The sequence below is a fragment of the Pristiophorus japonicus genome, assembly GCF_044704955.1.
Source record: "Pristiophorus japonicus isolate sPriJap1 chromosome 24 unlocalized genomic scaffold, sPriJap1.hap1 SUPER_24_unloc_1, whole genome shotgun sequence".
Taxonomy (NCBI): Eukaryota; Metazoa; Chordata; class Chondrichthyes; family Pristiophoridae; genus Pristiophorus; species Pristiophorus japonicus.
The window spans coordinates 393859-538037 of record NW_027250648.1 but is presented as its reverse complement, the minus strand read 5'-3'; the positions used below and the strand labels follow the sequence as shown (position 1 = coordinate 538037).

Genomic DNA, 144179 nt, shown 5'->3' with positions numbered 1-144179 from the left:
GGATAGAGGATTGGCTAACTAACAGAAAACAGAGAGTCGGTATAAATGGATCATTTTCCGGTTGGCAAACAGTAACTAGTGGGGTGCCACAGGGATCAGGGCTGGGGCCTCAACTATTTACAATCTATAATAATGACTTGGATGAAGGGACTGAGTGTAATGTAGCCACATTTGCTGATGATACAAAGATAGGTGGGAAAGCAAGTTGTGAGGAGGACACAAAAAATCTGCAAAGGGATATAGACTGGCTAAGTGAGTGGGCAAAATTTGGCAGAAAATCTAATATGGAAAATGTGAAAATGTGAAGATATTTTATAAATATATTAAGGGCAAGAGGTTAACTAAAGAAATGGTAGGAACTATTAGACACCATGAGCGTAATCTATGTATGGAGGTGGAAGACGTGGGTATGGTTCTTAATGAATACTTTGCGTCTGTTTTCACAAAAGAGAGGGGTGATGCAGACACTATTATCGAGGAGGAGGACTGTGAAATATTAGATGAAATAAACATAGTGAGAGAGGAGGTATTAAGGGGTTTAGCAGTTTTGAAAGTGGATAGGTCCCCAGGCCCAGATGAAATGTATCCCAGGCTGTTAAGCGAAGCAAATGAGGTAATAGCAGAGGCTCTGACCATCATTTTCCAGTCCTCTCTGGCTACAGGTGTGGTGCCAGAGGATTGGAGGACTGCTAATGTGGTATCCTTGTTTAAAAAGGGAGAGAGGGATAGGCCGAGTAATTACAGGCCAGTCAGCCTAACCTCAGTGGTGGGAAAATTATTGGAAAAAATCCTGATGGACATGATAAATCTTCACTTAGAAAGGCATGGATTAATCAAGATAGTCAGCACGGATTTCTTAAGGGAAGGTCGTGTCTGACTAACTTGATTGAATTATTTGAGAAGGTAACCAGGAGGGTCGGTGAGGGCATTGCGTATGATGTAGTGTATATGGATTTTAGCAAAGCTTTTGATAAGTTCCCACATGGCAGACTGCTCACAAATGTAAAAGCCCATGGGATCCAGGGCAAAGTGGCAAGTTGGATCCAAAATTGGCTCAGAGGCAGGAAGCAAAGGGTAATAGTCGATGCGTGTTTTTGTGACTGGAAGGTGGGGTTCCGCAGGGCTCAGTACTGGGTGCCTTGCTTTTTGTGATATACATCAATGATCTAGACTTGATTATAAGGGGTATGATTAAGAAGTTTGCAGATGATACTAAAATCGGCTGTGCGGTTGATAATGAAGAAGAAAGCTGCGGACTGCAGGAAGATATCACTGAACAGGTCAGGTGGGCAGAACAGTGGCAAATGGAATTCAATCCAGAGAAGTGTGAGGTAATGCATTTGGGAAGGGCTAACAAGGAAAGGGAATACACATTACATGGTAGGATACTGAGAAGTGTAGAGGAACAAAGGGACCTTGGAGTGCAGGTCCACAGATCCCTGAAAGTAGCAGTCCAGGTAGATAAGGTGGTTAAGAAGGCATACAGAATACTTGCCTTTATTAGCCGAGGCATAGAATATAAGAGCACGGGGGGTTATGCTTGAACTGTATAAAACACTGGTTAGGCCACAGCTAGAGTACTGCGTGCAGTTCTGATCACCATATTACAGGAAGGACTTAATTGCACTGGAGAGGGTACAGAGGAGATTTATGAGGATGTTGCCGGGATTGGTGAATCTAAGCTATGAGGAAAGATTGGATAGGCTGGGTTTGTTTTCAAAGAGGAGGCTGAGGGAAACCTCATTAAGGTGTATAAAATTATGAGGGACCTGGATAGAGTGGACAGAAAGGGCCTATTTCCCTTGGCAGAGGGATCAACAACCGGGGGCATCAATTTAATGTAATTGGTAGAAGGTTTAGAGGGGATTTGAGGGGAAATTTCTTCAGGAACTCACTGCCTGAAAGGATGGTAGAGGCAGAAACCCTCACCACATTTAAGAAGTACTTGGATGTGCACCTGAAGTGCCGTAACCTGCAGGGTTACGGACCTAGAGCTGGAAAGTGGGATTAAGCTGGATAGCTCTTGTTGGCCAGCATGGACAAAATGGGCCGAAATGGCCTCATTCCGTGCTGTAAATTTCTATGATTCTACAATATGAGTTTATCCACTTTGGTAGGAAAAATAAAAAAGCAAATTATTATTTAAATGGAGAGAGATTACAAAATGCTGCGGTACAGAGGGATCTGGAGGTCTATGTACATGAAACACAAAAAGTTAGTATGCAGGCACAGCAAGTAATTAGGATGCTTTTAGTGTCTTCTACCATGAAGACCATTACAAAATATTTGTTCAATGTCTCTGCCATTTCCCTGTTTCCCATTATTAATTCCCCAGTTTGATCCTCTAAGGGACCAACGTTTACTTTAGCTACCCTCTTCCTTGCAGCCTTCTGCCCAAATACACACTTCAGGTGCACTACCATCTGACACCTGACCCCCACAGTGTCCAGTCTGACCCTTGACCCCTGAGCAATGTCCAATCTGACCCCTGACCTCGAGCGATGTTCAGTCTGACCCCTGACCCCCCAGTAGTGACTAGTCTGATCCCTGACCCCCGAGCAATGTCCAATCTGACCCCTGACCCCAGCAATGTCCAGACCCATTGCTGGACCCAACTAACTAGGGTTTTATTGAGTCTTGTGAACATCGCATGACTGGCTCAGCCACTCTCAATGCAACAGCTTTATAAACCTGTGAGCATGCGCACTGGCACACACATTGCACCCAGCAGGCGCTGGCTGCCCCCTTGTGGGCCTGCTGTGTAATGCAAAGCCGGGCACAGGGGCAGAGGGCTGGCTGTTAGTTACAGGGAATTAAATAAATCTCTTTACAAAACTCCACCCGGTCTCTGCGTGTGGAAGGAAAGCTATTTAAAGTTCAGAGTACCCAGTCAAATATGCCCTTCCTTCTATCAAGCCTTGCTATGGGAGGCCATGGAAAGGAAAGACTTGCATTTCTGTAGCACCTGTCCCAGTCCTTAGGATGTCCCAAAACACTTTACAGCCAATGAAGTTCTTTTGGAATGTAGTCACTGTTGTAATGTAAGAAAATAAGAATTAGGAGCAGGAGTCGGCCATTCGGCCCCTCGAGCCTGCTCCGCCGTTCAATAAGATCATGGCTGATCATTGAACTCAACTCCACTTTCCCGCCCGATCCCCATATCTTGATTCTGTTAATGACTAAAAATCTATCGATCCCAGCCTTGAATATAGTCAATGACTGAGCCTCCGCAGCCCTTTGGGGAAGAGAAGTCCAAAGATTCACCGCCCTCTGAGTGAAGAGGTTTCTCCTCATCTCAGTCCTAAATGGCCGATCCCTTATCCTGAGACTGTGCCCCTGGTTCTAGACTCCCCAGCCCGGGGGAAACATCCTCTCATCATCTACCTTGTCAAGCCCTGTAAGAATGTTGTATGTTTCAATGAGATCACCTCTCATTATTCTAAAATGCAGAGAGTATAGGCCCATGTAGAAAACGAAGTAGCCACATTGCGCACAGCAAGCTCCCGCCAGCAGCGATGTGATATTTCCCGGATTATCTATTTTAGTAATGTTCATTGAGGGATTAATTTTGACCAGGACACTGGGGATAACTCCCTGCTCTTCTTCCAATAGTGCCATGGGATCTTTTACATCCACCCGAGAGAGCAGATGGGGCCTCGGTTTAATGTCTCATCCAAAAGACATCACCTCCGACAGTGCGGCGCTCCCTCAGCAGTGCACTGGGAGTGTCCGCCTCAAGTGCTCAAGTCCCTGGAGTGGGGACGTTTAGCCCATGACCTTCTGACTCAGAGGCGAGAGTGCTGCCCACTGAGCCACAGCTGACACAAGTCGAATTTTTCTGTGCAGTTCAGGATGAGCAGATGATGTCCGAGTCCTAGCCCTCCCACACACCACTCTGTGACAGGAAATATGGCAAATGCATTTAAATGACCTTTAAGCTGGAAAGTCAGTGTGAAGAAATAGCGGGACATCTAGATAGGAATAGTGCAATCAAGCAGACGCAGCATGGATTCATGAAAGGGAAATCATGTTTAACTAATTTACTGGAATTCTTTGAGGATATAACGAGCATGGTGGATGGAGGTGTACCAATGAATGTGGTGTATTTAGATTTCCAAAAGGCATTCGATAAGGTGCCACACAAAAGTTTACTGCAGAAGATAGAGGTACACGGAGTCAGAGGAAATGGATAGAGAATTGGCTGGTGAACAGAAAGCAGAGAGTCGGGATAAATGGGTCCTTTTCCGGTTGGAAATCGGTAGTTAGTGGTGTGCCACAGGGATCGGTGCTGGGACCACAATTGTTTACAATATACATCGATGACCTGGAAGAGGGGACAGAGTGTAGTGTAACAAAATTTGCAGATGACAAAAAGATTAATGGGAAAGCGGGTTGTGTAGAGAACACAGAGAGGCTGCAAAGAGATTTGGATAGGTTAAGCGAATGGGCTAAGGTTTGGCAGATGGAATACAATGTCGGAAAGTGTGAGGTCATCCACCTTGGGGGAAAAAAACAGTAAAAGGGAATATTATTTGAATGGGGAGAAATTACAACATGCTGAGGTGCAGAGGGACCTGGGGTTCCTTGTGCATGAATCCCAAAAAGTTAGTTTGCAGGTGCAGCAGATAATCAGGAAGACAAATGAAATGTTGGCCTTCATTGCGAGAGGGATGGAGTACAAAAGCAGGGAGGTCCTGCTGCAACTGTATAGGGTATTGGTAAGGCCGCACCTGGAGTACTGCGTGTAGTTTTGGTCACCTTACTTAAGGAAGGATATACTGGCTTTGGAGAGGGTACAGAGACGATTCACTGGGCTGATTCTGGAGATGAGGGGGTTACCTTATGATGATAGATTGAGTAGACTGGGTCTTTACTCATTGGAGTTCAGAAGGATGAGGGGTGATCTTATAGAAACATTTAAAATCATGAAAGGGATAGACAAGATAGAGGCAGAGAGGTTGTTTCCACTGGTCGGTGAGACTAGAACTAGGGGGCACAGCCTCAAAATACGGGGGAGCCAATTTAAAACCGAGTTGAGAAGGAATTTCTTCCCCCAGAGGGTTGTGCATCTGTGGAATTCTCTGCCCAAGGAAGCAGTTGAGGCTAGCTCATTGAATGTATTCAAGTCACAGATAGATAGATTTTTAACCAATAAGGGAATTAAGGGTTACGGGGAGAGGGCGGGTAAGTGGAGCTGAGTCCACGGCCAGATCAGCCATGATCTTATTGAATGGCAGAGCAGGCTCGAGGGGCTAGATGGCCTACTCCTGTTCCTAATTCTTATGTTCTTATGTTCTTATGTTCCAAGGCTGTGTCGTGACAGTGAGCGGAAGGTGTAACAGTCCGGGTTTTGTCCATTGTCATATGCAAATTCATTCTCTGTGCAACACTTGGAAAGAGGGAAGCAGAGCAGCAGAAAATGCCTTATTTCCACAGGACTCACTGTCTGCAATCTTACTCTGACCAGAGCAAATATATTTAATTACACCACATTCTGGTCTGCCACTTCTAGAGCAATTAAACTCTGGTTCATCTCACCCAATATTAATTAACAACAATTATAGTTTGCGGCCTTTAAACATAAATAAGAACATAAGAACATAAGAAATAGGAGCAGGAGTAGGCCATATGGCCCCTCGAACCTGCTCCACCATTTAATACGATCCTAGCTGATCCGATCATGAACTCAGCTCCACTTCCCCGCCCGCTCCCCATAATCCCTTATTCCTTTATCACTCAAAAATCTGTCTATCTCGGTCTTAAATTTATTCAATGTCCTAGCTTCCACAGCTCTCTGAGGCAGCGAATTCCACAGATTTACAACCCTCAGAGAATAAATTCCTCCTCATCTCAGTTTTAAATGGGCGGCCCCTTATTCTAAGACTATGCCCCCTAGTTCTAGTCTCCCCCATCAGTGGAAACATCCTCTCTGCATCCACCTTGTCAAGCCCCCTCCTAATCTTATACGTTTCGATAAAATCTCCTCTCATTCTTCTGAATTCCAATGAGTAGAGGCCCAACCTACTCAACCTTTCCTCATAAGTCAAACCCCTCATCTTCGGAATAAATATGGAAACCAAAACTGCACGCAGTATTCCAGATGTGGCCTCACCAATACCCTGTATAACGGTAGCAAGACTTCCCTGCTTTTATACTGCATCCCCTTTGCAATAAAGGCCAAGATACCATTGGCCTTCCTGATCACTTGCTGTACCTAGATACTAACCTTTTGTGTTTCATGCACAAGTACCCCCAGAGAAACTTCACCTTAATGACAGAATAATCCATTGTCCAATACAGGACAGGCCATTCCAGTCCGTAGCAAATAGCATCTCGTCCAACCCACTGAGCAATGGAGACCATTCGATGTAGAAATGGTTGGCAGATTGACAGCTTGTCATTGGATGTCAGATGCCAATAATGAGCACTCATGCTTTCCCTGTGAAATGCCGTAACGTTTTGGGGCATGAACTATTTGTGGGACGCTGTTATTTTTATTGAGTTACATGTGGCAGCTGAGACAGGCACTAATTTTCTTGATGAAAGATGGAGCCGAATGTCCCTCCCCCGACACACATTCCCAATCTGCTCCGCCCGGCTCCATCGGGAATATTCTCTCGAGTGAAGTAACAAACGCATCAGAACATGTTCCGCATCCACCGTATAATGGTGCAAATTAACCCAGTCAGAGGTGCTGGAGACACTGAGGGAGGAGATATGATTAACTTTGACCACAGAGACTGAATCACAGACTGAGCGCAGGAGGCTCGGGATGGAGGCTGGGGGCTGGGAGCAAGGGGCCGGGGGCTGGGAGCTGGGGGATGGGAGCGGTAGGCTGGGAGCGGGGGATTGAGGGCTGGGAGTGGGGGCTGGGAGCGGGGGACTGGGGGCTTGGAGCGGGGGCTGGGGGCTGGGGGCTGGAGGCTGGGAGTGGGGGCTGGGGGCTGGGGCCTGGGAGCGGGGGACTGGGGCCTGGGACCGGGAGGCTGGGAGTGGGGGACTGGGGGCTGGGAGCGGGGGCTGGAGGCTGGGAGCTGGGGGGCGGGGGATTGGGGGCTGGGGGCTGGGAGCGGAGGGGCGGGGGATCGGGAGCTGGGGGCTGGGAGCGGGGGGCAGGGGATTGGGGGCTGGGGGCAGGGGGCTGGGGGCCGTTCACTTGGGGCTGGGAGCGGGGGCCATGCGTTGGGGGCCATGCGCTGGGGGCCGGGGCTGGAGGCTGTTCAACTAGGGTGGGGGCTTGGGGCTGGGGGCGGGGACTGGGGGCGGGGTCCGTGCGCTGGGGGCGGGAGCTGGGTCCGTGCGCTGGGGGCAGGACGGGGTAGTCGGTGCCTGCAACTTGCCGTGGGCTCTGCCAATGACCATTGCCAGTTGGCACTAACCTGAGGTGGGTTTGTGTTGCAGAGAATAGTATAACGCTGAGACTGGGAGACACACAGAATGCCTCGATCGTTCCTGGTGAGGAGTAAGCGGGTCACTGCTTACCCAGGGCCGCGGTACGGTGAGGATGAGTGCGTGCCACACAGACTCACACCGGTGAGCAGTGAGGGTAAGTACTCGCGTGCAGACGAGACACGTTCTCCGCCCGATTCCTTCGGCTGATCACAGGGTCAATCCGGAGAAAGGAATGAATGGAATGGGCGAGCCGCGTGGGGGGTTTGATTTGAGTCTGGTCGCAGTTCTGGGGGTGGGGGAGCAGGAGGGGGTCCTAACTCCTGCTCATGTCCTGTCCGTACAACACTGTCTGCTTGGCGTGCGTTAGTGCGAGCACTGGGATATTGGGGCCTGGCCCCCTCGCTGCCACCTTCAGGGGGCTGCGTAGCAAAGCGCTGCTCTCCCAGCTATGGGCTGGGCTGGGATTCCGGGCTGGTCTTTGTCCAGGGATCGATATCCACAGGGATCGATATCCACTGCATCGTTATCCACAAGGATCGATATCCATAAGGATCGATATCCACAGGATCGATATCCACAAGGATCGATATCCACAGGATCGATATCCACTGGATCATTATCCACAGGGATCGATATCCACTGGATCGTTATCCACAGGGTTCGATATCCACAGGGATCGATATCCACAAGGATCGATATCCACAGGGTTCGATATCCACAGGGATAGTTATCCACAAGGATCGATATCCACTGGATCGTTATCCACAGGGTTCGATATCCACAGGGATCATTATCCACAGGGTTTGATATCCACAGAGATCGATATCCACAGGGATCGATATCCACAAGGATCGATATCCACTGGATCGTTACCCACAGGGTTCGATATTCACAGGGATCGTTATCCACAGGGTTCGATATCCACAGGGATCGATATCCACAAGGATCGATATCCACAGGGTTCGATATCCACAGGGATCGATATCCACAATGATCGATATCCACAGGGTTCGATATCCACAGGGATCAATATCCACAAGGATTGATATCCACAGGATCGATATCCACTGGATCGATATCCACAGGGATCGATATCCACAGGGATCAATTTACACTGTATCGATATCCACAGGGATCGATATCCCCGGGCCAAGGTATACCCACTCTCCCCAAGCCCCAGGTATACCTGCTCTCCCCGGGCCCAGGTATATCCGCTCCCCCCAGGCCCAGGGTGTACCTCCTCTCCCTGGGTCCAGATATATGCTCTCTCCAGGCCCAAGTATACACACTCTCCCCGGGCCCCAGGTTTACCCGCTCTCCACGGGCCCAGGTATACCCGCTCTCTCCATGCCATGGGTGTACCCCCCTCTCTCCGGGCCCAGGTATACCCACTCTCCCCGGTCTCAGGTATACCCGATCTCCCCAGGCCCAGGTATACCCGATCTCCCCAGGCCCAGGTATACCCATTCTCCCTGGGCCCAGGTATACCCGTTCTCCCCAGACTCAGGTATACCCGCTCTCCCCGGGCCCAGGTATACCCACTCTCCCCGGGCCCAGGGATACCTGCTCTCCCCGGGCTCAAGTATACCCGCTCTCCCCAGGCCCAGGGATACCACCCTCCCTGGGCCCCAGGCATACCAGCTCTCTCCGGGCTCAGGTATACCCACTCTCCCCGGGCTCAGAGATACCTGCTCTCCCCGGGTTCAGGTATACCCGCTCTCCCCGGGCTCAGGGATACCCGCTCTCCCTGGGCTCAGGGATACCCGCTCTCCCCCGGCTCAGGTATACTCGCTCTCCCCGGGCTCAGGAGAGAGCGGGTACACCTGGGCTCAACTGATGTTGGGCTTGGCCACTGTACTGACTACCCGATGGGCAATTGGGCGGGGCGTCTGGGCAATGTTTGGGGTGTCTGGGTGATGTACGGGGTGCCTTGGTGAGTTACAGGGTGTCTGGGGGGTGTCTGGGCGATGTGTGGAGTGGCTGGGCAATGTACGGGGTGTCTGGGTGATTTACGGGGTGTCTGGGGGGTGTCTGGGCAATGTATGGAGTGTCTGTGCGATGTACGGGGTCTGTGAGCGATGTACAGGGTGTCTGGGTGATGTACGGGGTGCCTGGGTGATGTACGGGGTGTCTGTGTGATGTACGGGGTGTCTGGGAGATGTACGAGGTGCCTGGGCGATGTACAGGGTGTCTGGGCGATGTACGGGGTGTCTGGGTGCTTTATGGGGTATCTGGGGGTTGCCTGGGAGATGTACGGGGTGTCTGGGCGATGTACAGGGTGTCTGGGTGATGTATGGGGTGTCTGGGCGATGGATGGGGTGTCTGGGCGATGTACGGGGTGTCTGGGCAATGTACTGGGTATCTGGGGGATCTACGGAGTGTCTGGGTGATGTATTGGGTATCTGGGGGTTGCCTGGGAGATGTACGGGGTGTCTGGGCGATGTACAGGGTGTCTGGGTGATGTACAGGGTGTCTGGGTGATTTATGGGGTATCTGGGGGTTGCCTGGGAAATCTACGGGGTGTCTGGGTGATTTATGGGGTATCTGGGGGTTGCCTGGGAAATGTACGGGGTGTCTGTGCGATGAACAGGATGTCTGGGTGATTTACGGGGTATCTGGCTGTTGTCTGGGAGATGTACGGGGTGTCTGTGCGATGCACGGGGTGTCTGGGCGATGCACGGGGTGTCTGGGGGGTGTCTGGGCGATGTACGGGGTGTCTGTGCGATGTACAGGTCTGTGAGTGATGTACAGGGTATCTGGGTGATGTACGGGTAGTCTGGCAAATTTACGGGATGGCTGGGCGATGTACGGGGTGACTGGGCAATGTACGTGGTGTCTGGGCAATGTACGTGGTGTCTGGGTGATTTATGGGGTGTCTGGGTGATTTACGGGGTGTCTGGGCGATGTACGAGGTGTCTGGGCGATGTACGGGGTGTCTGGGTGATCTTTGGCTGTCTGGGTGATTTACGGGGTGTCTGGGCGATATACGGGCTGGCTGGGCGATGTACGTGGTGTCTGAATGATTTACTGGGTGTCTGGGCGATGTACAGGGTGTCTGGATGAGTTATGGGGTCTCTGGGTGATTTACGGGTTGTCTGGGGGGTGTCTGGGTGGTGTACGGGGTGTCTGAACATAAGAACATAAGAATTAGGAACAGGAGTAGGCCATCTAGCCCCTCGAGCCTGCTCCGCCATTTAACAAGATCATGGCTGATTTGGCCGTGAACTCAGCTCCACTTACCCGCCCTCTCCCCATAACTCTTAATTCTCTTATTGGTTAAAAAGTCTATCTATCTGTGATTTGAATACATTCAATGAGCTAGCCTCAACTGCTTCCTTGGGCAGAGAATTCCACAGATTCACAACCCTCTGGGAGAAGAAATTCCTTCTCAACTTGGTTTTAAATTGGCTCCCCCCCGTATTTTGAGGCTGTGCCCCCTCGTTCTAGTCTCCCCAACCAGTGGAAACAACCTCTCTGCCTCTATCTTGTCTATCCCTTTCATTATTTTAAATGTTCCTATAAGATCACCCCTCATCCTTCTAAACTCCAAAGAGTAACGACCCAGTCTACTCAATCTATCATTATAAGGTAACCCTCTAATTTCCGGAATCAGCCGAGTGAATTGTCTCTGTACCCCCTCAAAGCTAGTATATCCTTCCTTAAGTAAGGTGACCAAAACTACACACAGTACTCCAGGTGCGGCCTCACCAATACCCTATACAGTTGCAGCAGGACCTCCCTGCTTTTGTACTCCATCCCTCTCGCAATGAAGGCCAACATTCCATTCGCCTTCCTGATCACCTGCTGCACCTGCAAACTAACTTTTTGGGATTCATGCACAAGGACCCCCAGATCCCTCTGCACCGCAGCATGTTGTAATTTCTCCCCATTCAAATAATATTCCCTTTTACTGTTTTTTTTCCCAAGGTGGATGACCTCACATTTTCCGACATTGTATTCCATCTGCCAAACCTTAGCCCATTCGCTTAACCTATCCAAATCTCTTTGCAGCCTCTCTGTGTCCTCTACACAACCCGCTTTCACACTAATCTTTGTGCCATCTGCAAATTTTGTTACACTACACTCTGTCCCCTCTTCCAGGTCATCTATGTATATTGTAAACAGTTGTGATCCCAGCACTGATCCCTGTGGCACACCACTAACCACCGATTTCCAACCTGAAAAGGACCCATTTATCCCGACTCTCTGCTTTCTGTTCGCCAGCCAATTCTCTATCCATGCTAATACATTTCCTCTGACTCCGCGTACCTTTATCTTCTGCAGTAACCTTTTGTGTGGCACCTTATCGAATGCCTTTTGGAAATCTAAATACACCACATCCATCGGTACACCTCTATCCACCATGCTCGTTATATCCTCAAAGAATTCCAGTAAATTAGTTAAACATGATTTCCCCTTCATGAATCCATGTTGCGTCTGCTTGATTGCACTATTCCTATCTAGATGTCCCGCTATTTCTTCCTTAATGATAGCTTCAAGCATTTTCCCCACTACAGATGTTAAATTAACCGGCCTATAGTTACCTGCCTTTTGGTTGCCCCCTTTTTTAAACAGAGGCGTTACATTAGCTGCTTTCCAATCCGCTGGTACCTCCCCAGAGTCCAGAGAACTCTGGATGATTTACGGGGTGTCTGGGTGATGTACGAGGTGTCTGGGTGGTTTACGGGGTGTCTGGGCAGTTTACGGGGTATCTGGGGGGGCGTCTGGGCGAAGTACTGTGTGTCTGGCCGATTTACGGGGTGTCTAGGCGATTTATGGGGTGTCTGAGTGATTTACAGCGTGTCTGGGTGATGTACGTGGTATTTGGGCAATGTACAGGGTGTCTGGGCAATGTACGTAGTGACTGGGCGATGTACGGCGTGTCTGGATGATGTACGGGGTTTCTGGGTGATTTACGGGGTGTCTGGATGATTTATAGTGTGTCTGGGCAAATTACATCGTGCCTGGGCGATGTACGGTGTGTCTGGGTGATTTACTGGTTGTCTGGGAGGTGTCTTGGTGATGTCTGGGAGGTGTCTGGGTGATGTATGGGGTGTCTGCGCAATGTACGGGGTCTGTGAGCGATATACGGGGTGTCTGGGCGATGTACAGGGTGTCTGGGTGATGTATGGGGTGTCTGGGCGATGGACGGGGTGTCTGGGCGATGTACAGGGTGTCTGGGCAATGTACTGGGTATCTAGGGGATCTACGGGGTGTCTGGGTGATTTATGGGGTATCTGGGGGTTGCCTGGGAAATGTACGGGGTGTCTGGGCGATGTACAGGGTGTCTGGGTGATGTACGAAGTACCTGGGCCATGTACGGGGTGTCTAGGTAATTTACGGGGTGTCTAGCCAATGTACGGGGTCTCTGGGTGATTTATGGGGTGTCTGGGCAATGTACAGGGTGTCTGGGTGATTTATGGGGTGTCTGGGCGATATACGGGCTGGCTGAGCGATGTACGGGGTGTCTGGGTGATTTATGGGGTATCTGGGGGTTGCCTGGGAGATGTACGGGGTGTCTGGGCGATGTACAGGGTGTCTGGGTGATGTACAGGGTGTCTGGGCGATGGACGGGGTGTCTGGGCGATGTACGGGGTGTCTGGGCGATGTACTGGGTATCTGGGGGATCTACGGGGTGTCTGGGTGATTTATGGGGTATCTGGGGGTTGCCTGGGAAATGTACGAGTTGTCTGGGCGATGTACAGGATGTCTGGGTGATTTACGGGGTATCTGGGTGTTGTCTGGGAGATGTACGGGGTGTCTGGGGGGTGTCTGGGCGATGTACGGGGTGTCTGTGCGATGTACAGGGTCTGTGAGCGATGTACAGGGTATCTGGGTGATGTACGGGTAGTCTGGCAAATATACGGGATGGCTGGGCGATGTACGGGGTGACTGGGCAATGTACGTGGTGTCTGGGCAATGTACGTGGTATCTGGGTGATTTATGGGGTGTCTGGGTGATTTACGGGGTGTCTGGGCGATATACGGGCTGGCTGGGCGATGTACAGGGTGTCAGAATGATTTACTGGGTGTCTGGGCGATGTACAGGGTGTCTGGGTGATGTTCGGGGTGTCTGGGCGATGTACAGGGTGTCTGGGTGATTTATGGGGTGTCTGGGTGATTTACGGGTTGTCTGGGGGGTGTCTGGGTGGTGTACGGGGTGTCTGAACATAAGAACATAAGAATTAGGAACAGGAGTAGGCCATCTAGCCCCTCGAGCCTGCTCCGCCATTTAACAAGATCATGGCTGATCTGGCCGTGGACTCAGCTCCACTTACCCGCCCTCTCCCCGTAACCCTTAATTCCCTTATTGGTTAAAAAGTCTATCTATCTGTGATTTGAATACATTCAATGAGCTAGCCTCAACTGCTTCCTTGGGCAGAGAATTCCACAGATTCACAACCCTCTGGGAGAAGAAATTCCTTCTCAACTCGGTTTTAAATTGACTCCCCCCCGTATTTTGAGGCTATGCCCCATAGTTCTAGTCTCCCCGACCAGTGGAAACAACCTCTCTGCCTCTATCTTGTCTATCCCTTTCATTATTTTAAATGTTCCTATAAGATCACCCCTCATCCTTCTGAACTCCAAAGAGTAACGACCCAGTCTACTCAATCTTTCATCATAAGGTAACCCGCTCATTTCCGGAATCAGCCTAGTGAATTGTCTCTGTACCCCTTCCAAAGCTAGTATATCCTTCCTTAAGTAAGGTGACCAAAACTGCACGCAGTGCAGCAGATGCGGCCTCACCAATATCCTGTACAGTTGCAGCAGAACCTCCCTGCTTTTGTACTCCATCCCTCTCGCAATGAAGGCCAACATTCCATTCGCCTTCCTGATCACCTGCTGCACCTGCAAACTAACTTTTTGGGATTCATGCACAAGGACCCCCAGGCCCCTCTGCACCGCAGCATGTTGTAATTTCTCCCCATTCAAATAATATTCCCTTTTACTGTTTTTTTTCCCAAGGTGGATGACCTCACATTTTCCGACATTGTATTCCATCTGCCAAACCTTAGCCCATTCGCTTAACCTATCTAAATCTCTTTGCAGCCTCTCTGTGTCCTCTACACAACCCGCTTTCCCACTAATCTTTGTGCCATCTGCAAATTTTGTTACACTACACTCTGTCCCCTCTTCCAGGTCATCTATGTATATTGTAAACAGTTGTGGTCCCAGCACCGATCCCTGTGGTACACCACTAACCACCGATTTCCAACCGGAAAAGGACCCATTTATCCCGACTCTCTGCTTTCTGTTCACCAGCCAATTCTCTATCCATGCTAATACATTTCCTCTGACTCTGCGTACCTTTATCTTCTGCAGTAACCTTTTGTGTGGCACCTTATCGAATGCCTTTTGGAAATCTAAATACACCACATCCATCGGTACACCTCTATCCACCATGCTCGTTATATCCTCAAAGAATTCCAGTAAATTAGTTAAACATGATTTCCCCTTCATGAATCCATGTTGCGTCTGCTTGATTGCACTATTCCTATCTAGATGTCCTGCTATTTCTTCCTTAATGATAGCTTCAAGCATTTTCCCCACTACAGATGTTAAATTAACCGACCTATAGTTACCTGCCTTTTGGTTGCCCCCTTTTTTAAACAGAGGCGTTACATTAGCTGCTTTCCAATCCGCTGGTACCTCCCCAGAGTCCAGAGAACTCTGGATGATTTACGGGGTGTCTGGGTGATGTACGAGGTGTCTGGGTGGTTTACGGGGTGTCTGGGCAGTTTACGGGGTATCTGGGGGGCATCTGGGCGAAGTACTGTGTGTCTGGCCGATTTACGGGGTGTCTAGACGATTTATGGGGTGTCTGGGTGATTTACAGCGTGTCCGGGCGATGTACGGGGTGTCTGGATGACTTACGGCGTGTCTGGGTGATGTACGGGATGTCTGGATGGTTTACAGGGTGTCTGGCAGTTTATGGGATGTCTGGGGGGTGTCTGGGCGATGTACTCGTTGTCTGGTCGACTTACGGGGTGTCTGGGCGATGTACGGGGTGTCTGGGCGATTTACAGGGTGTCTGGGCGATTTACATGGTGTCTGGGTGATGTACGTGGTATTTGGGCAATGTACAGGATGTCTGGGCAATGTACGTAGTGACTGGGCGATGTACGGCGTGTCTGGATGATGTACGGGCTGTCTGGGTGATTTACGGGGTGTCTGGATGATTTATAGTGTGTCTGGGCAAATTACATCGTGCCTGGGCGATGTACGGTGTGTCTGGGTGATTTACGGGTTGTCTGGGAGGTGTCTTGGTGATGTCTGGGAGGTGTCTGGGTGATGTATGGGGTGTCTGCGCGATGTACGGGGTCTGTGAGCGATGTACAGGGTGTCTGGGCGATGTACGGAGTATCTGGGTGATGTACGGGAGGGTCTGGGTGATTTACGGGTGTCTGGGCGATGTAAGGGGTGTCTAGGCAATGTACGCAGTGTCTGGGCGATGTACGGGGTGTCTGGGCGATGTACGGTGTGTCTGGGCGATGTATGTGGTGACTGGGCGATGTACGGGGTGTCTGGGCAATGTACGGGGTGTCTGGGTGATTTACGGGGTGTCTGGGTGATGTACGGGGTGACTGGGCGATGTACGGGGTGTGTGGCCGATTTACGAGGTATCTGGGCGATGTACCGGGTGTCTGGGTGATGTATGGGGTGTCTGGGTGATGTACAGGTGTCTGGACGATATACGGGGTGTCTGGGTGATATTAGGTGTGTCTGGGCGATATACGGTATTTGGGCAATGTACAGGGTGTCTGGGCAATGTACGGGGTATCTGGGCGTTGTACGGCGTGTCTGGGCGATGTACGGGTTGTCTGGGTGATTTACGGGGTGTCTGGGCGATGTACAGGGTGACTGGGCGATGTACGGGGTGTGTGGCCGATTTATGAGGTATCTGGGCGATGTACGGGGTGTCTGCGTGATGTATGGGGTGTCTGGGTGATGTACAGGTGTCTGGGCGATATACGGGGTGTCTGGGTGATATTAGGTGTGTCTGGGCGATATACGGTGTGTCTGGGTGATTTACGGGGTGTCTGGGGGATGCCTGGGAGATGTACGGGGTACCTGGGAGATGTATGGGGTGCCTGGGCGATGTATGGGGTGTCTAGGTGATTTACGGGGTGTCTAGCCAATGTACGGGGTGTCTGGGTGATTTATGAGGTGTCTTGTGATTTACATGGTGTCTGGGAGGTGCCTGGGAGATGTACCGGGTGTCTGGGCGATGTACAGGGTGTCTGGGTGATGTAAGGGGTGTCTGGGCGATGGACGGGGTGTCTGGGTGATGTACGGGGTGTCTGGGAGATGTACGGGGTGTCAGGGTGATTTATGGAATGTCTGGGTAATTTATGGGGTATCTGGGGGTTGCCTGGGTGAAGTATGGGGTGTCTGGATGATTTACGGGGTGTCTGGGCGATGTACAGGTTGTCTGGGTGATTTACAGGATGTCTGGGTGATGTACGGGGTGTCTGGGTGATGTATGGGGTTTCTTTGCGATGTACGGGGCGTCTGGGAGATGTACGGGGTGTCTGGGTGATTTACGGGGTGTCTGGGCGATGTACGGGGTGACTGGGTGATGTACGGGGTGTGTGGCCGATTTACGAGGTATCTGGGTGCTGTACGGGGTGTCTGGGTGATGTATGGGGTGTCTGGGCGATGTACAGGGCGTCTGGGAGATGTATGGGGTGTCTGGGTGATCTATGGGGTGTCTGGGTGATTTACGGGGTGTCTGGCTGATGTACGGGGTGTCTGGGTGATGTACAGGGTGTCTGGGTGATATACGGGCTGTCTGGGTGATTTACGGGGTGTCTGGGCGATGTATGGGGTGCCTGGGCGATGTACGGGGTGTCTGGGTGATCTGCGGGGTGTCTGGGTGATTTACGGGGTGTCAGGAGGTGGCTGGGCGATGTACAGGGTGTCTGGGCGATATACGGGTTGTCTGGGCGATGTACGGGGTGTCTGGGCGATGTACGGGGTGACTGGGCGATGTACGGGGTGTCTGGGCGATATACGGGGTGTCTGGGTGATTTACTGGGTTTCTGGGTGATGTACGGGGTGTCTGGGCGATGTACGGGGTTTCTGGGCGATGTACAGGGTGCCTGGGCGATGTACTGGGTGTCTGGGTGATCTATAGGGTGTCTGGGTGATTTATGTGGTGTCTGGGTGATGTACAGGGTGCCTGGGCGATGTACTGGGTGTCTGGGTGATCTATAGGGTGTCTGGGTGATATACGGGGTGTCTGAGTGATTTACGGGGTGTCTGGGCGATGTACGAGGTGTCTGAGCGATGTACGGGGTATCTGGGCGATGTACGGGTTGTCTGGTTGATATACGGGATGTCTGAGTGATATACAGGGTGTCTGGGCGATATACGGGGTGTCTGGGCGATGTACGGGGTGTGTGGGCGATTTACGGGGTGTCTGGGCGATGTACGGGGTGTTTGGGCGATGTACGGGGTGTCTGGGTGATGTACAGGTGTCTGGGCGATATACGGGGTGTCTGGGCGATGTACGGGGTGTTTGGGCGATGTACGGGGTGTCTGGGTGATGTACAGGTGTCTGGGCGATATACGGGGTGTCTGGGCGATGTACGGGGTGTCTGGGCGATGTACCGGATGTCTGGGTGATGTACGGGGTGTCTGGGCAGTTTACGGGGTGTCTGGGTGATTTACAGGGTGTCTGGCAAATTTACGGGTGTCCGGGCGATGTGCGGGGTATCTGGGTGATTTACAAGATGTCTGGGTGATTTACGGGGTGTCTAGGTGATGTACGGGCGTCTGGGCGATGTACGGGCGTCTGGGTGATGTACGGGATTTCTGGGCGATGTACGGGGTGTCTGGGCGATGTACAGGGTGTCTGGCCGATGTACAGGGTGTCTGGGCAATGTACTGGGTGTCTGAGCGATGTACAGGGTGTCTGGGCAATGTACTGGGTGTCTGGGTGATCTATGGGGTGTCTGGGTGATTTACGGGGTGTCTGGATGATGTACAGTGTGTCTGGGTGATTTAGGGGTGTATGGACAATGTACGTGGTGTCTGGGTGATTTATGGGGTGTCTGGGCGATGTTCGTAGTGTCTGGGCGATGTCCGGGGTGTCTGTGCGATGTACGGTTGTCTGGTTGATGTATGGGACGTCTGGGTGGTTTACAGGGTGTCTGAGCAGTTTACGGCATGTCTATGGGGTGTCTGGGCGAAGTACTGTGTGTCTGGACGATTTACGGGGTGTCTAGGCGATTTATGGGGTGTCTAGGTGATTTACAGGGTATCTGGGCGATGTACGGGGTGTCTGAGCGATTTACAGGGTGTCTGAGCGATTTACAGGGTGTCTGAGTGATTTACGGGGTGTGTGGGCAATGTACAGGGTGTCTGGGCAATTTACTTAGTGACTGGGAGATGTACAGGGTGTCTGGGTGATTTACGGGGTGTCTGGATGATTTATGGGGTGTCTGGGAGGTGTCTGGGTAATGTACAGGGTGCCTGTGCGATGTACGAAGTCTGTGAACGATATACAGGGTGTCTGGGCGATGTACGGAGTATCTGGGTGATTTACAGGGTGTCTGGGTGATTTACGGGGTGTCTGGGTGATGTGCGGGTGTCTGGGCGATGTACGGTTGTCTGAGCGATGTACGGGGTGTCTGGGTGATTTACGGGGTGTCAGGGCGATATACGGGGTGTCTGGGTGATTTACGGGGTGTCTGGGCAATATACGGGGTGTCTGGGCAATGTACAGGTGTCTGGGCGTTATACGGGGTGTCTTGGCGATGTACGGGGTGTCTGGGCGATGTACGGAGTGTCTCGGCGATGTACGGGGTGTCTGGGTGATTTAGGGGGTGTTTGGGGGTGTCTGAATGATGTACGGTGTGCATGGGTAATGTACGGGGTGCCTGGGTGATTTACAGTGTGTCTGGGTGATTTACGGGGTGTCTGGGCGATGTACGGGCTGTCTGGGCAATGTACGGGGTGTCTGGGCGATGTCCGTAGTGACTGGGCGATGTACGGGGTGTCTGGACGATGTATGGGGTGTCTGGGTGATTTACAGGGTGTCTGGGTGATTTACAGGTGTCTCGGCAATAAAGGGGGTGGCTGGGCGATGAACGGGGTGTCTGGGCAATTTACAGGGTGTCTGGGCGATGTACGGGGTTTCTGGGTGATTTACGGGGTGTCTGGGGGGTGTCTGGGCGATGTACGGGGTGTCTATGCGATATACGGGGTGTCTGGCCGATGTACGGAGTATCTGGGCGATGTACGGAGTGTCTGAGCAATGTGCGGAGTGTCTGGGCGATATACTGGGTGTCTGGGTGATTTACAGTGTGTCTATGCGATGTACGGTGTGTATGGGTGATGTACGGGGTGTCTGGGCGATGTACGGGGTGTATGGGTGATGTACGGGGTGTCTGGGCGATGTACGGGGTGTCTGGGTGATATACGGGGTGTTTGGGGGGTGTCTGGGTGATGTACAGGGTGTCTATGCGATGTACGGTGTGTATGGGTGATTTATTGGGTGTCTGGGTGAATTACGGTGTGTCTGGGGGGTGCCTGCGCGATGTACGAGGTGTCTGGGTGATTTAGGGGGTGTCTGGGCAATGTACGGGGTGTCTGGGTGATTTACGGGGTGTCTGGGTGATGTACGGTGTGCCTGGGCGATATACGGTGTGTCTGGGCGATGTACGGGGTGTCTATGCGATTTACGGGGTGTCTGGGCGATTTACGGGATGTCTGGGCGATGTACGGGGTGTCTATGCGATATACGGGGTGTCTGGGCGATGTACGGGGTATCTGGGCGATGTACGGAGTGTCTGAGCGATGTGCGGGGTGTCTGGGCAATATACGGGGTGTCTGGGTGATTTACGGGGTGTCTATGCGATGTACGGTGTGTATGGGTGATGTACGGGGTGTCTGGGCGATGTACGGGGTGTCTGGGTGATATACGGGGTGTCTGGGTGATGTACAGAGTGTCTATGCGATGTACGGTGTGTATGGGTGATGTACGGGGTGTCTGGGCGATGTACGGGGTGTCTGGGTGATATACGGGGTGTCTGGGTGATGTACAGAGTGTCTATGCGATGTACGGTGTGTATGGGTGATGTACGGGGTGTCTGGGCGATGTACGGGGTGTCTGGGCAATGTCCGGGGTGTCTGGGCGATGTCTGGGTGTCTGGGCGACGTACAGGGTGTCTGGGTGATTTATTGGGTGTCTGGGTGAATTACGGTGTGTCTGGCGGGTGCCTGCGCGATGTACGAGGTGTCTGGGTAATTTACGGGGTGTCTGGGTGATGTATGGTGTGCCTGGGCGATATACGGTGTGTCTGGGCGACGTACGGGGTGTCTATGTGATTTACGGGGTGTCTGGGCGATGTACGGGGTGTCTGGGCAATTTACGGGATGTCTGGGCGATGTACGGGGTGTCTGGGTGATTTACGGGCTGTTTGGGCAATGTACGGGTGACTGGGCGATTTATAGGGTGTCTGGGTGATTTACAGGGTGTCTCGGTGATATACGGGGTGGCTGGGCGAAGTACTGTGTGTCTGGACGATTTACGGGGTGTCTAGGCGATTTATGGGGTGTCTGGGTGATTTACAGGGTGTCTGGGCGATGTACGGGGTGTCTGGGCAATTTACAGGGTGTCTGGGTGATTTACGGGGTGTCTGGGGGTGTCTGGGTGATGTACGGGGTGTCTATGCGATATAAAGGGTGTCTGCGTGATGTACGGGATGTCTGGGTGGTTTACGGGGTGTCTGAGCAGTTTACGGCGTGTCTATGCGGTGTCTGGGCGAAGTACTGTGTGTCTGGACGATTTACGGGGTGTCTAGGCGATTTACGGGGTGTCTGGGTGATTTACAGGGTGTCTGGGCGATGTACGGGGTGTCTGGGCAATGTACGTAGTGACTGAGAGATGTTCAGGGTGTCTGGACGATGTACGGGGTGTCTGGGTGATTTACGGGGTGTCTGGATGATTTATAGTGTGTCTGGGTGAATTACATCGTGTCTGGGTGATGTACTCTGTGTCTGGGTGATTTAGGGGGTGTCTGGGAGGTGTATGGGTAATGTACGGGGTGTCTGTGTGATGTACGGGGTCTGTGAACGATGTACAGGGTGTCTGGGCGATGTACGGAGTATCTGGGTGATTTACAGGGTGTCTGGGAGATTTACGGGGTGTCTGGGTGATTTACGGGGTGTCTGGGTGATTTATGGGGTGTCAGGGTGATGTGCGGGTGTCTGGGCGATGTACGGTTGTCTGAGCGATGTACGGGGTGTACGGGGTGTCTGGATGATTTAGGGGGTGTTTGGGGGGTGTCTGAGTGATGTACGGGGTGTCGATGCGATGTACGGTGTGTATGGGTGATGTACAGGGTGTCTGGGCGATATACGGGGTGTCTGGGCGATGTACGGGGTGTCTGGGCGATATACGGGGTGTCTGGGCGATTTACAGTGTGTCTGGGTGATTTATGGCGTGTCTGGACAATGTACGGGGTGTCTGGGCAATGTACGGGGTGTCTGGGCGATATACGGGGTGTCTGGGCAATGTACGGGGTGTCTGGACAATGTACGGGGTGTCTGGGCAATGTACGGGGTGTCTGGGCGATATACGGGCTGTCTGGGCGATTTACAGTGTGTCTGGGTGATTTACGGCGTGTCTGGGCAATGTACTGGGTGTCTGGGCGATGTACGGGGTGTCTGGGCGATATACGGGGTGTCTGGGCGATTTACAGTGTGTCTGGGTGATTTACGGGGTGTCTGGGCAATGTACGGGGTGTCTGGGCGATGTACGGTGTGTCTGGGTGATGTACGGGCTGTCTGGGCAATGTACGGCGTGTCTGGGCGATGTACGTAGTGACTGGGCGATGTACGGGGTGTCAGAGTGACTGGGCGAGCCCGATTGTGCCGGTGCTCAAGGCGGATGGGTCGGTCAGGATATGTGGCGATTACAAGGCCACCATCAATCGGGTGTCACTCCAAGACCAGTACCCACTACCGAGAGCGGAGGACCTCTTTGCGACGCTATCCGGTGGCAAACTATTTTCAAAATTGGACCTGACCTCAGCTTACATGACCCAGGAGCTGGCGAGTGAGTCGAAGAAGCTGACCACCATCACGACACACAAGGGGTTGTTTGAGTACAACAGATGTCCGTTCGGGATTCGCTCGGCTGCCGCGATCTTCCAACGAAATATGGAAAGCCTCCTCAAATCGATTCCAGGGACGGTAGTTTTTCAGGACGACATCCTCATCACGGGTCACGATACTGAAGAACACCTCCACAACCTGGAGGAGGTGCTACGCAGACTGGACTGCGACTGAAAAAGGCGAAGTGCGTCTTCCTAGCTCCAGAGGTAGAATTCCTGGGGATGAGGATAGCAGCAGACGGGATCAGCCCTACTGCGTCCAAGACGGAAGCGATCCAGAGAGCACCCAGACCCCGTAACACGACGGAGCTGCGTTCGTTCCTGGGGCTCCTGAACTATTTTGGTAACTTTCTTCCCAAATTGAGCACGCTGCTGGAGCCGCTACACGTGCTCCTACACAAAGGTCGCGAATGGGTCTGGGGGGACAGCCAGGAAAGGGCTTTTAATAGAGCACCCAATTTGTTATGTTCCAACAATCTGTTAACGCTATATGACCCATGTAAGAAACTTGTGTTAACGTGCGATGCTTCGTCCTATGGTGTCGGGTGTGTGTTGCAGCATGTCAATGCCAAGGGTCAGTTACAGCAGGTAGCTTATGCCTCCAGGAGTCTGTCCCAGGCAGAAAGGGGCTACGGGATGGTAGAAAAGGAGGCGCTCGCATGTGTATATGCGGTAAAGAAAATGCACCAGCACCTGTTTGGCAGGAAATTTGAGCTGGAGACAGATCACAAACGCCTAATGTCCCTTTTGGCCGACAACAAGGCCATAAATGCAAACGCATCGGCCCGCATACAGAGATGGGCACTCACGTTAGCCGTCTATGACTACACAATTCGGCACAAACCGGGCACCAAAAACTGCGCCGATGCACTCAGCAGGCTCCCACTAGCCACCACTGAGGGGGCTACCGAGCATGCTGCTGAGATGGTCATGGCTGTTGAAGCTTTCGGAAGCGAAGGCTCACCCGTGACAGCCCATCAGATTAAAGTCTGGACAAATAGAGACCCGCTAGTCAAGAAATGTGTCCTGAATGGGGGCTGGGCAGCCACGTACAGGGCATGCCCTGAGAATTTAAACCATTTCACAGGCGCAAGGATGAATTCTCGATTCAGGCCGATTGCCTACTGTGGGGAAACCGCGTAGTCATGCCCCAGATGGGCAGAGAGGTGTTCATCAGAGAACTCCACAATGGGCACCCGGGCATTGTCACGATGAAGGCAATTGCCAGGTCACAAGTTTGGTGGCCAGGGATAGACGCAGATCTGGAACTTTGTGTTCTCAGGTGCAACACATGTGCCCAGCTGGGCCATGCGCCCAGGGAAGCCCCCCTTAGCCCCTGGTCCTGGCCCGCCTTGGTCACGCATCCATGTGGACTACGCAGGTCCTTTCATGGGGAAAATGTTTTTCGTTGTAGTAGATGCCTACTCCAAATGGATCGAGTGTGACATTTTAAATTCAAGCACATCCTCTGCCACGGTAGAAAGTCTACGGGCAATGTTCGCCGCCCATGATCTACTGGACATCTTGGTCAGCGACAATGGACCGTGCTTCACAAGCACTGAATTCCAGGACTTCATGGCAGGCAATGGAATTAACCATGTTAGAACGGCACCGTTCAAGCCGGCCTCAAACGGCCAGGCAGAACGAGCAGTGTAGATAATCAAACAGGGGATGCTCAGAATCCAAGGGGGTTCCCTACAATGTCGCTTATCACGCCTCCTGTTGGCCTACAGATCCCGACCACACTCGCTCACAGGGGTTCCACCTGCAGAGCTGCTAATGAAAAGGACGCTCAAAACCCGGCTATCCCTTATACACCCCAACATGAAAGAAATTGTCGAGAGCAGGCGCCAGCCACAATATGACTACCATGACAGGAATGCGAGGGCGCGATGTATTGATGTAAATGATCCTGTTTTTGTCCTCAACTACGCTGCAGGGCCCAAATGGCTCACAGGCACTATGGTTGCCAAAGAGGGAAATAGGATTCTGGTAGTTAAACTTAACCAATGGACAAATCTGCCGCAAACATGTGGATCAAACAAAAAGGAGGTTCAGCAACCCCATAGAAGAAGCAGAGGAAGAACACGATGTAGAGTTCACTCCACCACAGGTGACCGAACACTGGAACCAAAGGGAGGAGAGCCCAGTCACTGTGGGTAGTCCGGACAGGCCTGAGGCACTGCAAACAGCAGACACTCAGGCCAGCGCCCAACAACCGGAGCCCCAACTCAGGCGCTCTACAAGGGAGCGTAAACCACCAGAGAGACTCAACCTGTGATCCCAATAAGACTTTGGGGGAGGGAAGGTGATGTCATGTATTCAACCAGCATTGTAACCCATGTATAAACTAACCTAAGTTGTACACCGTGAGAACAATGACCACTAGGTGGTGAACTTGTGGTAGACACTCCTAACCTAGACCTTCAGATATAAAAGGGGAAGCTCCACCCACTTCCATCACTTGAGTGCTATGGAATAAAGAACAGGTCACAGACTGACCTTCTCTCAAGCATGGGCCTCGTGTGCATTTATACTGTATAGTAAGGACGTATTTTGGGCGATGTACAGTGTGCCTGGGTGATGTAGGTGTGCCTGGGTGATGTAGGGGCTGTCTGGGCGATGTACAGCGTGTCTGGGCATTGTCCGGAGTGTCTGGGGGACGTACGGGGTGTCTGGGCGATATACGGGGTGTCTGGGCGATATACAGTGTGTATGGCTGATCTACAGGATGTCTGGGCGATGTCTGGGGTGTCTGGGCGACGTACAGGGTTATTGGGTGTTTGACTGATTTATTGGGTGTCTGGGTGATTTACGGGATGTACGGGGTGTGTGGGCGATGTACGGGGTGTGTGGGCGATATACAGGGTGTCTGGGCGATATACGGGGTGTCTGGCCGATATACGGGGTGTCTGGGCGATATACGGGGTGTCTGGGCAATTTATGGGGTGTCTGGGCGATGTACGCAGTGTCTGGGCGATGTACAAGGTATCTGGGTGATTTACGGGGTGTCTGGGCGATGTACGGTGTGTCTGGGCGATGTACGGTGTGTCTTGGCGATGTACAGCGTGTCTGGGTGATGTCCGGGATGTCTGGGCGATGTACGGGGTGTCTGGGCGATGTACGGGGTGTCTGGGCGATGTACGGGGTGTCTGGGTGATTTATGGGGTGTCTGGGTGATTTATGGGGTGCCTGGGCGATGTAGCGGGGTGTCTGGGTGATGTACGGGGTGTCTGGGTGATGTACGGGGTGTCTGGGCGATGTACGGGGTGTCTGGGCGATGTACGGGGTGTCTGGACGATTTACGGGGTGTCTGGGGGGTGTCTGGGCGATGTACGGGGTGTCTGGGCGATGTAGCGGGGTGTCTGGGTGATGTACGGGGTGTCTGGGTGATGTACGGGGTGTCTGGGCGATGTAGCGGGGTGTCTGGGTGATGTACGGGGTGTCTGGGTGATGTACGGGGTGTCTGGGTGATGTACGGGGTGTCTGGGCGATGTACGGGGTGTCTGGGTGATGTACGGGGTGTCTGGACGATTTACGGGGTGTCTGGGGGGTGTTTGGGCGATGTACGGGGTGTCTGGGCGATGTACGGGGTGTCTGGACGATGTACGGGGTGTCTGGGCGATGTACGGGGTGTCTGGGCAATGTACTGGGTGTTTGGGCGATGTACGGGGTGTCTGGGTGATGTACGGGGTGTCTGGGCGATGTACTGGGTGTTTGGGCGATGTACGGGGTGTCTGGGTGATGTACGGGGTGTCTGGGCGATGTACGGGGTGTCTGGGTGATGTACGGGGTGTCTGGACGATTTACGGGGTGTCTGGGGGGTGTTTGGGCGATGTACGGGGTGTCTGGGCGATGTACGGGGTGTCTGGACGATGTACGGGGTGTCTGGGCGATGTACGGGGTGTCTGGGCAATGTACTGGGTGTTTGGGCTGCCCAGACTGGCCGTGGGGCCCAGTGCTGACCAATGTTGTGGAGAGGCTCCTGTCGACCCTATCTCTGGGCTGCTGATGTGTTCACTCAGAGTTTCCCCATTGACTGCCTCCCCTTCCCACAGGAGGAGCTGGTCGAGTGGAGCCTGTGCTCCCGGGAACGCCGATACTCTTAACCAAATCAGAGGAGCCCTTTCAGGGCGTGGATCCCATTGAGAGGAAGGCCTCGGACAGAGGGTCAGAGTTAGGGTGCTGGAGGGCTCCTCAAACACACGCTGGCTCGATAGGGTTGGGCGAGACCCTCGGAGACCCTCAGGGAGCAGAGGAGGAGATGTGCGAGAGAAGAGCTGAGTGCGAGAATATCTGGGGACCTCTCTCCTCACCTGGTAGGTTTCCTTAACTTTCCCTTTGCTTGTGCTGTGATGATCTTGTGCCTTGTGTTACTGAGTTTACCGTGAACCCGACATCACCCAGAGTTCAACAGGTCATCTCTTCAACATCGAGGCTGTGGAGAAGGAAGGCCCAAATTCTCAAGTCTCTCTTTATAACTCTGACTCCTCACTCCCATCAACAGCCCAGTCAGCTTATATTTTTCTCATTGCTTTTATATCATTCTGCTAATGGGCTGCCCAGGATTGTCCCCGATGCCTAATTCTGGCCCAACTAAGATCTTATAGCAGTGCAACACGACAGCTTCCTGTATTCTATTCCTGTAGGTACAAAGCCAAGGATTCTTAAGTGATAAGGGGATAAGGGGTTATGGGGAGCGGACGGGGAAGTGGAGCTGAGTCCATGATCAGATCAGCCATGATTTTATGAATGGTGATCTTATTGAATGGAGGGGCCGTATGGCCTACTCCTGTTCCTATTTCTTATGTTCTCATGTTCTTATTTGCCTTTTAGAGTCCGATCGACTCTCAGTCACACCTTTAATGATCTGCGTATCAACACAGCAAGGTCCCACTGCTCCATTTAATATTTCACCATTTAAGGTGCATTTCCTTTCCCCATTCTTACTTCTCAAATATTGACTTCACATTTCCCTGCCCCTGCTCTTACCCACCCAGCCAGTCTCTCACAATCTGTCATATCCCCAATCTGGGGTCATCAGCAAACCTCAATATTCTCCCAATCCCCAAGCCCAGATTATTTCTGCCGATACAGTGAGTAGGAACCGTCCTAACAAAGACCCTGGTGGGACCTCACTCACATTCCCAGTTCCACAAACACCCTTCACCCGACCCTTTGCTTTCTGCCTCCCGATTATTAGAAACATAGAAACATAGAAAATAGGTGCAGGAGTAGGCCATTTTGCCCTTCGAGCCTTCAATGAGTTCATGGCTGAACATGCAACTTCAGTACCCCATTCCTGCTTTCTCGCCATACCCCTTGATCCCCCGAGTACTAACGACCACATCTAACTCCTTTTTGAATATATTTAGTGAATTGGCCTCAACAACTTTCTGTGGTAGAGAATTCCACAGGTTCACCACTCTCTGGGTGAAGAAGTTTCTCCTCATCTCGGTCCTAAATGGCTTACCCCTTATCCTTAGACTGTGACCCCTGGTTCTGGACTTCCCCAACATTGGGAACATTCTTCCTGCATGTAACCTGTCGAAACCTGTCAGAATTTCCCTTGATAGCCACGGTTGAGCCACCTTCCCTTTTTTATTTTTACGCCAGACAGGGATGTACAATTGTTGCAGTTCATCCATGTGGTCTCTAAATCTCTGTCATTGCCCATCCACTGTCAACCCCTTAAGTATCATTCGCCAATCTATCCTAGTCAATTCACGCCTCATACCTTCAAAGTTACCCTTCTTTAAGTTCTGGACCATGGTCTCTGAATTAACTGTTTCATTCTCCATCCTAATGTAGAATTCCACCATAGTATGGTCACTCTTCCCCAAGAGGCCTCGCACAATGAGATTGCTAATGAATCCTCTCTCATTACACAACACCCAGTCTAAGATGGCCTCCCCGCTAGTTGGTTCCTCGACATATTGGTCTAGAAAACCATCCCTTATGCACTCCAGGAAATCCTCCTCCACCGTATTGCTTCCAGTTTGGCTAGCCCAATCTATGTGCATATTAAAGTCACCCATTATAACTGCTACACCTTTATTGCATGCACCCCTAATTTCCTGTTTGATGCCCTCCCCAACATCACTACTACTGTTTGGAGGTCTGTACACAACTCCCACTAACGTTTTTTGTCCTTTGGTGTTCTGCAGCTCTACCCATATAGATTCCACATCATCTAAGCTAATGTCCTTCCTAACTATTGCATTAATCTCCTCTTTAACCAGCAATGCTACCCCATCTCCTTTTACTTTTATTCTATCATTCCTGAATGTTGAATACCCCTGGATGTTGAGTTCCCAGCCCTGATCATCCTGGAGCCACGTCTCTGTAATCCCAATCACATCATATTTGTTAACATCTATTTGCACAGTTAATTCATCCACCTTATTACGGATACTCCTTGCATTAAGACACAAAGCCTTCAGGCTTGTTTTTTTAACACCCTTTGTCCTTTTAGAATTATGATGTAGTGTGGCCCTTTTTGTTTCTTTCCTTTGTTTACTCGGCCTTCCACTATTGCTTTTTACCTTTCTACCATCTGTTTCTGACTCCATATTACTTCACCCTATCTCGCTGCATAGGTTCCCATCCCCCTGCCATATTAGTTTAAACACTCCTGAACTGCATTAGCAAATGTTACTCCCAGGACATTTCTATATAAAACACAGCCTCTTAGTTCTATGGGCCATTAGCTTTTCCATAAATCTTGTACATGATACTTTAATAAATGTTTTTGGAAATCCATAAAAAAACCACATCTGCTGCATTTCCTTTTCCTCTCGTTATTTCTTCAAAGAATTTGATAAGTTTGGTCAAGCGTGACCTTCCTTTCAGAGGTCCATGGGATTGGCCCTGATTAACGCATGCTTCTCCCTGTGCTCACTATTCCCATTTATCCATTCAACTGAGACTAACTGGACTATAATTTCCTGGTTTATCCCAGTCTATATTGTTTTGAGGATGAGAGTCACCTTTGGGAGGGGTGTGGGGGTTGTGGGGGGTGGGGGGGGGGGGGGGGGCAGTGTCGGCAGGGGGTTATGGGGAGGGTGTGGGGGGTAGGCTGGTGTGGATAGTGAAACATTTTCCCCCAGTTAGTGCTCCCCACTAATGGCCCAAATGCATTGAATCACCCCCTTTGTATTAGTCATGATCCGGCCTCACTCGGAGGGGAAGTCGGTTATATCTCCTTGAATGTATATTTATATTTCATTGAATGTTTTGGTCTTTTTTTCTTTCAGATAAATTGTTTCTTCCCTCGGAGGAGCCCCGGACCCTGGGATTACGATTCCGGCCCTACTCCTGGAATGGTTACTCCACAGTCGGGCTAAAGCATCTGGTCCAGGATTACCTTTTAGACCCGAGGGCCCCGCTCCAGAGCCCCAACACTGCACGCACCATTGAGGAGAGCGGCCACATCCTCCTCACTCAGAGACCTCCACACCACACTCCGTACAACTGCATCACCTGTGACAAGGTAAGATCACACCCACTCACACTCACTCACACACATACACACTCACTCACACTCACCCAGTCACACACAGTCACACTCACCCAATCACACCCTGCCTCACTCATACACCCACTCACACTCACACATACAGTCACACCCACTCACACTCACTCACACACACCCAGTCACACTCCCACACCCACTCACACACACCCAGTTACACCCACTCACACACTCACACTCGCCCAGTCACACTCACACTCACCCAGTCACACTCACACTCACCCAGTCACACTCTCACTCACCCTGTCACACTCACATACACCCAGTCACACTCACACTCACATACACCCAGTCACACTCACACTCATACACACCCTGTCACACCCACACTCACCCTGTCACACCCAGTCACACTCACACTCACGCAGTCACACCCAGTCACACACACTGTCACACTCACACTCACACACACCCACTCACACACACCCAGTCACACCCACTCACACACACCCAGTCACACCCACTCACACACTCACACTCACCCAGTCACACTCACACTCACCCAGTCACACTCACACTCACATACACCCAGTCACACTCACACTCATACACACCCTGTCACACCCACACTCACCCTGTCACACCCAGTCACACTCACACTCACGCAGTCACACCCAGTCACACACACTGTCACACTCACACTCACACTCACACACACCCAGTCACACTCTCACACACACACACACACACACCCAGTCACATCCAGTCAGACTGGGGTGTGGGAGGGGTGTGTGTGGGGGGGGGCGGCGGCTGAGGAGGGCGAGGTGTGCACAGTGGGAGCAGACCCCCCGTCCCCGTCCCAGGGGGGAGGTGGGGGGTGGGGGCGGGGTTGGGACCGGGTTGTGGTGCGGGTGGGAGGGGTGGGACTGGGGTGTGGTGGGAGACTGGTGGGGGGAATGGGGGTGGGGTGGAACTGGGGGGGGGTGGGGAGATGGGGGGCACTGGAGTGGGGGACTGGGGGATGGTGGGGAGGACTGAGGTGGTTGTGGGGGGGTGGATACTGGAGTGTGGTGGGGATGGGGGGTGGTGTGGATGGGACGGGGGGAGGGAGAATGGGGGAATAGGGGTGGGACTGGGGGGGACTGTGGATGTGGGGTGTGGGGTTGGGTAGGTGTGGGGACTGGGGGTGGGGGGGGGGATACTAGGGTGTGAGGTGCGCACAGTGGGAGCATTTCCACCCAAGCCAGAGGGAGGGGTGTGGGGGGGGGCTGGGGTGTGGCGGTATGGGGCGGAGGGGTGTGGAAGAACTGGAGGTGGATGGGGGGGGCTACTGGGGTGTGAGGTGCTCCCAGTGGGAGCAGTCACTTCAAGGGGGGATGTGGGGAGAATGGGGGGGGGTGGGGGACTGGGGGCGGGGGGAGAGATGGGGGTTACTGGGTGGGGTGGGGGCTTGGGGGAGGGAGACTGGTGGTGTGGGGTTGGGGGGGAATGGGGCTACTGGGGTGTGAGGTGCTCCCAGTGGGAGCAGTCACTCCAAGGGGGGATGTGGGGGGGGTGGGGGACTGGGGGGGGGAGAGATGGGGGTTACTGGGTGGGGTGGGGGCTTGGGGGAGGGAGACTGGTGGTGTGGGGTTGGGGGGGAATGGGGCTACTGGGGTGTGAGGTGCGCACAGTGGGAGCAATCCCCCCCGCCAGGCCCGGGGGGGGGGAGGGTTGTGGGGGGGACTGAGGGTGAGGATGGGGGTGTGGGGGTGAGGATGGGGGGGCTGTGGTACTGGGGGGTGAGGTGTGCACAGTGGGAGTAGTCCCAGCACTCACCATCAATCCCTCTCCCTGCAGGTGTTCTCCACCCCCCATGGGCTGGAGGTCCATGTCCGACGAGCACACAGTGGCAGCCAGCCCTTCAGCTGTGAGGTGTGTGGGAAAGCCTTTGGGCACTCGGTCAGCCTGCAGCAGCACCAGGCCACGCACTCCCACCTCAAGGTAAGGCCGGTCGTGTCCACACACAGGGCCGCACGCTAACTCAGGGGGGCGGAGGGGGAGGAGTGGCTGGGCGAAGCTCTACATTGAGAAACTTGCATTTCTATAGCGCCGTTCACGACCACCGGACATCTCAAACCGCTTTACAACCAATGAAGTACTTTTAGAGTGTGGTCACCGTTGTAAGGTGCAAAACGCAGCAGTCAATTTGTGCACAGCAAGCTCCCACAAACAGCAATGTGATAATGACCAGATAATCTGTTTTTTTTGTTATGTTGATTGAGGAATAAATATTGGCCAGGACACCAGGTATAACTCCCCTGCTCTTCTTCGAATAGTACTCTGGGATCTTTTACATCCTGAGAGGGCAGACGGGGCCTCGGTTTAACTTCTCATCTGAAAGACGGCACCTCCGACAGTGCGGTGCTCCCTCAGTACCATCCCTCAGACAGTGCAGCACTCCCTCAGTACTGCCCCTCCGACAGTGCAGCGCTCCCTCAGTACTGCCCCTCCGATAGTGTGGCGTTTCCTCAGTACTGCCCCTCCGACAGTGCGGTGCTCCCTCAGTACCACCCCTCCGACAGTGCAGCAGTCCCTCAGTACTGCCCCTCCGACATGGTGGCGTTTCCTCAGTACTGCCCCTCCGACAGTGCGGTGCTCCCTCAGCACTGCCCCTCCGACAGTGCGGCACTCCCTCAGTACTGCCCCTCCGACAGTGCGGTGCTCCCTCAGTACTGCCCCTCCAATAGTGTGGCGTTTCCTCAGTACCACCCCTCAGACAGTGCAGCACTCCCTCAGCACTGCCCCTCCGACAGTGAAGCACTCCCTCAGTACTGCACTGGAGTGCCTGGATTTTTGTTCTCAAGTCCCTGGAGCGGGACTGGAACACACAACCTTCTGACTCAGAGATGAGCAAGTTCCCCACTGAGCCACAGCTGACATTGACACTGGCAAACCATGTACATACTGTGAGGCTGTCTGTCAGGCGGGTAAGCCTTCGACACCAGGCCGCAGCCAGGGAGCGGAGCGGAGAGGAGGGAGGGAGGCATCATGGAGGCCGGGGTGGTGGGGGGTCGGAGTCCGGAGGCTAGATCAGGGAATCGGCAGGATCGGAGGGTGAGATTGGAGGCCTCAGGGAGGAGATGTCGGGGGGTTTGGCAGGGCAGGAAAGATGGAGCCAGTGGTAAAGCGGAAAGGCATTTACAGACTGGATCCAGCAGCCTTCGGCTCCCTTTAGCTGCTGGGTTTCTCAAGGCCTGGGACCCCAGCCTGGGGTAAATTTAAAAATGGTGGTTTTATTGCAACCTCACAATAATATTTCATTTGCCAACCCACCTCCTGCGGGCCAGTTGCTTGCCTGTCGCCCCCCTTCCCCCCCCCCCACCGCCCCACCGCCCCAATCCCCCCACCGCCCCCCCTCCCCACCCTGCAGGAGAGGGACGATGGTGGGGAGAGATCTGTGTGCTGAGATTAGTCTGGGATTGATACAGGGCTATGGAAGAGAGTGGGGCAGTGGGATTAGTCTGGGATTGATACAGGGCTATGGGAGAGAGCGGGGCAGTGGGATTAGTCTGGGATTGTTACAGGGCTATGGGAGAGCGCGGAGCAGTGGGATTAGTCTGGGATTGATACAGGGCTATGGGAGAGAGCGGGGCAGTGGGATTAGTCTGGGATTGTTACAGGGCTATGGGAGAGAGTGGGGCAGTGGGATTAGTCTGGGATTGATACAGGGCTATGGGAGAGAGTGGGGCAGTGGGATTAGTCTGGGATTGATACAGGGCTATGGGAGAGAGTGGGGCAGTGAGATTAGTTTGGGATTGATACAGAGCTATGGGAGAGAGTGGGGCAGTGGGATTAGTTTGGGATTGATACAGGGCTATGGGGAGAGAGCGGTGCAGTGGGATTAGTTTGGGATTGATACAGGGCTATGGGAGAGCGCGGAGCAGTGGGATTAGTCTGGGATTGATACAGGGCTATGGGAGAGAGCGGGGCAGTGGGATTAGTCTGGGATTGTTACAGGGCTATGGGAGAGAGCGGGGCAGTGGGATTAGTCTGGGATTGTTACAGGGCTATGGGAGAGAGCGGGGCAGTGGGATTAGTTTGGGGATTGATACAGGGCTATGGGAGAGAGCGGTGCAGTGGGATTAGTTTGGGATTGATACAGAGCTATGGGAGAGAGTGGGGCAGTGGGATTAGTTTGGGATTGATACAGGGCTATGGGGAGAGAGCGGTGCAGTGGGATTAGTTTGGGATTGATACAGGGCTATGGGAGAGAGCAGGGCAGTGGGATTAGTTTGGGATTGATACAGGGCTATGGGAGAGAGCAGGGCAGTGGGGTTAGTTTGGGATTGATACAGGGCTATGGGAGAGAGCAGGGCAGTGGGGTTAGTTTGGGATTGATACAGGGCTATGGGGAGAGAGCGGTGCAGTGCGATTAGTTTGGGATTGATACAGAGCTATGGGAGAGAGTGGGGCAGTGGGATTAGTTTGGGATTGATACAGGGCTATGGGGAGAGAGCGGTGCAGTGGGATTAGTTTGGGATTGATACAGGGCTATGGGAGAGAGTGGGGCAGTGGGGTTAGTTTGGGGATTTGGCAAGGCTGTAGGTGGAGGATAGTTAATGGTGCCCTTGGGTTAGGGAGGGGTGGGTCAGCGAGACCTGCCCCTCATGATCACTATCTGAGGGCCCAGCTACAAACTACAAGTGTGTTGCAGTCGGGAGGATTGGGCCAACCTGAGCTGTGGTTGAATAGTTGCTGGCAGTTCCTGTTTAGCCTCAGGAGCCACTTGGACAAGGACTGGTGGGCTGGTGCTGGCCTGGGACATGGAGAGGAACAGGTGGTGGGGAGATCGCCAATTTTATCTCTCTTCCTTTTTGTTTCGGCAGGAGAAGAGTTTCAACTGCAAGATCTGCGGCAAAAATTTTAAACGTTCGTCGACTCTGTCCACACACTTACTGATCCACTCCGACACCCGGCCTTACCCCTGCCAGTACTGCGGCAAATGCTTCCATCAGAAGTCCGACATGAAGAAACACACCTTCATCCACACAGGTACATCGATCTCCCCGGCTCACTACCCACAGTGACAGGAACTGACCCCGGCTCACTACCCACAGGGACAGAAACAGACCCCGGCTCACTACCCACAGGGACAGGAACTGACCCCGGCTCACTACCCACAGGGACAGGGACTGACCCCGGCTCACTACCCACAGGGACAGAAACAGACCCCGGCTCACTACCCACAGGGACAGGAACTGACCCCGGCTCACTACCCACAGGGACAGGAACTGACCCCGGCTCACTACCCACAGGGACAGGAACTGACCCCGGCTCACTACCCACAGGGACAGGAACTGACCCCGGCTCACTACCCACAGGTACATCGATCTCCGCGGCTCACTACCCACAGGGACAGGAACTGACCCCGGCTCACTACCCACAGGGACAGGAACTGACCCCGGCTCACTACCCACAGGGACAGGAACTGACCCCGGCTCACTACCCACAGGGACAGAAACAGACCCCGGCTCACTACCCACAGGGACAGAAACAGACCCCGGCTCACTACCCACAGGGACAGAAACAGACCCCGGCTCACTACCCACAGGGACAGGAACTGACCCCGGCTCACTACCCACAGGGACAGGAACTGACCCCGGCTCACTACCCACAGGGACAGGAACTGACCCCGGCTCACTACCCACAGGGACTGGGACTGACCCCGGCTCACTACCCACAGGGACAGGAACTGACCCCGGCTCACTACCCACAGGGACTGGGACTGACCCCGGCTCACAGCCCACAGGGACAGGAACAGATCCCGGCTCACTACTCACAGGGACTGGGACTGACCCCGGCTCACTTCCCACAGGGACAGGAACAGACCCCGGCTCACTGCTCACAGGGACTGGGACTGACCCTGGCTCACTTCCCACAGGGACAGGGACTGACCCCGGCTCACTTCCCACAGACACTGGGAGGATCCCGGCTCACTGCCCACAGACACTGGGACTGACCCCGTCTCATTTCCCACAGACACTAGGACTGACCCCGGCTCACTACCCACAGTGACAGAAACAGACCCCGGCTCACTACCCACAGGGATTGGGACTGACCCCGGTTCACTACCCACAGGGACAGGAACTGACCCCGGCTCACTACCCACAGTGACAGAAACAGACCCCGGCTCACTACCCACAGGGACAGGAACTGACCCCGGCTCACTACCCACAGGGACAGGAACTGACCCCGGCTCACTACCCACAGGAACATGAACTGACCCCGGCTCACTACCCACAGGGACATGAACTGACCCCGGCTCACTACCCACAGGGACAGGAACTGACCCCGGCTCACTACCCACAGGGACAGGAACTGACCCCGGTTCACTACCCACAGGGACAGGAACTGACCCCGGCTCACTACCCACAGGGACTGGGACTGACCCCGGCTCACTACCCACAGGGACAGGAACTGACCCCGGCTCACTACCCACAGGGACTGGGACTGACCCCGGCTCACAGCCCACAGGGACAGGAACAGATCCCGGCTCACTACTCACAGGGACTGGGACTGACCCCGGCTCACTTCCCACAGGGACAGGAACAGACTCCGGCTCACTGCTCACAGGGACTGGGACTGACCCTGGCTCACTTCCCACAGGGACAGGGACTGACCCCAGCTCACTTCCCACAGACACTGGGAGGATCCCGGCTCACTGCCCACAGACACTGGGACTGACCCCGTCTCATTTCCCACAGACACTAGGACTGACCCCGGCTCACTACCCACAGTGACAGAAACAGATCCCGGCTCACTACCCACAGGGACTGGGACTGACCCCGGCTCACTACCCACAGGGACAGGAACTGACCCCGGCTCACTACCCACAGTGACAGAAACAGACCCCGGCTCACTACCCACAGGGACAGGAACTGACCCCGGCTCACTACTCACAGGGACAGGAACTGACCCCGGCTCACTACCCACAGGGACAGGAACTGACCCCGGCTCACTACCCACAGGGACAGGAACTGACCCCGGCTCACTACCCACAGGGACAGGAACTGACCCCGGCTCACTATCCACAGGGACAGGAACTGACCCCGGCTCACTACCCACAGGGACAGGAACTGACCCCGGCTCACTACCCACAGGGACAGAAACAGACCCAGGCTCACGACCCACAGGGACAGGAACTGACCCCGGCTCACTACCCACAGGGACAGGAACAGACCCCGGCTCACTACCCACAGGGACAGGAACTGACCCCGGCTCACTACCCACAGGGACAGGAACTGACCCCAGCTCACTACCCACAGGGACAGGAACTGACCCCGGCTCACTACCCACAGGGACAGGAACTGACTCCGGCTCACTACCCACAGGGACAGGGACTGACCCCGTCTCATTTCCCACAGACACTAGGACTGACCCCGGCTCACGACCCACAGACATTTGGAATGACCCCGGCTCACTACCCACAGGGACAGGAACTGACTCCGGCTCACTACCCACAGGGACTGGGACTGACCCCGGCTCACAGCCCACAGGGACAGGAACAGACCCCGGTTCACTGCTCACAGGGACTGGGACTAACCCTGGCTCACTTCCCACAGGGACAGGGACTGACCCCGGCTCACTTCCCACAGACACTGGGAGGATCCCGGCTCACTGCCCACAGACACTGGGACTGACCCCGTCTCATTTCCCACAGACACTAGGACTGACCCCGGCTCACGACCCACAGACATTTGGAATGACCCCGGCTCACTGCCCACAGGGACAGGAACTGACCCCGGCTCACTTACCACAGACACTGGAACTGACCCCGGCTCACTTCCTACAGACACTGGGACTGATCCCGGCTCACTTCCTACAGACACTGGGACTGACCCCGGCTCACTTCCCACAGACACTGGGACTGACCCCGGCTCACTTCCCACGGACACAGGGACTGACTCCGGCTCACATCCCACAGGGACAGGACCTGACCCCGGCTCACTTCACACAGACACTGGAACTGACACCGGCTCACTTCCCACAGGAACAGGAACTGACCCCGGCTCGGTGCCCACAGGGACTGACCCCGGCTCACTACCCACAGACACTGGGACTGACCCCGGCTCACTTCCCACAGACACTGGGACTGACCCCGGCTCACTTCCGACAGACACTGGGACTGACCCCGGCTCACTTCCCACAGACACTGGGACTGACCCCGGCTCACTTCCCACAGACACTGGGACTGACACCGGCTCACTTCCCACAGACACTGGGACTGACCCCGGCTCACTTCCCACAGACACTGGGACTGACCCCGGCTCACTTCCCACAGACACTGGGACTGACACCGGCTCACTTCCCACAGACACTGGGACTGACCCCGGCTCACTTTCCACAGACACTGGGACTGACCCCGGCTCACTTCCCACAGACACTGGGACTGACCCCGGCTCACTTCCCACACGGACAGGAACTGACCCCGGCTCACTGCCCACGGACACTGGGACTGACCCTGGCTCACTTCCCACAGACTCTGGGAATGACCCCGGCTCACTTCCCACAGACAGTGGGACTGACCCCGGCTCACTTCCCACAGACAGTGGGACTGACCCCGGCTCACTTTCCACAGACAGTGGGACTGACCCCGGCTCACTTACCACAGGCAGTGGGACTGACCCCGGCTCACTTCCCACAGACAGTGTGACTGACCCCGGCTCACTTACCACAGACACTGACTGGGACTGACCCCGCCTCACTTCCCACAGGGACAGGACCTGACCCCGGCTCACTTCCCACAGGGACAGGACCTGACCCCGGCTCACTTCCCACAGACACTGGGACTGACCCCGGCTCACTTCCCACAGACACTGAGATTGAACCCGGCTCACTTCCCACAGACACTGACTGGGACTGACCCCGGCTCACTACCCACAGGGACTGGGACTGACCCCGGCTCACTACCCACAGGGACAGGAACTGACCCCGGCTCACTACCCACAGGGACTGGGACTGACCCCGGCTCACAGCCCACAGGGACAGGAACAGATCCCGGCTCACTACTCACAGGGACTGGGACTGACCCCGGCTCACTTCCCACAGGGACAGGAACAGACTCCGGCTCACTGCTCACAGGGACTGGGACTGACCCTGGCTCACTTCCCACAGGGACAGGGACTGACCCCAGCTCACTTCCCACAGACACTGGGAGGATCCCGGCTCACTGCCCACAGACACTGGGACTGACCCCGTCTCATTTCCCACAGGGACAGGAACTGACCCCGGCTCACTACCCACAGTGACAGAAACAGATCCCGGCTCACTACCCACAGGGACTGGGACTGACCCCGGCTCACTACCCACAGGGACAGGAACTGACCCCGGCTCACTACCCACAGTGACAGAAACAGACCCCGGCTCACTACCCACAGGGACAGGAACTGACCCCGGCTCACTACTCACAGGGACAGGAACTGACCCCGGCTCACTACCCACAGGGACAGGAACTGACCCCGGCTCACTACCCACAGGGACAGGAACTGACCCCGGCTCACTACCCACAGGGACAGGAACTGACCCCGGCTCACTATCCACAGGGACAGGAACTGACCCCGGCTCACTACCCACAGGGACAGGAACTGACCCCGGCTCACTACCCACAGGGACAGAAACAGACCCAGGCTCACGACCCACAGGGACAGGAACTGACCCCGGCTCACTACCCACAGGGACAGGAACAGACCCCGGCTCACTACCCACAGGGACAGGAACTGACCCCGGCTCACTACCCACAGGGACAGGAACTGACCCCAGCTCACTACCCACAGGGACAGGAACTGACCCCGGCTCACTACCCACAGGGACAGGAACTGACCCCGGCTCACTACCCACAGGGACAGGAACTGACTCCGGCTCACTACCCACAGGGACTGGGACTGACCCCAGCTCACTACCCACAGGGACAGGAACTGACTCCGGCTCACTACCCACAGGGACTGGGACTGACCCCGGCTCACAGCCCACAGGGACAGGAACAGACCCCGGTTCACTGCTCACAGGGACTGGGACTGACCCCGTCTCATTTCCCACAGACACTAGGACTGACCCCGGCTCACGACCCACAGACATTTGGAATGACCCCGGCTCACTACCCACAGGGACAGGAACTGACTCCGGCTCACTACCCACAGGGACTGGGACTGACCCCGGCTCACAGCCCACAGGGACAGGAACAGACCCCGGTTCACTGCTCACAGGGACTGGGACTAACCCTGGCTCACTTCCCACAGGGACAGGGACTGACCCCGGCTCACTTCCCACAGACACTGGGAGGATCCCGGCTCACTGCCCACAGACACTGGGACTGACCCCGTCTCATTTCCCACAGACACTGGGACTGACCTCGGCTCACTGCACACAGGGACAGGAACTGACTCCGGCTCACTTCCCACGGACACTGGGACTGACCCCGGCTCACTTCCCACAGACACTGTGACTGGCCCCGGCTCAATTCCCACAGACACTGGTACTGACCTCAGCTAACTTCCCACAGACACTGGGACTGACCCGGGCTCACTTCCCACAGGGACAGGGACTGACCCCGACTCACTTCCCACAGACACTGGGACTGACCCATGCTCACTTCCCACAGACACTGGGACTGACCCCGGCTCACTTCCCACAGACACTGGGACTGACCCCGGCTCACTTCCCACAGACACTGGGACTGACCCCGGCTCACTTCCCACAGACACTGGGACTGACCCCGGCTCACTTCCCACAGACACTGGGACTGACCCCGACTCACTGCCCACAGGGACAGGAACTGACCCAGGCTCACTGCCTACGGACACTGGGACTGACCCCGGCTCACTTCCCACGGACACTGGGACTGACCCCGGCTCACTTCCCACAGACACTGGCACTGACCCCGGCTCACTTCCCACAGACACTGGGACTGACCCCGGCTCACTTCCCACAGACACTGGGACTGACCCCGGCTCACTACCCACATACACTGGGTCTGACCCCGGCTCACTTCCCACAGACACAGGGACTGACCCCGGCTCACTTCCCACAGGGACAGGAACTGACCCCGGCTCACTGCCCACAGGGACAGGAACTGACCCCGGCTCACTGCCCACGGACACTGAGACTGACCCCGGCTCACTTCCCACAGGGACAGGAACTGACCCCGGCTCACTGCCCATGGACACTGGGACTGACCCCGGCTCACTTCCCACAGACACTGGGACTGACCACGGCTCACTACCCACAGACACTGGGACTGACCCCGCCTCACTTCCCACAGACACTGGGCCTGACCCCGGCTCACTTCCCACAAACACTGGGACTGAACCCGGCTCACTACCCACAGGGACTGGGACTGACCCCGGCTCACTTCCCACAGACACTGCGACTGACCCCGGCTCACTAACCACGGACACTGGGACTGACCCCGGCTCACTGCCCACGGACACTGGGACTGACCCCGGCTAACTTCCCACAGACACTGGGACTGACCCCGGCTCACTTCCCACAGACACTGGGACTGACCCCGACTCACTTCCCACAGACACTGGGACTGACCCCGGCTCACTTCCCACAGACACTGGGACTGACCCCGGCTCACTTCCCACAGACACTGGGACTGACCCCGGCTCACTTCCCACAGACACTGGGACTGACCCCGGCTTACTTCCCACAGACACTGGGACTGACCCCGGCTCACTTCCCACAGAGACTGGGACTGACCCCGGCTCACTTCCCACAGACACTGGGACTGACCCCGGCTCACTTCCCACAGACACTGGGACTGACCCCGGCTCACTTCCCACAGACACTGGGACTGACCCCGGCTCACTTCCCACAGACACTGGGACTGACCCCGGCTCACTACCCACAGGGACAGGACCTGACCCCGGCTCACTACCCACAGGGACAGGGACTGACCCCAGCTCACTTCCTACAGGGACAGGAACTGACCCTGGCTCACTTCCCACAGACAGTGGTACTGACCCCGGCTCACTTCCCACAGATACTGGGACTGACCCCGGCTCACTTACCACAGACAGTGGGACTGACCCCAGCTCACTTCCCACAGACACTGGGCCTGACCCCGGCTCACTTCCCACAAACACTGGGACTGAACCCGGCTCACTACCCACAGGGACTGGGACTGACCCCGGCTCACTTCCCACAGACACTGCGACTGACCCCGGCTCACTAACCACGGACACTGGGACTGACCCCGGCTCACTGCCCACGGACACTGGGACTGACCCCGGCTCACTTCCCACAGACACTGGGACTGACCCCGGCTCACTTCCCACAGACACTGTGACTGACCCCGGCTCACTACCCACAGGGACAGGACCTGACCCCGGCTCACTACCCACAGGGACAGGGACTGACCCCGGCTCACTACCCACAGAGACAGGGACTGACCCCAGCTCACTTCCTACAGGGACAGGAACTGACCCCGGCTCACTTCCCACAGACAGTGGTACTGACCCCGGCTCACTTCCCACAGATACTGGGACTGACCCCGGCTCACTTACCACAGACAGTGGGACTGACCCCAGCTCACTTCCCACAGACACTGGGCCTGACCCCGGCTCACTTCCCACAAACACTGGGACTTAACCCGGCTCACTACCCACAGGGACTGGGACTGACCCCGGCTCACTTCCCACAGACACTGCGACTGACCCCGGCTCACTAACCACGGACACTGGGACTGACCCCGGCTCACTGCCCACGGACACTGGGACTGACCCCGGCTCACTTCCCACAGACACTGGGACTGACCCCGGCTCACTTCCCACAGACACTGGGACTGACCCCGACTCACTTCCCACAGACACTGGGACTGACCCCGGCTCACTTCCCACAGACACTGGGACTGACCCCGGCTCACTTCTCACAGACACTGGGACTGACCCCGGCTCACTTCCCACAGGGACAGGACCTGACCCCGGCTCACTTCCCACAGACACTGGACTGACCCCGGCTCACTTCCCACAGACACTGGGACTGACCCCGGCTCACTTCCCACAGACACTGGGACTGACCCCGGCTCACTTCCCACAGACACTGGGACTGACCCCGGCTCACTTCCCACAGACACTGGGACTGACCCCGGCTCACTTCCCACAGACACTGGGACTGACCCCGGCTCACTACCCACAGGGACAGGACCTGACCCCGGCTCACTACCCACAGGGACAGGGACTGACCCCGGCTCACTACCCACAGAGACAGGGACTGACCCCAGCTCACTTCCTACAGGGACAGGAACTGACCCCGGCTCACTTCCCACAGACAGTGGTACTGACCCCGGCTCACTTCCCACAGATACTGGGGCTGACCCTGGCTCACTTACCACAGACAGTGGGACTGACCCCAGCTCACTTCCCACAGACACTGGGACTGACCCCGGCTCACTTCCCACAGACACTGGGACTGACCCCGGCGCACTTCCCACAGGGACAGGGACTGACCCCGGCTCACTACCCACAGGGACAGGAACTGACCGCGGCTCACTTCCCACAAGGACAGGAACTGACCCCGGCTCACTTCCCACAGACTCTGGGACTGACCCCAACTCACTGCCCAAAGGGACTGACCCCGGCTCACTTCCCACAGACACTGGGACTGACCCCGGCTCACTTCCCACAGACACAGGGACTGACCCAGGCTCACTTCCCACAGACACTGGGACTGACCCCGGCTCACTTCCCACAGACACTGGGACTGCCCCGGCACACTTTCCACAGACACTGACTGGGACTGACCCCGGCTCACTTCCCACAGGCACAGGACCTGACCCCGGCTCACTTCCCACAGACACTGGGACTGACCCCGGCTCACTTCCCACAGACACTGGGACTGACACCGGCTCACTTCCCACAGACACTGGGACTGACCCCGGCTCACTTCCCACAGACACTGGGACTGACCCCGGCTCACTTCCCACAGACACTGGGACTGACCCCGGCTCACTTCCCACAGACACTGGGACTGACCCCGGCTCACTACCCACGGGGACAGGAACTGACCCCGGCTCACTACCCACAGGGACAGGGACTGACCCCGGCTCACTACCCACAGGGACAGGGACTGACCCCAGCTCACTTCCTACATGGACAGGAACTGACCCTGGCTCACTGCCCACGGACACTGGAACTGACCCCGGCTCACTTCCCTCCGACTCTGGGATTGACCCCGGCTCACTTCCCACAGACAGTGGTACTGACCCCGGCTCACTTCCCACAGACAGTGGTACTGACCCCGGCTCACTTACCACACACAGTGGGACTGACCCCAGCTCACTTCCCACAGACACTGGGACTGACCCCGGCTCACTTCCCACAGGGACAGGAACTGACCCCGGCTCACTTCCCACAGACTCTGGGACTGACCCCAACTCACTGCCCAAAGGGACTGACCCCGGCTCACTTCCCACAGACACTGGGACTGACCCCGGCTCACTTCCCACAGCCACAGGAACTGACCCAGGCTCACTTCCCACAGACACTGGGACTGACCCCGGCTCACTTCCCATAGACACTGGGACTGCCCCGGCACACTTCCCACAGACACTGACTGGGACTGACCCCAGCTCACTTCCCACAGGCACAGTTCCTGACCCCGGCTCACTTCCCACAGGGACAGGACCTGACCCCTGCTCACTTCCCACGGGGACAGGACCTGACCCCTGCTCACTTCCCACAGGTACAGGGACTGACCCCGGCTCACTACCCACAGGGACAGGGACTGACCCCAGCTCACTTCCTGCAGGGACAGGAACTGACCCCGGCTCACTGCCCACGGACACTGGGACTGACCCCGGCTCACTTCCCACAGACTCTGGGACTGACACCGGCTCACTACCCACAGATTCTGGGACTGACACCGGCTCACTACCCACAGACAGTGGTACTGTCCCCGGCTCACTTCCCACAGACAGTGGTACTGACCCCGGCTCACTTCCCACAGACAGTGGTACTGACCCCGGCTCACTTCCCACAGACAGTGGGACTGACCCCGGCTCACTTCCCACAGATAGTGGGACTGACCCCAGCTCACTTACCACAGACACTGGGACTGACCTCGGCTCACTACCCACAGGGACAGGAACTGACCCCGGCTCACTTCCCACAGGGACAGGAACTGATCCGGGTTCACTGCCCACGGACACTGGGACTGACCCCGGCTCACTTCGCACAGACTCTGGGACTGACCCCAACTCGCTGCCCAAAGAGACTGACCCCGACATACTACCCACAGACACTGGGACTGACCCCGGCTCACTTCCCACAGACACAGGGACTGACCCAGGCTCACTTCCCACAGACACTGACTGGGACTGACCCCGGCTCACTGCCCACAGGGACAGGAACTGACCCCGGCTCACTGCCGTCAGACACAGGGACTGACCCCGGCTCACTTCCCACAGGGACAGGAACTGACTCCAGCTCACTTCCCACAGACATTGGGACTGACCCCGGCTCACTTCCCACAGGGACAGGGACTGACCCTGGCTCACTTCCCACAGACACTGGTACTGACCCCGGCTCACTTCCCACAGACACTGGGACTGACCGCGACTCACTGCCCACAGGGACAGGAACTGACCCCGGCTCACTGCCCACGGACACTGGGACTGACCCCGGTTCACTTCCCACAGACACTGTGACTGACCCCGGCTCACTTGCCACAGGGACAGGGACTGACCCCGGCTCACTGCCCACAGGGACTGACCCCGGCTCACTTCCCACAGGGACAGGACCTGACCCCAGCTCACTGCCCATAGGGACTGACACCGGCTCACTGCCCACAGGGACTGACCCCGGCTCACTTCCCACAGGGACAGGACCTGACCCCGGCTCACTTCCAAAAGGGACAGGGTCTGACCCCGGCTCACTACCGACGGACACTGGGACTGACCCCGGCTCACTTCCCACAGACACTGGGACTGACCCCGGCTCACTTCCCACAGGGACAGGAACTGACCCCGGCTCACTTTCCACGGTCACTGGGACTGACACCGGCTCACTTCCCACAGGGACAGGACCTGAACCCGGCTCACCTCCCACAAACACTGGAACTGAACCCGGCTCACTACCCACAGGGACTGGGACTGACCCCAGCACACTTCCCACAAACACTGGGACTGACCCCGGCTCACTACCCACAGACACTGGGACTGACCCCGGCTCACTTCCCACAGACACTGTGACTGACCCCGGCTCACTTCCCACAGGGACTGAACCTGGTTCACTGCCCACAGGGACTGACACCGGCTCACTTCCCACAGGGACAGGACCTGACCCCAGCTCACTGCCCACAGGGACTGAACCCGGCTCTCTGCCCAAAGGGACTGACCCCGGCTCACTTCCCACAGACACAGGGACTGACCCCGGCTCACTACCCACAGACAGTGGTACTGACCCCGGCTCACTTCCCACAGACAGTGGTACTGACCCCGGCTCACTTCCCACAGACAGTGGTACTGACCCCGGCTCACTTCCCACAGACAGTGGTACTGACCCCGGCTCACTTCCCACAGACAGTGGTACTGACCCCGGCTCATTTCCCACAGACAGTGGTACTGACCCCGGCTCACTTCCCACAGACAGTGGTACTGACCCCAGCTCACTTACCACAGACACTGGGACTGACCTCGGCTCAGTTCCCACAGGGACAGGACCTGACCCCGGCGCACTTCCCACGGACACTGGGACTGACCCCGGCTCACTTCGCACAGACTCTGGGACTGACCCCAACTCGCTGCCCAAAGGGACTGACCCCGACTTACTACCCACAGACACTGGGACTGACCGCGGCTCACTTCCCACAGACACAGGGACTGACCCAGGCTCACTTCCCACAGACACTGGGACTGACCCCGGCTCACTTCCCACAGACACTGGGACTGACCCCGGCTCACTGCCGTCAGACACAGACTGGGACTGACCCCGGCTCACTTCCCACAGGGACAGGACCTGACCCAGCTCACTTCCCACAAACGCTGGAACTGAACCTGGCTCACTACCCACAGGGACTGGGACTGACCCCAGCTCACTTCCCACAGACACTGGGACTGACCCCGGCTCACTACCCACAGACACTGGGACTGACCCCGGCTCACTTCCCACAGACACAGGGACTGACCCCGGCTCACTTCCCACAGACACTGGTACTGACCCTGGCTCACTGCCCACGGACACTGGGACTGACCCCGGCTCACTTCCCACAGACACTGGGACTGACCCCGGCTCACTTCCCACAGACACTGGGACTGACCCCGGCTCACTTCCCACAGACACTGGGACTGACCCCGGCTCACTTCCCACAGACACTGGGACTGACCCCGACTCACTGCCCACAGTGACAGGAACTGACCCCGGCTCACTGCCCACGGACACTGGGACTGACCCCGGCTCACTTCCCACAGGGACAGGAACTGACCCCGGCTCACTGCCCATGGACACTGGGACTGACCCTGGCTCACTTCCCACAGACACTGGGACTGACCCCGGCTCACTTCCCACAGACACTGGGCCTGACCCCGGCTCACTTCCCACAGACACTGGGCCTTACCCCGGCTCACTTCCCACAGACTATGACTGACCCCGGCTCATTTCCCACAGACATTGTGACTGACCCCAGCTCACTTCCCACAGACACTGTGACTGACCCCAGCTCACTTCCCACAGACACTGGGACTGACCCCGGCTCACTACCCACAGACACTGGGACTGACCCCGGCTCACTTCCCACAGACACAGGGACTGACCCCGGCTCACTTCCCACAGACACTGGTACTGACCCCGGCTCACTTCCCACAGACACTGTGACTGACCCCGGCTCACTTCCTACAGACACTGGGACTGACCCCAGCTCACTTCCCACAGACACAGGGACTGACCCCGGCTCACTTCCCACAGGGACAGGGACTGACCCCGGCTCAATGCCCACAGGGACTGACCCAGGCTCACTGCCCACAGGAACTGACCCCGGCTCACTTCCCACAGGGACAGGGTCTGACCCCGGCTCACTTCCCACAGGGACAGGGACTGAACCCGGCTCACTTCTCACAAATACTGGAACTGAACCCGGCTCACTGCCCACAGGGACTGGGACTGACCCCGGCTCACTTCCCACAGACACTGGGACTGACCCCGGCTCACTACCCACAGACACTGGGACTGACCCCGGCTCACTTCCCACAGACACAAGGACTGACCCCGTCTCACTTCCCACAGACACTGGGACTGACCCCGACTCACTGCCCACAGGGACAGGAACTGACGCTGGCTCACTGCCCACGGACACTGGGACTGACCCCGGCTCACTTCCCACAGACACTGGGACTGACCCAGGCTCACTTCCCACAGACACTGGGACTGACCCCGGCTCACTGCCGTCAGACACAGACTGGGACTGACCCCGGCTCACTTCCCACAGGGACAGGACCTGACCCCGGCTCACTTCCCACAAACGCTGGAACTGGACCTGGCTCACTACCCACAGGGACTGGGACTGACCCCAGTTCACTTCCCACAGACACTGGGACTGACCCCGGCTCACTACCCACAGACACTGGGACTGACCCCGGCTCACTTCCCACAGACACAGGGACTGACCCCGGCTCACTTCCCATAGACACTGGTACTGACCCCGGCTCACTTCCCACAGACACTGTGACTGACCCCGGCTCACTTCCCACAGCGACAGGGACTGACCCCGGCTCACTGCCCACAGGGACTGACCCCGGCTCACTGCCCACAGGAACTGACCCCGGCTCACTTCCCACAGAGACAGGGTCTGACCTCGGCTCACTTCCCACAGGGACAGGGACTGAACCCGGCTCACTTCCCACAAACACTGGAACTGAACCCGGCTCACCTCCCACAGGTACTGGGACTGACCCCGGCTCACGACCCACAGACACTGGGACTGACCCCGGCTCACTACCCACAGACACTGGGACTGACCCCGGCTCACTTCCCACAGACACTGGGACTGATCTCGACTCACTGCCCACAGGGACAGGAACTGACCCTGGCTCACTGCCCACGGACACTGGGACTGACCCCGGCTCACTTCCCACAGACACTGGGACTGAGCCTGGCTCACTTCCCACAGACACTGGGACTGACCCCGGCTCACTTCCCACAGACACTGGGACTGACCCCGGCTCACTTCCCACAGACACTGGAACTGACCCCGAATCACTGCCCACAGTGACAGGAACTGACCCTGGCTCACTGCCCACGGACACTGGGACTGACCCCGGCTCACTTCCCACAGGGACAGGAACTGACCCCGGCTCACTGCCCATGGACACTGGGACTGACCCTGGCTCACTTCCCACAGACACTGGGACTGACCCCGGCTCACTTCCCACAGACACTGGGCCTGACCCCGGCTCACTTCCCACAGACACTGGGCCTGACCCCGGCTCACTTCCCACAGACACTGTGACTGACCCCGGCTCACTTCCCACAGACACTGGGACTGACTCCGGCTCACTTCCCACAGACACTGTGACTGACCCCGGCTCACTTCCCACAGACACTGGGACTGACCCCGGCTCACTTCCCACAGACACAGGGACTGACCCCGGCTCACTTCCCACAGGGACAGGGACTGACCCCGGCTCACTGCCCACAGGGACTGACCCCGGCTCACTGCCCACAGGAACTGACCCCGGCTCACTTCCCACAGGGACAGGGTCTGACCCCGGCTCACTTCCCACAGGGACAGGGACTGAACCCGGCTCACTTCCCACAAACACTGGAACTGAACCCGGCTCACTGCCCACAGGGACTGGGACTGACCCCGGCTCACTACCCACAGACACTGGGACTGACCGCGGCTCACTACCCACAGAAACTGGGACTGACCCCGGCTCACTTCCCACAGACACAGGGACTGAGCCCGGCTCACTTCCCACAGACACTGGGACTGACCCCGACTCACTGCCCACAGGGACAGGAACTGACCCTGGCTCACTGCCCACGGACACTGGGACTGACCCCGGCTCACTTCCCACAGACACTGGGACTGACCCCGGCTCACTTCCCACAGACACTGGGACTGACCCCGGCTCACTTCCCACAGACACTGGGACTGACCCCGGCTCACTTCCCACAGACACTGGGACTGACCCCGGCTCATTTCCCACAGACACTGGGACTGACTCCGGCTCACTTCCCACAGACACTGGGACTGACCCCGGCTCACTTCCCACAGACACTGGGACTGACCCCGGCTCACTACCCACAGACACTGGGTCTGACCCCGGCTCACTTTCCCACAGACACTGGGACTGACCCAGGCTCACTTCCCACAGACACTGGGACTGACTCCGGCTCACTGCCCACAGTGACAGGAACTGACCCCGGCTCACTGCCCACGGACACTGGGACTGACCCCGGCTCACTTCCCACAGACACTGTGACTGACCCTGGCTCACTTCCCACAGACACTGGTACTGACCACAGCTCACTTCACACAGACACTGGGACTGACCCGGGCTCACTTCCCACAGGGACAGGGACTGACCCCGGCTCGCTGCCCACAGAGACTGACCCCGGCTCACTGCCCACAGGGACAGGACCTGACCCCGGCTCACTTCCCACAGGGAAAGTGTCAGAACCCGGCTCACTTCCCACCGTGACAGGAACTGACCACGGCTCACTTCCCACGGTCACTGGGACTGACCACGGCTCACTTCCCACGGGGACAGGGACTGAACCCGGCTCACTTCCAACAGACACTGGGACTGACCACGGCTCACTACCCACAGACACTGGGACTGACCCCGGCTCACTTCCCACAGACACAGGGACTGACCCCGGCTCACTTCCCACAGACACTGGGACTGACCCCGACTCACTGCCCACAGGGACAGGAACTGACCCCGGCTCACTGCCCACGGACACTGGGACTGACCACGGCTCACTTCCCACAGACACTGTGACTGACCCCGGCTCACTTCCCACGGGCACTGGGACTGGCCCCGGCTCACTGCCCACAGGGACAGTAACTGACTCCGGCTCACTTCCCACAGACACTGGGACTGACCCCGGCTCACTTCCCACAGACATTGTGACTGACCCCGGCTCACTTCCCACAGACGCTGGTACTGACCCCAGCTCACATCCCACAGACACTGGGACTGACCCGGGCTCACTTCCCACAGGGACAGGGACTGACCCCGGCTCACTGCCCACAGGGACTGAACCCGGCTCACTTCCCACAGGGACTGACCCCAGCTCACTTCCAACAGGGACAGGACCTGACCCCAGCTCACTGCCCACAGGGACTTACCCCGGCTCACTGCCCACAGGGACTGACCCCAGCTCACTTCCCACAGGGACAGGACCTGACCCCGGCTCAGTTCCCAAAGGGAAAGTGTCTGACCCCGGCTCACTACCCACGGACACTGGGACTGACCCCGGCTCACTTCCCACAGACACTGGGACTGACCCCGGCTCACTTCCCACAGGGACAGGGACTGAACCCGGCTCACTTCCCACGGACACTGGGACTGATCCCGGCTCACTTCCCACAGGGACAGGACCTGACCCCGGCTCACTTCCCACAAACACTGGAACTGAACCCGGCTCACTACCCACAGGGACTGGGACTGACCCCAGCTCACTTCCCACAGACACTGGGACTGACCCCGGCTCACTTCCCACAGACACTGGGACTGACCCCGGCTCACTTCCCACAGACACTGGAACTGACCCCGAATCACTGCCCACAGTGACAGGAACTGACCCTGGCTCACTGCCCACGGACACTGGGACTGACCCCGGCTCACTTCCCACAGGGACAGGAACTGACCCCGGCTCACTGCCCATGGACACTGGGACTGACCCTGGCTCACTTCCCACAGACACTGGGACTGACCCCGGCTCACCTCCCACAGACACTGGGCCTGACCCCGGCTCACGTCCCACAGACACTGGGCCTGACCCCGGCTCACTTCCCACAGACACTGTGACTGACCCCGGCTCACTTCCCACAGACATTGTGACTGACCCCAGCTCACTTCCCACAGACACTGTGACTGACCCCAGCTCACTTCCCACAGACACTGGGACTGACTCCGGCTCACTTCCCACAGACACTGTGACTGACCCCGGCTCACTTCCCACAGACACTGGGACTGACCCCGGCTCACTTCCCACAGACACTGGGACTGACCCCGGCTCACTTCCCACAGACACAGGGACTGACCCCGGCTCACTTCCCACAGGGACAGGGACTGACCCCGGCTCACTGCCCACAGGGACTGACCCCGGCTCACTGCCCACAGGAACTGACCCCGGCTCACTTCCCACAGGGACAGGGTCTGACCCCGGCTCACTTCCCACAGGGACAGGGACTGAACCCGGCTCACTTCCCACAAACACTGGAACTGAACCCGGCTCACTGCCCACAGACACAGGGACTGAGCCCGGCTCACTTCCCACAGACACTGGGACTGACCCCGACTCACTGCCCACAGGGACAGGAACTGACCCTGGCTCACTGCCCACGGACACTGGGACTGACCCCGGCTCACTTCCCACAGACACTGGGACTGACCCCGGCTCACTTCCCACAGACACTGTGACTGACCCCGGCTTACTTCCCACGGGCACTGGGACTGGCCCCGGCTCACTGCCCACAGGGACAGGAACTGACTCCGGCTCACTTCCCACAGACACTGGGACTGACCCCGGCTCACTTCCCACAGACATTGTGACTGACCCCGGCTCACTTCCCACAGACGCTGGTACTGACCCCAGCTCACATCCCACAGACACTGGGACTGACCCGGGCTCACTTCCCACAGGGACAGGGACTGACCCCGGCTCACTGCCCACAGGGACTGAACCCGGCTCACTTCCCACAGGGACTGACCCCAGCTCACTTCCAACAGGGACAGGACCTGACCCCAGCTCACTGCCCACAGGGACTGACCCCGGCTCACTGCCCACAGGGACTGACCCCAGCTCACTTCCCACAGGGACAGGACCTGACCCCGGCTCAGTTCCCAAAGGGACAGTGTCTGACCCCGGCTCACTACCCACGGACACTGGGTCTGACCCCGGCTCACTTCCCACAGACACTGGGACTGACCCCGGCTCACTTCCCACAGGGACAGGGACTGAACCCGGCTTACTTCCCACGGACACTGGGACTGATCCCGGCTCACTTCCCACAGGGACAGGACCTGACCCCGGCTCACTTCCCACAAACACTGGAACTGAACCCGGCTCACTACCCACAGGGACTGAGACTGACCCCAGCTCACTTCCCACAGACACTGGGACTGACCCCGGCTCACTTCCCACAGACACTGGGACTGACCCCGGCTCACTTCCCACAGACACTGGAACTGACCCCGAATCACTGCCCACAGTGACAGGAACTGACCCTGGCTCACTGCCCACGGACACTGGGACTGACCCCGGCTCACTTCCCACAGGGACAGGAACTGACCCCGGCTCACTGCCCATGGACACTGGGACTGACCCTGGCTCACTTCCCACAGACACTGGGACTGACCCCGGCTCACTTCCCACAGACACTGGGCCTGACCCCGGCTCACTTCCCACAGACACTGGGCCTGACCCCGGCTCACTTCCCACAGACACTGTGACTGACCCCGGCTCACTTCCCACAGACATTGTGACTGACCCCAGCTCACTTCCCACAGACACTGTGACTGACCCCAGCTCACTTCCCACAGACACTGGGACTGACTCCGGCTCACTTCCCACAGAATTAACTGTGCAAATAGATGTTAACAAATATGATGTGATTGGGATTACGGAGACGTGGCTCCAGGATGAGCAGGGCTGGGAACTCAACATCCAGGGGTATTCAACATTCAGGAAGGATAGAATAAAAGGAAAAGGAGGTGGGGTAGCATTGCTGGTTAAGGAGGAGATTAAGGCAATAGTTAGGAAGGACATTAGCTTGGATGATGTGGAATCTATATGGGTAGAGCTGCAGAACACCAAAGGGCAAAAAACGTTAGTGGGAGTTGTGTACAGACCTCCAAACAGTAGTAGTGATGTTGGGGAGGGCATCAAACAGGAAATTAGGGGTGCATGCAATAAAGGTGCAGCAGTTATAATGGGTGACTTTAATATGCACATAGATTGGGCTAACCAAACTGGAAGCAATACGGTGGAGGAGGATTTTCTGGAGTGCATAAGGGATGGTTTTTTAGACCAATATGTCGAGGAACCAACTAGGCGGGAGGCCATCTTAGACTGGGTGTTATGTAATGAGAAAGGATTAATTAGCAATCTCGTTGTGCGAGGCCCCTTGGGGAAGAGTGACCATAATATGGTGGAATTCTGCATTAGGATGGAGAATGAAACAGTTAATTCAGAGACCATGGTCCAGAACTTAAAGAAGGCTAACTTTGAAGGTATGAGGCGTGAATTGGCTGAGATGGATTGGCGAATGATACTTAAGGGGTTGACTGTGGATGGGCAATGGCAGACATTTAGAGACCGCATGGATGAACTACAACAATTGTACATTCCTGTCTGGCATAGAAATAAAAAAGGGAAGGTGGCTCAACCGTGGCTATCAAGGGAAATCAGGGATAGTATTAAAGCCAAGGAAGTGGCATACAAATTGGCCAGAAATAGCAGCGAACCTGGGGACTGGGAGAAATTTAGAACTCAGCAGAGGAGGACAAAGGGTTTGATTAGGGCAGGGAAAATGGAGTATGAGAAGAAGCTTGCAGGGAACATTAAGACGGATTGCAAAAGTTTCTATAGATATGTAAAGAGAAAAAGGTTAGTAAAGACAAACGTAAGTCCCCTGCAGTCAGAATCAGGGGAAGTCATAACGGGGAACAAAGAAATGGCGGACCAATTGAACAAGTACTTTGGTTCGGTATTCACGAAGGAGGACACGAACAACCTTCCGGTTATAAAAGGGGTCGGGGGGTCTAGTAAGGAGGAGGAACTGAGGGAAATCCTTATTAGCTGGGAAATTGTGTTGGGGAAATTGATGGGATTGAAGGCCGATAAATCCCCAGGGCCTGATGGACTGCATCCCAGAGTACTTAAGGAGGTGGCCTTGGAAATAGTGGATGCGTTGACAGTCATTTTCCAACATTCCATTGACTCTGGATCAGTTCCTATGGAGTGGAGGGTAGCCAATGTAACCCCACTTTTTAAAAAAGGAGGGAGAGAGAAAACAGGGAATTATAGACCGGTCAGCCTGACATCGGTAGTGGGTAAAATGATGGAATCAATTATTAAGGATGTCATAGCAGTGCATTTGGAAAGAGGTGACATGATAGGTCCAAGTCAGCATGGATTTGTGAAAGGGAAATCATGCTTGACAAATCTTCTGGAATTTTTTGAGGATGTTTCCAGCAGAGTGGATAAGGGAGAACCAGTTGATGTGGTATATTTGGACTTTCAGAAGGCGTTCGACAAGGTCCCACACAAGAGATTGATGTGCAAAGTTAGAGCACATGGGATTGGGGGTAGTGTACTGACATGGATTGAGAACTGGTTGTCAGACAGGAAGCAAAGAGTAGGAGTAAATGGGTACTTTTCAGAATGGCAGGCAGTGACTAGTGGGGTACCGCAAGGTTCTGTGCTGGGGCCCCAGCTGTTTACACTGTACATTAATGATTTAGATGAGGGGATTAAATGTAGTATCTCCAAATTTGCGGATGACACTAAGTTGGGTGGCAGTGTGAGCTGCGAGGAGGATGCTGTGAGGCTGCAGAGCGACTTGGATAGGTTAGGTGAGTGGGCAAATGCATGGCAGATGAAGTATAATGTGGATAAATGTGAGGTTATCCACTTTGGTGGTAAAAACAGAGAGACAGACTATTATCTGAATGGTGACAGATTAGGAAAAGGGGAGGTGCAAAGAGACCTGGGTGTCATGGTACATCAGTCATTGAAGGTTGGCATGCAGGTGCAGCAGGCGGTTAAGAAAGCAAATGGCATGTTGGCCTTCATAGCAAGGGGATTTGAGTACAGGGGCAGGGAGGTGTTGCTACAGTTGTACAGGGCATTGGTGAGGCCACACCTGGAGTATTGTGTACAGTTTTGGTCTCCTAACCTGAGGAAGGACATTCTTGCTATTGAGGGAGTGCAGCGAAGGTTCACCAGACTGATTCCCGGGATGGTGGGACTGACCTATCAAGAAAGACTGGATCAACTGGGCTTGTATTCACTGGAGTTCAGAAGAATGAGAGGGGACCTCACAGAAACATATAAAATTCTAACGGGGTTAGACAGGTTAGATGCAGGAAGAATGTTCCCAATGTTGGGGAAGTCCAGAACCAGGGGTCACAGTCTAAGGATAAGGGGTAAGCCATTTAGGACCGAGATGCGGAGGAACTTCTTCACCCAGAGAGTGGTGAACCTGTGGAATTCTCTACCACAGAAAGTTGTTGAGGCCAATTCACTAAATATATTCAAAAAGGAGTTAGATGAAGTCCTTACTGCTAGGGGGATCAAGGGGTATGGCGAGAAAGCAGGAATGGGGTACTGAAGTTGCATGTTCAGCCATGAACTCATTGAATGGCGGTGCAGGCTAGAAGGGCCGAATGGCCTACTCCTGCACCTATTTTCTATGTTTCTATGTTTCTATGTGACTGACCCCGGCTCACTTCCCACAGACACTGGGACTGACCCCGGCTCACTTCCCACAGACACTGGGACTGACCCCGGCTCACTTCCCACAGACACAGGGACTGACCCCGGCTCACTTCCCACAGGGACAGGGACTGATCCCGGCTCACTGCCCACAGGGACTGACGCCGGCTCACTGCCCACAGGAACTGACCCCGGCTTACTTCCCACAGGGACAGGGTCTGACCCCGGCTCACTTCCCACAGGGACAGGGACTGAACCCGGCTCACTTCCCACAAACACTGGAACTGAACCCGGCTCACTGCCCACAGGGACTGGGACTGACCCCGGCTCACTACCCACAGACACTGGGACTGACCCCGGCTCACTACCCACAGGGACAGGACCTGACCCCGGCTCACTACCCACAGGGACAGGGACTGACCCCGGCTCACTACCCACAGAGACAGGGACTGACCCCAGCTCACTTCCTACAGGGACAGGAACTGACCCCGGCTCACTTCCCACAGACAGTGGTACTGACCCCGGCTCACTTCCCACAGATACTGGGACTGACCCCGGCTCACTTACCACAGACAGTGGGACTGACCCCAGCTCACTTCCCACAGACACTGGGCCTGACCCCGGCTCACTTCCCACAAACACTGGGACTGAACCCGGCTCACTACCCACAGGGACTGGGACTGACCCCGGCTCACTTCCCACAGACACTGCGACTGACCCCGGCTCACTAACCACGGACACTGGGACTGACCCCGGCTCACTGCCCACGGACACTGGGACTGACCCCGGCTCACTTCCCACAGACACTGGGACTGACCCCGGCTCACTTCCCACAGACACTGGGACTGACCCCGACTCACTTCCCACAGACACTGGGACTGACCCCGGCTCACTTCCCACAGACACTGGGACTGACCCCGGCTCACTTCTCACAGACACTGGGACTGACCCCGGCTCACTTCCCACAGGGACAGGACCTGACCCCGGCTCACTTCCCACAGACACTGGACTGACCCCGGCTCACTTCCCACAGACACTGGGACTGACCCCGGCTCACTTCCCACAGACACTGGGACTGACCCCGGCTCACTTCCCACAGACACTGGGACTGACCCCGGCTCACTTCCCACAGACACTGGGACTGACCCCGGCTCACTTCCCACAGACACTGGGACTGACCCCGGCTCACTACCCACAGGGACAGGACCTGACCCCGGCTCACTACCCACAGGGACAGGGACTGACCCCGGCTCACTACCCACAGAGACAGGGACTGACCCCAGCTCACTTCCTACAGGGACAGGAACTGACCCCGGCTCACTTCCCACAGACAGTGGTACTGACCCCGGCTCACTTCCCACAGATACTGGGGCTGACCCTGGCTCACTTACCACAGACAGTGGGACTGACCCCAGCTCACTTCCCACAGACACTGGGACTGACCCCGGCTCACTTCCCACAGACACTGGGACTGACCCCGGCGCACTTCCCACAGGGACAGGGACTGACCCCGGCTCACTACCCACAGGGACAGGAACTGACCGCGGCTCACTTCCCACAAGGACAGGAACTGACCCCGGCTCACTTCCCACAGACTCTGGGACTGACCCCAACTCACTGCCCAAAGGGACTGACCCCGGCTCACTTCCCACAGACACTGGGACTGACCCCGGCTCACTTCCCACAGACACAGGGACTGACCCAGGCTCACTTCCCACAGACACTGGGACTGACCCCGGCTCACTTCCCACAGACACTGGGACTGCCCCGGCACACTTTCCACAGACACTGACTGGGACTGACCCCGGCTCACTTCCCACAGGCACAGGACCTGACCCCGGCTCACTTCCCACAGACACTGGGACTGACCCCGGCTCACTTCCCACAGACACTGGGACTGACACCGGCTCACTTCCCACAGACACTGGGACTGACCCCGGCTCACTTCCCACAGACACTGGGACTGACCCCGGCTCACTTCCCACAGACACTGGGACTGACCCCGGCTCACTTCCCACAGACACTGGGACTGACCCCGGCTCACTACCCACGGGGACAGGAACTGACCCCGGCTCACTACCCACAGGGACAGGGACTGACCCCGGCTCACTACCCACAGGGACAGGGACTGACCCCAGCTCACTTCCTACATGGACAGGAACTGACCCTGGCTCACTGCCCACGGACACTGGAACTGACCCCGGCTCACTTCCCTCCGACTCTGGGATTGACCCCGGCTCACTTCCCACAGACAGTGGTACTGACCCCGGCTCACTTCCCACAGACAGTGGTACTGACCCCGGCTCACTTACCACACACAGTGGGACTGACCCCAGCTCACTTCCCACAGACACTGGGACTGACCCCGGCTCACTTCCCACAGGGACAGGAACTGACCCCGGCTCACTTCCCACAGACTCTGGGACTGACCCCAACTCACTGCCCAAAGGGACTGACCCCGGCTCACTTCCCACAGACACTGGGACTGACCCCGGCTCACTTCCCACAGCCACAGGAACTGACCCAGGCTCACTTCCCACAGACACTGGGACTGACCCCGGCTCACTTCCCATAGACACTGGGACTGCCCCGGCACACTTCCCACAGACACTGACTGGGACTGACCCCAGCTCACTTCCCACAGGCACAGTTCCTGACCCCGGCTCACTTCCCACAGGGACAGGACCTGACCCCTGCTCACTTCCCACGGGGACAGGACCTGACCCCTGCTCACTTCCCACAGGTACAGGGACTGACCCCGGCTCACTACCCACAGGGACAGGGACTGACCCCAGCTCACTTCCTGCAGGGACAGGAACTGACCCCGGCTCACTGCCCACGGACACTGGGACTGACCCCGGCTCACTTCCCACAGACTCTGGGACTGACACCGGCTCACTACCCACAGATTCTGGGACTGACACCGGCTCACTACCCACAGACAGTGGTACTGTCCCCGGCTCACTTCCCACAGACAGTGGTACTGACCCCGGCTCACTTCCCACAGACAGTGGTACTGACCCCGGCTCACTTCCCACAGACAGTGGGACTGACCCCGGCTCACTTCCCACAGATAGTGGGACTGACCCCAGCTCACTTACCACAGACACTGGGACTGACCTCGGCTCACTACCCACAGGGACAGGAACTGACCCCGGCTCACTTCCCACAGGGACAGGAACTGATCCGGGTTCACTGCCCACGGACACTGGGACTGACCCCGGCTCACTTCGCACAGACTCTGGGACTGACCCCAACTCGCTGCCCAAAGAGACTGACCCCGACATACTACCCACAGACACTGGGACTGACCCCGGCTCACTTCCCACAGACACAGGGACTGACCCAGGCTCACTTCCCACAGACACTGACTGGGACTGACCCCGGCTCACTGCCCACAGGGACAGGAACTGACCCCGGCTCACTGCCGTCAGACACAGGGACTGACCCCGGCTCACTTCCCACAGGGACAGGAACTGACTCCAGCTCACTTCCCACAGACATTGGGACTGACCCCGGCTCACTTCCCACAGGGACAGGGACTGACCCTGGCTCACTTCCCACAGACACTGGTACTGACCCCGGCTCACTTCCCACAGACACTGGGACTGACCGCGACTCACTGCCCACAGGGACAGGAACTGACCCCGGCTCACTGCCCACGGACACTGGGACTGACCCCGGTTCACTTCCCACAGACACTGTGACTGACCCCGGCTCACTTGCCACAGGGACAGGGACTGACCCCGGCTCACTGCCCACAGGGACTGACCCCGGCTCACTTCCCACAGGGACAGGACCTGACCCCAGCTCACTGCCCATAGGGACTGACACCGGCTCACTGCCCACAGGGACTGACCCCGGCTCACTTCCCACAGGGACAGGACCTGACCCCGGCTCACTTCCAAAAGGGACAGGGTCTGACCCCGGCTCACTACCGACGGACACTGGGACTGACCCCGGCTCACTTCCCACAGACACTGGGACTGACCCCGGCTCACTTCCCACAGGGACAGGAACTGACCCCGGCTCACTTTCCACGGTCACTGGGACTGACACCGGCTCACTTCCCACAGGGACAGGACCTGAACCCGGCTCACCTCCCACAAACACTGGAACTGAACCCGGCTCACTACCCACAGGGACTGGGACTGACCCCAGCACACTTCCCACAAACACTGGGACTGACCCCGGCTCACTACCCACAGACACTGGGACTGACCCCGGCTCACTTCCCACAGACACTGTGACTGACCCCGGCTCACTTCCCACAGACACTGGTACTGACCACAGCTCACTTCCCACAGACACTGGGACTGACCCGGGCTCACTTCCCATAGGGACAGGGACTGACCCCGGCTCACTGCCCACAGGGACTGAACCTGGTTCACTGCCCACAGGGACTGACACCGGCTCACTTCCCACAGGGACAGGACCTGACCCCAGCTCACTGCCCACAGGGACTGAACCCGGCTCTCTGCCCAAAGGGACTGACCCCGGCTCACTTCCCACAGACACAGGGACTGACCCCGGCTCACTACCCACAGACAGTGGTACTGACCCCGGCTCACTTCCCACAGACAGTGGTACTGACCCCGGCTCACTTCCCACAGACAGTGGTACTGACCCCGGCTCACTTCCCACAGACAGTGGTACTGACCCCGGCTCACTTCCCACAGACAGTGGTACTGACCCCGGCTCATTTCCCACAGACAGTGGTACTGACCCCGGCTCACTTCCCACAGACAGTGGTACTGACCCCAGCTCACTTACCACAGACACTGGGACTGACCTCGGCTCAGTTCCCACAGGGACAGGACCTGACCCCGGCGCACTTCCCACGGACACTGGGACTGACCCCGGCTCACTTCGCACAGACTCTGGGACTGACCCCAACTCGCTGCCCAAAGGGACTGACCCCGACTTACTACCCACAGACACTGGGACTGACCGCGGCTCACTTCCCACAGACACAGGGACTGACCCAGGCTCACTTCCCACAGACACTGGGACTGACCCCGGCTCACTTCCCACAGACACTGGGACTGACCCCGGCTCACTGCCGTCAGACACAGACTGGGACTGACCCCGGCTCACTTCCCACAGGGACAGGACCTGACCCAGCTCACTTCCCACAAACGCTGGAACTGAACCTGGCTCACTACCCACAGGGACTGGGACTGACCCCAGCTCACTTCCCACAGACACTGGGACTGACCCCGGCTCACTACCCACAGACACTGGGACTGACCCCGGCTCACTTCCCACAGACACAGGGACTGACCCCGGCTCACTTCCCACAGACACTGGTACTGACCCTGGCTCACTGCCCACGGACACTGGGACTGACCCCGGCTCACTTCCCACAGACACTGGGACTGACCCCGGCTCACTTCCCACAGACACTGGGACTGACCCCGGCTCACTTCCCACAGACACTGGGACTGACCCCGGCTCACTTCCCACAGACACTGGGACTGACCCCGACTCACTGCCCACAGTGACAGGAACTGACCCCGGCTCACTGCCCACGGACACTGGGACTGACCCCGGCTCACTTCCCACAGGGACAGGAACTGACCCCGGCTCACTGCCCATGGACACTGGGACTGACCCTGGCTCACTTCCCACAGACACTGGGACTGACCCCGGCTCACTTCCCACAGACACTGGGCCTGACCCCGGCTCACTTCCCACAGACACTGGGCCTTACCCCGGCTCACTTCCCACAGACTATGACTGACCCCGGCTCATTTCCCACAGACATTGTGACTGACCCCAGCTCACTTCCCACAGACACTGTGACTGACCCCAGCTCACTTCCCACAGACACTGGGACTGACCCCGGCTCACTACCCACAGACACTGGGACTGACCCCGGCTCACTTCCCACAGACACAGGGACTGACCCCGGCTCACTTCCCACAGACACTGGTACTGACCCCGGCTCACTTCCCACAGACACTGTGACTGACCCCGGCTCACTTCCTACAGACACTGGGACTGACCCCAGCTCACTTCCCACAGACACAGGGACTGACCCCGGCTCACTTCCCACAGGGACAGGGACTGACCCCGGCTCAATGCCCACAGGGACTGACCCCGGCTCACTGCCCACAGGAACTGACCCCGGCTCACTTCCCACAGGGACAGGGTCTGACCCCGGCTCACTTCCCACAGGGACAGGGACTGAACCCGGCTCACTTCTCACAAATACTGGAACTGAACCCGGCTCACTGCCCACAGGGACTGGGACTGACCCCGGCTCACTTCCCACAGACACTGGGACTGACCCCGGCTCACTACCCACAGACACTGGGACTGACCCCGGCTCACTTCCCACAGACACAAGGACTGACCCCGTCTCACTTCCCACAGACACTGGGACTGACCCCGACTCACTGCCCACAGGGACAGGAACTGACGCTGGCTCACTGCCCACGGACACTGGGACTGACCCCGGCTCACTTCCCACAGACACTGGGACTGACCCAGGCTCACTTCCCACAGACACTGGGACTGACCCCGGCTCACTGCCGTCAGACACAGACTGGGACTGACCCCGGCTCACTTCCCACAGGGACAGGACCTGACCCCGGCTCACTTCCCACAAACGCTGGAACTGGACCTGGCTCACTACCCACAGGGACTGGGACTGACCCCAGTTCACTTCCCACAGACACTGGGACTGACCCCGGCTCACTACCCACAGACACTGGGACTGACCCCGGCTCACTTCCCACAGACACAGGGACTGACCCCGGCTCACTTCCCATAGACACTGGTACTGACCCCGGCTCACTTCCCACAGACACTGTGACTGACCCCGGCTCACTTCCCACAGCGACAGGGACTGACCCCGGCTCACTGCCCACAGGGACTGACCCCGGCTCACTGCCCACAGGAACTGACCCCGGCTCACTTCCCACAGAGACAGGGTCTGACCTCGGCTCACTTCCCACAGGGACAGGGACTGAACCCGGCTCACTTCCCACAAACACTGGAACTGAACCCGGCTCACCTCCCACAGGTACTGGGACTGACCCCGGCTCACGACCCACAGACACTGGGACTGACCCCGGCTCACTACCCACAGACACTGGGACTGACCCCGGCTCACTTCCCACAGACACTGGGACTGATCTCGACTCACTGCCCACAGGGACAGGAACTGACCCTGGCTCACTGCCCACGGACACTGGGACTGACCCCGGCTCACTTCCCACAGACACTGGGACTGAGCCTGGCTCACTTCCCACAGACACTGGGACTGACCCCGGCTCACTTCCCACAGACACTGGGACTGACCCCGGCTCACTTCCCACAGACACTGGAACTGACCCCGAATCACTGCCCACAGTGACAGGAACTGACCCTGGCTCACTGCCCACGGACACTGGGACTGACCCCGGCTCACTTCCCACAGGGACAGGAACTGACCCCGGCTCACTGCCCATGGACACTGGGACTGACCCTGGCTCACTTCCCACAGACACTGGGACTGACCCCGGCTCACTTCCCACAGACACTGGGCCTGACCCCGGCTCACTTCCCACAGACACTGGGCCTGACCCCGGCTCACTTCCCACAGACACTGTGACTGACCCCGGCTCACTTCCCACAGACACTGGGACTGACTCCGGCTCACTTCCCACAGACACTGTGACTGACCCCGGCTCACTTCCCACAGACACTGGGACTGACCCCGGCTCACTTCCCACAGAAACAGGGACTGACCCCGGCTCACTTCCCACAGGGACAGGGACTGACCCCGGCTCACTGCCCACAGGGACTGACCCCGGCTCACTGCCCACAGGAACTGACCCCGGCTCACTTCCCACAGGGACAGGGTCTGACCCCGGCTCACTTCCCACAGGGACAGGGACTGAACCCGGCTCACTTCCCACAAACACTGGAACTGAACCCGGCTCACTGCCCACAGGGACTGGGACTGACCCCGGCTCACTACCCACAGACACTGGGACTGACCGCGGCTCACTACCCACAGAAACTGGGACTGACCCCGGCTCACTTCCCACAGACACAGGGACTGAGCCCGGCTCACTTCCCACAGACACTGGGACTGACCCCGACTCACTGCCCACAGGGACAGGAACTGACCCTGGCTCACTGCCCACGGACACTGGGACTGACCCCGGCTCACTTCCCACAGACACTGGGACTGACCCCGGCTCACTTCCCACAGACACTGGGACTGACCCAGGCTCACTTCCCACAGACACTGGGACTGACCCCGGCTCACTTCCCACAGACACTGGGACTGACCCCGGCTCATTTCCCACAGACACTGGGACTGACTCCGGCTCACTTCCCACAGACACTGGGACTGACCCCGGCTCACTTCCCACAGACACTGGGACTGACCCCGGCTCACTACCCACAGACACTGGGTCTGACCCCGGCTCACTTTCCCACAGACACTGGGACTGACCCAGGCTCACTTCCCACAGACACTGGGACTGACTCCGGCTCACTGCCCACAGTGACAGGAACTGACCCCGGCTCACTGCCCACGGACACTGGGACTGACCCCGGCTCACTTCCCACAGACACTGTGACTGACCCTGGCTCACTTCCCACAGACACTGGTACTGACCACAGCTCACTTCACACAGACACTGGGACTGACCCGGGCTCACTTCCCACAGGGACAGGGACTGACCCCGGCTCGCTGCCCACAGAGACTGACCCCGGCTCACTGCCCACAGGGACAGGACCTGACCCCGGCTCACTTCCCACAGGGAAAGTGTCAGAACCCGGCTCACTTCCCACCGTGACAGGAACTGACCACGGCTCACTTCCCACGGTCACTGGGACTGACCACGGCTCACTTCCCACGGGGACAGGGACTGAACCCGGCTCACTTCCAACAGACACTGGGACTGACCACGGCTCACTACCCACAGACACTGGGACTGACCCCGGCTCACTTCCCACAGACACAGGGACTGACCCCGGCTCACTTCCCACAGACACTGGGACTGACCCCGACTCACTGCCCACAGGGACAGGAACTGACCCCGGCTCACTGCCCACGGACACTGGGACTGACCACGGCTCACTTCCCACAGACACTGTGACTGACCCCGGCTCACTTCCCACGGGCACTGGGACTGGCCCCGGCTCACTGCCCACAGGGACAGTAACTGACTCCGGCTCACTTCCCACAGACACTGGGACTGACCCCGGCTCACTTCCCACAGACATTGTGACTGACCCCGGCTCACTTCCCACAGACGCTGGTACTGACCCCAGCTCACATCCCACAGACACTGGGACTGACCCGGGCTCACTTCCCACAGGGACAGGGACTGACCCCGGCTCACTGCCCACAGGGACTGAACCCGGCTCACTTCCCACAGGGACTGACCCCAGCTCACTTCCAACAGGGACAGGACCTGACCCCAGCTCACTGCCCACAGGGACTTACCCCGGCTCACTGCCCACAGGGACTGACCCCAGCTCACTTCCCACAGGGACAGGACCTGACCCCGGCTCAGTTCCCAAAGGGAAAGTGTCTGACCCCGGCTCACTACCCACGGACACTGGGACTGACCCCGGCTCACTTCCCACAGACACTGGGACTGACCCCGGCTCACTTCCCACAGGGACAGGGACTGAACCCGGCTCACTTCCCACGGACACTGGGACTGATCCCGGCTCACTTCCCACAGGGACAGGACCTGACCCCGGCTCACTTCCCACAAACACTGGAACTGAACCCGGCTCACTACCCACAGGGACTGGGACTGACCCCAGCTCACTTCCCACAGACACTGGGACTGACCCCGGCTCACTTCCCACAGACACTGGGACTGACCCCGGCTCACTTCCCACAGACACTGGAACTGACCCCGAATCACTGCCCACAGTGACAGGAACTGACCCTGGCTCACTGCCCACGGACACTGGGACTGACCCCGGCTCACTTCCCACAGGGACAGGAACTGACCCCGGCTCACTGCCCATGGACACTGGGACTGACCCTGGCTCACTTCCCACAGACACTGGGACTGACCCCGGCTCACCTCCCACAGACACTGGGCCTGACCCCGGCTCACGTCCCACAGACACTGGGCCTGACCCCGGCTCACTTCCCACAGACACTGTGACTGACCCCGGCTCACTTCCCACAGACATTGTGACTGACCCCAGCTCACTTCCCACAGACACTGTGACTGACCCCAGCTCACTTCCCACAGACACTGGGACTGACTCCGGCTCACTTCCCACAGACACTGTGACTGACCCCGGCTCACTTCCCACAGACACTGGGACTGACCCCGGCTCACTTCCCACAGACACTGGGACTGACCCCGGCTCACTTCCCACAGACACAGGGACTGACCCCGGCTCACTTCCCACAGGGACAGGGACTGACCCCGGCTCACTGCCCACAGGGACTGACCCCGGCTCACTGCCCACAGGAACTGACCCCGGCTCACTTCCCACAGGGACAGGGTCTGACCCCGGCTCACTTCCCACAGGGACAGGGACTGAACCCGGCTCACTTCCCACAAACACTGGAACTGAACCCGGCTCACTGCCCACAGACACAGGGACTGAGCCCGGCTCACTTCCCACAGACACTGGGACTGACCCCGACTCACTGCCCACAGGGACAGGAACTGACCCTGGCTCACTGCCCACGGACACTGGGACTGACCCCGGCTCACTTCCCACAGACACTGGGACTGACCCCGGCTCACTTCCCACAGACACTGTGACTGACCCCGGCTTACTTCCCACGGGCACTGGGACTGGCCCCGGCTCACTGCCCACAGGGACAGGAACTGACTCCGGCTCACTTCCCACAGACACTGGGACTGACCCCGGCTCACTTCCCACAGACATTGTGACTGACCCCGGCTCACTTCCCACAGACGCTGGTACTGACCCCAGCTCACATCCCACAGACACTGGGACTGACCCGGGCTCACTTCCCACAGGGACAGGGACTGACCCCGGCTCACTGCCCACAGGGACTGAACCCGGCTCACTTCCCACAGGGACTGACCCCAGCTCACTTCCAACAGGGACAGGACCTGACCCCAGCTCACTGCCCACAGGGACTGACCCCGGCTCACTGCCCACAGGGACTGACCCCAGCTCACTTCCCACAGGGACAGGACCTGACCCCGGCTCAGTTCCCAAAGGGACAGTGTCTGACCCCGGCTCACTACCCACGGACACTGGGTCTGACCCCGGCTCACTTCCCACAGACACTGGGACTGACCCCGGCTCACTTCCCACAGGGACAGGGACTGAACCCGGCTTACTTCCCACGGACACTGGGACTGATCCCGGCTCACTTCCCACAGGGACAGGACCTGACCCCGGCTCACTTCCCACAAACACTGGAACTGAACCCGGCTCACTACCCACAGGGACTGAGACTGACCCCAGCTCACTTCCCACAGACACTGGGACTGACCCCGGCTCACTTCCCACAGACACTGGGACTGACCCCGGCTCACTTCCCACAGACACTGGAACTGACCCCGAATCACTGCCCACAGTGACAGGAACTGACCCTGGCTCACTGCCCACGGACACTGGGACTGACCCCGGCTCACTTCCCACAGGGACAGGAACTGACCCCGGCTCACTGCCCATGGACACTGGGACTGACCCTGGCTCACTTCCCACAGACACTGGGACTGACCCCGGCTCACTTCCCACAGACACTGGGCCTGACCCCGGCTCACTTCCCACAGACACTGGGCCTGACCCCGGCTCACTTCCCACAGACACTGTGACTGACCCCGGCTCACTTCCCACAGACATTGTGACTGACCCCAGCTCACTTCCCACAGACACTGTGACTGACCCCAGCTCACTTCCCACAGACACTGGGACTGACTCCGGCTCACTTCCCACAGAATTAACTGTGCAAATAGATGTTAACAAATATGATGTGATTGGGATTACGGAGACGTGGCTCCAGGATGAGCAGGGCTGGGAACTCAACATCCAGGGGTATTCAACATTCAGGAAGGATAGAATAAAAGGAAAAGGAGGTGGGGTAGCATTGCTGGTTAAGGAGGAGATTAAGGCAATAGTTAGGAAGGACATTAGCTTGGATGATGTGGAATCTATATGGGTAGAGCTGCAGAACACCAAAGGGCAAAAAACGTTAGTGGGAGTTGTGTACAGACCTCCAAACAGTAGTAGTGATGTTGGGGAGGGCATCAAACAGGAAATTAGGGGTGCATGCAATAAAGGTGCAGCAGTTATAATGGGTGACTTTAATATGCACATAGATTGGGCTAACCAAACTGGAAGCAATACGGTGGAGGAGGATTTTCTGGAGTGCATAAGGGATGGTTTTTTAGACCAATATGTCGAGGAACCAACTAGGCGGGAGGCCATCTTAGACTGGGTGTTATGTAATGAGAAAGGATTAATTAGCAATCTCGTTGTGCGAGGCCCCTTGGGGAAGAGTGACCATAATATGGTGGAATTCTGCATTAGGATGGAGAATGAAACAGTTAATTCAGAGACCATGGTCCAGAACTTAAAGAAGGCTAACTTTGAAGGTATGAGGCGTGAATTGGCTGAGATGGATTGGCGAATGATACTTAAGGGGTTGACTGTGGATGGGCAATGGCAGACATTTAGAGACCGCATGGATGAACTACAACAATTGTACATTCCTGTCTGGCATAGAAATAAAAAAGGGAAGGTGGCTCAACCGTGGCTATCAAGGGAAATCAGGGATAGTATTAAAGCCAAGGAAGTGGCATACAAATTGGCCAGAAATAGCAGCGAACCTGGGGACTGGGAGAAATTTAGAACTCAGCAGAGGAGGACAAAGGGTTTGATTAGGGCAGGGAAAATGGAGTATGAGAAGAAGCTTGCAGGGAACATTAAGACGGATTGCAAAAGTTTCTATAGATATGTAAAGAGAAAAAGGTTAGTAAAGACAAACGTAAGTCCCCTGCAGTCAGAATCAGGGGAAGTCATAACGGGGAACAAAGAAATGGCGGACCAATTGAACAAGTACTTTGGTTCGGTATTCACGAAGGAGGACACGAACAACCTTCCGGTTATAAAAGGGGTCGGGGGGTCTAGTAAGGAGGAGGAACTGAGGGAAATCCTTATTAGCCGGGAAATTGTGTTGGGGAAATTGATGGGATTGAAGGCCGATAAATCCCCAGGGCCTGATGGACTGCATCCCAGAGTACTTAAGGAGGTGGCCTTGGAAATAGTGGATGCGTTGACAGTCATTTTCCAACATTCCATTGACTCTGGATCAGTTCCTATGGAGTGGAGGGTAGCCAATGTAACCCCACTTTTTAAAAAAGGAGGGAGAGAGAAAACAGGGAATTATAGACCGGTCAGCCTGACATCGGTAGTGGGTAAAATGATGGAATCAATTATTAAGGATGTCATAGCAGTGCATTTGGAAAGAGGTGACATGATAGGTCCAAGTCAGCATGGATTTGTGAAAGGGAAATCATGCTTGACAAATCTTCTGGAATTTTTTGAGGATGTTTCCAGCAGAGTGGATAAGGGAGAACCAGTTGATGTGGTATATTTGGACTTTCAGAAGGCGTTCGACAAGGTCCCACACAAGAGATTGATGTGCAAAGTTAGAGCACATGGGATTGGGGGTAGTGTACTGACATGGATTGAGAACTGGTTGTCAGACAGGAAGCAAAGAGTAGGAGTAAATGGGTACTTTTCAGAATGGCAGGCAGTGACTAGTGGGGTACCGCAAGGTTCTGTGCTGGGGCCCCAGCTGTTTACACTGTACATTAATGATTTAGATGAGGGGATTAAATGTAGTATCTCCAAATTTGCGGATGACACTAAGTTGGGTGGCAGTGTGAGCTGCGAGGAGGATGCTGTGAGGCTGCAGAGCGACTTGGATAGGTTAGGTGAGTGGGCAAATGCATGGCAGATGAAGTATAATGTGGATAAATGTGAGGTTATCCACTTTGGTGGTAAAAACAGAGAGACAGACTATTATCTGAATGGTGACAGATTAGGAAAAGGGGAGGTGCAAAGAGACCTGGGTGTCATGGTACATCAGTCATTGAAGGTTGGCATGCAGGTGCAGCAGGCGGTTAAGAAAGCAAATGGCATGTTGGCCTTCATAGCAAGGGGATTTGAGTACAGGGGCAGGGAGGTGTTGCTACAGTTGTACAGGGCATTGGTGAGGCCACACCTGGAGTATTGTGTACAGTTTTGGTCTCCTAACCTGAGGAAGGACATTCTTGCTATTGAGGGAGTGCAGCGAAGGTTCACCAGACTGATTCCCGGGATGGCGGGACTGACCTATCAAGAAAGACTGGATCAACTGGGCTTGTATTCACTGGAGTTCAGAAGAATGAGAGGGGACCTCACAGAAACATATAAAATTCTGACGGGGTTAGACAGGTTAGATGCAGGAAGAATGTTCCCAATGTTGGGGAAGTCCAGAACCAGGGGTCACAGTCTAAGGATAAGGGGTAAGCCATTTAGGACCGAGATGCGGAGGAACTTCTTCACCCAGAGAGTGGTGAACCTGTGGAATTCTCTACCACAGAAAGTTGTTGAGGCCAATTCACTAAATATATTCAAAAAGGAGTTAGATGAAGTCCTTACTGCTAGGGGGATCAAGGGGTATGGCGAGAAAGCAGGAATGGGGTACTGAAGTTGCATGTTCAGCCATGAACTCATTGAATGGCGGTGCAGGCTAGAAGGGCCGAATGGCCTACTCCTGCACCTATTTTCTATGTTTCTATGTTTCTATGTGACTGACCCCGGCTCACTTCCCACAGACACTGGGACTGACCCCGGCTCACTTCCCACAGACACTGGGACTGACCCCGGCTCACTTCCCACAGACACAGGGACTGACCCCGGCTCACTTCCCACAGGGACAGGGACTGATCCCGGCTCACTGCCCACAGGGACTGACGCCGGCTCACTGCCCACAGGAACTGACCCCGGCTTACTTCCCACAGGGACAGGGTCTGACCCCGGCTCACTTCCCACAGGGACAGGGACTGAACCCGGCTCACTTCCCACAAACACTGGAACTGAACCCGGCTCACTGCCCACAGGGACTGGGACTGACCCCGGCTCACTACCCACAGACACTGGGACTGACCCCGGCTCACTACCCACAGAAACTGGGACTGACCCCGGCTCACTTCCCACAGACACAGGGACTGAGCCCGGCTCACTTCCCACAGACACTGGGACTGACCCCGACTCACTGCCCACAGGGACAGGAACTGACCCTGGCTCACTGCCCACGGACACTGGGACTGACCCCGGCTCACTTCCCACAGACACTGGGACTGACCCCGGCTCACTTCCCACAGACACTGGGACTGACCCCGGCTCACTTCCCACAGACACTGGGACTGACCCCGGCTCACTTCCCACAGACACTGGGACTGACCCCGGCTCACTTCCCACAGACACTGGGACTGACTCCGGCTCACTTCCCACAGACACTGGGACTGACCCCGGCTCACTTCCCACAGGGACAGGGACTGACCCCGGCTCGCTGCCCACAGAGACTGACCCCGGCTCACTTCCCACAGGGACAGGACCTGACCCCAGCTCACTGCCCACAGGACCTGACCCCGGCTCACTTCCCACAAACACTGGAACTGAACCCGGCTCACTACCCACAGGGACTGGGACTGACCCCAGCTCACTTCCCACAGACACTGGGACTGACCCCGGCTCACTACCCACAGACACTGGGACTGACGCCGGCTCACTTCCCACAGACACAGTGACTGACCCCGGCACACTTCCCACAGACACTGGTACTGACCCCAGCTCACTTCCCACAGACACTGGGACTGACCCGGGCTCACTTCCCACAGACACTGGGACTGACCCCGGCTCACTGCCCACAGGGACTGAACCCGGCTCACTGCCCACAGGGACTGACCCTGGCTCACTTCCCACAGGGACAGGACCTGACCCCAGCTCACTGCCCACAGGGACTGACCCCGGCTCACTTCCCACAGGGGCAGGACCTGACCCCGGCTCACTTCCCAAAGGGACAGGATCTGACCCCGGCTCACTACCCACGGACACTGGGACTGACCCCGGCTCACTTCCCACAGGGACAGGAACTGACCCCGGCTCACTTTCCATGGTCACTGGGACTGACCACGGCTAATTTTCCACAGGGACAGGGACTGAACCCGGCTCACTTCCAACGGACACTGGGACTGACCCCGGCTCCCTTCCCACAGGGACAGGACCTGACCCCGGCTCACTTCCCACAAACACTGGAACTGACCCCGGCTCACTACCCACAGACACTGGGACTGACCCTGGCTCACTTCCCACAGACACAGGGACTGACCCCGGCTCACTTCCCACAGACACTGTGACTGACCCCGGCTCACTTCCCACAGAAACTGGTACTGACCCCAGCTCACTTCCCACAGACACTGGGACTGACCCGGGCTCACTTCCCACAGGGACAGGTACTGACCCCGGCTCACTGCCCACAGGGACTGACCCCGGCTCACTGCCCACAGGGACTGACCCCGGCTCACTGCCCACAGGGACTGACCCCGGATCACTTCCCACAGGGACAGGGTCTGACCCCGGCTCACTTCCCACAGGGACAGGGACTGAACCCGGCTCACTTCCCACGGACACTGGGACTGACCCCAGCTCACTTCCCACAGGGACAGGACCTGACCCCGGCTCACTTCCAACAAACACTGGAACTGAACCCGGCTCACTGCCCACAGGGACTGGGACTGACCCCTGCTCACTTCCCACAGACACTGGGACTGACCCCGGCTCACTATCCACAGACACTGGGACTGACCCCGGCTCACTTCCCACAGACACAGGGACTGAGCCCGGCTCACTATCCACAGACACTGGGACTGACCCCGACTCACTGCCCACAGGGACAGGAACTGACCCTGGCTCACTGCCCACGGACACTGGGACTGACCCCGGCTCACTTCCCACAGACACTGGGACTGACCCCGGCTCACTTCCCACAGACACTGGGACTGAGCCCGGCTCACTTCCCACAGACACTGGGACTGACCCCGGCTCACTTCCCACAGACACTGGGACTGACCCCGGCTCACTTCCCACCCCGGCTCACTTCCCACAGACACTGGGACTGACTCCGGCTCACTTCCCACAGACACTGGAACTGACCCCGGCTCACTTCCCACAGACACTGGGACTGACCCCGGCTCACTACCCACAGACACTGGGTCTGACCGCGGCTCACTTCCCACAGACACTGGGACTGACCCCGGCTCACTTCCCACAGACACTGGGACTGACTCCGGCTCACTGCCCACAGTGACAGGAACTGACCCCGGCTCACTGCCCACGGACACTGGGACTGACCCCGGCTCACTTCCCACAGGGACAGGAACTGACTCCGGCTCACTGCCCATGGACACTGGGACTGACCCCGGCTCACTACCCACAGACACTGCGACTGACCCTGGCTCACTTCCCACAGACACTGGTACTGACCCCAGCTCACTTCACACAGACACTGGGACTGACCCGGGCTCACTTCCCACAGGGACAGGGACTGACCCCGGCTCGCTGCCCACAGAGACTGACCCCGCCTCACTTCCCACAGGGACAGGACCTGACCCCGGCTCACTTCCCACAGGGAAAGTGTCTGAACCCGGCTCACTTCCCACCGTGACAGGAACTGACCCCGGCTCACTTCCCACGGTCACTGGGACTGACCACGGCTCACTTCCCACGGGGACAGGGACTGAACCCGGCTCACTTCCAACAGACACTGGGACTGACCCCGGCTCACTACCCACAGACACTGGGACTGACCCCGGCTCACTTCCCACAGACACAGGGACTGACCCCGGCTCACTTCCCACAGACACAGAGACTGACCCCGGCTCACTTCCCACAGACACTGGGACTGACCCCGACTCACTGCCCACAGGGACAGGAACTGACCCCGGCTCACTGCCCACGGACACTGGGACTGACCACGGCTCACTTCCCACAGACACTGTGACTGACCCCGGCTCACTTCCCACGGGCACTGGGACTGGCCCCGGCTCACTGCCCACAGGGACAGGAACTGACTCCGGCTCACTTCCCACAGACACTGGGACTGACCCCGGCTCACTTCCCACAGACATTGTGACTGACCCCGGCTCACTTCCCACAGACGCTGGTACTGACCCCAGCTCACATCCCACAGACACTGGGACTGACCCGGGCTCACTTCCCACAGGGACAGGGACTGACCCCGGCTCACTGCCCACAGGGACTGAACCCGGCTCACTGCCCACAGGGACTGACCCCAGCTCACTTCCAACAGGGACAGGACCTGACCCCAGCTCACTGCCCACAGGGACTGACCCCGGCTCACTGCCCACAGGGACTGACCCCGGCTCACTTCCCACAGTGACAGGACCTGACCCCGGCTCACTTTCCAAAGGGACAGGGTCTGACCCCGGCTCACTACCCACGGACACTGGGTCTGACCCCGGCTCACTTCCCACAGACACTGGGACTGACCCCGGCTCACTTCCCACAGGGACAGGGACTGAACCCGGCTCACTTCCCCCGGACACTGGGACTGATCCCGGCTCACTTCCCACAGGGACAGGACCTGACCCCGGCTCACTTCCCACAAACACTGGAACTGAACCCGGCTCACTACCCACAGGGACTGGGACTGACCCCGGCTCACTACCCACAGACACTGGGACTGACCCCGGCTCACTTCCCACAGACACTGTGACTGACCCCGGAACACTTCCCACAGACACTGGTACTGACCCCAGCTCACTTCCCACAGACACTGGCACTGACCCGGGCTCACTTCCCACAGGGACTGAACCCGGCTCACTGCCCACAGGGACTGACCCCGGCTCACTTCCCACAGGGACAGGACCTGACCCCAGCTCACTGCCCACAGGGACTGACCCCGGCTCACTGCCCACAGGGACTGACCCCGGCTCACTTCCCACAGGGACAGGACCTGACCCCGGCTCACTTCCCAAAGGGACAGGATCTGACCCCGGCTCACTACCCACGGACACTGGGACTGACCCCGGCTCACTTCCCACAGGGACAGGACCTGACCCCGGCTCACCTCCCACAAACACTGGAACTGAACCCGGCTCACGACCCACTGGGACTGGGTCTGACCCCAGCACACTTCCCACAAACACTGGGACTGACCCCGGCTCACTACCCACAGACACTGGGACTGACCCCGGCTCACTTCCCACAGACACTGTGACTGACCCCGGCTCACTTCCCACAGACACTGGTACTGACCACAGCTCACTTCCCACAGACACTGGGACTGACCCGGGCTCACTTCCCATAGGGACAGGGACTGACCCCGGCTCACTGCCCACAGGGACTGAACCTGGCTCACTGCCCACAGGGACTGACACCGGCTCACTTCCCACAGGGACAGGACCTGACCCCAGCTCACTGCCCACAGGGACTGAACCCGGCTCTCTGCCCACAGGGACTGACCCCGGCTCACTTCCCACAGGGACAGGACCTGACCCTGGCTCACTTCCCAAAGGGACAGGGTCTGACCCCGGCTCACTACCCACGGACACTGGGACTGACCCCGGCTCACTTCCCACAGACACAGGGACTGACCCCGGCTCACTACCCACAGACAGTGGTACTGACCCCGGCTCACTTCCCACAGACAGTGGTACTTACCCCGGCTCACTTCCCACAGACAGTGGTACTGACCCCGGCTCACTTCCCACAGACAGTGGTACTGACCCCGGCTCACTTCCCACAGACAGTGGTACTGACCCCGGCTCATTTCCCACAGACAGTGGTACTGACCCCGGCTCATTTCCCACAGACAGTGGTACTGACCCCAGCTCACTTACCACAGACACTGGGACTGACCTCGGCTCAGTTCCCACAGGGACAGGACCTGACCCCGGCGCACTTCCCACGGACACTGGGACTGACCCCGTCTCACTTCGCACAGACTCTGGGACTGACCCCAACTCGCTGCCCAAAGGGACTGACCCCGACTTACTACCCACAGACACTGGGACTGACCCCGGCTCACTTCCCACAGACACAGGGACTGACCCAGGCTCACTTCCCACAGACACTGGGACTGACCCCGGCTCACTTCCCACAGACACTGGGACTGACCCCGGCTCACTGCCGTCAGACACAGACTGGGACTGACACCGGCTCACTTCCCACAGGGACAGGACCTGACCCAGCTCACTTCCCACAAACGCTGGAACTGAACCTGGCTCACTACCCACAGGGACTGGGACTGACCCCAGCTCACTTCCCACAGACACTGGGACTGACCCCGGCTCACTACCCACAGACACTGGGACTGACCCCGGCTCACTTCCCACAGACACAGGGACTGACCCCGGCTCACTTCCCACAGACACTGGTACTGACCCTGGCTCACTGCCCACGGACACTGGGACTGACCCCGGCTCACTTCCCACAGACACTGGGACTGACCCCGGCTCACTTCCCACAGACACTGGGACTGACCCCGGCTCACTTCCCACAGACACTGGGACTGACCCCGGCTCACTTCCCACAGACACTGGGACTGACCCCGACTCACTGCCCACAGTGACAGGAACTGACCCCGGCTCACTGCCCACGGACACTGGGACTGACCCCGGCTCACTTCCCACAGGGACAGGAACTGACCCCGGCTCACTGCCCATGGACACTGGGACTGACCCTGGCTCACTTCCCACAGACACTGGGACTGACCCCGGCTCACTTCCCACAGACACTGGGCCTGACCCCGGCTCACTTCCCACAGACACTGGGCCTTACCCCGGCTCACTTCCCACAGGGACAGGAACTGACCCCGGCTCACTGCCCATGGACACTGGGACTGACCCTGGCTCACTTCCCACAGACACTGGGACTGACCCCGGCTCACTTCCCACAGACACTGGGCCTGACCCCGGCTCACTGCCCATGGACACTGGGACTGACCCTGGCTCACTTCCCACAGACACTGGGACTGACCCCGGCTCACTTCCCACAGACACTGGGACTGACCCCGGCTCACTACCCACAGACACTGGGACTGACCCCGGCTCACTTCCCACAGACACAGGGACTGACCCCGGCTCACTTCCCACAGACACTGGTACTGACCCCGGCTCACTTCCCACAGACACTGTGACTGACCCCGGCTCACTTCCTACAGACACTGGGACTGACCCCAGCTCACTTCCCACAGACACAGGGACTGACCCCGGCTCACTTCCCACAGAGACAGGGACTGACCCCGGCTCAATGCCCACAGGGACTGACCCCCGCTCACTGCCCACAGGAACTGACCCCGGCTCACTTCCCACAGGGACAGGGTCTGACCCCGGCTCACTTCCCACAGGGACAGGGACTGAACCCGGCTCACTTCTCACAAACACTGGAACTGAACCCGGCTCACTGCCCACAGGGACTGGGACTGACCCCGGCTCACTACCCACAGACACTGGGACTGACCCCGGCTCACTACCCACAGACACTGGGACTGACCCCGGCTCACTTCCCACAGACACAGGGACTGACCCCGCCTCACTTCCCACAGACACTGGGACTGACCCCGACTCACTGCTCACAGGGACAGGAACTGACGCTGGCTCACTGCCCACGGACACTGGGACTGACCCCGGCTCACTTCCCACAGACACTGGGACTGACCCCGGCTCACTTCACACAGACACTGGGACTGACCCCGGCTCACTGCCGTCAGACACAGACTGGGACTGACCCCGGCTCACTTCCCACAGGGACAGGACCTGACCCCGGCTCACTTCCCACAAACGCTGGAACTGGACCTGGCTCACTACCCACAGGGACTGGGACTGACCCCAGTTCACTTCCCACAGACACTGGGACTGACCCCGGCTCACTACCCACAGACACTGGGACTGACCCCGGCTCACTTCCCACAGACACAGGGACTGACCCCGGCTCACTTCCCATAGACACTGGTACTGACCCCGGCTCACTTCCCACAGACACTGTGACTGACCCCGGCTCACTTCCCACAGCGACAGGGACTGACCCCGGCTCACTGCCCACAGGGACTGACCCCGGCTCACTGCCCACAGGAACTGACCCCGGCTCACTTCCCACAGAGACAGGGTCTGACCTCGGCTCACTTCCCACAGGGACAGGGACTGAACCCGGCTCACTTCCCACAAACACTGGAACTGAACCCGGCTCACCTCCCACAGGTACTGGGACTGACCCCGGCTCACGACCCACAGACACTGGGACTGACCCCGGCTCACTTCCCACAGACACTGGGCCTGACCCCGGCTCACTTCCCACAGACACTGGGCCTTACCCCGGCTCACTTCCCACAGACTATGACTGACCCCGGCTCATTTCCCACAGACATTGTGACTGACCCCAGCTCACTTCCCACAGACACTGTGACTGACCCCAGCTCACTTCCCACAGACACTGGGACTGACCCCGGCTCACTACCCACAGACACTGGGACTGACCCCGGCTCACTTCCCACAGACACAGGGACTGACCCCGGCTCACTTCCCACAGACACTGGTACTGACCCCGGCTCACTTCCCACAGACACTGTGACTGACCCCGGCTCACTTCCTACAGACACTGGGACTGACCCCAGCTCACTTCCCACAGACACTGGGACTGACCCCGACTCACTACCCACAGACACTGGGACTGACCCCGGCTCACTTCCCACAGACACAGGGACTGACCCCGGCTCACTTCCCATAGACACTGGTACTGACCCCGGCTCACTTCCCACAGACACTGTGACTGACCCCGGCTCACTTCCCACAGCGACAGGGACTGACCCCGGCTCACTGCCCACAGGGACTGACCCCGGCTCACTGCCCACAGGAACTGACCCCGGCTCACTTCCCACAGGGACAGGGTCTGACCTCGGCTCACTTCCCACAGGGACAGGGACTGAACCCGGCTCACTTCCCACAAACACTGGAACTGAACCCGGCTCACCTCCCACAGGGACTGGGACTGACCCCGGCTCACGACCCACAGACACTGGGACTGACCCCGGCTCACTACCCACAGACACTGGGACTGACCCCGGCTCACTTCCCACAGACACTGGGACTGATCTCGACTCACTGCCCACAGGGACAGGAACTGACCCTGGCTCACTGCCCACGGACACTGGGACTGACCCCGGCTCACTTCCCACAGACACTGGGACTGAGCCTGGCTCACTTCCCACAGACACTGGGACTGACCCCGGCTCACTTCCCACAGTGACAGGAACTGACCCTGGCTCACTGCCCACGGACACTGGGACTGACCCCGGCTCACTTCCCACAGGGACAGGACCTGACCCCGGCTCACTTCCCACAAACGCTGGAACTGGACCTGGCTCACTACCCACAGGGACTGGGACTGACCCCAGTTCACTTCCCACAGACACTGGGACTGACCCCGACTCACTACCCACAGACACTGGGACTGACCCCGGCTCACTTCCCACAGACACAGGGACTGACCCCGGCTCACTTCCCATAGACACTGGTACTGACCCCGGCTCACTTCCCAAAGACACTGGGACTGACCCCGGCTCACTTCCCACAGACACTGGGACTGATCTCGACTCACTGCCCACAGGGACAGGAACTGACCCTGGCTCACTGCCCACGGACACTGGGACTGACCCCGGCTCACTTCCCACAGACACTGGGACTGAGCCTGGCTCACTTCCCACAGACACTGGGACTGACCCCGGCTCACTTCCCACAGACACTGGGACTGACCCCGGCTCACTTCCCACAGACACTGGAACTGACCCCGAATCACTGCCCACAGTGACAGGAACTGACACTGGCTCACTGCCCACGGACACTGGGACTGACCCCGGCTCACTTCCCACAGGGACAGGAACTGACCCCGGCTCACTGCCCATGGACACTGGGACTGACCCTGGCTCACTTCCCACAGACACTGGGACTGACCCCGGCTCACTTCCCACAGACACTGGGCCTGACCCCGGCTCACTTCCCACAGACACTGGGCCTGACCCCGGCTCACTTCCCACAGACACTGTGACTGACCCCGGCTCACTTCCCACAGACACTGGGACTGACTCCGGCTCACTTCCCACAGACACTGTGACTGACCCCGGCTCACTTCCCACAGACACTGGGACTGACCCCGGCTCACTTCCCACAGACACAGGGACTGACCCCGGCTCACTTCCCACAGGGACAGGGACTGACCCCGGCTCACTGCCCACAGGGACTGACCCCGGCTCACTGCCCACAGGAACTGACCCCGGCTCACTTCCCACAGGGACAGGGTCTGACCCCGGCTCACTTCCCACAGGGACAGGGACTGAACCCGGCTCACTTCCCACAAACACTGGAACTGAACCAGGCTCACTGCCCACAGGGACTGGGACTGACCCCGGCTCACTACCCACAGACACTGGGACTGACCGCGGCTCACTACCCACAGAAACTGGGACTGACCCCGGCTCACTTCCCACAGACACAGGGACTGAGCCCGGCTCACTTCCCACAGACACTGGGACTGACCCCGACTCACTGCCCACAGGGACAGGAACTGACCCTGGCTCACTGCCCACGGACACTGGGACTGACCCCGGCTCACTTCCCACAGACACTGGGACTGACCCCGGCTCACTTCCCACAGACACTGGGACTGACCCCGGCTCACTTCCCACAGACACTGGGACTGACCCCGGCTCACTTCCCACAGACACTGGGACTGACCCCGGCTCACTTCCCACAGACACTGGGACTGACTCCGGCTCACTTCCCACAGACACTGGGACTGACCCCGGCTCACTTCCCACAGACACTGGGACTGACCCCGGCTCACTACCCACAGACACTGGGTCTGACCCCGGCTCACTTCCCACAGACACTGGGACTGACCCCGGCTCACTTCCCACAGACACTGGGACTGACTCCGGCTCACTGCCCACAGTGACAGGAACTGACCCCGGCTCACTGCCCACGGACACTGGGACTGACCACAGCTCACTTCACACAGACACTGGGACTGACCCGGGCTCACTTCCCACAGGGACAGGGACTGACCCCGGCTCGCTGCCCACAGAGACTGACCCCGGCTCACTTCCCACAGGCACAGGACCTGACCCCGGCTCACTTCCCACAGGGAAAGTGTCAGAACCCGGCTCACTTCCCACCGTGACAGGAACTGACCCCGGCTCACTTCCCACGGTCACTGGGACTGACCACGGCTCACTTCCCACGGGGACAGGGACTGAACCCGGCTCACTTCCAACAGACACTGGGACTGACCCCGGCTCACTACCCACAGACACTGGGACTGACCACGGCTCACTTCCCACAGACACTGGGACTGACCCGGGCTCACTTCCCACAGGGACAGGAACTGACCCCGGCTCACTGCCCACGGACACTGGGACTGACCACGGCTCACTTCCCACAGACACTGTGACTGACCCCGGCTCACTTCCCACGGGCACTGGGACTGGCCCCGGCTCACTGCCCACAGGGACAGGAACTGACTCCGGCTCACTTCCCACAGACACTGGGACTGACCCCGGCTCACTTCCCACAGACATTGTGACTGACCCCAGCTCACATCCCACAGACACTGGGACTGACCCGGGCTCACTTCCCACAGGGACAGGGACTGACCCCGGCTCACTGCCCACAGGGACTGAACCCGGCTCACTTCCCACAGGGACTGACCCCAGCTCACTTCCAACAGGGACAGGACCTGACCCCAGCTCACTGCCCACAGGGACTGACCCCGGCTCACTGCCCACAGGGACTGACCCCAGCTCACTTCCCACAGGGACAGGACCTGACCCCGGCTCAGTTCCCAAAGGGACAGTGTCTGACCCCGGCTCACTACCCACGGACACTGGGTCTGACCCCGGCTCACTTCCCACAGACACTGGGACTGACCCCGGCTCACTTCCCACAGGGACAGGGACTGAACCCGGCTCACTTCCCACGGACACTGGGACTGATCCCGGCTCACTTCCCACAGGGACAGGACCTGACCCCGGCTCACTTCCCACAAACACTGGAACTGAACCCGGCTCACTACCCACAGGGACTGGGACTGACCCCAGCTCACTTCCCACAGACACTGGGACTGACCCCGGCTCACTTCCCACAGACACTGGGACTGACCCCGGCTCACTTCCCACAGACACTGGAACTGACCCCGAATCACTGCCCACAGTGACAGGAACTGACCCTGGCTCACTGCCCACGGACACTGGGACTGACCCCGGCTCACTTCCCACAGGGACAGGAACTGACCCCGGCTCACTGCCCATGGACACTGGGACTGACCCTGGCTCACTTCCCACAGACACTGGGACTGACCCCGGCTCACCTCCCACAGACACTGGGCCTGACCCCGGCTCACTTCCCACAGACACTGGGCCTGACCCCGGCTCACTTCCCACAGACACTGTGACTGACCCCGGCTCACTTCCCACAGACATTGTGACTGACCCCAGCTCACTTCCCACAGACACTGTGACTGACCCCAGCTCACTTCCCACAGACACTGGGACTGACTCCGGCTCACTTCCCACAGACACTGTGACTGACCCCGGCTCACTTCCCACAGACACTGGGACTGACCCCGGCTCACTTCCCACAGACACTGGGACTGACCCCGGCTCACTTCCCACAGACACAGGGACTGACCCCGGCTCACTTCCCACAGGGACAGGGACTGACCCCGGCTCACTGCCCACAGGGACTGACCCCGGCTCACTGCCCACAGGAACTGACCCCGGCTCACTTCCCACAGGGACAGGGTCTGACCCCGGCTCACTTCCCACAGGGACAGGGACTGAACCCGGCTCACTTCCCACAAACACTGGAACTGAACCCGGCTCACTGCCCACAGGGACTGGGACTGACCCCGGCTCACTACCCACAGACACTGGGACTGACCCCGGCTCACTACCCACAGAAACTGGGACTGAGCCCGGCTCACTTCCCACAGACACAGGGACTGATCCCGGCTCACTGCCCACAGGAACTGACCCCGGCTCACTTCCCACAGGGACAGGGTCTGACCCCGGCTCACTTCCCACAGGGACAGGGACTGACCCCGGCTCAATGCCCACAGGGACTGACCCCGGCTCACTGCCCACAGGAACTGACCCCGGCTCACTTCCCACAGGGACAGGGTCTGACCCCGGCTCACTTCCCACAGGGACAGGGACTGAACCCGGCTCACTTCTCACAAACACTGGAACTGAACCCGGCTCACTGCCCACAGGGACTGGGACTGACCCCGGCTCACTACCCACAGACACTGGGACTGACCCCGGCTCACTACCCACAGACACTGGGACTGACCCCGGCTCACTTCCCACAGACACAGGGACTGACCCCGCCTCACTTCCCACAGACACTGGGACTGACCCCGACTCACTGCTCACAGGGACAGGAACTGACGCTGGCTCACTGCCCACGGACACTGGGACTGACCCCGGCTCACTTCCCACAGACACTGGGACTGACCCCGGCTCACTTCCCACAGACACTGGGACTGACCCCGGCTCACTGCCGTCAGACACAGACTGGGACTGACCCCGGCTCACTTCCCACAGGGACAGGACCTGACCCCGGCTCACTTCCCACAAACGCTGGAACTGGACCTGGCTCACTACCCACAGGGACTGGGACTGACCCCAGTTCACTTCCCACAGACACTGGGACTGACCCCGACTCACTACCCACAGACACTGGGACTGACCCCGGCTCACTTCCCACAGACACAGGGACTGACCCCGGCTCACTTCCCATAGACACTGGTACTGACCCCGGCTCACTTCCCACAGACACTGGGACTGACCCCGGCTCACTTCCCACAGACACTGGGACTGATCTCGACTCACTGCCCACAGGGACAGGAACTGACCCTGGCTCACTGCCCACGGACACTGGGACTGACCCCGGCTCACTTCCCACAGACACTGGGACTGAGCCTGGCTCACTTCCCACAGACACTGGGACTGACCCCGGCTCACTTCCCACAGACACTGGGACTGACCCCGGCTCACTTCCCACAGACACTGGAACTGACCCCGAATCACTGCCCACAGTGACAGGAACTGACCCTGGCTCACTGCCCACGGACACTGGGACTGACCCCGGCTCACTTCCCACAGGGACAGGAACTGACCCCGGCTCACTGCCCATGGACACTGGGACTGACCCTGGCTCACTTCCCACAGACACTGGGACTGACCCCGGCTCACTTCCCACAGACACTGGGCCTGACCCCAGCTCACTTCCCACAGACACTGGGCCTGACCCCGGCTCACTTCCCACAGACACTGTGACTGACCCCGGCTCACTTCCCACAGACACTGGGACTGACTCCGGCTCACTTCCCACAGACACTGTGACTGACCCCGGCTCACTTCCCACAGACACTGGGACTGACCCCGGCTCACTTCCCACAGACACAGGGACTGACCCCGGCTCACTTCCCACAGGGACAGGGACTGACCCCGGCTCACTGCCCACAGGGACTGACCCCGGCTCACTGCCAACAGGAACTGACCCCGGCTCACTTCCCACAGGGACAGGGTCTGACCCCGGCTCACTTCCCACAGGGACAGGGACTGAACCCGGCTCACTTCCCACAAACACTGGAACTGAACCCGGCTCACTGCCCACAGGGACTGGGACTGACCCCGGCTCACTACCCACAGACACTGGGACTGACCGCGGCTCACTACCCACAGAAACTGGGACTGACCCCGGCTCACTTCCCACAGACACAGGGACTGAGCCCGGCTCACTTCCCACAGACACTGGGACTGACCCCGACTCACTGCCCACAGGGACAGGAACTGACCCTGGCTCACTGCCCACGGACACTGGGACTGACCCCGGCTCACTTCCCACAGACACTGGGACTGACCCCGGCTCACTTCCCACAGACACTGGGACTGACCCCGGCTCACTTCCCACAGACACTGGGACTGACCCCGGCTCACTTCCCACAGACACTGGGACTGACCCCGGCTCACTTCCCACAGACACTGGGACTGACTCCGGCTCACTTCCCACAGACACTGGGACTGACCCCGGCTCACTTCCCACAGACACTGGGACTGACCCCGGCTCACTACACACAGACACTGGGTCTGACCCCGGCTCACTTCCCACAGACACTGGGACTGACCCCGGCTCACTTCCCACAGACACTGGGACTGACTCCGGCTCACTGCCCACAGTGACAGGAACTGACGCGGCTCACTGCCCACAGACACTGGGACTGACCACAGCTCACTTCACACAGACACTGGGACTGACCCGGGCTCACTTCCCACAGGGACAGGGACTGACCCCGGCTCGCTGCCCACAGAGACTGACCCCGGCTCACTTCCCACAGGCACAGGACCTGACCCCGGCTCACTTCCCACAGGGAAAGTGTCAGAACCCGGCTCACTTCCCACCGTGACAGGAACTGACCCCGGCTCACTTCCCACGGTCACTGGGACTGACCACGGCTCACTTCCCACGGGGACAGGGACTGAACCCGGCTCACTTCCAACAGACACTGGGACTGACCCCGGCTCACTCCCCACAGACACTGGGACTGACCCCGGCTCACTTCCCACAGACACAGGGACTGACCCCGGCTCACTTCCCACAGACACTGGGACTGACCCCGACTCACTGCCCACAGGGACAGGAACTGACCCCGGCTCACTGCCCACGGACACTGGGACTGACCACGGCTCACTTCCCACAGACACTGTGACTGACCCCGGCTCACTTCCCACGGGCACTGGGACTGGCCCCGGCTCACTGCCCACAGGGACAGGAACTGACTCCGGCTCACTTCCCACAGACACTGGGACTGACCCCGGCTCACTTCCCACAGACATTGTGACTGACCCCAGCTCACATCCCACAGACACTGGGACTGACCCGGGCTCACTTCCCACAGGGACAGGGACTGACCCCGGCTCACTGCCCACAGGGACTGAACCCGGCTCACTTCCCACAGGGACTGACCCCAGCTCACTTCCAACAGGGACAGGACCTGACCCCAGCTCACTGCCCACAGGGACTGACCCCGGCTCACTGCCCACAGGGACTGACCCCAGCTCACTTCCCACAGGGACAGGACCTGACCCCAGCTCAGTTCCCAAAGGGACAGTGTCTGACCCCGGCTCACTACCCACGGACACTGGGTCTGACCCCGGCTCACTTCCCACAGACACTGGGACTGACCCCGGCTCACTTCCCACAGGGACAGGGACTGAACCCGGCTCACTTCCCACGGACACTGGGACTGATCCCGGCTCACTTCCCACAGGGACAGGACCTGAACCCGGCTCACTTCCCACAAACACTGGAACTGAACCCGGCTCACTACCCACAGGGACTGGGACTGACCCCAGCTCACTTCCCACAGACACTGGGACTGACCCCGGCTCACTTCCCACAGACACTGGGACTGACCCCGGCTCACTTCCCACAGACACTGGAACTGACCCCGAATCACTGCCCACAGTGACAGGAACTGACCCTGGCTCACTGCCCACGGACACTGGGACTGACCCCGGCTCACTTCCCACAGGGACAGGAACTGACCCCGGCTCACTGCCCATGGACACTGGGACTGACCCTGGCTCACTTCCCACAGACACTGGGACTGACCCCGGCTCACCTCCCACAGACACTGGGCCTGACCCCGGCTCACTTCCCACAGACACTGGGCCTGACCCCGGCTCACTTCCCACAGACACTGTGACTGACCCCGGCTCACTTCCCACAGACATTGTGACTGACCCCAGCTCACTTCCCACAGACACTGTGACTGACCCCAGCTCACTTCCCACAGACACTGGGACTGACTCCGGCTCACTTCCCACAGACACTGTGACTGACCCCGGCTCACTTCCCACAGACACTGGGACTGACCCCGGCTCACTTCCCACAGACACTGGGACTGACCCCGGCTCACTTCCCACAGACACAGGGACTGACCCCGGCTCACTTCCCACAGGGACAGGGACTGACCCCGGCTCACTGCCCACAGGGACTGACCCCGGCTCACTGCCCACAGGAACTGACCCCGGCTCACTTCCCACAGGGACAGGGTCTGACCCCGGCTCACTTCCCACAGGGACTGAACCCGGCTCACTTCCCACAAACACTGGAACTGAACCCGGCTCACTGCCCACAGGGACTGGGACTGACCCCGGCTCACTACCCACAGACACTGGGACTGACCCCGGCTCACTACCCACAGAAACTGGGACTGACCCCGGCTCACTTCCCACAGACACAGGGACTGAGCCCGGCTCACGTCCCACAGACACTGGGACTGACCCCGACTCACTGCCCACAGGGACAGGAACTGACCCTGGCTCACTGCCCACGGACACTGGGACTGACCCCGGCTCACTTCCCACAGACACTGGGACTGACCCCGGCTCACTTCCCACAGACACTGTGACTGACCCCGGCTCACTTCCCACGGGCACTGGGACTGGCCCCGGCTCACTGCCCACAGGGACAGGAACTGACTCCGGCTCACTTCCCACAGACACTGGGACTGACCCCGGCTCACTTCCCACAGACATTGTGACTGACCCCGGCTCACTTCCCACAGACGCTGGTACTGACCCCAGCTCACATCCCACAGACACTGGGACTGACCCGGGCTCACTTCCCACAGGGACAGGGACTGACCCCGGCTCACTGCCCACAGGGACTGAACCCGGCTCACTTCCCACAGGGACTGACCCCAGCTCACTTCCAACAGGGACAGGACCTGACCCCAGCTCACTGCCCACAGGGACTGACCCCGGCTCACTGCCCACAGGGACTGACCCCAGCTCACTTCCCACAGGGACAGGACCTGACCCCGGCTCAGTTCCCAAAGGGACAGTGTCTGACCCCGGCTCACTACCCACGGACACTGGGTCTGACCCCGGCTCACTTCCCACAGACACTGGGACTGACCCCGGCTCACTTCCCACAGGGACAGGGACTGAACCCGGCTTACTTCCCACGGACACTGGGACTGATCCCGGCTCACTTCCCACAGGGACAGGACCTGACCCCGGCTCACTTCCCACAAACACTGGAACTGAACCCGGCTCACTACCCACAGGGACTGAGACTGACCCCAGCTCACTTCCCACAGACACTGGGACTGACCCCGGCTCACTTCCCACAGACACTGGGACTGACCCCGGCTCACTTCCCACAGACACTGGAACTGACCCCGAATCACTGCCCACAGTGACAGGAACTGACCCTGGCTCACTGCCCACGGACACTGGGACTGACCCCGGCTCACTTCCCACAGGGACAGGAACTGACCCCGGCTCACTGCCCATGGACACTGGGACTGACCCTGGCTCACTTCCCACAGACACTGGGACTGACCCCGGCTCACTTCCCACAGACACTGGGCCTGACCCCGGCTCACTTCCCACAGACACTGGGCCTGACCCCGGCTCACTTCCCACAGACACTGTGACTGACCCCGGCTCACTTCCCACAGACATTGTGACTGACCCCAGCTCACTTCCCACAGACACTGTGACTGACCCCAGCTCACTTCCCACAGACACTGGGACTGACTCCGGCTCACTTCCCACAGAATTAACTGTGCAAATAGATGTTAACAAATATGATGTGATTGAGATTACGGAGACGTGGCTCCAGGATGAGCAGGGCTGGGAACTCAACATCCAGGGGTATTCAACATTCAGGAAGGATAGAATAAAAGGAAAAGGAGGTGGGGTAGCATTGCTGGTTAAGGAGGAGATTAAGGCAATAGTTAGGAAGGACATTAGCTTGGATGATGTGGAATCTATATGGGTAGAGCTGCAGAACACCAAAGGGCAAAAAACGTTAGTGGGAGTTGTGTACAGACCTCCAAACAGTAGTAGTGATGTTGGGGAGGGCATCAAACAGGAAATTAGGGGTGCATGCAATAAAGGTGCAGCAGTTATAATGGGTGACTTTAATATGCACATAGATTGGGCTAACCAAACTGGAAGCAATACGGTGGAGGAGGATTTTCTGGAGTGCATAAGGGATGGTTTTTTAGACCAATATGTCGAGGAACCAACTAGGGGGGAGGCCATCTTAGACTGGGTGTTATGTAATGAGAAAGGATTAATTAGCAATCTCGTTGTGCGAGGCCCCTTGGGGAAGAGTGACCATAATATGGTGGAATTCTGCATTAGGATGGAGAATGAAAGTTAATTCAGAGACCATGGTCCAGAACTTAAAGAAGGCTAACTTTGAAGGTATGAGGCGTGAATTGGCTGAGATGGATTGGCGAATGATACTTAAGGTGTTGACTGTGGATGGGCAATGGCAGATATTTAGAGACCGCATGGATGAACTACAACAATTGTACATTCCTGTCTGGCATAGAAATAAAAAAGGGAAGGTGGCTCAACCGTGGCTATCAAGGGAAATCAGGGATAGTATTAAAGCCAAGGAAGTGGCATACAAATTGGCCAGAAATAGCAGCGAACCTGGGGACTGGGAGAAATTTAGAACTCAGCAGAGGAGGACAAAGGGTTTGATTAGGGCAGGGAAAATGGAGTATGAGAAGAAGCTTGCAGGGAACATTAAGACGGATTGCAAAAGTTTCTATAGATATGTAAAGAGAAAAAGGTTAGTAAAGACAAACGTAGGTCCCCTGCAGTCAGAATCAGGGGAAGTCATAACGGGGAACAAAGAAATGGCGGACCAATTGAACAAGTACTTTGGTTCGGTATTCACGAAGGAGGACACGAACAACCTTCCGGTTATAAAAGGGGTCGGGGGGTCTAGTAAGGAGGAGGAACTGAGGGAAATCCTTATTAGCCGGGAAATTGTGTTGGGGAAATTGATGGGATTGAAGGCCGATAAATCCCCAGGGCCTGATGGACTGCATCCCAGAGTACTTAAGGAGGTGGCCTTGGAAATAGTGGATGCGTTGACAGTCATTTTCCAACATTCCATTGACTCTGGATCAGTTCCTATGGAGTGGAGGGTAGCCAATGTAACCCCACTTTTTAAAAAAGGAGGGAGAGAGAAAACAGGGAATTATAGACCGGTCAGCCTGACATCGGTAGTGGGTAAAATGATGGAATCAATTATTAAGGATGTCATAGCAGTGCATTTGGAAAGAGGTGACATGATAGGTCCAAGTCAGCATGGATTTGTGAAAGGGAAATCATGCTTGACAAATCTTCTGGAATTTTTTGAGGATGTTTCCAGCAGAGTGGATAAGGGAGAACCAGTTGATGTGGTATATTTGGACTTTCAGAAGGCGTTCGACAAGGTCCCACACAAGAGATTGATGTGCAAAGTTAGAGCACATGGGATTGGGGGTAGTGTACTGACATGGATTGAGAACTGGTTGTCAGACAGGAAGCAAAGAGTAGGAGTAAATGGGTACTTTTCAGAATGGCAGGCAGTGACTAGTGGGGTACCGCAAGGTTCTGTGCTGGGGCCCCAGCTGTTTACACTGTACATTAATGATTTAGATGAGGGGATTAAATGTAGTATCTCCAAATTTGCGGATGACACTAAGTTGGGTGGCAGTGTGAGCTGCGAGGAGGATGCTGTGAGGCTGCAGAGCGACTTGGATAGGTTAGGTGAGTGGGCAAATGCATGGCAGATGAAGTATAATGTGGATAAATGTGAGGTTATCCACTTTGGTGGTAAAAACAGAGAGACAGACTATTATCTGAATGGTGACAGATTAGGAAAAGGGGAGGTGCAAAGAGACCTGGGTGTCATGGTACATCAGTCATTGAAGGTTGGCATGCAGGTGCAGCAGGCGGTTAAGAAAGCAAATGGCATGTTGGCCTTCATAGCAAGGGGATTTGAGTACAGGGGCAGGGAGGTGTTGCTACAGTTGTACAGGGCATTGGTGAGGCCACACCTGGAGTATTGTGTACAGTTTTGGTCTCCTAACCTGAGGAAGGACATTCTTGCTATTGAGGGAGTGCAGCGAAGGTTCACCAGACTGATTCCCGGGATGGCGGGACTGACCTATCAAGAAAGACTGGATCAACTGGGCTTGTATTCACTGGAGTTCAGAAGAATGAGAGGGGACCTCACAGAAACATATAAAATTCTGACGGGGTTAGACAGGTTAGATGCAGGAAGAATGTTCCCAATGTTGGGGAAGTCCAGAACCAGGGGTCACAGTCTAAGGATAAGGGGTAAGCCATTTAGGACCGAGATGCGGAGGAACTTCTTCACCCAGAGAGTGGTGAACCTGTGGAATTCTCTACCACAGATAGTTGTTGAGGCCAATTCACTAAATATATTCAAAAAGGAGTTAGATGAGGTCCTTACTGCTAGGGGGATCAAGGGGTATGGCGAGAAAGCAGGAATGGGGTACTGAAGTTGAATATTCAGCCATGAACTCATTGAATGGTGGTGCAGGCTAGAAGGGCCGAATGGCCTACTCCTGCACCTATTTTCTATGTTTCTATGTTTCTATGTGACTGACCCCGGCTCACTTCCCACAGACACTGGGACTGACCCCGGCTCACTTCCCACAGACACTGGGACTGACCCCGGCTCACTTCCCACAGACACAGGGACTGACCCCGGCTCACTTCCCACAGGGACAGGGACTGACCCCGGCTCACTGCCCACAGGGACTGACGCCGGCTCACTGCCCACAGGAACTGACCCCGGCTCACTTCCCACAGGGACAGGGTCTGACCCCGGCTCACTTCCCACAGGGACAGGGACTGAACCCGGCTCACTTCCCACAAACACTGGAACTGAACCCGGCTCACTGCCCACAGGGACTGGGACTGACTCCGGCTCACTACCCACAGACACTGGGACTGACCCCGGCTCACTACCCACAGAAACTGGGACTGACCCCGGCTCACTTCCCACAGACACAGGGACTGAGCCCGGCTCACTTCCCACAGACACTGGGACTGACCCCGACTCACTGCCCACAGGGACAGGAACTGACCCTGGCTCACTGCCCACGGACACTGGGACTGACCCCGGCTCACTTCCCACAGACACTGGGACTGACCCCGGCTCACTTTCCACAGACACTGGGACTGACCCCGGCTCACTTCCCACAGACACTGGGACTGACCCCGGCTCACTTCCCACAGACACTGGGACTGACCCCGGCTCACTTCCCACAGACACTGGGACTGACTCCGGCTCACTTCCCACAGGGACAGGGACTGACCCCGGCTCGCTGCCCACAGAGACTGACCCCGGCTCACTTCCCACAGGGACAGGACCTGACCCCGGCTCACTTCTCACAGGGAAAGTGTCTGAACCCGGCTCACTTCCCACCGTGACAGGAACTGACCCCGGCTCACTTCCCACGGTCACTGGGACTGACCACGTTTCACTTCCCACGGGGACAGGGACTGAACCCGGCTCACTTCCAACAGACACTGGGACTGACCCCGGCTCACTACCCACAGACACTGGGACTGACCGCGGCTCACTTCCCACAGACACAGGGACTGACCCCGGCTCACTTCCCACAGACACTGGGACTGACCCCGACTCACTGCCCACAGGGACAGGAACTGACCCCGGCTCACTGCCCACGGACACTGGGACTGACCACGGCTCACTTCCCACAGACACTGTGACTGACCCCGGCTCACTTCCCACGGGCACTGGGACTGGCCCCGGCTCACTGCCCACAGGGACAGGAACTGACCCCGGCTCACTGCCCATGGACACTGGGACTGACCACGGCTCACTTCCCACAGACGCTGGTACTGACCCCAGCTCACATCCCACAGACACTGGGACTGACCCGGGCTCACTTCCCACAGGGACAGGGACTGACCCCGGCTCACTGCCCACAGGGACTGAACCCGGCTCACTTCCCACAGGGACTGACCCCAGCTCACTTCCAACAGGGACAGGACCTGACCCCAGCTCACTGCCCACAGGGACTGACCCCGGCTCACTGCCCACAGGGACTGACCCCAGCTCACTTCCCACAGGGACAGGACCTGACCCCGGCTCAGTTCCCAAAGGGACAGTGTCTGACCCCGGCTCACTACCCACGGACACTGGGTCTGACCCCGGCTCACTTCCCACAGACACTGGGACTGACCCCGGCTCACTTCCCACAGGGACAGGGACTGAACCCGGCTCACTTCCCACGGACACTGGGACTGATCCCGGCTCACTTCCCACAGGGACAGGACCTGACCCCGGCTCACTTCCCACAAACACTGGAACTGAACCAGGCTCACTACCCACAGGGACTGGGACTGACCCCAGCTCACTTCCCACAGACACTGGGACTGACCCCGGCTCACTACCCACAGACACTGGGACTGACCCCGGCTCACTTCCCACAGACACAGTGACTGACCCCGGCACACTTCCCACAGACACTGGTACTGACCCCAGCTCACTTCCCACAGACACTGGGACTGACCCGGGCTCACTTCCCACAGACACTGGGACTGACCCCGGCTCACTGCCCACAGGGACTGAACCCGGCTCACTGCCCACAGGGACTGACCCTGGCTCACTTCCCACAGGGACAGGACCTGACCCCAGCTCACTGCCCACAGGGACTGACCCCGGCTCACTGCCCACAGGGACTGACCCCAGCTCACTTCCCACAGGGGCAGGACCTGACCCCGGCTCACTTCCCAAAGGGACAGGATCTGACCCCGGCTCACTACCCACGGACACTGGGACTGACCCCGGCTCACTTCCCACAGGGACAGGAACTGACCCCGGCTCACTTTCCATGGTCACTGGGACTGACCACGGCTAATTTCCCACAGGGACAGGGACTGAACCCGGCTCACTTCCCACGGACACTGGGACTGACCCCGGCTCCCTTCCCACAGGGACAGGACCTGACCCCGGCTCACTTCCCACAAACACTGGGACTGACCCCGGCTCACTTCCCACAGACACTGGAACTGACCCCGAATCACTGCCCACAGTGACAGGAACTGACCCTGGCTCACTGCCCACGGACACTGGGACTGACCCCGGCTCACATCCCACAGGGACAGGAACTGACCCCGGCTCACTGCCCATGGACACTGGGACTGACCCTGGCTCACTTCCCACAGACACTGGGCCTGACCCCGGCTCACTTCCCACAGACACTGGGCCTGACCCCGGCTCACTTCCCACAGACACTGGGCCTGACCCCGGCTCACTTCCCACAGACACTGTGACTGACCCCGGCTCACTTCCCACAGACATTGTGACTGACCCCAGCTCACTTCCCACAGACACTGTGACTGACCCCAGCTCACTTCCCACAGACACTGGGACTGACTCCGGCTCACTTCCCACAGAATTAACTGTGCAAATAGATGTTAACAAATATGATGTGATTGGGATTACGGAGACGTGGCTCCAGGATGAGCAGGGCTGGGAACTCAACATCCAGGGGTATTCAACATTCAGGAAGGATAGAATAAAAGGAAAAGGAGGTGGGGTAGCATTGCTGGTTAAGGAGGAGATTAAGGCAATAGTTAGGAAGGACATTAGCTTGGATGATGTGGAATCTATATGGGTAGAGCTGCAGAACACCAAAGGGCAAAAAACGTTAGTGGGAGTTGTGTACAGACCTCCAAACAGTAGTAGTGATGTTGGGGAGGGCATCAAACAGGAAATTAGGGGTGCATGCAATAAAGGTGCAGCAGTTATAATGGGTGACTTTAATATGCACATAGATTGGGCTAACCAAACTGGAAGCAATACGGTGGAGGAGGATTTTCTGGAGTGCATAAGGGATGGTTTTTTAGACCAATATGTCGAGGAACCAACTAGGGGGGAGGCCATCTTAGACTGGGTGTTATGTAATGAGAAAGGATTAATTAGCAATCTCGTTGTGCGAGGCCCCTTGGGGAAGAGTGACCATAATATGGTGGAATTCTGCATTAGGATGGAGAATGAAACAGTTAATTCAGAGACCATGGTCCAGAACTTAAAGAAGGCAAACTTTGAAGGTATGAGGCGTGAATTGGCTGAGATGGATTGGCGAATGATACTTAAGGTGTTGACTGTGGATGGGCAATGGCAGATATTTAGAGACCGCATGGATGAACTACAACAATTGTACATTCCTGTCTGGCATAGAAATAAAAAAGGGAAGGTGGCTCAACCGTGGCTATCAAGGGAAATCAGGGATAGTATTAAAGCCAAGGAAGTGGCATACAAATTGGCCAGAAATAGCAGCGAACCTGGGGACTGGGAGAAATTTAGAACTCAGCAGAGGAGGACAAAGGGTTTGATTAGGGCAGGGAAAATGGAGTATGAGAAGAAGCTTGCAGGGAACATTAAGACGGATTGCAAAAGTTTCTATAGATATGTAAAGAGAAAAAGGTTAGTAAAGACAAACGTAGGTCCCCTGCAGTCAGAATCAGGGGAAGTCATAACGGGGAACAAAGAAATGGCGGACCAATTGAACAAGTACTTTGGTTCGGTATTCACGAAGGAGGACACGAACAACCTTCCGGTTATAAAAGGGGTCGGGGGGTCTAGTAAGGAGGAGGAACTGAGGGAAATCCTTATTAGCCGGGAAATTGTGTTGGGGAAATTGATGGGATTGAAGGCCGATAAATCCCCAGGGCCTGATGGACTGCATCCCAGAGTACTTAAGGAGGTGGCCTTGGAAATAGTGGATGCGTTGACAGTCATTTTCCAACATTCCATTGACTCTGGATCAGTTCCTATGGAGTGGAGGGTAGCCAATGTAACCCCACTTTTTAAAAAAGGAGGGAGAGAGAAAACAGGGAATTATAGACCGGTCAGCCTGACATCGGTAGTGGGTAAAATGATGGAATCAATTATTAAGGATGTCATAGCAGTGCATTTGGAAAGAGGTGACATGATAGGTCCAAGTCAGCATGGATTTGTGAAAGGGAAATCATGCTTGACAAATCTTCTGGAATTTTTTGAGGATGTTTCCAGCAGAGTGGATAAGGGAGAACCAGTTGATGTGGTATATTTGGACTTTCAGAAGGCGTTCGACAAGGTCCCACACAAGAGATTGATGTGCAAAGTTAGAGCACATGGGATTGGGGGTAGTGTACTGACATGGATTGAGAACTGGTTGTCAGACAGGAAGCAAAGAGTAGGAGTAAATGGGTACTTTTCAGAATGGCAGGCAGTGACTAGTGGGGTACCGCAAGGTTCTGTGCTGGGGCCCCAGCTGTTTACACTGTACATTAATGATTTAGATGAGGGGATTAAATGTAGTATCTCCAAATTTGCGGATGACACTAAGTTGGGTGGCAGTGTGAGCTGCGAGGAGGATGCTGTGAGGCTGCAGAGCGACTTGGATAGGTTAGGTGAGTGGGCAAATGCATGGCAGATGAAGTATAATGTGGATAAATGTGAGGTTATCCACTTTGGTGGTAAAAACAGAGAGACAGACTATTATCTGAATGGTGACAGATTAGGAAAAGGGGAGGTGCAAAGAGACCTGGGTGTCATGGTACATCAGTCATTGAAGGTTGGCATGCAGGTGCAGCAGGCGGTTAAGAAAGCAAATGGCATGTTGGCCTTCATAGCAAGGGGATTTGAGTACAGGGGCAGGGAGGTGTTGCTACAGTTGTACAGGGCATTGGTGAGGCCACACCTGGAGTATTGTGTACAGTTTTGGTCTCCTAACCTGAGGAAGGACATTCTTGCTATTGAGGGAGTGCAGCGAAGGTTCACCAGACTGATTCCCGGGATGGCGGGACTGACCTATCAAGAAAGACTGGATCAACTGGGCTTGTATTCACTGGAGTTCAGAAGAATGAGAGGGGACCTCACAGAAACATATAAAATTCTGACGGGGTTAGACAGGTTAGATGCAGGAAGAATGTTCCCAATGTTGGGGAAGTCCAGAACCAGGGGTCACAGTCTAAGGATAAGGGGTAAGCCATTTAGGACCGAGATGCGGAGGAACTTCTTCACCCAGAGAGTGGTGAACCTGTGGAATTCTCTACCACAGATAGTTGTTGAGGCCAATTCACTAAATATATTCAAAAAGGAGTTAGATGAGGTCCTTACTACTAGGGGGATCAAGGGGTATGGCGAGAAAGCAGGAATGGGGTACTGAAGTTGAATATTCAGCCATGAACTCATTGAATGGTGGTGCAGGCTAGAAGGGCCGAATGGCCTACTCCTGCACCTATTTTCTATGTTTCTATGTTTCTATGTGACTGACCCCGGCTCACTTCCCACAGACACTGGGACTGACCCCGGCTCACTTCCCACCGTGACAGGAACTGACCCCGGCTCACTTCCCACAGACACAGGGACTGACCACGGCTCACTTCCCACGGGGACAGGGACTGAACCCGGCTCACTTCCAACAGACACTGGGACTGACCCCGGCTCACTACCCACAGACACTGGGACTGACCCCGGCTCACTTCCCACAGACACAGGGACTGACCCCGGCTCACTTCCCACAGACACTGGGACTGACCCCGACTCACTGCCCACAGGGACAGGAACTGACCCCGGCTCACTGCCCACGGACACTGGGACTGACCACGGCTCACTTCCCACAGACACTGTGACTGACCCCGGCTCACTTCCCACGGGCACTGGGACTGGCCCCGGCTCACTGCCCACAGGGACAGGAACTGACCCCGGCTCACTGCCCATGGACACTGGGACTGACCACGGCTCACTTCCCACAGACGCTGGTACTGACCCCAGCTCACATCCCACAGACACTGGGACTGACCCGGGCTCACTTCCCACAGGGACAGGGACTGACCCCGGCTCACTGCCCACAGGGACTGAACCCGGCTCACTTCCCACAGGGACTGACCCCAGCTCACTTCCAACAGGGACAGGACCTGACCCCAGCTCACTGCCCACAGGGACTGACCCCGGCTCACTGCCCACAGGGACTGACCCCAGCTCACTTCCCACAGGGACAGGACCTGACCCCGGCTCAGTTCCCAAAGGGACAGTGTCTGACCCCGGCTCACTACCCACGGACACTGGGTCTGACCCCGGCTCACTTCCCACAGACACTGGGACTGACCCCGGCTCACTTCCCACAGGGACAGGGACTGAACCCGGCTCACTTCCCACGGACACTGGGACTGATCCCGGCTCACTTCCCACAGGGACAGGACCTGACCCCGGCTCACTTCCCACAAACACTGGAACTGAACCCGGCTCACTACCCACAGGGACTGGGACTGACCCCAGCTCACTTCCCACAGACACTGGGACTGACCCCGGCTCACTACCCACAGACACTGGGACTGACCCCGGCTCACTTCCCACAGACACAGTGACTGACCCCGGCACACTTCCCACAGACACTGGTACTGACCCCAGCTCACTTCCCACAGACACTGGGACTGACCCGGGCTCACTTCCCACAGACACTGGGACTGACCCCGGCTCACTGCCCACAGGGACTGAACCCGGCTCACTGCCCACAGGGACTGACCCTGGCTCACTTCCCACAGGGACAAGACCTGACCCCAGCTCACTGCCCACAGGGACTGACCCCGGCTCACTGCCCACAGGGACTGACCCCAGCTCACTTCCCACAGGGGCAGGACCTGACCCCGGCTCACTTCCCAAAGGGACAGGATCTGACCCCGGCTCACTACCCACGGACACTGGGACTGACCCCGGCTCACTTCCCACAGGGACAGAAACTGACCCCGGCTCACTTTCCATGGTCACTGGGACTGACCACGGCTAATTTCCCACAGGGACAGGGACTGAACCCGGCTCACTTCCCACGGACACTGGGACTGACCCCGGCTCCCTTCCCACAGGGACAGGACCTGACCCCGGCTCACTTCCCACAAACACTGGGACTGACCCCGGCTCACTTCCCACAGACACTGGAACTGACCCCGAATCACTGCCCACAGTGACAGGAACTGACCCTGGCTCACTGCCCACGGACACTGGGACTGACCCCGGCTCACATCCCACAGGGACAGGAACTGACCCCGGCTCACTGCCCATGGACACTGGGACTGACCCTGGCTCACTTCCCACAGACACTGGGACTGACCCCGGCTCACTTCCCACAGACACTGGGCCTGACCCCGGCTCACTTCCCACAGACACTGGGCCTGACCCCGGCTCACTTCCCACAGACACTGTGACTGACCCCGGCTCACTTCCCACAGACATTGTGACTGACCCCAGCTCACTTCCCACAGACACTGTGACTGACCCCAGCTCACTTCCCACAGACACTGGGACTGACTCCGGCTCACTTCCCACAGAATTAACTGTGCAAATAGATGTTAACAAATATGATGTGATTGGGATTACGGAGACGTGGCTCCAGGATGAGCAGGGCTGGGAACTCAACATCCAGGGGTATTCAACATTCAGGAAGGATAGAATAAAAGGAAAAGGAGGTGGGGTAGCATTGCTGGTTAAGGAGGAGATTAAGGCAATAGTTAGGAAGGACATTAGCTTGGATGATGTGGAATCTATATGGGTAGAGCTGCAGAACACCAAAGGGCAAAAAACGTTAGTGGGAGTTGTGTACAGACCTCCAAACAGTAGTAGTGATGTTGGGGAGGGCATCAAACAGGAAATTAGGGGTGCATGCAATAAAGGTGCAGCTGTTATAATGGGTGACTTTAATATGCACATAGATTGGGCTAACCAAACTGGAAGCAATACGGTGGAGGAGGATTTTCTGGAGTGCATAAGGGATGGTTTTTTAGACCAATATGTCGAGGAACCAACTAGGGGGGAGGCCATCTTAGACTGGGTGTTATGTAATGAGAAAGGATTAATTAGCAATCTCGTTGTGCGAGGCCCCTTGGGGAAGAGTGACCATAATATGGTGGAATTCTGCATTAGGATGGAGAATGAAACAGTTAATTCAGAGACCATGGTCCAGAACTTAAAGAAGGCTAACTTTGAAGGTATGAGGCGTGAATTGGCTGAGATGGATTGGCGAATGATACTTAAGGTGTTGACTGTGGATGGGCAATGGCAGATATTTAGAGACCGCATGGATGAACTACAACAATTGTACATTCCTGTCTGGCATAGAAATAAAAAAGGGAAGGTGGCTCAACCGTGGCTATCAAGGGAAATCAGGGATAGTATTAAAGCCAAGGAAGTGGCATACAAATTGGCCAGAAATAGCAGCGAACCTGGGGACTGGGAGAAATTTAGAACTCAGCAGAGGAGGACAAAGGGTTTGATTAGGGCAGGGAAAATGGAGTATGAGAAGAAGCTTGCAGGGAACATTAAGACGGATTGCAAAAGTTTCTATAGATATGTAAAGAGAAAAAGGTTAGTAAAGACAAACGTAGGTCCCCTGCAGTCAGAATCAGGGGAAGTCATAACGGGGAACAAAGAAATGGCGGACCAATTGAACAAGTACTTTGGTTCGGTATTCACGAAGGAGGACACGAACAACCTTCCGGTTATAAAAGGGGTCGGGGGGTCTAGTAAGGAGGAGGAACTGAGGGAAATCCTTATTAGCCGGGAAATTGTGTTGGGGAAATTGATGGGATTGAAGGCCGATAAATCCCCAGGGCCTGATGGACTGCATCCCAGAGTACTTAAGGAGGTGGCCTTGGAAATAGTGGATGCGTTGACAGTCATTTTCCAACATTCCATTGACTCTGGATCAGTTCCTATGGAGTGGAGGGTAGCCAATGTAACCCCACTTTTTAAAAAAGGAGGGAGAGAGAAAACAGGGAATTATAGACCGGTCAGCCTGACATCGGTAGTGGGTAAAATGATGGAATCAATTATTAAGGATGTCATAGCAGTGCATTTGGAAAGAGGTGACATGATAGGTCCAAGTCAGCATGGATTTGTGAAAGGGAAATCATGCTTGACAAATCTTCTGGAATTTTTTGAGGATGTTTCCAGCAGAGTGGATAAGGGAGAACCAGTTGATGTGGTATATTTGGACTTTCAGAAGGCGTTCGACAAGGTCCCACACAAGAGATTGATGTGCAAAGTTAGAGCACATGGGATTGGGGGTAGTGTACTGACATGGATTGAGAACTGGTTGTCAGACAGGAAGCAAAGAGTAGGAGTAAATGGGTACTTTTCAGAATGGCAGGCAGTGACTAGTGGGGTACCGCAAGGTTCTGTGCTGGGGCCCCAGCTGTTTACACTGTACATTAATGATTTAGATGAGGGGATTAAATGTAGTATCTCCAAATTTGCGGATGACACTAAGTTGGGTGGCAGTGTGAGCTGCGAGGAGGATGCTGTGAGGCTGCAGAGCGACTTGGATAGGTTAGGTGAGTGGGCAAATGCATGGCAGATGAAGTATAATGTGGATAAATGTGAGGTTATCCACTTTGGTGGTAAAAACAGAGAGACAGACTATTATCTGAATGGTGACAGATTAGGAAAAGGGGAGGTGCAAAGAGACCTGGGTGTCATGGTACATCAGTCATTGAAGGTTGGCATGCAGGTGCAGCAGGCGGTTAAGAAAGCAAATGGCATGTTGGCCTTCATAGCAAGGGGATTTGAGTACAGGGGCAGGGAGGTGTTGCTACAGTTGTACAGGGCATTGGTGAGGCCACACCTGGAGTATTGTGTACAGATTTGGTCTCCTAACCTGAGGAAGGACATTCTTGCTATTGAGGGAGTGCAGCGAAGGTTCACCAGACTGATTCCCGGGATGGCGGGACTGACCTATCAAGAAAGACTGGATCAACTGGGCTTGTATTCACTGGAGTTCAGAAGAATGAGAGGGGACCTCATAGAAACATATAAAATTCTGACGGGGTTAGACAGGTTAGATGCAGGAAGAATGTTCCCAATGTTGGGGAAGTCCAGAACCAGGGGTCACAGTCTAAGGATAAGGGGTAAGCCATTTAGGACCGAGATGCGGAGGAACTTCTTCACCCAGAGAGTGGTGAACCTGTGGAATTCTCTACCACAGATAGTTGTTGAGGCCAATTCACTAAATATATTCAAAAAGGAGTTAGATGAGGTCCTTACTGCTAGGGGGATCAAGGGGTATGGCGAGAAAGCAGGAATGGGGTACTGAAGTTGAATATTCAGCCATGAACTCATTGAATGGCGGTGCAGGCTAGAAGGGCCGAATGGCCTACTCCTGCACCTATTTTCTATGTTTCTATGTTTCTATGTGACTGACCCCGGCTCACTTCCCACAGACACTGGGACTGACCCCGGCTCACTTCCCACAGACACTGGGACTGACCCCGGCTCACTTCCCACAGACACTGGGACTGACCCCGGCTCACTTCCCACAGACACAGGGACTGACCCCGGCTCACTTCCCACGGGCACTGGGACTGGCCCCGGCTCACTGCCCACAGGGACAGGAACTGACCCCGGCTCACTGCCCACGGACACTGGGACTGACCACGGCTCACTTCCCACAGACGCTGGTACTGACCCCAGCTCACATCCCACAGACACTGGGACTGACCCGGGCTCACTTCCCACAGGGACAGGTACTGACCCCGGCTCACTGCCCACAGGGACTGAACCCGGCTCACTTCCCACAGGGACTGACCCCAGCTCACTTCCAACAGGGACAGGACCTGACCCCAGCTCACTGCCCACAGGGACTGACCCCGGCTCACTGCCCACAGGGACTGACCCCAGCTCACTTCCCACAGGGACAGGACCTGACCCCGGCTCAGTTCCCAAAGGGACAGTGTCTGACCCCGGCTCACTACCCACGGACACTGGGTCTGACCCCGGCTCACTTCCCACAGACACTGGGACTGACCCCGGCTCACTTCCCACAGGGACAGGGACTGAACCCGGCTCACTTCCCACGGACACTGGGACTGATCCCGGCTCACTTCCCACAGGGACAGGACCTGACCCCGGCTCACTTCCCACAAACACTGGAACTGAACCCGGCTCACTACCCACAGGGACTGGGACTGACCCCAGCTCACTTCCCACAGACACTGGGACTGACCCCGGCTCACTACCCACAGACACTGGGACTGACCCCGGCTCACTTCCCACAGACACAGTGACTGACCCCGGCACACTTCCCACAGACACTGGTACTGACCCCAGCTCACTTCCCACAGACACTGGGACTGACCCGGGCTCACTTCCCACAGACACTGGGACTGACCCCGGCTCATTGCCCACAGGGACTGAACCCGGCTCACTGCAAACAGGGACTGACCCTGGCTCACTTCCCACAGGGACAGGACCTGACCCCAGCTCACTGCCCACAGGGACTGACCCCGGCTCACTGCCCACAGGGACTGACCCCGGCTCACTTCCCACAGGGGCAGGACCTGACCCCGGCTCACTTCCCAAAGGGACAGGATCTGACCCCGGCTCACTACCCACGGACACTGGGACTGACCCCGGCTCACTTCCCACAGGGACAGAAACTGACCCCGGCTCACTTTCCATGGTCACTGGGACTGACCACGGCTAATTTCCCACAGGGACAGGGACTGAACCCGGCTCACTTCCCACGGACACTGGGACTGACCCCAGCTCCCTTCCCACAGGGACAGGACCTGACCCCGGCTCACTTCCCACAAACACTGGAACTGACCCCGGCTCACTACCCACAGACACTGGGACTGACCCCGGCTCACTTCCCACAGACACAGGGTCTGACCCCGGCTCACTTCCCACAGGGACAGGGACTGAACCCGGCTCACTTCCCACAAACACTGGAACTGAACCCGGCTCACTGCCCACAGGGACTGGGACTGACCCCGGCTCACTACCCACAGAAACTGGGACTGACCCCGGCTCACTTCCCACAGACACAGGGACTGAGCCCGGCTCACTTCCCACAGACACAGGGACTGAGCCCGGCTCACTTCTCACAAACACTGGAACTGAGCCCGGCTCACTTCCCACAGACGCAGGGACTGAGCCCGGCTCACTTCCCACAAACACTGGAACTGAACCCAGCTCACTTCCCACAGGGACAGGGACTGAACCCGGCTCACTTCCCACAAACACTGGAACTGAACCCGGCTCACTACCCACAGACACTGGAACTGACCCCGGCTCACTACCCACAGAAACTGGGACTGACCCCGGCTCACTTCCCACAGACACAGGGACTGAGCCCGGCTCACTTCCCACAGACACTGGGACTGACCCCGACTCACTGCCCACAGGGACAGGAACTGACCCTGGCTCACTGCCCACGGACACTGGGACTGACCCCGGCTCACTTCCCACAGACACTGGGACTGACCCCGGCTCACTTCCCACAGACACTGGGACTGACCCCGGCTCACTTCCCACAGACACTGGGACTGAGCCCGGCTCACTTCCCACAGACACTGGGACTGACCCCGGCTCACTTCCCACAGACACTGGGACTGACTCCGGCTCACTTCCCACAGACACTGGGACTGACCCCGGCTCACTTCCCACAGGGACAGGGACTGACCCCGGCTCGCTGCCCACAGAGACTGACCCCGGCTCACTTCCCACAGGGACAGGACCTGACCCCGGCTCACTTCTCACAGGGAAAGTGTCTGAACCCGGCTCACTTCCCACCGTGACAGGAACTGACCCCGGCTCACTTCCCACGGTCACTGGGACTGACCACGGCTCACTTCCCACGGGGACAGGGACTGAACCCGGCTCACTTCCAACAGACACTGGGACTGACCCCGGCTCACTACCCACAGACACTGGGACTGACCCCGGCTCACTTCCCACAGACACAGGGACTGACCCGGCTCACTTCCCACAGACACTGGGACTGACCCCGACTCACTGCCCACAGGGACAGGAACTGACCCCGGCTCACTGCCCACGGACACTGGGACTGACCACGGCTCACTTCCCACAGACACTGTGACTGACCCCGGCTCACTTCCCACGGGCACTGGGACTGGCCCCGGCTCACTGCCCACAGGGACAGGAACTGACCCCGGCTCACTGCCCACGGACACTGGGACTGACCACGGCTCACTTCCCACAGACGCTGGTACTGACCCCAGCTCACATCCCACAGACACTGGGACTGACCCGGGCTCACTTCCCACAGGGACAGGGACTGACCCCGGCTCACTGCCCACAGGGACTGAACCCGGCTCACTTCCCACAGGGACTGACCCCAGCTCACTTCCAACAGGGACAGGACCTGACCCCAGCTCACTGCCCACAGGGACTGACCCCGGCTCACTGCCCACAGGGACTGACCCCAGCTCACTTCCCACAGGGACAGGACCTGACCCCGGCTCAGTTCCCAAAGGGACAGTGTCTGACCCCGGCTCACTACCCACGGACACTGGGTCTGACCCCGGCTCACTTCCCACAGACACTGGGACTGACCCCGGCTCACTTCCCACAGGGACAGGGACTGAACCCGGCTCACTTCCCACGGACACTGGGACTGATCCCGGCTCACTTCCCACAGGGACAGGACCTGACCCCGGCTCACTTCCCACAAACACTGGAACTGAACCCGGCTCACTACCCACAGGGACTGGGACTGACCCCAGCTCACTTCCCACAGACATTGGGACTGACCCCGGCTCACTACCCACAGACACTGGGACTGACCCCGGCTCACTTCCCACAGACACAGTGACTGACCCCGGCACACTTCCCACAGACACTGGTACTGACCCCAGCTCACTTCCCACAGACACTGGGACTGACCCGGGCTCACTTCCCACAGACACTGGGACTGACCCCGGCTCACTGCCCACAGGGACTGAACCCGGCTCACTGCAAACAGGGACTGACCCTGGCTCACTTCCCACAGGGACAGGACCTGACCCCAGCTCACTGCCCACAGGGACTGACCCCGGCTCACTGCCCACAGGGACTGACCCCGGCTCACTTCCCACAGGGGCAGGACCTGACCCCGGCTCACTTCCCAAAGGGACAGGATCTGACCCCGGCTCACTACCCACGGACACTGGGACTGACCCCGGCTCACTTCCCACAGGGACAGGAACTGACCCCGGCTCACTTTCCATGGTCACTGGGACTGACCACGGCTAATTTCCCACAGGGACAGGACCTGACCCCGGCTCACTTCCCACAAACACTGGAACTGACCCCGGCTCACTACCCACAGACACTGGGACTGACCCCGGCTCACTTCCCACAGACACAGGGACTGACCCCGGCTCACTTCCCACAGACACTGTGACAGACCCCGGCTCACTTCCCACAGACACTGGTACTGACCCCAGCTCACTTCCCACAGACACTGGGACTGACCCGGGCTCACTTCCCACAGGGACAGGTACTGACCCCGGCTCACTGCCCACAGGGACTGACCCCGGCTCACTGCCCACAGGGACTGACCCCGGCTCACTGCCCACAGGGACTGACCCCGGCTCACTTCCCACAGGGACAGGGTCTGACCCCGGCTCACTTCCCACAGGGACAGGGACTGAACCCGGCTCACTTCCCACGGACACTGGGACTGACCCCGGCTCACTTCCCACAGGGACAGGACCTGACCCCGGCTCACTTCCAACAAACACTGGAACTGAACCCGGCTCACTGCCCACAGGGGCTGGGACTGACCCCTGCTCACTTCCCACAGACACTGGGACTGACCCCGGCTCACTATCCACAGACACTGGGACTGACCCCGGCTCACTTCCCACAGACACAGGGACTGAGCCCGGCTCACTATCCACAGACACTGGGACTGACCCCGACTCACTGCCCACAGGGACAGGAACTGACCCTGGCTCACTGCCCACGGACACTGGGACTGACCCCGGCTCACTTCCCACAGACACTGGGACTGACCCCGGCTCACTTCCCACAGACACTGGGACTGAGCCCGGCTCAGTTCCCACAGACACTGGGACTGACCCCGGCTCACTTCCCACAGACACTGGGACTGACCCCGGCTCACTTCCCACCCCGGCTCACTTCCCACAGACACTGGGACTGACTCCGGCTCACTTCCCACAGACACTGGAACTGACCCCGGCTCACTTCCCACAGACACTGGGACTGACCCCGGCTCACTACCCACAGACACTGGGTCTGACCCCGGCTCACTTCCCACAGACACTGGGACTGACCCCGGCTCACTTCCCACAGACACTGGGACTGACTCCGGCTCACTGCCCACAGTGACAGGAACTGACCCCGGCTCACTGCCCACGGACACTGGAACTGACCCCGGCTCACTTCCCACAGGGACAGGAACTGACTCCGGCTCACTGCCCATGGACACTGGGACTGACCCCGGCTCACTTCCCACAGACACTGCGACTGACCCTGGCTCACTTCCCACCGACACTGGTACTGACCCCAGCTCACTTCACACAGACACTGGGACTGACCCGGGCTCACTTCCCACAGGGACAGGGACTGACCCCGGCTCGCTGTCCACAGAGACTGACCCCGGCTCACTTCCCACAGGGACAGGACCTGACCCCGGCTCACTTCCCACAGGGAAAGTGTCTGAACCCGGCTCACTTCCCACCGTGACAGGAACTGACCCCGGCTCACTTCCCACGGTCACTGGGACTGACCACGGCTCACTTCCCACGGGGACAGGGACTGAACCCGGCTCACTTCCAACAGACACTGGGACTGACCCCGGCTCACTACCCACAGACACTGGGACTGACCCCGGCTCACTTCCCACAGACACAGGGACTGACCCCGGCTCACTTCCCACAGACACAGAGACTGACCCCGGCTCACTTCCCACAGACACTGGGACTGACCCCGACTCACTGCCCACAGGGACAGGAACTGACCCCGGCTCACTGCCCACGGACACTGGGACTGAGCCCGGCTCACTTCCCACAGACACTGGGACTGACCCCGGCTCACTTCCCACAGACACTGGGACTGACTCCGGCTCACTTCCCACAGACACTGGGACTGACCCCGGCTCACTTCCCACAGGGACAGGGACTGACCCCGGCTCGCTGCCCACAGAGACTGACCCCGGCTCACTTCCCACAGGGACAGGACCTGACCCCGGCTCACTTCTCACAGGGAAAGTGTCTGAACCCGGCTCACTTCCCACCGTGACAGGAACTGACCCCGGCTCACTTCCCACGGTCACTGGGACTGACCACGGCTCACTTCCCACGGGGACAGGGACTGAACCCGGCTCACTTCCAACAGACACTGGGACTGACCCCGGCTCACTACCCACAGACACTGGGACTGACCCCGGCTCACTTCCCACAGACACAGGGACTGACCCCGGCTCACTTCCCACAGACACTGGGACTGACCCCGACTCACTGCCCACAGGGACAGGAACTGACCCCGGCTCACTGCCCACGGACACTGGGACTGACCACGGCTCACTTCCCACAGACACTGTGACTGACCCCGGCTCACTTCCCACGGGCACTGGGACTGGCCCCGGCTCACTGCCCACAGGGACAGGAACTGACCCCGGCTCACTGCCCACGGACACTGGGACTGACCACGGCTCACTTCCCACAGACGCTGGTACTGACCCCAGCTCACATCCCACAGACACTGGGACTGACCCGGGCTCACTTCCCACAGGGACAGGGACTGACCCCGGCTCACTGCCCACAGGGACTGAACCCGGCTCACTTCCCACAGGGACTGACCCCAGCTCACTTCCAACAGGGACAGGACCTGACCCCAGCTCACTGCCCACAGGGACTGACCCCGGCTCACTGCCCACAGGGACTGACCCCAGCTCACTTCCCACAGGGACAGGACCTGACCCCGGCTCAGTTCCCAAAGGGACAGTGTCTGACCCCGGCTCACTACCCACGGACACTGGGTCTGACCCCGGCTCACTTCCCACAGACACTGGGACTGACCCCGGCTCACTTCCCACAGGGACAGGGACTGAACCCGGCTCACTTCCCACGGACACTGGGACTGATCCCGGCTCACTTCCCACAGGGACAGGACCTGACCCCGGCTCACTTCCCACAAACACTGGAACTGAACCCGGCTCACTACCCACAGGGACTGGGACTGACCCCAGCTCACTTCCCACAGACACTGGGACTGACCCCGGCTCACTACCCACAGACACTGGGACTGACCCCGGCTCACTTCCCACAGACACAGTGACTGACCCCGGCACACTTCCCACAGACACTGGTACTGACCCCAGCTCACTTCCCACAGACACTGGGACTGACCCGGGCTCACTTCCCACAGACACTGGGACTGACCCCGGCTCACTGCCCACAGGGACTGAACCCGGCTCACTGCAAACAGGGACTGACCCTGGCTCACTTCCCACAGGGACAGGACCTGACCCCAGCTCACTGCCCACAGGGACTGACCCCGGCTCACTGCCCACAGGGACTGACCCCGGCTCACTTCCCACAGGGGCAGGACCTGACCCCGGCTCACTTCCCAAAGGGACAGGATCTGACCCCGGCTCACTACCCACGGACACTGGGACTGACCCCGGCTCACTTCCCACAGGGACAGGAACTGACCCCGGCTCACTTTCCATGGTCACTGGGACTGACCACGGCTAATTTCCCACAGGGACAGGGACTGAACCCGGCTCACTTCCCACGGACACTGGGACTGACCCCAGCTCCCTTCCCACAGGGACAGGACCTGACCCCGGCTCACTTCCCACAAACACTGGAACTGACCCCGGCTCACTACCCACAGACACTGGGACTGACCCCGGCTCACTTCCCACAGACACAGGGACTGACCCCGGCTCACTTCCCACAGACACTGTGACAGACCCCGGCTCACTTCCCACAGACACTGGTACTGACCCCAGCTCACTTCCCACAGACACTGGGACTGACCCGGGCTCACTTCCCACAGGGACAGGTACTGACCCCGGCTCACTGCCCACAGGGACTGACCCCGGCTCACTGCCCACAGGGACTGACCCCGGCTCACTGCCCACAGGGACTGACCCCGGCTCACTTCCCACAGGGACAGGGTCTGACCCCGGCTCACTTCCCACAGGGACAGGGACTGAACCCGGCTCACTTCCCACGGACACTGGGACTGACCCCGGCTCACTTCCCACAGGGACAGGACCTGACCCCGGCTCACTTCCAACAAACACTGGAACTGAACCCGGCTCACTGCCCACAGGGGCTGGGACTGACCCCTGCTCACTTCCCACAGACACTGGGACTGACCCCGGCTCACTATCCACAGACACTGGGACTGACCCCGGCTCACTTCCCACAGACACAGGGACTGAGCCCGGCTCACTATCCACAGACACTGGGACTGACCCCGACTCACTGCCCACAGGGACAGGAACTGACCCTGGCTCACTGCCCACGGACACTGGGACTGACCCCGGCTCACTTCCCACAGACACTGGGACTGACCCCGGCTCACTTCCCACAGACACTGGGACTGAGCCCGGCTCACTTCCCACAGACACTGGGACTGACCCCGGCTCACTTCCCACAGACACTGGGACTGACCCCGGCTCACTTCCCACCCCGGCTCACTTCCCACAGACACTGGGACTGACTCCGGCTCACTTCCCACAGACACTGGAACTGACCCCGGCTCACTTCCCACAGACACTGGGACTGACCCCGGCTCACTACCCACAGACACTGGGTCTGACCCCGGCTCACTTCCCACAGACACTGGGACTGACCCCGGCTCACTTCCCACAGACACTGGGACTGACTCCGGCTCACTGCCCACAGTGACAGGAACTGACCCCGGCTCACTGCCCACGGACACTGGGACTGACCCCGGCTCACTTCCCACAGGGACAGGAACTGACTCCGGCTCACTGCCCATGGACACTGGGACTGACCCCGGCTCACTTCCCACAGACACTGCGACTGACCCTGGCTCACTTCCCACAGACACTGGTACTGACCCCAGCTCACTTCACACAGACACTGGGACTGACCCGGGCTCACTTCCCACAGGGACAGGGACTGACCCCGGCTCGCTGTCCACAGAGACTGACCCCGGCTCACTTCCCACAGGGACAGGACCTGACCCCGGCTCACTTCCCACAGGGAAAGTGTCTGAACCCGGCTCACTTCCCACCGTGACAGGAACTGACCCCGGCTCACTTCCCACGGTCACTGGGACTGACCACGGCTCACTTCCCACGGGGACAGGGACTGAACCCGGCTCACTTCCAACAGACACTGGGACTGACCCCGGCTCACTACCCACAGACACTGGGACTGACCCCGGCTCACTTCCCACAGACACAGGGACTGACCCCGGCTCACTTCCCACAGACACAGAGACTGACCCCGGCTCACTTCCCACAGACACTGGGACTGACCCCGACTCACTGCCCACAGGGACAGGAACTGACCCCGGCTCACTGCCCACAGACACTGGGACTGACCACGGCTCACTTCCCACAGACACTGTGACTGACCCCGGCTCACTTCCCACGGGCACTGGGACTGGCCCCGGCTCACTGCCCACAGGGACAGGAACTGACTCCGGCTCACTTCCCACAGACACTGGGACTGACCCCGGCTCACTTCCCACAGACATTGTGACTGACCCCGGCTCACTTCCCACAGACGCTGGTACTGACCCCAGCTCACTTCCCACAGACATTGTGACTGACCCCGGCTCACTTCCCACAGACGCTGGTACTGACCCCAGCTCACATCCCACAGACACAGGGACTGAACCCGGCTCACTGCCCACAGGGACTGACCCCAGCTCACTTCCAACAGGGACAGGACCTGACCCCAGCTCACTGCCCACAGGGACTGACCCCGGCTCACTGCCCACAGGGACTGACCCCGGCTCACTTCCCACAGTGACAAAGACCTGACCCCGGCTCACTTCCCAAAGGGACAGGGTCTGACCCCGGCTCACTACCCACGGACACTGGGTCTGACCCCGGCTCACTTCCCACAGACACTGGGACTGACCCCGGCTCACTTCCCACAGGGACAGGGACTGAACCCGGCTCACGTCCCCCGGACACTGGGACTGATCCCGGCTCACTTCCCACAGGGACAGGACCTGACCCCGGCTCACTTCCCACAAACACTGGAACTGAACCCGGCTCACTACCCACAGGGACTGGGACTGACCCCGGCTCACTACCCACAGACACTGGGACTGACCCCGGCTCACTTCCCACAGACACTGTGACTGACCCCGGCACACTTCCCACAGACACTGGTACTGACCCCAGCTCACTTCCCACAGACACTGGGACTGACCCGGGCTCACTTCCCACAGGGACTGAACCCGGCTCACTGCCCACAGGGACTGACCCCGGCTCACTTCCCACAGGGACAGGACCTGACCCCAGCTCACTGCCCACAGGAACTGACCCCGGCTCACTGCCCACAGGGACTGACCCCGGCTCACTTCCCACATGGACAGGACCTGACCCCGGCTCACTTCCCAAAGGGACAGGATCTGACCCCGGCTCACTACCCACGGACACTGGGACTGACCCCGGCTCACTTCCCACAGGGACAGGAACTGACCCCGGCTCACTTTCCATGGTCACTGGGACTGACCACGGCTAATTTCCCACAGGGACAGGGACTGAACCCGGCTCACTTCCCACGGACACTGGGACTGACCCCGGCTCACTTCCCACAGGGACAGGACCTGACCCCGGCTCACTTCCCACAAACACTGGAACTGACCCCGGCTCACTACCCACAGACACTGGGACTGACCCCGGCTCACTTCCCACAGACACAGGGACTGACCCCGGCTCACTTCCCACAGACACTGTGACTGACCCCGGCTCACTTCCCACAGACACTGGGACTGACCCAGGCTCACTTCCCACAGGGACAGGGACTGAACCCGGCTCACTGCCCACAGGGACTGACCCCGGCTCACTGCCCACAGGGACTGACCCCGGCTCACTGCCCACAGGGACTGACCCCAGCTCACTTCCCACAGGGACAGGGTCTGACCCCGGCTCACTTCCCACAGGGACAGGGACTGAACCCGGCTCACTTCCCACGGACACTGGGACTGACCCCGGCTCACTTCCCACAGGGACAGGACCTGACCCCGGCTCACTTCCCACAAACACTGGAACTGAACCCGGCTCACTGCCCACAGGGACTGGGACTGACCCCGGCTCACTTCCCACAGACACTGGGACTGACCCCGGCTCACTATCCACAGACACTGGGACTGACCCCGGCTCACTTCCCACAGACACAGGGACTGACCCTGGCTAACTGCCCACGGACACTGGGACTGACCCCGGCTCACTTCCCACAGACACTGGGACTGACCCCGGCTCACTTCCCACAGACACTGGGACTGAGCCCGGCTCACTTCCCACAGACACTGGGACTGACCCCGGCTCACTTCCCACAGACACTGGGACTGACCCCGGCTCACTTCCCACCCCGGCTCACTTCCCACAGACACTGGGACTGACTCCGGCTCACTTCCCACAGACACTGGAACTGACCCCGGCTCACTTCCCACAGACACTGGGACTGACCCCGGCTCACTACCCACAGACACTGGGTCTGACCCCGGCTCACTTCCCACAGACACTGGGACTGACCCCGGCTCACTTCCCACAGACACTGGGACTGACTCCGGCTCACTGCCCACGGACACTGGGACTGACCCCGGCTCACTTCCCACAGGGACAGGAACTGACTCCAGCTCACTGCCCATGGACACTGGGACTGACCCCGGCTCACTTCCCACAGACACTGCGACTGACCCTGGCTCACTTCCCACAGACACTGGTACTGACCCCAGCTCACTTCACACAGACACTGGTACTGACCCGGGCTCACTTCCCACAGGGACAGGGACTGACCCCGGCTCGCTGCCCACAGAGACTGACCCCGGCTCACTTCCCACAGGGACAGGACCTGACCCCGGCTCACTTCCCACAGGGAAAGTGTCTGAACCCGGCTCACTTCCCACCGTGACAGGAACTGACCCCGGCTCACTTCCCACGGTCACTGGGACTGACCACGGCTCACTTCCCACGGGGACAGGGACTGAACCCGGCTCACTTCCAACAGACACTGGGACTGACCCCGGCTCACTACCCACAGACACTGGGACTGAACCCGGCTCACTTCCCACAGACACTGGGACTGACCCCGGCTCACTTCCCACAGACACAGGGACTGACCCCGGCTCACTTCCCACAGACACTGGGACTGACCCCGACTCACTGCCCACAGGGACAGGAACTGACCCCGGCTCACTGCCCACGGACACTGGGACTGACCACGGCTCACTTCCCACAGACACTGTGACTGACCCCGGCTCACTTCCCACAGGCACTGGGACTGGCCCCGGCTCACTGCCCACAGGGACAGGAACTGACTCCGGCTCACTTCCCACAGACACTGGGACTGACCCCGGCTCACTTCCCACAGACATTGTGACTGACCCCGGCTCACTTCCCACAGACGCTGGTACTGACCCCAGCTCACATCCCACAGACACTGGGACTGACCCGGGCTCACTTCCCACAGGGACAGGGACTGACCCCGGCTCACTGCCCACAGGGACTGAACCCGGCTCACTGCCCACAGGGACTGACCCCAGCTCACTTCCAACAGGGACAGGACCTGACCCCAGCTCACTGCCCACAGGGACTGACCCCGGCTCACTGCCCACAGGGACTGACCCCGGCTCACTTCCCACAGTGACAGGACCTGACCCCGGCTCACTTCCCAAAGGGACAGGGTCTGACCCCGGCTCACTACCCACGGACACTGGGTCTGACCCCGGCTCACTTCCCACAGACACTGGGACTGACCCCGGCTCACTTCCCATCGGGACAGGGACTGAACCCGGCTCACTTCCCCCGGACACTGGGACTGATCCCGGCTCACTTCCCACAGGGACAGGACCTGACCCCGGCTCACTTCCCACAAACACTGGAACTGAACCCGGCTCACTACCCACAGGGACTGGGACTGACCCCGGCTCACTACCCAGAGACACTGGGACTGACCCCGGCTCACTTCCCACAGACACTGTGACTGACCCCGGCACACTTCCCACAGACACTGGTACTGACCCCAGCTCACTTCCCACAGACACTGGGACTGACCCGGGCTCACTTCCCACAGGGACTGAACCCGGCTCACTGCCCACAGGGACTGACCCCGGCTCACTTCCCACAGGGACAGGACCTGACCCCAGCTCACTGCCCACAGGGACTGAACCCGGCTCACTGCCCACAGGGACTGACCCCGGCTCACTTCCCACAGGGACAGGACCTGACCCCGGCTCACTTCCCAAAGGGACAGGATCTGACCCCGGCTCACTACCCACCGACACTGGGACTGACCCCGGCTCACTTCCCACAGGGACAGGAACTGACCCCGGCTCACTTTCCATGGTCACTGGGACTGACCACAGCTAATTTCCCACAGGGACAGGGACTGAACACGGCTCACTTCCCACGGACACTGGGACTGACCCCGGCTCACTTCCCACAGGGACAGGACCTGACTCCGGCTCACTTCCCACAAACACTGGAACTAACCCCGGCTCACTACCCACAGACACTGGGACTGACCCCGGCTCACTTCCCACAGACACAGGGACTGACCCCGGCTCACTTCCCACAGACACTGTGACTGACCCCGGCTCACTTCCCACAGACACTGGTACTGACCCCAGCTCACTTCCCACAGACACTGGGACTGACCCGGGCTCACTTCCCACAGGGACAGGTACTGACCCCGGCTCACTGCCCACAGGGACTGACCCCGGCTCACTGCCCACAGGGACTGACCCCGGCTCACTGCCCACAGGGACTGACCCCGGCTCACTTCCCACAGGGACAGGGTCTGACCCAGGCTCACTTCCCACAGGGACAGGGACTGAACCCGGCTCACTTCCCACGGACACTGGGACTGACCCCGGCTCACTTCCCACAGGGACAGGACCTGACCCCGGCTCACTTCCCACAAACACTGGAACTGAACCCGGCTCACTGCCCACAGGGACTGGGACTGACCCCGGCTCACTTCCCACAGACACTGGGACTGACCCCGGCTCACTATCCACAGACACTGGGACTGACCCCGGCTCACTTCCCACAGACACAGGGACTGACCCCGGCTCACTTCCCACAGACATTGGGACTGACCCCGACTCACTGCCCACAGGGACAGGAACTGACCCTGGCTAACTGCCCACGGACACTGGGACTGACCCCGGCTCACTTCCCAGAGACATTGGGACTGACCCCGGCTCACTTCCCACAGACACTGGGACTGAGCCCGGCTCACTTCCCACAGACACTGGGACTGAGCCCGGCTCACTTCCCACAGACACTGGGACTGACCCCGGCTCACTTCCCACAGACACTGGGACTGACCCCGGCTCACTTCCCACCCCGGCTCACTTCCCACAGACACTGGGACTGACTCCGGCTCACTTCCCACAGGCACTGGAACTGACCCCGGCTCACTTCCCACAGGCACTGGGACTGACCCCGGCTCACTACCCACAGACACTGGGTCTGACCCCGGCTCACTTCCCACAGACACTGGGACTGACCCCGGCTCACTTCCCACAGACACTGGGACTGACTCCGGCTCACTGCCCACAGTGACAGGAACTGACCCCGGCTCACTGCCCACGGACACTGGGACTGACCCCGGCTCACTTCCAACAGGGACAGGAACTGACTCCGGCTCACTGCCCATGGACACTGGGACTGACCCCGGCTCACTTCCCACAGACACTGCGACTGACCCTGGCTCACTTCCCACAGACACTGGTACTGACCCCAGCTCACTTCACACAGACACTGGGACTGACCCGGGCTCACTGCCCACAGGGACAGGGACTGACCCCGGCTCGCTGCCCACAGAGACTGACCCCGGCTCACTTCCCACAGACACAGGGACTGACCCTGGCTAACTGCCCACGGACACTGGGACTGACCCCGGCTCACTTCCCACAGACACTGGGACTGACCCCGGCTCACTTCCCACAGACACTGGGACTGAGCCCGGCTCACTTCCCACAGACACTGGGACTGACCCCGGCTCACTTCCCACAGACACTGGGACTGACCCCGGCTCACTTCCCACCCCGGCTCACTTCCCACAGACACTGGGACTGACTCCGGCTCACTTCCCACAGACACTGGAACTGACCCCGGCTCACTTCCCACAGACACTGGGACTGACCCCGGCTCACTACCCACAGACACTGGGTCTGACCCCGGCTCACTTCCCACAGACACTGGGACTGACCCCGGCTCACTTCCCACAGACACTGGGACTGACTCCGGCTCACTGCCCACAGTGACAGGAACTGACCCCGGCTCACTGCCCACGGACACTGGGACTGACCCCGGCTCACTTCCCACAGGGACAGGACCTGACCCCGGCTCACTTCCCACAAACACTGGAACTGAACCCGGCTCACTGCCCACAGGGACTGGGACTGACCCCGGCTCACTTCCCACAGACACTGGGACTGACCCCGGCTCACTATCCACAGACACTGGGACTGACCCCGGCTCACTTCCCACAGACACAGGGACTGACCCTGGCTAACTGCCCACGGACACTGGGACTGACCCCGGCTCACTTCCCACAGACACTGGGACTGACCCCGGCTCACTTCCCACAGACACTGGGACTGAGCCCGGCTCACTTCCCACAGACACTGGGACTGACCCCGGCTCACTTCCCACAGACACTGGGACTGACCCCGGCTCACTTCCCACCCCGGCTCACTTCCCACAGACACTGGGACTGACTCCGGCTCACTTCCCACAGACACTGGAACTGACCCCGGCTCACTTCCCACAGACACTGGGACTGACCCCGGCTCACTACCCACAGACACTGGGTCTGACCCCGGCTCACTTCCCACAGACACTGGGACTGACCCCGGCTCACTTCCCACAGACACTGGGACTGACTCCGGCTCACTGCCCACGGACACTGGGACTGACCCCGGCTCACTTCCCACAGGGACAGGAACTGACTCCAGCTCACTGCCCATGGACACTGGGACTGACCCCGGCTCACTTCCCACAGACACTGCGACTGACCCTGGCTCACTTCCCACAGACACTGGTACTGACCCCAGCTCACTTCACACAGACACTGGGACTGACCCGGGCTCACTTCCCACAGGGACAGGGACTGACCCCGGCTCGCTGCCCACAGAGACTGACCCCGGCTCACTTCCCACAGGGACAGGACCTGACCCCGGCTCACTTCCCACAGGGAAAGTGTCTGAACCCGGCTCACTTCCCACCGTGACAGGAACTGACCCCGGCTCACTTCCCACGGTCACTGGGACTGACCACGGCTCACTTCCCACGGGGACAGGGACTGAACCCGGCTCACTTCCAACAGACACTGGGACTGACCCCGGCTCACTACCCACAGACACTGGGACTGACCCCGGCTCACTTCCCACAGACACTGGGACTGACCCCGGCTCACTTCCCACAGACACAGGGACTGACCCCGGCTCACTTCCCACAGACACTGGGACTGACCCTGACTCACTGCCCACAGGGACAGGAACTGACCCCGGCTCACTGCCCACGGACACTGGGACTGACCACGGCTCACTTCCCACAGACACTGTGACTGACCCCGGCTCACTTCCCACGGGCACTGGGACTGACCCCGGCTCACTACCCACAGACACTGGGACTGACCCCGGCTCACTTCCCACAGACACAGGGACTGACCCCGGCTCACTGCCCACAGGGACAGGAACTGACTCCGGCTCACTTCCCACAGACACTGGGACTGACCCCGGCTCACTTCCCACAGACATTGTGACTGACCCCGGCTCACTTCCCACAGACGCTGGTACTGACCCCAGCTCACATCCCACAGACACTGGGACTGACCCGGGCTCACTTCCCACAGGGACAGGGACTGACCCCGGCTCACTGCCCACAGGGACTGAACCCGGCTCACTGCCCACAGGGACTGACCCCAGCTCACTTCCAACAGGGACAGGACCTGACCCCAGCTCACTGCCCACAGGGACTGACCCCAGCTCACTGCCCACAGGGACTGACCCCGGCTCACTTCCCACAGTGACAGGACCTGACCCCGGCTCACTTCCCAAAGGGACAGTGTCTGACCCCGGCTCACTACCCACGGACACTGGGTCTGACCCCGGCTCACTTACCACAGACACTGGGACTGACCCCGGCTCACTTCCCATAGGGACAGGGACTGAACCCGGCTCACTTCCCCCGGACACTGGGACTGATCCCGGCTCACTTCCCACAGGGACAGAACCTGACACTGGCTCACTTCCCACAAACACTGGAACTGAACCCGGCTCACTACCCACAGGGACTGGGACTGACCCCGGCTCACTACCCAGAGACACTGGGACTGACCCCGGCTCACTTCCCACAGACACTGTGACTGACCCCGGCACACTTCCCACAGACACTGGTACTGACCCCAGCTCACTTCCCACAGACACTGGGACTGACCCGGGCTCACTTCCCACAGGGACTGAACCCGGCTCACTGCCCACAGGGACTGACCCCGGCTCACTTCCCACAGGGACAGGACCTGACCCCAGCTCACTGCCCACAGGGACTGACCCCGGCTCACTGCCCACAGGGACTGACCCCGGCTCACTTCCCACAGGGGCAGGACCTGACCCCGGCTCACTTCCCAAAGGGACAGGATCTGACCCCGGCTCACTACCCACCGACACTGGGACTGACCCCGGCTCACTTCCCACAGGGACAGGAACTGACCCCGGCTCACTTTCCATGGTCACTGGGACTGACCACAGCTAATTTCCCACAGGGACAGGGACTGAACCCGGCTCACTTCCCACGGACACTGGGACTGACCCCGGCTCACTTCCCACAGGGACAGGACCTGACTCCGGCTCACTTCCCACAAACACTGGAACTAACCCCGGCTCACTACCCACAGACACTGGGACTGACCCCGGCTCACTTCCCACAGACACAGGGACTGACCCCGGCTCACTTATCACAGACACTGTGACTGACCCCGGCTCACTTCCCACAGACACTGGTACTGACCCCAGCTCAGTTCCCACAGACACTGGGACTGACCCGGGCTCACTTCCCACAGGGACAGGTACTGACCCCGGCTCACTGCCCACAGGGACTGACCCCGGCTCACTGCCCACAGGGACTGACCCCGGCTCACTGCCCACAGGGACTGACCCCGGCTCACTTCCCACAGGGACAGGGTCTGACCCCGGCTCACTTCCCACAGGGACAGGGACTGAACCCGGCTCACTTCCCACGGACACTGGGACTGACCCCGGCTCACTTCCCACAGGGACAGGACCTGACCCCGGCTCACTTCCCACAAACACTGGAAATGAACCCGGCTCACTGCCCACAGGGACTGGGACTGACCCCGGCTCACTTCCCACAGACACTGGGACTGACCCCGGCTCACTATCCACAGACACTGGGACTGACCCCGGCTCACTTCCCACAGACACAGGGACTGACCCCGGCTCACTTCCCACAGACATTGGGACTGACCCCGACTCACTGCCCACAGGGACAGGAACTGACCCTGGCTAACTGCCCACGGACACTGGGACTGACCCCGGCTCACTTCCCAGAGACATTGGGACTGACCCCGGCTCACTTCCCACAGACACTGGGACTGAGCCTGGCTCACTTCCCACAGACACTGGGACTGAGCCCGGCTCACTTCCCACAGACACTGAGACTGACCCCGGCTCACTTCCCACAGACACTGGGACTGACCCCGGCTCACTTCCCACCCCGGCTCACTTCCCACAGACACTGGGACTGACTCCGGCTCACTTCCCACAGGCACTGGAACTGACCCCGGCTCACTTCCCACAGGCACTGGGACTGACCCCGGCTCACTACCCACAGACACTGGGTCTGACCCCGGCTCACTTCCCACAGACACTGGGACTGACCCCGGCTCACTTCCCACAGACACTGGGACTGACTCCGGCTCACTGCCCACAGTGACAGGAACTGACCCCGGCTCACTGCCCACGGACACTGGGACTGACCCCGGCTCACTTCCAACAGGGACAGGAACTGACTCCGGCTCACTGCCCATGGACACTGGGACTGACCCCGGCTCACTTCCCACAGACACTGCGACTGACCCTGGCTCACTTCCCACAGACACTGGTACTGACCCCAGCTCACTTCACGCAGACACTGGGACTGACCCGGGCTCACTGCCCACAGGGACAGGGACTGACCCCGGCTCGCTGCCCACAGAGACTGACCCCGGCTCACTTCCCACAGGGACAGGACCTGACCCCGGCTCACTTCCCACAGGGAAAGTGTCTGAACCCGGCTCACTTCCCACCGTGACAGGAACTGACCCCGGCTCACTTCCCACGGTCACTGGGACTGACACCGGCTCACTACCCACAGACACTGGGACTGACCCCGGCTCACTTCCCACAGACACAGGGACTGACCCCGGCTCACTTCCCACAGACACTGGGACTGACCCCGACTCACTGCCCACAGGGACAGGAACTGACCCCGGCTCACTGCCCACGGACACTGGGACTGACCACGGCTCACTTCCCACAGACACTGTGACTGACCCCGGCTCACTTCCCACGGGCACTGGGACTGGCCCCGGCTCACTGCCCACAGGGACAGGAACTGACTCCGGCTCACTTCCCACAGACACTGGGACTGACCCCGGCTCACTTCCCACAGACATTGTGACTGACCCCGGCTCACTGCCCACAGATGCTGGTACTGACCCCAGCTCACATCCCACAGACACTGGGACTGACCCGGGCTCACTTCCCACAGGGACAGGGACTGACCCCGGCTCACTGCCCACAAGGACTGAACCCGGCTCACTGCCCACAGGGACTGACCCCAGCTCACTTCCAACAGGGACAGGACCTGACCCCAGCTCACTGCCCACAGGGACTGACCCCGGCTCACTGCCCACAGGGACTGACCCCGGCTCACTTCCCACAGTGACAGGACCTGACCCCGGCTCACTTCCCAAAGGGACAGGGTCTGACCCCGGCTCACTACCCACGGACACTGGGTCTGACCCCGGCTCACTTCCCAAAGACACTGGGACTGACCCCGGCTCACTTCCCACAGGGACAGGGGCTGAACCCGGCTCACTTCCCCCGGACACTGGGACTGATCCCGGCTCACTTCCCACAGGGACAGGACCTGACCCCGGCTCACTTCCCACAAACACTGGAACTGAACCCGGCTCACTACCCACAGGGACTGGGACTGACCCAGGCTCACTACCCACAGACACTGGGACTGACCCCGGCTCACTTCCCACAGACACTGTGACTGACCCCGGCACACTTCCCACAGACACTGGTACTGACCCCAGCTCACTTCCCACAGACACTGGGACTGACCCGGGCTCACTTCCCACAGGGACTGAACCCGGCTCACTGCCCACAGGGACTGACCCCGGCTCACTTCCCACAGGGACAGGACCTGACCCCAGCTCACTGCCCACAGGGACTGACCCCGGCTCACTGCCCACAGGGACTGACCCCGGCTCACTTCCCACAGGGACAGGACTTGACCCCGGCTCACTTCCCAAAGGGACAGGATCTGACCCCGGCTCACTACCCACGGACACTGGGACTGACCCCAGCTCACTTCCCACAGGGATAGGGACTGAACCTGGCTCACTTCCCACGGACACTGGGACTGACCCCAGCTCACTTCCCACAGGGACAGGACCTGACCCCGGCTCACTTCCCACAAACACTGGAACTGACCCCGGCTCACTACCCACAGACACTGGGACTGACCCCGGCTCACTTCCCACAGACACAGGGACTGACCCCGGCTCACTTCCCACTGACACTGTGACTGACCCCGGCTCACTTCCCACAGACACTGGGACTGACCCCGGCTCACTGCCCACAGGGACTGACCCCGGCTCACTGCCCACAGGGACTGACCCCGGCTCACTGCCCACAGGGACTGACCCCAGCTCACTTCCCACAGGGACAGGGTCTGACCCCGGCTCACTTCCCACAGGGACAGGGACTGAACCCGGCTCACTTCCCACGGACACTGGGACTGACCCCGGCTCACTTCCCACAGGGACAGGACCTGACCCCGGCTCACTTCCCACAAACACTGGAACTGAACCTGGCTCACTGCCCACAGGGACTGGGACTGACCCCGGCTCACTTCCCACAGACACTGGGACTGACCCCGGCTCACTATCCACAGACACTTGGACTGACCCCGGCTCACTTCCCACAGACACAGGGACTGACCCCGGCTCACTTCCCACAGACATTGGGACTGACCCCGACTCACTGCCCACAGGGACAGGAACTGACCCTGGCTAACTGCCCACGGACAGTGGGACTGACCCCGGCTCACTTCCCACAGACACTGGGACTGACCCCGGCTCACTTCCCACAGACACTGGGACTGACCCAGGCTCACTTCCCACAGACACTGGGACTGACCCCGGCTCACTTCCCACAGACACAGGGACTGACCCCGGCTCACTTCCCACAGACACAGGGACTGACCCCGGCTCACTTCCCACAGACATTGGGACTGACCCCGGCTCACTTCCCACAGGGACAGGAACTGACCCCGGCTCACTTTCCATGGTCACTGGGACTGACCACAGCTAATTTCCCACAGGGACAGGGACTGAACACGGCTCACTTCCCACGGACACTGGGACTGACCCCGGCTCACTTCCCACAGGGACAGGACCTGACTCCGGCTCACTTCCCACAAACACTGGAACTAACCCCGGCTCACTACCCACAGACACTGGGACTGACCCCGGCTCACTTCCCACAGACACAGGGACTGACCCCGGCTCACTTCCCACAGACACTGTGACTGACCCCGGCTCACTTCCCACAGACACTGGTACTGACCCCAGCTCACTTCCCACAGACACTGGGACTGACCCGGGCTCACTTCCCACAGGGACAGGTACTGACCCCGGCTCACTGCCCACAGGGACTGACCCCGGCTCACTGCCCACAGGGACTGACCCCGGCTCACTGCCCACAGGGACTGACCCCGGCTCACTTCCCACAGGGACAGGGTCTGACCCAGGCTCACTTCCCACAGGGACAGGGACTGAACCCGGCTCACTTCCCACGGACACTGGGACTGACCCCGGCTCACTTCCCACAGGGACAGGACCTGACCCCGGCTCACTTCCCACAAACACTGGAACTGAACCCGGCTCACTGCCCACAGGGACTGGGACTGACCCCGGCTCACTTCCCACAGACACTGGGACTGACCCCGGCTCACTATCCACAGACACTGGGACTGACCCCGGCTCACTTCCCACAGACACAGGGACTGACCCCGGCTCACTTCCCACAGACATTGGGACTGACCCCGACTCACTGCCCACAGGGACAGGAACTGACCCTGGCTAACTGCCCACGGACACTGGGACTGACCCCGGCTCACTTCCCACAGACACTGGGACTGAGCCCGGCTCACTTCCCACAGACACTGGGACTGACCCCGGCTCACTTCCCACAGACACTGGGACTGACCCCGGCTCACTTCCCACCCCGGCTCACTTCCCACAGACACTGGGACTGACTCCGGCTCACTTCCCACAGACACTGGAACTGACCCCGGCTCACTTCCCACAGACACTGGGACTGACCCCGGCTCACTACCCACAGACACTGGGTCTGACCCCGGCTCACTTCCCACAGACACTGGGACTGACCCCGGCTCACTTCCCACAGACACTGGGACTGACTCCGGCTCACTGCCCACAGTGACAGGAACTGACCCCGGCTCACTGCCCACGGACACTGGGACTGACCCCGGCTCACTTCCCACAGGGACAGGACCTGACCCCGGCTCACTTCCCACAAACACTGGAACTGAACCCGGCTCACTGCCCACAGGGACTGGGACTGACCCCGGCTCACTTCCCACAGACACTGGGACTGACCCCGGCTCACTATCCACAGACACTGGGACTGACCCCGGCTCACTTCCCACAGACACAGGGACTGACCCTGGCTAACTGCCCACGGACACTGGGACTGACCCCGGCTCACTTCCCACAGACACTGGGACTGACCCCGGCTCACTTCCCACAGACACTGGGACTGAGCCCGGCTCACTTCCCACAGACACTGGGACTGACCCCGGCTCACTTCCCACAGACACTGGGACTGACCCCGGCTCACTTCCCACCCCGGCTCACTTCCCACAGACACTGGGACTGACTCCGGCTCACTTCCCACAGACACTGGAACTGACCCCGGCTCACTTCCCACAGACACTGGGACTGACCCCGGCTCACTACCCACAGACACTGGGTCTGACCCCGGCTCACTTCCCACAGACACTGGGACTGACCCCGGCTCACTTCCCACAGACACTGGGACTGACTCCGGCTCACTGCCCACGGACACTGGGACTGACCCCGGCTCACTTCCCACAGGGACAGGAACTGACTCCAGCTCACTGCCCATGGACACTGGGACTGACCCCGGCTCACTTCCCACAGACACTGCGACTGACCCTGGCTCACTTCCCACAGACACTGGTACTGACCCCAGCTCACTTCACACAGACACTGGGACTGACCCGGGCTCACTTCCCACAGGGACAGGGACTGACCCCGGCTCGCTGCCCACAGAGACTGACCCCGGCTCACTTCCCACAGGGACAGGACCTGACCCCGGCTCACTTCCCACAGGGAAAGTGTCTGAACCCGGCTCACTTCCCACCGTGACAGGAACTGACCCCGGCTCACTTCCCACGGTCACTGGGACTGACCACGGCTCACTTCCCACGGGGACAGGGACTGAACCCGGCTCACTTCCAACAGACACTGGGACTGACCCCGGCTCACTACCCACAGACACTGGGACTGACCCCGGCTCACTTCCCACAGACACTGGGACTGACCCCGGCTCACTTCCCACAGACACAGGGACTGACCCCGGCTCACTTCCCACAGACACTGGGACTGACCCTGACTCACTGCCCACAGGGACAGGAACTGACCCCGGCTCACTGCCCACGGACACTGGGACTGACCACGGCTCACTTCCCACAGACACTGTGACTGACCCCGGCTCACTTCCCACGGGCACTGGGACTGACCCCGGCTCACTACCCACAGACACTGGGACTGACCCCGGCTCACTTCCCACAGACACAGGGACTGACCCCGGCTCACTGCCCACAGGGACAGGAACTGACTCCGGCTCACTTCCCACAGACACTGGGACTGACCCCGGCTCACTTCCCACAGACATTGTGACTGACCCCGGCTCACTTCCCACAGACGCTGGTACTGACCCCAGCTCACATCCCACAGACACTGGGACTGACCCGGGCTCACTTCCCACAGGGACAGGGACTGACCCCGGCTCACTGCCCACAGGGACTGAACCCGGCTCACTGCCCACAGGGACTGACCCCAGCTCACTTCCAACAGGGACAGGACCTGACCCCAGCTCACTGCCCACAGGGACTGACCCCAGCTCACTGCCCACAGGGACTGACCCCGGCTCACTTCCCACAGTGACAGGACCTGACCCCGGCTCACTTCCCAAAGGGACAGTGTCTGACCCCGGCTCACTACCCACGGACACTGGGTCTGACCCCGGCTCACTTACCACAGACACTGGGACTGACCCCGGCTCACTTCCCATAGGGACAGGGACTGAACCCGGCTCACTTCCCCCGGACACTGGGACTGATCCCGGCTCACTTCCCACAGGGACAGAACCTGACACTGGCTCACTTCCCACAAACACTGGAACTGAACCCGGCTCACTACCCACAGGGACTGGGACTGACCCCGGCTCACTACCCAGAGACACTGGGACTGACCCCGGCTCACTTCCCACAGACACTGTGACTGACCCCGGCACACTTCCCACAGACACTGGTACTGACCCCAGCTCACTTCCCACAGACACTGGGACTGACCCGGGCTCACTTCCCACAGGGACTGAACCCGGCTCACTGCCCACAGGGACTGACCCCGGCTCACTTCCCACAGGGACAGGACCTGACCCCAGCTCACTGCCCACAGGGACTGACCCCGGCTCACTGCCCACAGGGACTGACCCCGGCTCACTTCCCACAGGGGCAGGACCTGACCCCGGCTCACTTCCCAAAGGGACAGGATCTGACCCCGGCTCACTACCCACCGACACTGGGACTGACCCCGGCTCACTTCCCACAGGGACAGGAACTGACCCCGGCTCACTTTCCATGGTCACTGGGACTGACCACAGCTAATTTCCCACAGGGACAGGGACTGAACCCGGCTCACTTCCCACGGACACTGGGACTGACCCCGGCTCACTTCCCACAGGGACAGGACCTGACTCCGGCTCACTTCCCACAAACACTGGAACTAACCCCGGCTCACTACCCACAGACACTGGGACTGACCCCGGCTCACTTCCCACAGACACAGGGACTGACCCCGGCTCACTTATCACAGACACTGTGACTGACCCCGGCTCACTTCCCACAGACACTGGTACTGACCCCAGCTCAGTTCCCACAGACACTGGGACTGACCCGGGCTCACTTCCCACAGGGACAGGTACTGACCCCGGCTCACTGCCCACAGGGACTGACCCCGGCTCACTGCCCACAGGGACTGACCCCGGCTCACTGCCCACAGGGACTGACCCCGGCTCACTTCCCACAGGGACAGGGTCTGACCCCGGCTCACTTCCCACAGGGACAGGGACTGAACCCGGCTCACTTCCCACGGACACTGGGACTGACCCCGGCTCACTTCCCACAGGGACAGGACCTGACCCCGGCTCACTTCCCACAAACACTGGAAATGAACCCGGCTCACTGCCCACAGGGACTGGGACTGACCCCGGCTCACTTCCCACAGACACTGGGACTGACCCCGGCTCACTATCCACAGACACTGGGACTGACCCCGGCTCACTTCCCACAGACACAGGGACTGACCCCGGCTCACTTCCCACAGACATTGGGACTGACCCCGACTCACTGCCCACAGGGACAGGAACTGACCCTGGCTAACTGCCCACGGACACTGGGACTGACCCCGGCTCACTTCCCAGAGACATTGGGACTGACCCCGGCTCACTTCCCACAGACACTGGGACTGAGCCTGGCTCACTTCCCACAGACACTGGGACTGAGCCCGGCTCACTTCCCACAGACACTGAGACTGACCCCGGCTCACTTCCCACAGACACTGGGACTGACCCCGGCTCACTTCCCACCCCGGCTCACTTCCCACAGACACTGGGACTGACTCCGGCTCACTTCCCACAGGCACTGGAACTGACCCCGGCTCACTTCCCACAGGCACTGGGACTGACCCCGGCTCACTACCCACAGACACTGGGTCTGACCCCGGCTCACTTCCCACAGACACTGGGACTGACCCCGGCTCACTTCCCACAGACACTGGGACTGACTCCGGCTCACTGCCCACAGTGACAGGAACTGACCCCGGCTCACTGCCCACGGACACTGGGACTGACCCCGGCTCACTTCCAACAGGGACAGGAACTGACTCCGGCTCACTGCCCATGGACACTGGGACTGACCCCGGCTCACTTCCCACAGACACTGCGACTGACCCTGGCTCACTTCCCACAGACACTGGTACTGACCCCAGCTCACTTCACGCAGACACTGGGACTGACCCGGGCTCACTGCCCACAGGGACAGGGACTGACCCCGGCTCGCTGCCCACAGAGACTGACCCCGGCTCACTTCCCACAGGGACAGGACCTGACCCCGGCTCACTTCCCACAGGGAAAGTGTCTGAACCCGGCTCACTTCCCACCGTGACAGGAACTGACCCCGGCTCACTTCCCACGGTCACTGGGACTGACACCGGCTCACTACCCACAGACACTGGGACTGACCCCGGCTCACTTCCCACAGACACAGGGACTGACCCCGGCTCACTTCCCACAGACACTGGGACTGACCCCGACTCACTGCCCACAGGGACAGGAACTGACCCCGGCTCACTGCCCACGGACACTGGGACTGACCACGGCTCACTTCCCACAGACACTGTGACTGACCCCGGCTCACTTCCCACGGGCACTGGGACTGGCCCCGGCTCACTGCCCACAGGGACAGGAACTGACTCCGGCTCACTTCCCACAGACACTGGGACTGACCCCGGCTCACTTCCCACAGACATTGTGACTGACCCCGGCTCACTGCCCACAGATGCTGGTACTGACCCCAGCTCACATCCCACAGACACTGGGACTGACCCGGGCTCACTTCCCACAGGGACAGGGACTGACCCCGGCTCACTGCCCACAAGGACTGAACCCGGCTCACTGCCCACAGGGACTGACCCCAGCTCACTTCCAACAGGGACAGGACCTGACCCCAGCTCACTGCCCACAGGGACTGACCCCGGCTCACTGCCCACAGGGACTGACCCCGGCTCACTTCCCACAGTGACAGGACCTGACCCCGGCTCACTTCCCAAAGGGACAGGGTCTGACCCCGGCTCACTACCCACGGACACTGGGTCTGACCCCGGCTCACTTCCCAAAGACACTGGGACTGACCCCGGCTCACTTCCCACAGGGACAGGGGCTGAACCCGGCTCACTTCCCCCGGACACTGGGACTGATCCCGGCTCACTTCCCACAGGGACAGGACCTGACCCCGGCTCACTTCCCACAAACACTGGAACTGAACCCGGCTCACTACCCACAGGGACTGGGACTGACCCAGGCTCACTACCCACAGACACTGGGACTGACCCCGGCTCACTTCCCACAGACACTGTGACTGACCCCGGCACACTTCCCACAGACACTGGTACTGACCCCAGCTCACTTCCCACAGACACTGGGACTGACCCGGGCTCACTTCCCACAGGGACTGAACCCGGCTCACTGCCCACAGGGACTGACCCCGGCTCACTTCCCACAGGGACAGGACCTGACCCCAGCTCACTGCCCACAGGGACTGACCCCGGCTCACTGCCCACAGGGACTGACCCCGGCTCACTTCCCACAGGGACAGGACTTGACCCCGGCTCACTTCCCAAAGGGACAGGATCTGACCCCGGCTCACTACCCACGGACACTGGGACTGACCCCAGCTCACTTCCCACAGGGATAGGGACTGAACCTGGCTCACTTCCCACGGACACTGGGACTGACCCCAGCTCACTTCCCACAGGGACAGGACCTGACCCCGGCTCACTTCCCACAAACACTGGAACTGACCCCGGCTCACTACCCACAGACACTGGGACTGACCCCGGCTCACTTCCCACAGACACAGGGACTGACCCCGGCTCACTTCCCACTGACACTGTGACTGACCCCGGCTCACTTCCCACAGACACTGGGACTGACCCCGGCTCACTGCCCACAGGGACTGACCCCGGCTCACTGCCCACAGGGACTGACCCCGGCTCACTGCCCACAGGGACTGACCCCAGCTCACTTCCCACAGGGACAGGGTCTGACCCCGGCTCACTTCCCACAGGGACAGGGACTGAACCCGGCTCACTTCCCACGGACACTGGGACTGACCCCGGCTCACTTCCCACAGGGACAGGACCTGACCCCGGCTCACTTCCCACAAACACTGGAACTGAACCTGGCTCACTGCCCACAGGGACTGGGACTGACCCCGGCTCACTTCCCACAGACACTGGGACTGACCCCGGCTCACTATCCACAGACACTTGGACTGACCCCGGCTCACTTCCCACAGACACAGGGACTGACCCCGGCTCACTTCCCACAGACATTGGGACTGACCCCGACTCACTGCCCACAGGGACAGGAACTGACCCTGGCTAACTGCCCACGGACAGTGGGACTGACCCCGGCTCACTTCCCACAGACACTGGGACTGACCCCGGCTCACTTCCCACAGACACTGGGACTGACCCAGGCTCACTTCCCACAGACACTGGGACTGACCCCGGCTCACTTCCCACAGACACAGGGACTGACCCCGGCTCACTTCCCACAGACACAGGGACTGACCCCGGCTCACTTCCCACAGACATTGGGACTGACCCCGGCTCACTTCCCACAGGGACAGGAACTGACCCCGGCTCACTTTCCATGGTCACTGGGACTGACCACAGCTAATTTCCCACAGGGACAGGGACTGAACACGGCTCACTTCCCACGGACACTGGGACTGACCCCGGCTCACTTCCCACAGGGACAGGACCTGACTCCGGCTCACTTCCCACAAACACTGGAACTAACCCCGGCTCACTACCCACAGACACTGGGACTGACCCCGGCTCACTTCCCACAGACACAGGGACTGACCCCGGCTCACTTCCCACAGACACTGTGACTGACCCCGGCTCACTTCCCACAGACACTGGTACTGACCCCAGCTCACTTCCCACAGACACTGGGACTGACCCGGGCTCACTTCCCACAGGGACAGGTACTGACCCCGGCTCACTGCCCACAGGGACTGACCCCGGCTCACTGCCCACAGGGACTGACCCCGGCTCACTGCCCACAGGGACTGACCCCGGCTCACTTCCCACAGGGACAGGGTCTGACCCAGGCTCACTTCCCACAGGGACAGGGACTGAACCCGGCTCACTTCCCACGGACACTGGGACTGACCCCGGCTCACTTCCCACAGGGACAGGACCTGACCCCGGCTCACTTCCCACAAACACTGGAACTGAACCCGGCTCACTGCCCACAGGGACTGGGACTGACCCCGGCTCACTTCCCACAGACACTGGGACTGACCCCGGCTCACTATCCACAGACACTGGGACTGACCCCGGCTCACTTCCCACAGACACAGGGACTGACCCCGGCTCACTTCCCACAGACATTGGGACTGACCCCGACTCACTGCCCACAGGGACAGGAACTGACCCTGGCTAACTGCCCACGGACACTGGGACTGACCCCGGCTCACTTCCCAGAGACATTGGGACTGACCCCGGCTCACTTCCCACAGACACTGGGACTGAGCCCGGCTCACTTCCCACAGACACTGGGACTGAGCCCGGCTCACTTCCCACAGACACTGGGACTGACCCCGGCTCACTTCCCACAGACACTGGGACTGACCCCGGCTCACTTCCCACCCCGGCTCACTTCCCACAGACACTGGGACTGACTCCGGCTCACTTCCCACAGGCACTGGAACTGACCCCGGCTCACTTCCCACAGGCACTGGGACTGACCCCGGCTCACTACCCACAGACACTGGGTCTGACCCCGGCTCACTTCCCACAGACACTGGGACTGACCCCGGCTCACTTCCCACAGACACTGGGACTGACTCCGGCTCACTGCCCACAGTGACAGGAACTGACCCCGGCTCACTGCCCACGGACACTGGGACTGACCCCGGCTCACTTCCAACAGGGACAGGAACTGACTCCGGCTCACTGCCCATGGACACTGGGACTGACCCCGGCTCACTTCCCACAGACACTGCGACTGACCCTGGCTCACTTCCCACAGACACTGGTACTGACCCCAGCTCACTTCACACAGACACTGGGACTGACCCGGGCTCACTGCCCACAGGGACAGGGACTGACCCCGGCTCGCTGCCCACAGAGACTGACCCCGGCTCACTTCCCACAGACACAGGGACTGACCCTGGCTAACTGCCCACGGACACTGGGACTGACCCCGGCTCACTTCCCACAGACACTGGGACTGACCCCGGCTCACTTCCCACAGACACTGGGACTGAGCCCGGCTCACTTCCCACAGACACTGGGACTGACCCCGGCTCACTTCCCACAGACACTGGGACTGACCCCGGCTCACTTCCCACCCCGGCTCACTTCCCACAGACACTGGGACTGACTCCGGCTCACTTCCCACAGACACTGGAACTGACCCCGGCTCACTTCCCACAGACACTGGGACTGACCCCGGCTCACTACCCACAGACACTGGGTCTGACCCCGGCTCACTTCCCACAGACACTGGGACTGACCCCGGCTCACTTCCCACAGACACTGGGACTGACTCCGGCTCACTGCCCACAGTGACAGGAACTGACCCCGGCTCACTGCCCACGGACACTGGGACTGACCCCGGCTCACTTCCCACAGGGACAGGACCTGACCCCGGCTCACTTCCCACAAACACTGGAACTGAACCCGGCTCACTGCCCACAGGGACTGGGACTGACCCCGGCTCACTTCCCACAGACACTGGGACTGACCCCGGCTCACTATCCACAGACACTGGGACTGACCCCGGCTCACTTCCCACAGACACAGGGACTGACCCTGGCTAACTGCCCACGGACACTGGGACTGACCCCGGCTCACTTCCCACAGACACTGGGACTGACCCCGGCTCACTTCCCACAGACACTGGGACTGAGCCCGGCTCACTTCCCACAGACACTGGGACTGACCCCGGCTCACTTCCCACAGACACTGGGACTGACCCCGGCTCACTTCCCACCCCGGCTCACTTCCCACAGACACTGGGACTGACTCCGGCTCACTTCCCACAGACACTGGAACTGACCCCGGCTCACTTCCCACAGACACTGGGACTGACCCCGGCTCACTACCCACAGACACTGGGTCTGACCCCGGCTCACTTCCCACAGACACTGGGACTGACCCCGGCTCACTTCCCACAGACACTGGGACTGACTCCGGCTCACTGCCCACGGACACTGGGACTGACCCCGGCTCACTTCCCACAGGGACAGGAACTGACTCCAGCTCACTGCCCATGGACACTGGGACTGACCCCGGCTCACTTCCCACAGACACTGCGACTGACCCTGGCTCACTTCCCACAGACACTGGTACTGACCCCAGCTCACTTCACACAGACACTGGGACTGACCCGGGCTCACTTCCCACAGGGACAGGGACTGACCCCGGCTCGCTGCCCACAGAGACTGACCCCGGCTCACTTCCCACAGGGACAGGACCTGACCCCGGCTCACTTCCCACAGGGAAAGTGTCTGAACCCGGCTCACTTCCCACCGTGACAGGAACTGACCCCGGCTCACTTCCCACGGTCACTGGGACTGACCACGGCTCACTTCCCACGGGGACAGGGACTGAACCCGGCTCACTTCCAACAGACACTGGGACTGACCCCGGCTCACTACCCACAGACACTGGGACTGACCCCGGCTCACTTCCCACAGACACTGGGACTGACCCCGGCTCACTTCCCACAGACACAGGGACTGACCCCGGCTCACTTCCCACAGACACTGGGACTGACCCTGACTCACTGCCCACAGGGACAGGAACTGACCCCGGCTCACTGCCCACGGACACTGGGACTGACCACGGCTCACTTCCCACAGACACTGTGACTGACCCCGGCTCACTTCCCACGGGCACTGGGACTGACCCCGGCTCACTACCCACAGACACTGGGACTGACCCCGGCTCACTTCCCACAGACACAGGGACTGACCCCGGCTCACTGCCCACAGGGACAGGAACTGACTCCGGCTCACTTCCCACAGACACTGGGACTGACCCCGGCTCACTTCCCACAGACATTGTGACTGACCCCGGCTCACTTCCCACAGACGCTGGTACTGACCCCAGCTCACATCCCACAGACACTGGGACTGACCCGGGCTCACTTCCCACAGGGACAGGGACTGACCCCGGCTCACTGCCCACAGGGACTGAACCCGGCTCACTGCCCACAGGGACTGACCCCAGCTCACTTCCAACAGGGACAGGACCTGACCCCAGCTCACTGCCCACAGGGACTGACCCCAGCTCACTGCCCACAGGGACTGACCCCGGCTCACTTCCCACAGTGACAGGACCTGACCCCGGCTCACTTCCCAAAGGGACAGTGTCTGACCCCGGCTCACTACCCACGGACACTGGGTCTGACCCCGGCTCACTTACCACAGACACTGGGACTGACCCCGGCTCACTTCCCATAGGGACAGGGACTGAACCCGGCTCACTTCCCCCGGACACTGGGACTGATCCCGGCTCACTTCCCACAGGGACAGAACCTGACACTGGCTCACTTCCCACAAACACTGGAACTGAACCCGGCTCACTACCCACAGGGACTGGGACTGACCCCGGCTCACTACCCAGAGACACTGGGACTGACCCCGGCTCACTTCCCACAGACACTGTGACTGACCCCGGCACACTTCCCACAGACACTGGTACTGACCCCAGCTCACTTCCCACAGACACTGGGACTGACCCGGGCTCACTTCCCACAGGGACTGAACCCGGCTCACTGCCCACAGGGACTGACCCCGGCTCACTTCCCACAGGGACAGGACCTGACCCCAGCTCACTGCCCACAGGGACTGACCCCGGCTCACTGCCCACAGGGACTGACCCCGGCTCACTTCCCACAGGGGCAGGACCTGACCCCGGCTCACTTCCCAAAGGGACAGGATCTGACCCCGGCTCACTACCCACCGACACTGGGACTGACCCCGGCTCACTTCCCACAGGGACAGGAACTGACCCCGGCTCACTTTCCATGGTCACTGGGACTGACCACAGCTAATTTCCCACAGGGACAGGGACTGAACCCGGCTCACTTCCCACGGACACTGGGACTGACCCCGGCTCACTTCCCACAGGGACAGGACCTGACTCCGGCTCACTTCCCACAAACACTGGAACTAACCCCGGCTCACTACCCACAGACACTGGGACTGACCCCGGCTCACTTCCCACAGACACAGGGACTGACCCCGGCTCACTTATCACAGACACTGTGACTGACCCCGGCTCACTTCCCACAGACACTGGTACTGACCCCAGCTCAGTTCCCACAGACACTGGGACTGACCCGGGCTCACTTCCCACAGGGACAGGTACTGACCCCGGCTCACTGCCCACAGGGACTGACCCCGGCTCACTGCCCACAGGGACTGACCCCGGCTCACTGCCCACAGGGACTGACCCCGGCTCACTTCCCACAGGGACAGGGTCTGACCCCGGCTCACTTCCCACAGGGACAGGGACTGAACCCGGCTCACTTCCCACGGACACTGGGACTGACCCCGGCTCACTTCCCACAGGGACAGGACCTGACCCCGGCTCACTTCCCACAAACACTGGAAATGAACCCGGCTCACTGCCCACAGGGACTGGGACTGACCCCGGCTCACTTCCCACAGACACTGGGACTGACCCCGGCTCACTATCCACAGACACTGGGACTGACCCCGGCTCACTTCCCACAGACACAGGGACTGACCCCGGCTCACTTCCCACAGACATTGGGACTGACCCCGACTCACTGCCCACAGGGACAGGAACTGACCCTGGCTAACTGCCCACGGACACTGGGACTGACCCCGGCTCACTTCCCAGAGACATTGGGACTGACCCCGGCTCACTTCCCACAGACACTGGGACTGAGCCTGGCTCACTTCCCACAGACACTGGGACTGAGCCCGGCTCACTTCCCACAGACACTGAGACTGACCCCGGCTCACTTCCCACAGACACTGGGACTGACCCCGGCTCACTTCCCACCCCGGCTCACTTCCCACAGACACTGGGACTGACTCCGGCTCACTTCCCACAGGCACTGGAACTGACCCCGGCTCACTTCCCACAGGCACTGGGACTGACCCCGGCTCACTACCCACAGACACTGGGTCTGACCCCGGCTCACTTCCCACAGACACTGGGACTGACCCCGGCTCACTTCCCACAGACACTGGGACTGACTCCGGCTCACTGCCCACAGTGACAGGAACTGACCCCGGCTCACTGCCCACGGACACTGGGACTGACCCCGGCTCACTTCCAACAGGGACAGGAACTGACTCCGGCTCACTGCCCATGGACACTGGGACTGACCCCGGCTCACTTCCCACAGACACTGCGACTGACCCTGGCTCACTTCCCACAGACACTGGTACTGACCCCAGCTCACTTCACGCAGACACTGGGACTGACCCGGGCTCACTGCCCACAGGGACAGGGACTGACCCCGGCTCGCTGCCCACAGAGACTGACCCCGGCTCACTTCCCACAGGGACAGGACCTGACCCCGGCTCACTTCCCACAGGGAAAGTGTCTGAACCCGGCTCACTTCCCACCGTGACAGGAACTGACCCCGGCTCACTTCCCACGGTCACTGGGACTGACACCGGCTCACTACCCACAGACACTGGGACTGACCCCGGCTCACTTCCCACAGACACAGGGACTGACCCCGGCTCACTTCCCACAGACACTGGGACTGACCCCGACTCACTGCCCACAGGGACAGGAACTGACCCCGGCTCACTGCCCACGGACACTGGGACTGACCACGGCTCACTTCCCACAGACACTGTGACTGACCCCGGCTCACTTCCCACGGGCACTGGGACTGGCCCCGGCTCACTGCCCACAGGGACAGGAACTGACTCCGGCTCACTTCCCACAGACACTGGGACTGACCCCGGCTCACTTCCCACAGACATTGTGACTGACCCCGGCTCACTGCCCACAGATGCTGGTACTGACCCCAGCTCACATCCCACAGACACTGGGACTGACCCGGGCTCACTTCCCACAGGGACAGGGACTGACCCCGGCTCACTGCCCACAAGGACTGAACCCGGCTCACTGCCCACAGGGACTGACCCCAGCTCACTTCCAACAGGGACAGGACCTGACCCCAGCTCACTGCCCACAGGGACTGACCCCGGCTCACTGCCCACAGGGACTGACCCCGGCTCACTTCCCACAGTGACAGGACCTGACCCCGGCTCACTTCCCAAAGGGACAGGGTCTGACCCCGGCTCACTACCCACGGACACTGGGTCTGACCCCGGCTCACTTCCCAAAGACACTGGGACTGACCCCGGCTCACTTCCCACAGGGACAGGGGCTGAACCCGGCTCACTTCCCCCGGACACTGGGACTGATCCCGGCTCACTTCCCACAGGGACAGGACCTGACCCCGGCTCACTTCCCACAAACACTGGAACTGAACCCGGCTCACTACCCACAGGGACTGGGACTGACCCAGGCTCACTACCCACAGACACTGGGACTGACCCCGGCTCACTTCCCACAGACACTGTGACTGACCCCGGCACACTTCCCACAGACACTGGTACTGACCCCAGCTCACTTCCCACAGACACTGGGACTGACCCGGGCTCACTTCCCACAGGGACTGAACCCGGCTCACTGCCCACAGGGACTGACCCCGGCTCACTTCCCACAGGGACAGGACCTGACCCCAGCTCACTGCCCACAGGGACTGACCCCGGCTCACTGCCCACAGGGACTGACCCCGGCTCACTTCCCACAGGGACAGGACTTGACCCCGGCTCACTTCCCAAAGGGACAGGATCTGACCCCGGCTCACTACCCACGGACACTGGGACTGACCCCAGCTCACTTCCCACAGGGATAGGGACTGAACCTGGCTCACTTCCCACGGACACTGGGACTGACCCCAGCTCACTTCCCACAGGGACAGGACCTGACCCCGGCTCACTTCCCACAAACACTGGAACTGACCCCGGCTCACTACCCACAGACACTGGGACTGACCCCGGCTCACTTCCCACAGACACAGGGACTGACCCCGGCTCACTTCCCACTGACACTGTGACTGACCCCGGCTCACTTCCCACAGACACTGGGACTGACCCCGGCTCACTGCCCACAGGGACTGACCCCGGCTCACTGCCCACAGGGACTGACCCCGGCTCACTGCCCACAGGGACTGACCCCAGCTCACTTCCCACAGGGACAGGGTCTGACCCCGGCTCACTTCCCACAGGGACAGGGACTGAACCCGGCTCACTTCCCACGGACACTGGGACTGACCCCGGCTCACTTCCCACAGGGACAGGACCTGACCCCGGCTCACTTCCCACAAACACTGGAACTGAACCTGGCTCACTGCCCACAGGGACTGGGACTGACCCCGGCTCACTTCCCACAGACACTGGGACTGACCCCGGCTCACTATCCACAGACACTTGGACTGACCCCGGCTCACTTCCCACAGACACAGGGACTGACCCCGGCTCACTTCCCACAGACATTGGGACTGACCCCGACTCACTGCCCACAGGGACAGGAACTGACCCTGGCTAACTGCCCACGGACAGTGGGACTGACCCCGGCTCACTTCCCACAGACACTGGGACTGACCCCGGCTCACTTCCCACAGACACTGGGACTGACCCAGGCTCACTTCCCACAGACACTGGGACTGACCCCGGCTCACTTCCCACAGACACAGGGACTGACCCCGGCTCACTTCCCACAGACACTGGGTCTGACCCCGGCTCACTACCCACAGACACTGGGTCTGACCCCGGCTCACTTCCCACAGACACAGGGACTGACCCCGGCTCACTTCCCACAGACACTGGGACTGACCCCGGCTCACTGCCCACAGGGACAGGAACTGACCCTGGCTCACTGCCCACGGACACTGGGACTGACCCCGGCTCACTACCCACGGACACTGGGACTGACCCCGGCTCACTTCCCACAGGGACAGGAACTGACCCCGGCTCACTTTCCATGGTCACTGGGACTGACCACGGCTAATTTCCCACAGGGACAGGGACTGAACCTGGCTCACTTCCCACGGACACTGGGACTGACCCCGGCTCACTTCCCACAGGGACAGGACCTGAACCCGGCTCACTTCCCACAAACACTGGAACTGACCCCGGCTCACTACCCACAGACACAGGGACTGACCCCGGCTCACTTCCCACAGACACTGGGACTGACCCCGGCTCACTTCCCACAGACACTGTGACTGACCCCGGCTCACTTCCCACAGACACTGGTACTGACCCCGGCTCTCTTCCCACAGACACTGGGACTGACCCCGGATCACTTCCCACAGACACTGGGACTGACCCCGGCTCACTTCCCGCAGACACTGGGACTGACCCCGGCTCACTACCCACAGACACTGGGTCTGACCCCGGCTCACTTCCCACAGACACAGGGACTGACCCCAGCTCACTTCCCACAGACACTGGGACTGACCCCGGCTCACTGCCCACAGGGACAGGAACTGACCCCGGCTCACTGCCCACGGACACTGGGACTGACCCCGGCTCACTTCCCACAGACACTGGGACTGACCCCGGCTCACTTCCCACAGACACTGGGACTGACCCCGGCTCACTTCCCACAGACACTGGGACTGACCCCTGCTCACTTCCCACAGACACTGGGACTGACCACGGCTCACTTCCCACAGGCCCTGGGACTGACCCCGGCTCACTTCCCACAGACACTGGGACTGACCCCGGCTCACTTCCCACAGACACTGGGACTGACCCCGGCTCACTTCCCACAGACACTGGGACTGACCCCGGCTCACTTCCCACAGACACTGGGACTGACCCCGGCTCACTTCCCACAGACACTGGGACTGACCCCAGCTCACTGCCCATGGACACTGGGACTGACTCCGGCTCACTTCCCACAGACATTGGGACTGACCCCGGCTCACTTCCCACAGACACTGGGACTGACCCCGGCTCACTTCCCACAGACACTGGGACTGACCCCAGCTCACTGCCCATGGACACTGGGACTGACTCCGGCTCACTTCCCACAGACACTGGGACTGACCCCGGCTCACTTCCCACAGACACAGGGACTGACCCCGGCTCACTTCCCACAGACACTGGGACTGACCCCGGCTCACTTCCCACAGACACTGGGTCTGACCCCGGCTCACTTCCCACAGACACAAGGACTGACCCCGGCTCACTCCCCACAGACACTGGGACTGACCCCGGCTCACTGCCCACAGGGACAGGAACTGACCCCGGCTCACTGCCCACGGACACTGGGACTGACCCCGGCTCACTTCCCACGGACACTGGGACTGACCCCGGCTCACTTCCCACGGACACTGGGACTGACCCCGGCTCACTTCCCACGGACACTGGGACTGACCCCGGCTCACTTCCCACGGACACTGGGACTGACCCCGGCTCACTTCCCACAGACACTGGGACTGACCCCGGCTCACTTCCCACAGACACAGGGACTGACCCCGGCTCACTGCCCACTGGGACTGGGATGTTTATGATGTTTTAGTCTCCTTGGTCGTCCCAGTTACGGCAGGTTTAATGCTGGCTGGTGATACTGCAGCTTAAATGTGGAGGTTGGATACAGGATTATTTTGCGGGAGGATGGTATTTTATTGCCTCCCTGTTGTCTTGCTGCAGGAGAGAAGCCGCACAGGTGCCAGGTGTGTGGGAAAGCTTTCAGCCAGAGCTCCAACCTCATCACCCACAGCAGGAAGCACACCGGCTTCAAACCCTTCGTTTGCTCCGTCTGCGGGAAAGGGTTTCAGCGTAAAGTCGACTTACGCAGGCATCAAGAGACACATATTGGCTTTAACGCAGCTGGTGTATAGGTCAAGGAGCACAGTGATGGAGCATGCCCTGACAGTGCACATCTCCAGCTCAGCCAATGAGGGTGTTCCAGCTCTCTGATTTAACCAATGAGGATGTCGCAGGTCTCCGATTCGACCAATGCAAAAAATTGTGTCCTCACCAACTTAACCAATGAGAAACTGTCCTCCTCTCCAATTCAACCAATGAGAAATGGTTCTGTCTCCAATTCAACCAATGAGAAATGGTTCTGTCTCCAATTCAACCAATGAGAAATGATCCTGTCTCCAACTCAACCAATGAGAAATGGTTCTGCCTCCAATTCAACCAATGAGAAATGGTTCTGTCTCCAATTCAACCAATGAAGAGACACCCTGAGACACTGCACTTTTGCAATCTAGCATTTACTGAATGAGATGTTCCAGAAGCGTTTGGCTATCCAGAGCTACCAGCACAGAGATGCTGTTGGTGCAGGCTGTGTCATGTGCCTCTCACTGCAGCTCATGTTGGTGCATTAACCGACTTTACCCAAAGAACCCCTCCTTTTCCAGAGTCCTGGGAAGGTAGATCCCTTCTCAGTCCGTGTCCAGATAGAAAACTGTGAAACCAGGTCAACCAGAACTCCTCCTTTTCAACCCTCCTGCAAAGTTATTTATATATTTTCAGACAGAAACCAATGAGTGCATGTGTTTCCGAAAGCCTCAGAGGACGGGGTCAAAGCTGGAGACACTGTCACTGGAAGAAGTTGCTCAGTGTGTAACTGAAAACTGGTCCAGCTTGATACCTTGCTGTAAACACTGCCCTGTAGACACAGATGGGGCTGATATGTCCCAGTCATCTTCAGCTGTAAATGTTTGTATTATATATTTTTTTTAATTAATAAAATAATCCCCTTTGACAAAGGATGTTGGACAGGAGGGTTATTTGCAGGATGGTGGGTTAACATAGGGCTAGACTTTCCACTTCACATCGCCTATCTATGGCCCATCTATCGCCCAAAATGGACCTCTATCACCCATTTTGAGCAAAAAGTGGAAACTAGGCCCAAAATATCGCCGGAAAAATAGGCCCCCAAGTTTCCATATTGATTGCTGAGATGATCGTCCAAATGATCGCCCACACAAGGCCATCCCAAATTTCAGCACTTAGCATTCACTTCGCTGGGCCGATGCAAGGCCCAAAAGAGTGCTCACAAACGGTTGCTTTTTCAGGGCCTTAGAGAGGGAAATGGGCACTACGCACACCATTTTTTGCCTCTGAGGAAGGGTGGAGAATTGTTCTGAGTTATTTAGAGAGTAAAATTGAAGCCAATTGTACTCAGAAATTTAGGACAGGGAATATAAATAGGTATTATCACATTATCTATGCTAAATAGATCTCATGATATATCAGAATTATTTAATAAACAGTTTTTACACACTGAAGTTATGTAATGATATTCCGTTGTGAAACAGAATAAACAAACATCTGCATGAAGAACTGTATATTGTAAAACTTATGTAAATAATTGAGATGGTACAAAAGTTGTAGAAAGTTTTTTTTTTATTAACAAAAATAAAAAAATTTTAAGAACTAATGAACAACACCCTCCCTCCAACCTCCCACCCCCCGCACCAACCCACCCTTCCCTCAAAATCCCCAAAATGTCAGAAGAATAAATTGAACATTTTAAAGAACAAGTGACCATTTAAGTAATGATTACAAGTGACCATTTCAGTCAAGACAACAAGTGACCATTTCAGAAAGAATGGAAAGTGAACAGTTAAGTAATGATAAAAAGTGAACCAGTGAACATTTAACTATTGAATACAATTGGCCAATTTAGTAACAATAACAATAACAAGAGTATAATAAATTGATAACAGCAAGTGAACATTTTAAAGCAAGTGAACTATTGAGAAGCACTCCCCCCTCCCTACCTGCGGACACGTTTCCCTCCAGATCCTGTCCCACCCCGTGTTCGCACCCCACCCGCCTGTTTTGGTCTACACAGACCGACACCAAGATGTTGTGCAGAGTGGGATGTCAAGACTTCCTGCCGTGGTGGAGGTGATGGAGAGAAAGTGGCAGCCTGAGGCTCTACTTCCGAGTCCGGAGGAACTGTGCCCTCTGTACTCGCTTGTGTGCTCGGGGTCTCGCTGCGAGCAGACACGACACCTTTGGGTGCAGTGCCGTGTCCAGCCAGCAACGCGTGCCGTAGGGCATTGGTTGTGGCTCTCTGCTGCCGAATAGCCTCCAAGGTCTCCCTTTCAGTCAATGACTGCTCAGAAGACCAGTTGGAGAAGTTCTGGCAGAACTCGCTCCA

General features: G+C 58.6%; 1 protein-coding gene across 1 annotated transcript; it reads left to right on the top strand.

Moving 5' to 3' along the window:
* Nucleotides 1-26780: 26780 nt before the first annotated feature.
* On the top strand, nucleotides 26781-141940 carry LOC139241172 (zinc finger protein Gfi-1-like). Its single transcript, XM_070869830.1, has 5 exons — nucleotides 26781-26835; nucleotides 29773-30008; nucleotides 31830-31973; nucleotides 34865-35024; nucleotides 141707-141940. The coding sequence occupies exons 1-5, from the start codon at nucleotides 26781-26783 to the stop codon at nucleotides 141895-141897; spliced, it is 786 nt and encodes a 261-aa protein (XP_070725931.1). The 3' UTR covers nucleotides 141898-141940.
* Nucleotides 141941-144179: the final 2239 nt, after the last annotated feature.

What these genes read in the sequence shown, in the direction of transcription:
- LOC139241172 (XM_070869830.1), top strand. Translation starts at nt 26,781, where the DNA reads ATGTGCGAGAGAAGAGCTGAGTGCGAGAATATCTGGGGACCTCTCTCC. An exon ending in CCACGCACTCCCACCTCAAG is followed by an intron (nt 31,974 to 34,864) that starts GTAAGGCCGGTC and finishes CGGCAGGAGAAG; the next exon opens with AGTTTCAACTGCAAGATCTG. An exon ending in ACACACCTTCATCCACACAG is followed by an intron (nt 35,025 to 141,706) that starts GTACATCGATCT and finishes GTCTTGCTGCAG; the next exon opens with GAGAGAAGCCGCACAGGTGC.